Genomic DNA, 144,179 nt, shown 5'->3' with positions numbered 1-144,179 from the left:
CTGTTGAGAAAGCAAAGCTATTAGCTACTTGATAAAATAAGCAAAACGTGTCTGTAGAGACCACATGTGAAGTCTAATCTGTAACCAGACCTGGAGTTCATGTTCTCCCTCCTGAAATGTAAAAGGAAGTAAGATGGGAAGGGAGTTGCAAAATTCAAACAGATCTGCAGCAACAGCAGGAAAAAAGGGCCTGTGAATATCAGCCAGACCAGTGAGGGAGTGGGGAGGTCCATGCCCCTCCGCCTCTTTTGACATAGACCAGCTCATTCTCAGGTACAGTGTAAATGCAGAAGAATGTATTAAATGTAATGTTATACTCTATCTCAGGTGCAACGTAATCATTTTAATATTTCCAAGTAAGAACCTGGATGCATGGCGTGATGAGGGAAGAGTATAGTTATGGGCACAAGACCTCCCCACTTCTCATTCATTCATTCATGCGCTTAATCCTTAAGTATTTACTGAGCGCCTCTTCTGGGCCGTTGCTGCGTGTACAGCAGTGCACAGGACTGGTGCACTTTCCATCTTCATGAAGCCTATTATCCTAGTAAATTCTAGAACTACTTCACACTACACAAAAATGAAAATTTTTTTTATAAAAGCAAAAAGCAACTGAAGAGAATTGAAATAAATCTTAACTTAGACCTCCATGGCTACAAAGAGAGGAATCCAAGAAAAAAATAAATAATCATCCCCATATTTGTTATGTACTAAAACTTTCCAAAGCAGATCCTGTTCCCTTCTTTTCAATTGAGGAAACTAACGGGCTGCCTAAAGCCAAGGGCTAGAAAGTCCAAAGAGTGGGTTTAAACCAAGACCCCTCAGCCTTCCAGGACCACGCTTTCCCCGTAGGGACTCTCCCCTGGGCAGAGGGCTTTCCCCCAGCCAAGAACCCGAATCAGCGTATTAGCATAACAGAAAAAGACCTACCTAGAGCATACTAGCTTAGCTCCTCAAAGAAACGGTCCATAGGATTTATCATCTCTTTCTTAAAGGCATTTGAAAAGTACCTTTTACATATATAGGTCAGTTCTGTTTCTTCTGCAATACTCCCGTAGACAATGTCATCTCTCACCCCTGTTACTGAGTCCACGCAACAACTTGGTTTGCTCAGCTTATATGCTCTTACGTTAGGTATGTAGCTCATCATGTGTCTCCCTTTGCTCCAGCTTCTAGGAACTGCCAAGCTTAAAATCTCTGATCTTAGTTTAATTCATTTGTTCATACAACAGACATTTATGGAAAATGATTATTCTAGTGTGATCATCTTATCCCTGCCTCAAAGGCCTTCTTTTAAAAAGAATAGTTTATTTTTTTAGAAAAAAACATCAATGTGAGAGTGCAACATCGATCGGCCACCTCCTGCATGCCCCTCAGTGGGGACTGAGCCCCAAACGCAGGTATGTGCCCGGGCCAGGAATGAAACCAGCAACCTCTTGGTGCCTGGGGCAACGCCCAACCAACTGAGCCACACCAGCCAGGGCTCGAAAGCCTTTTGATTTCCTTTTAGTCTTTGTTATAACTGCTTTTCCATTACATGTTTATTGATGTGTTTTAGTAAATGTGCATTTTGAAAGTAGTCAGAAGAGTATAAGATGTAAATGATGAACAGACAGATAAAATAGTCTTACTGTAGCTCTGCCGGGTGTGGCTCAGCTGTTGAGCATCGACCTAGGATCCAGGAGATCAGGGTTCGATTCCCGGTCAGGGCACATGCCCAGGTTGCAGGCTCGATCCCCAGTTGGGGCGTGCAGGAGGCAGCCGATCAGTGACTCTCTCATCATTGATGTTTCTATTTCTCTCTCTCTCTCCCTCTCCCTTCCTCTCTCTGAAATCAATAAAGATATATTTGGGGGAGAAAATAGTTTTACTGTAAATACTGTAGAATCTGGGACATACTGTAGCATAGGGACTCAGAGCACAGGACTCAGAATCTCAGACTCTGGGTACATATCTCAGTTATGCCCACTCACAGTGTAAGCTGAGACAAATGACATTTTCTGAGCCTCAGTTTCCCCATCTATAATGGGACTAAGAATTCTCACAGAAGATGTTTGTAAAGATTAAGTAAGAAAACTATATACAGAGCATCTAGCACTTCCTGGCACATAGTAAGTGTTTAACAGTCACTACCTGTGATTGAAGCAGATAAATATACAACAAATAATTCCTCCATAAATACCCCGACTCTAAGGTGGGTTGAGCTTGGTTTCCATGCAGGAAAAAATGATGTTTTTTAAATCTCACATTTTTAATTAATTTTAGACAATTTCCCTTTGGTTCGCTCCCAGATCCTTGGCAACGTTCCATCGCCCCTGGTTGCTGAGCCCTCTTGTCTAATTATAAACTAAATTCTGGCTTGTTAGCAGGAAAGATTTTTCTCAGGCTCTGTTCTGTAAACAATACCAGAGAAATCACAGATGCTTTGAAAACCAGGAGGGCTCTGTCAGTTTGCATTTTTTTCTGCTTAAAGATCCCGTAAATGACACTGGCTTTAAAAGTTGTGTATTTGCTAATGATGAGCAGAGCACCTTACGCTTTCCTCTTTAATATCATGCATCGCACGGTCTTGTAGTTGGTTTTCCCCCCATGTCTGCCTCTCGCATAGTAAACTTCTTGAGGGCTGGCATCCCCCATTCATCCCCTGCTCCTAGTCCAGTGGTGGGCACATAGTAGGTGCTCAATAAATATTTGCTGAATCAATGAATGCACCGATCAATTAATGAGGGCAAGGACCATATTTAACGCATTGTGTTATCTTCCCATAGCACCTATCATAGTGAAGGAATGAATAAATATCACTTAGCTGAGTCCACTTTTTCAATAATAACAATTTAAACATAATTATTTTAGCTTAAGCCACAAAATAAAAACTTTTTGAAATCCCAGAATCAATTTTTAGAGGACGTTCAAAGCCATGCCCAGCATTTGGATTTGTTTGTCTATCTCACCAAAATTCTCGAACAACTCTTACTCAGTTCTCACAGTGTTCTGGGCACAGTGTTCCGCTTTCTCTCAGGGACAGGGGGAGCTTGGACAGAGAGGGGTGAGTGGGCTCCTCAAAGATCAGACTGAGCTTAGTAAGGCCTGCAGCTGGAACCCAGCTTGTGTTTTCCCTAGAACTCAGGCGTGTTCCATGTCTGGAAGATATGAACAGGGCCAGGAAACTCTTGGGAAATAACTCTTCCATAAAATTGAGTTCAAGGGCAGCGAGCCAGTGGAATGCTGAGGGGTGGTTCCGAGCCCCTTCATTCATGAACTGTTCACTTTCTCAAGTGGTCTGTCTCCTGGTCACGCACCATAATGGCTCACACAAGAAACAACCCCTTCCTGGTTTCCACACACACCCATCCACAAAGCCCAGCCTCCCAGAGCCTTTCTATGAGTGGCAGACTTAAAAGAAGCTTGGGGTGTTCAGACTTCCTTCAGGTAACTTGGTACCATCCCTCCATCTTTCCTCTTTGTAGGAAAACAAATCCAAAGACCTTTATTTACCTATGCAGAGAAACATCCAAACTCCTTTTATTCTACCTTCTCTTTCTGGTGTTTATCTTACTGCTTATATTTTCACACCCAAATGACTCATAAAATATTTCCCTAAACAAGGCTCTTCCCTCCCTAAGAAGAATCTTGTGCCTATTGTTAAAGGATGATTTTGCCACTTGAGTAGATTCCCAGTATCCACCCTCCCTTTCTGCACTAGGACTCCTGAGCTTTAGCTGTGCGCATGGACACCCAGAATAGAGCCTCTCTCTCTAAGCCTCCTGCTGCCAGGTGTAGCCATGGAACTTGGGCAGAAGTGACATAAACCATTTACTAGTCATGTTCTTACAAGGACGGAGCATGCCCTCCACTTTCTTTGTACCTCCTTCCTGTTGGATGAAATGTGGGCATGATGCTGAGAGCTGGAGCAGCCGCTTGGACCATAGGGGAGGTGGAGTGCTGAGAGAGAGAGCAACAAGATAGAAGGAGCCAGGGTCCCGGCCACTGCGGAGCTGCTGTTTCAGTCCTGAAGTACGTATACTCAGATGATCATGTGAGAGGGAAATAGACTTTTCCCCTGTTTAAGTTACTTTTGTTTTGGTTCTCGGTGACAGCCGTTAAAATGGTATTCTGCCTAATATACCTCTTTACACAGATATTGGCAAACATCAGCAGCTTTGATAAATACTGTGACAGGCATTCTAATCAGATTATCCATTAGAGTAAGGTCTGCTCATTTCCTTTCTATTGCTTGTTTGTTTTCCCTTTTTATGTAGAATCATTCTGCTGACTCTTATCAAGTCGGCCGATCTCTATTGTTCTGGATTATAAATAAAAATATTAGCATTTTGTATATGCAATGGGGTTTCCCCCCCCAGCCATTTCTAATGAATACTGCATGCTTCTGAATTGAACTTTAGCTTACATTTTAGTTAAATTTAAATTTTCTATTTAAATTTCATGAAGTTTATAATTGTGATTTATTTCAGATATTTTTCTTTTTATATGTTTTAGTATGAAGTCTTCAACCCTACAGAAAAACAGAATATCTTTTAAATAGCCAAGAAATCCCTAGCCAATCATATTAAAGAAATCTTAAGATTCTGCCGTATTTGGTTCATTTAAACGTCATGCATATCATTCAGCAGATTGCTTTTTCATTCAACATTAGGCTCTAGTTCATTTGTCTGCATTCTGTTTTATAATTTTCCTGCAATGCATCCATCCTAACTTCAGGGGCACAGTATCCATGTTTTCCCCCCCTAGGATATGAGTCTAGAAATGAAATTGTGGTGTTATAGTAGTTCATGCACACTTTCAACTTAAGTAGACTTTGCTGAATTGCTCTCCAAACTTGTTATACAAATTTATACTTTCATTTCTCTATATCATCACTAGCATACGTATTCTCGGGTTTTTTGGGGGGGGGGGTTGTTTGTTTGTTTGTTAGTTTTAATCCTCACCAGAGGAGTGAGGATATTTTTTCCACTGATTTTTTAGAGTGAAAGGGAGGGGAGAGGGTGAGAGAAAGAGAGAGAGAGCGGGAACAATGTTATACGTCAGTTGGTTGCCTCCCTGACCTGGAACCAAATCCTCGACCCTCTGATGTGTGGGCAGATGCCCCAACCACTGAACCACACTGGCTAGGGCTGTATTGTCAGTTTTAACTTTTGCCAGTATGATGGATATGTAATAGTAACTCATTTTAATTTGCATTCTTTAATTATTGGTTAGGTTTATTTGCCATTCAGTTTTCCAAGTCTGTGATTGCCTCTTTATATTCTTTGCCCATTTTACTATTGAACTATCTAGATTTTTCATTGTTGTTGATTTGTAGCTATTCTTTACATATTTGAGATCTTAAACTTTTCCATTTATATGCATTGAAAATATCTTCTCCAGTCTATGGGCCATATTTCATGTTCATGCATAGAATTAAAACATTTTAATGTCAGTTGTCCTTCCCCTTGAATTGTGCTTTTGTCTTCCGATAAAGACACCCTTTGCTACCTAGAATCATAAAAATATTCTTCAATATTTTATTCTAATAATTTTAAAGTTTTGTTTTTCACATATAGGTCTTTAACCCATGGAGAAGTAAATATAAATTTGGGCACAGACAATAGTGCAGTGAAGGCCTGGTGGGGGGTGGCCAGGGTGGAGGGGGTCAATGGGGGGAAAAGAGGGGGCATCTGTAATACTTTCAACAACAAAGATAAATTTTTAAAAAATAAAATAATAAGTGTGTTAATTCTGGGAATACCAATTTATGGCTTTTATGACATCTAAGGATTTGGTGAAAGAAAAAAAAAAAAAAGTGGTCACATTTTGAGAAAGTAGAGTGTCCAGAAAAACATCAGCAGTAGCTGAAAGAATTCTGTCGTATGTACATTTTCTGTTTTGTCCCTTTTTAAGTCTCTTTAGGATCCTTCCCTCCATTTCTCATGCGGCATACGATCCTTGGCTTATGCCCTGAGCTCAGCGTGTGCGCCACTCCCGACCTGCTCGGCCTCACACACTCTCCAGCGCCGGCCACTTGCCTTCCTTCCCCGGCTGGAGCAACCCCAGACCCGGCTGGGTCCCGGCTGCTGCCACCGCCGCTTCATGTCCTAACATCCCCTTTCTCTCAGCTTCCCGGGGACGAGGCCTGGGCTTAGGCCTGGACTCCTCCGTGCTGGCTGTGTGGGGGCTGCAGGCCCAGCCTGCCCGAACCCCGAGTGCAGGCCCAGGCCGCCCGGACCCCGGGTGCAGGCCCAGGCCGCCCGGACCCCGGGTGCAGGCCCAGGCCGCCCGGACCCCGGGTGCAGGCCCAGGCCGCCCGAACCCCGGGTGCAGGCCCAGGCCGCCCGAACCCCGAGTGCAGGCCCAGCCTGCCCGAACCCCGTGTGCAGGCCCAGGCTGCCCGAACCCCGGGTGCAGGCCCAGGCCGCCCGAACCCCGGGTGCAGGCCCAGGCCGCCCGAACCCCGAGTGCAGGCCCAGCCTGCCCGAACCCCGAGTGCAGGCCCAGCCTGCCCGAACCCCGTGTGCAGGCCCAGGCTGCCCGAACCCCGAGTGCAGGCCCAGCCTGCCGAACCCCGTGGAGGCTCTGGTCTTCCCAGCTGCTGGTTGCCCAAAAGGGTTGGGTGATACAGGAGGCAAGCGAGGGAGACCCCGTGCCCTGTAGAGCAGACTTTCACCGACAAGCCAGAGATGGAAACAAGCTTACAGACCAAGGCCATGCCTTTCTTTGCCTCCCACGGTGGGCTGTCCTGAGGGCGCCCAGGAGGTGGCATGAGCTAGCAGTGCTTCCTTGAGAAGCTGTGCCTAAGCCTGTCCACGCACCAGTCTGTCCTGTTTCCCTCCTTCTCTGCTTTATTCCCTTTTTCCCAGCAAACGGTACAACGGATCGGTGGGAGTCGTGGAACCTGATGACATCTCTGAGCCCCTGAGCCAACCCTGGAACAGACAACCCCCAGACTTCTTGTTCTGTCAGGCACTTAAATATCATCACTGTTAAGCCATTAGCGGGTGCACTCATGTCTGCAGCCAAAATCTCCCGAAATAATACCGAAACCATCTGCACACCCCTGATAACTGGAGCCTCAAGAGGGGATGAAACCAGCAGAAAAGGCCTCGGGTGGAAGTCTGAAATGTACCGACGTTCAAAGGACAGGGAAGAGAGAAATCTGCCAGCGGCTATGAGAAGGACCAGCCCAAGGGATGTTAGTGAATAATCCCATATAACAAATGTAACCGTACCGTAACCTAGCAGCGCCTTCAAAAATAGGGTAAAAAAATGTTACTGAAAACTGTTGATGTAGCTCTTTAATTGCAAATCTGTTCAAATATTTGAGCAAAGATAAGGTGGAAAACAGGAGACAGGTTTTTATCCAAATAAAGGATTTTAAAAATAAATTCGGGGAGTTTTATTCTTTTTTTTTCACCCCATGATCCCAATCAAGAATTCGTTTGGAGTCATTCATTGATAGATGAAATGAGCATCTTCAAATTCCATGCTGGAGAGTTTCCTATGGGTTCACATCATGAAATTCCCTTGGCCCTGAGAAATTACTGCTTGTCAGCATGGGGCCAGGCTGATGAATAATTCTGCCATCGTCACACACTAAATTAATGAGCCAGCCAACTTCAAATTTCTCCTCTAGCCACTGTCTTTGCCAGGTCTTTAATTGTGAGTGGATATGATAAGGCTACCCCTCTCCCTTCACTTAGGATAAATATTTGTAGGCTCACTGACATTACATTATCCATAGAATGCATTTTTTCTCTTATGGTGCTGTTGGGGTTTAAGAGGGTAATGCGCCACTGACCTTAGCATAAAAGACGACGTCAGAGGATCCTTCATGTGTGATAATAGTGCCACTTTAGAAATGTTCAAGGTAAACTAATTTAGCACTAGGGGGAAAAAAGGACATGGGAAAGAGCTCTGAGGTCAGACAGAGTCGGTGTTGAATTTGGGCCCCACCACTTAGGAGCTGTGAAAAAGCAGGCACGTTGCTTGTACTTTCTGAATCTCAGTTTTCCCTTTGCCAGATAAGGGTAATGATATCAACCCACAGAGTTGTTCTGAAGACTAAACCATGTCTGCAAAGAGCTAGCAAGTGCCTGGCTTAATAGTACATTTTTGATAAATGACTAAAAGTTCTAAATCAGTACATTTATAGCTTGTTTTTAATATAAAAAAGGTTATAGAGGCTAAATATCTGTTAATTCTGTAGCAAAAAACACTCTTCTAAGTAGTCATATACATTTCTTAACTTTGTATACAGTGTCTTTCTTTGGGCAAAAAAAATTCATTTAATACAGTCAAGTCTGTCCATTTTTTCTCTCTGGATTCTGCGTTTATGTCTTGTTTAGGAAAGTCTTAGGCATTTTCAAGATTTAAATATTGTCCTGCATATTTCCCCCTAATACTTTCTTAGTTAAGTTATGATCAAAATCCCCCCCCCCCAAATCAATAGCCAATATTCTCTTTTCCAACACTTTATTGGAATGACAACTTTAGCGTTCCATGTGTGTACGCCTTTGTTTCTAAACTGTGTCCCCTGTTTCATTGCTCAGTTTATTCATTTTCTCATAAGTATCACATTGTTGTAATTAATTCTGACATAGTATTTTAATATCTAGTCAGGCAAGATCGTCATTGCTTCTTTCTTAAAATAGTTTTTATATTCTAGCCCAATTTTTTTAATCAGCTGAACTTAGAATCAATTGATTAGGTTTCCTTTAAAAATCCAGCTATAATCATTTCTGGAATTAGATTGAACTGATTTTTTAAAATTGATTTTTAGAGAGAGGAAGGGGCAAAAGAGAGAGAGAGAGAGAGAGAGAGAGAAACATCTATGTGAGAGACAAAGATACTTCTGGGCCTGGTGCCTTTTAATATATATATATATATATATATAAATTAATTTTCAATTTCTTCTATAAATATAAGTCTATTTAATTTTTCTATATCTTCTTGAGTCAATTTTGATAATCTACTATATTTTCCATTCCAATTTTATTTTCAAATTTGTTCCTATTAAGCTGTTCACAGTAGTCTCTTAAAATTATACTGTCATTCATATTCTAATTTGCCTGGTTATAGAATTTTTAGATTCAAAATCAAATTCTTTCAGGCCTCTGAAAATTTGGTGCACTGTCTTTCAACATTCTGCTAGTGAGAGGCCGCTAACGTCTCACCTTCTCTACTTTTGTAAAGAAAGTTTCCCTTTCCCTTTCCCTTTCCCTCCGTCCCTCTGTAAAAGTTTTCTAACTTTCTTTTTATTCATTAAGAGTGAAGAATTTTTGCAGGACACATTTTGCTATATTCACTCTGGGTCCTTTCAGGGTAAGAGCAAGTGTCCATTCAGTTCCAGAACCTTTTCTGTTGCTTTGACAATCTTTGATAATTTCCTCTCTGAGTCTGGAAATCTTATCAGGTGAATATTGGACCAGCTTCCACCCCCACCCAATGATGGGGTAACGGGGACTGAATTTATGCTCTTGCCTTAAACAACTAGAACACTGGACTAAATATATGAAACTGTGGTGTTCAGTTAGTGGATAATAGGATTTAGAACTATCAGCCCTGAGAGAGTTGAAACAAATGAGGTGAACCTGAGGATGGTTAACGCTGACCCGCAGGGAGGCAATTTCCAGGCCACAGCGCAGGGCAGATGTAGCCAAACAAATAACTTGGCAATTTTGCTGAGTTAAAGAGATAGAATTCAGAGTTGGAGAGGTACCATTGCTCAGCTACCAGAATGACAAAAATTAAAAATAATGACCACACTTCCCATTGATAGGACTATGGGGAAATAGGTCCCCACGAGCATGCTGGTGGGAATGCAAACTGGGAAAACTCTTCAGGAAGGAAATTTGGCAATACATTACAGAACTACACACGCATTTAACTTTTGAACCAGTAATCCCACTTTAGAAATTTACCTTAAAAATACACCTTTAACAATAAAAAGAAATGCATATATATATTCATATAGTTATTCATTGTATAACTGTTTATAACTTCAGAATAATAAATAACTTAAATACTCAAATACAGGAGACTGGTTGGAGTATTATGCCGCTGCAAAAAAGAATAAAATATGGAAAATTTCTATAAGCTGATAGGGAGTGGTTTCCAGGATATATTGCCAACCAAAAGAGAAGCGAAGTTCAAAAGTGGATATAGTACCCTGGAAGAAAGCAGGGCATATAAGAAAAGATATGTTTCTGCTCATTCGTGCAAAAGAAATGGGAGAAAGATAAACCAGAAACGAATGAAATTATTATCTGCACGTATTGGGTGGGACTGAGGTAGGAAGAAAGAGGGGAGGGGACTGGGGAGTCGGGATGAGGTGGGTAGTGACACGTCTCCGGATACGTCTTTTGGATGGCCTTGACTCTTAGAATCATGGTAACGTTTCATATGCCAAAAAATAACCAACCAACATCAACTAAGATGAGTATATGCATGGGGCAGGGGCGGGGGACCCAAAATGGGTTACAAACAATAACAAATGAACTTAATTATATTACCGATAAGTAAGACAATTACTTGCAGCAGCCCTCCAAAGCCAAATCAAAGTCCCAACCATACAGCAAGACTCACCGGTCAAGCCTACAACTGCCAATAGCCAGAGAGCTAACTTTGTTCTCACTCCTTTCCATGCCTGCACACCTGGAGCCCCCCGATTGTTTTACTGGGTTTCAGTAATTTGCCATCATCCTAAGTGACATCCCTACTTAGCAGCTGGATACACTGCAAGTTTAGGAAAAAGTATAATTTTTAGCCCGGCCAGGCGTGGCTCAGCAGTTAAGCGTAGACCTAGGATCGAGGCGATTGGGGTTCGATTCCTGATCAGGGCACATGCCCAGGTTGTGGGCTTGATCAATGACTCTCTCATCATTGATGTTTCTATCTCTCCCTCTCCTTTCCTCTCTCTGAAATCAAGAAAGATATATTTTTTTAAAAAAGTATAATTTTTAGATCTGATTCTTAGTTTTAGAAACATCTGGTCTTGGGCTGAGGACCATGTCCTGCCAAACAGGGGCAGAGAATGAAGAGACTGGCATAGGGTCGGTGGAAAAGGAAATTCTCCTCTTATGAAATAAAGGGCACTGGATGAAAAGACTTCATAATCATCCGTTTCTACATGCGTTTCAAATGCTTTCCACGCTCATTAACACGGAGTAATTACAGTTAGCCTTTCAGCTTCATCAAAGTTGGAGAAGTAGGCCCTGGTTTTGAGCGCCTGGGGAGACGCTGATGAAGAGAGTGCTTAAATGGCTCATTGCTGGGGACGTTCAACACTCAGGTTATCATCACGCTGTGTTAGGCAGAATGCTGAGAAGCGATCAGTCATCAAGAAGTATCTGTTTTATGTTTAAAAATACTGACCTGCTGATTTCACGTTTAGCAATGTCTCATGAGGAGATCACCAGAGACGCACACAAATATTTACGTATGAAGATCGCAGCAGCATTTTTCATAGCACGAAAATGGGAAGTACCTAGAGACCCACAACGGAGACATGGCTAAAGGCGTTACGTGACGGCTATGCTCGGGTATCCTGTGCGCCTAGTAGAAATGTTTCCCCAAACCAGTTCATGACATAGGGAAGTACCCAGAATATCAGAAAGTAATGCTACAGGGAAGTTTGCCTGTATTAGGCTGCCTGCTAACGGAAAAAGGTTGGGTAGCAATAGCTCAGAGGTATTTTCATTATGTTAAGTTTTCTTAAAAAGCAGGATAAATATGTATTCCGTACAGCTAAAGCAATATATGCATGTATATACATATATGGCTGTATATATGCATTTATATATTTGTGTACATATGTACACATACACACACATCAAAAAAAGCCTAGAACAATTAACTAGGGAGATTAAAACATGACCAGATGGAAATACAACAAGTGCTTCTATTTAAGATATTTTATTTTAAATATTTTCCAAATATTCTGCATTAAACATGAGCTACTTTGACTAATTCTATTTTTCTTGTTGCTCAAGCCAATAACCTTGGAGCCATCTGAGCTCTTTTGTCTAAAACCCTGTACCCAATCCATCAGCAAACCTGTCGACACTACCGTCACAAAAGCCCACAATCCACACACTCACTCACCACCTCCCCTTGTTATGGTCCAAATCGCTCTCGGTTGCCTGGATTTCTGCCACAGCTTTTGTTCTGGTCTTTTAGGTTCCACACTTGCCCTCCCAGGCTCACCTCAGTCTCTAGAAGCACCAGAAGGAGGGGTTATCAGAGAAACTTATGGGGAGTAAACCAGAGTCCCATTCAGAGAGCAACAAACCAATGTCTGAAGAGGAGCGTTTCCAATGGGGGAACTGAAGGCAACGGCCGATACATTTCAAGGCCTCCCAAAGTCTGACGTTGCATATGAAGTTGTGGTCCTACTCTGTGCTTGTTACACACCTCGTCTCCCATTATCCACACAACACACAATGCAAATCTTTCACACGCAGTCACCTTGAGTTCAGGGGGCTTTGAGTTGCTGCGACAAAGCCATGCAGATCTAGCACAGGGAAAGGAGAAAAGATGACAAAGCGAAGAACAGGGAAAGAAAACTGGAGTGAGAAGAAGTGACCCACAGGAACGCTCAGCAAGCCTAGGGCAGGCCGCTGGATTTCCCACGGTACGTGCGATGAAGGTTTGAGCCATTTTGTTTCCATATTTAGAGAAAAGGGGACCTCAAAATCTGGGCAACGTGGGGCCGCCCACTGAGGCGTTATGTTACATTAGTATGATGTCAGGAGAAAGGGTGGGTTGGACAGATCCCATTTCCACACTGTTTTCTAATTGGCTTCATGCGAGTATCTCATGAGCAGAGGAACAAAACAGGTGTCAGAAAACAGTCATAAAAAGAACGCGTTAGTGAATTAGGAAGGAAGAAGGGAGGGCAAAAAATGAATGAATGGTAAATGAATGAATGAATTTACAGATAACCATAAGAATGGCTGGTGCTTCTGGAGCATTTGCTGTACCGGGGACTGTTCTAAGTGCTTTCATGTATTAACTCACTGACTTGAGATTAGAATTCAGTTCCCCCTGGCTTTATGTACCTAAATACTTTAATCAGCTTCGCCAGTGATCAGATTTATGGTGTAAATGAGACTAATAAAAGAAGCAGATATCCTTAATTAAAAAGGGGATGGATGCTCATCCAAGGCATTCTTATGTAAGCTGTCCTGGTGCTATCGGCTTATGAAAGTGCATATGAGCACCAGAGGCTGGGCACTCTGAGGGGCTGTCCTCGATACTCCATTAAATGAACAGCTAGAAATGACAGGCTGAGTCAAAGCAGAGTAGTTATCCTGTTAATTCAGGCTTCTTGAAAAGCTGCTTGTCTCAGCAGCTGTCTTAGTTCACTAGTAATAAACATAAAATAAAAATAATAAACTAAAAATGAAAATACCTAGATTTATATATTTTTTCCTAAGGTCTCTGAGTGCATGCTCTTTCACTTGGTCACTTGACAAGTATTTATTGGGCACCTGCTATGTGCCAGGCTCCATTCTAAGTGCCTGGATACAGCAGTAATTCAAAGTCATTGCTCCTTAGAGTTCACATTACCTCCCACCTGAGACAGCAGGACCATAATCCCATTTTACAGGAAAAGAATTGGGGCTCATAAATCTGATTAATGTCAAACAGAGAGAGAATGGCACTACACTCTCATTCTTGACATTTAGAATTTAAAGCACTGTCACTTGTATAGAGTGATTGTATGGATGAAATCGTTTTTAGTAACTTTGGTTTCTCCTCAGACTGGCAAGTGTTTTGCCACGTGTCACGCCCACATTGTGAAGGTTCTTGACCCCTCCACTCCCCTTGTGGCAGTTCTTAGAGGCTTCAGTGGGGAGATCTCTGGTAGGAAATCTATAAGCGTTGATTTGTCTCAAATCCCTCAGCAAATCATACCCAGGGCCCAATAACTTCCCTCTGCCTCCACTGCCACCTCCAACGTGGTCTAAACACCATCATTTCTTGTCTAGGGTTTTGAACTAGACTCTTACCAGGTGTCACCATTGTTCTCCCTTCACGTTCCTCAACACAACAGCCAGAGGGATCCTTTTAATATGTAAGCTGGAGTTTGTCACTGCCCTGTCCAAAACCCCACAGACCCTCCCCATTTCACTGAGAGTAAAAGCCAACCAACGTCTGTACAACAGCGGAGAAGGGCCTGCAGAATCTGGACCCGTTTCTCCTGAGCGCATCTCCTCCACTGCCCACTTCCACTCTTGCCATTCTAGCCACACGGACCCCCTCCTGTGTCTCAGACCCACAGGGCATGTTTCTCTCTCTTGGGGCCTTTGCAGCAGCTCTTCTCGCTGCCTCAAACACTTCAGCTCACGTAGCTTCATCTTCCCTTCAACTTCTTCAGGTCTTTGCTCAAGTGTTACCTTTTTAGGGAAGGCCCTGACCACTCTACTCGAACGTGGCATACTCTCAGATACTTCCAGTCCTCCTTACCTTGCTCTATTTCTTTTTTTATCCCACTTAACACTTTCTAAAAATAGATATATAAGTTGTTTCTATATTATATTGTCTTTCTTCCCCTACAAGGACAGAAATTTCTCTTCCTTTTATTGACTTATATACTCCCAAAAGCTAGAACAATGCCTGGCCTATTGTAGGCACCTGGGGAATATGCGTTATTATTATTATTGTTACCATCATTATTTTTGAACGTCAAGGAACAGAAACTATGATACCTTTAGAGAAAGAGATTTTCTCACTTATGAGACATCAGACTTCAGAGAAAAATCAAAGATTTTTATAGTCCAAGATAACCAGATTTGAGTCCTTGCTCTGCCATTTACCTGGGACCTTTGGCAAGTTACTCGGCCTCTGTGAGTCTCAAGCCTCTCGAATGTAAAAATGGGAAAAATAATACCTGGCTCACAAGGTTGCAGCACTGATGAAGTGCTGCAATACATGGAAAGAATCTGGTACAGAGGACAATTAGTATTAATTCTCTCAAGTTCGTTTTCATTTCCTTTGGCCAGATTCTTAGCTAACAGTATGGCTTTGAGCACATGACTTCCCTCTCGGAGGCTCGGTCCACACAGCTATCTCATGAAGGGTTTGTTGAGAGGTTGTCTCTCAGAGGAGCCCATGACCCCCATAGCTTGGAGAGCTCCAGGGGGGGCTGGTGGGGAATCTGGGTCTCACAATGCATTGCTTCACCCTTTCCCATGGGTTAGCTAATCTGCCACTGTGCTGTTGTTACTGATCCCTTTAAAAGTCAACAGATAATAACAGCAGATAAATAAAACCTTTGTCACTTACTGCTACCTCAGTTTTACACAAGCGCTGCCAAAATGAGTTGCAACAGGAACCTTTGAACAGGAGACCAGTCAAATGGTATGTGCTGATAAACATTTGTTTAGAATGCAGACTTTTCTTTTCCTGGAATTTCTCAGTAATTAACCAGCAGCACTAAACAAGACCCTGTCAGACAGATGTTTAGAGTAGTTATTCCCAAACTTCTTACCACTACACGCCCCCTTTCTCCCCCACAACTTCTCTCATATAAACCCAGATTTCCAAACTTTTTTCCTAAAAAACAAACTGCCTGCACCAAGTGATAATTCTGTATTTTTTTACATTAGTCGAACTAATGAGTAGAGTCAAAGACTTACTCATTAGTTCGACTCATGAGCTGACATGCCTTCACACGGCATGTCGATCCTTCCAGCCCAGAACAAAGAAATCTGATGTTTTAGATGATAGCCTGAGCAGCCTGATTGGAGCTATATTCATTTATTCATTCAACACATATTTAATGAGCACCTATTACCTGCCAGACACGATCCTCGGTGCCAGAGATATAGCAGTGACCAAAACACGCAAAGACTCCTACCCTCGTGGAGTTCGAATTCTAATGAGGCTGGACAATAAGCAGGATAAATAAATAAAATATATAGATAGAGCAAGTTCTACGGGAAGCACAGGCAGGAAGTGAGACGGGTTGTGTGAAACAGTGGGGGGCGGGGGTGTTCTTTTCAATAGTGAGGGCAGGAAAAGTCAAATGGAGCGGGTGGTATTTGAGCAAAGATCTGGGGGAGGCGAGAGAGGGGCCATCGAGATCCCCGGGAAGAGGGAGAAAACAAAGGGAAGAGGCCCCGAGGAAGGAGCTTGCAGTGTGGCTGAGGATCGGCCAGGCCGCCAGGCAGGGGGACAGGCTGAAGAAAGTGTTGGGGTTGGTGCTCAGGATCGGCTCTTACTGTGAGGGGAAGGGAGCTGCTGGGCAGTTTTGAAAAGAGGAATGGCACGATCTTGCATTTTAACGGCGTCGTTCTAGCAGTTCTGTGAGCCAAGTGGATGTTTCCAGGGGTATCCTTGAAATATTGAAAGGGCTCATGAAAGCAGGAAGGACATCTCAAAAACTCTGGACTTAAGCATTATTCATAATAGCCCAAAAGTGGGAAATGTGCAAATGCCCATCGCCTGAGGAACAGATACACAGATGCTCGCATCTCCACACCATGGGACGTATTCAGCGTAGAGAGAGATGAAGTGCTGGTGGATGCTACGGCATGCATGAACCTGGACGGCGTCGTGCTGAGTGAGAGGCCAGTGACAAAAGGCTGTATGTGACGTGATCCCATTTATACGGAATGTTCGCAACAGGCAAATCCATAGGGACAGAAAGTCCACTCATGGCGGCCAAGCGATGGGGAGGGGAATGAGGAGTGACTGCTGATGGGCACGGGTTCCTTTGGGGTGACAAAAATGTTCCAGATTAGACAGTGGTTTGGGTTGGGCTTATAGTTGTGAAACACAAACCACAGAGTTTATTCTGATATTACTATTTATAAATTATTGTATTTCTTATTTGTATTACAACTGTAAACCTACTTTTGCCCCACTCTGTACTAAAACCCACTGAGCCGGACACTTTAAAGAGTAGATTTTATGGTATGTGAATTACGTCTCAATTTTTAAAATATATATATAAAGGATTTAGGCTTTTGGAAACTGGTGCCATGAAAATGGCCTTCTCTCCCTGCTGTTTGCCTTGTCACTCTCCCGCCCTCAGGTAACACACAGCACTAAGTGAGGCTAATTGTGAAGGTCATCAAGATGAGGCCACCCTTCTCTTCTCTCTGTGACACCGTCATGGGCTGTGACGCTTCCTCCTTCCCACGCCTCTCACACCTTGTTTGCAGGCCTCATCACCACGACCCTGACCCACGTCACACGGGAATGCACAGCAGCCCGCGTGGGCACCTGCTTCTCTCCCTTTCCTGTCTGCAGTCTCTGCTCTTTTCTAACAGAACAGTCACAAGACACCACTTTCATCACTCCTGTGCCCCACTGAAGAATCTACACTGGCTTCCTTGAGGCATTTCCCATAGCAGAGAATATATTTTCTGGAGAGAGGGGAAAAAAAAGATCCATCCTTCAACTATGATTTTTGTGTTGCTTTTGCCTTAGAAATGGAGTACGGATACTGAAATGTTCAAAGATGTTGGTTTATGTGGAGAACAAAATAAAATGTTTCAAATCAGAACTAGCTTGGAAAATTCAGGAAGGCGGGTCCACGTGCCAGCTGCTGTTGAACCCAGTTTACAAGGCACCCTGCAGCGTGGCCCAGCCTGTGGCACTGGCGTCCTCCTGGCCTCGCTCACGCGGTCCACTCTGACACCGGCCTCTTCTTTCCCCCGCTCCTCTAACTCCTGCCTCCTCTTTAATACCCAGCCCGGTTCCAGCTCCTACAAGAAGCTGCCAGGAGTGCACCTGGGCCTTAAATTCTCCCCTTTAAAAGGAGATCTCATCCTTAAGCATATCAAAGCTGTGTGAAAGCACAAACACTACACAAAAAAGAGCTGAAAGTTATTTGATTTGACTCTTTACCACATTTCTGCTAAGAATACGATGAGAAATTCTCTGATGAAAACCAAGACGGCGTTTTAGGACAGAGCTATTTTGAAATGTGTTCGTAAAGAGGAGGAACAGGGGGTGTCTGTGAACCCTGACTGTGGAGCGTCGAGTCTATGCGATGCTGAGATGATCCAGGATTCATGACATCACTCTTAAAAATGGGAGCGATGGAAAGACGGTCTTGGAACATGGAATCTTGAAAACACCCTGCACTCTTAAAATATAGAAAGCTATTTTGTGAAAAAAAATTCTGTAATTAGTAAAAGCCAGGATGCTTGCTCTTGCTGTGCATAATTATTTGATCTGCAGAGAAATGGGATTCGTTTGGTTATATAAATAGCATTGTTCTTAAAAGGCTCGTTAAGTGATACTATCTAACCGCCTTTATGGCTATTTATTCACAGTGCCTCACAGTCTTGCCCAGTGATTTCTCAAGGATGTTAACATTACCTTGCCGGGGTGTTTATCATCACACTCGGTTACGTACGATGGTTGATGTTATGTGCCTTGGAAGGAAACGATGAAAGTACTTTCAAAATGAGTGTATCTGTTTAATTCTAGTGTCTTGTAGTCACTACTAGAAATGGTGGGAAAAGCCGGCTGAGAAATAAATTGGGGAAGTTCTCACCGACCTGACCACCCCACCACCCCAAGCCAAGGTCCCCCAGTCAGCCTATTACAGTGCAGAAGAAAGGCCCGTGGAAAGGGCAAGAAAGAAGAAGAATCCGAAGGAAGGGACAGGGGAAATATGGGAGAGAAAGAGGAAACCAGATGAGCAAGAAAGAGGGGAGCCTGGCCGGTGTGGCTCAGTGGTTGAGCATCACCCCATGAACTAGGAGGCCATGGCACATACCCAGTCAGGGCACATGCCCAGGTTGGGGGCTCAATCCCCAGGGAGAGCGTGCAGGAGGCAGCCGATCGATGACTCTCTCATCATTGACGTTTCTCACTCTCTCTCTTCTTCTCCCTTCCTCTCTCTGAAATCAATAAAAAAATATTTAAATTTTTTTAAAAAAAAGAAAAAGAAAGAAAGAGGGGAGATGAGAAAGCCAAATGCCTGAGCCGGAGAACAGACTCCCACAAAGGGCGTCTCAGGGCAGTGACTACAAAGCTACCGCGTAATTATTCGTTTTCCTTCAATTTTGCAGACTATCTATAGCTCATTCTGGCAAATCTTAGCCTCTTTTAGATCATGGACAACTTTGAGCATATGACAAAAACAATATAGAGTCCCGTCTCCAGGTAAAAGCCAACACATACATTTACCGTTTAGCTCCTATTTTCTGGGGTATTCCATGGACCGTAAATTGAGAATCTCATGGTCTCACCTCAAGGCACGTGGGCAGCTCCTCCCACACCAACACCATCCAGAACAACAGAGGCTCCATCCAGCTTCCAGATCCGACGATAATCACTCCACCTTCCCTGTGACACTCTCTCTATGTGAAACTTGTGGCAAAGTTAGAGCTTCACCCAAAACACCCGGCCTCTTCTCCCAGTTTAGATAAGGGAAGTCAGCTCTGCTCCGCCACAAGCCCTGGCTGAGGGTGGTTCCCCACCCCCACCCCCACCCCCGAGGAAGGCTGAGAGGCGAGAGACTAAGCGGGCCCACCTGGCAGCAGCTCTCAAGCCAGGTTGCCACCATCCTGCAAATGCTGCCCTACTAACCGCTGAAAGGGTCAGGTGTCTCTCAAGTTAGCAGTGTGTCCCAGTTCTCTGACTTACCTCAAGCTTGATTTCAGAATCCAGACATGATGAGTGGACATGTATATGGGGAGTGATATATTAGGACCCACAAAATGTTGGCTGCCCCAGTGGCCCCCTCACATCACAAATCTAAAGGGAAGTCAGCCTGCACTTACTGGAAACACCTGTCAAGGAAACCTAACACCCACCAATCACAAACCAGCAACTCAGCTTCGGGTAGGTTCCCTTACCCTAGGAAACAGCGCCTGCCTGCCTTGGAAGGTCATCCCTGATCCCCTAGCCAGCCGTGCACTGTTTCCCAGGTGCCTCTTCTAATGGTCCATAAACTGGCTGTTGCTCAAAACCCGTCAGGAAGAATGCTCACCCGCTAGTGAGGCACTGTCTTCCCCCAAGCCAAGGACATCGACCTCGTGACTGAATGGTTTTAGTTTTGTCATTTGACAGAGATAGAGACAGAGGGAAGGGAAGAGATAAGAGGGCGAGATACTAGTACCTTGTGCTATGCCCATGTTTGAAGTACGGTTGACCTTTGCACAACGTGGGTTTGAACTGCGCAGGTCCACTTATAGGCAGATTTTTTTCAATAAATAAAGTCGGCTATTTCCACCCATGGGTTTGCATCCACAGATTCAACTCATCACGGGTTGGAAACGGTATTTCCACATTCCCAACCATGGATTCCCAGCCCAGATGGAAAATATTGCTTTCATCTGTGGTTGGTTGAACATAAGGATGCCAAAGGCCAAATGTAGTTAAGTTTTGGGGAGTCAGAAGTTATACTTTCACTGTGTGGGTGGTCAGCACCCCCCTAATCCATGTGTTGTTCGAGGGCCAACTGTACTTTCAAGCCCTGGAATTTTAGTCATCTATCTACTTCAAATGTAAGTTTAAAGAAGTGCATGTCAAAGCCACCTTGAAATTGTTTTTCAGGTAGACACGCTTTTGCATGATCTGTTCTGTTATTGTTGCTAATAAATTTAACTAACTAGTTACTTAGTGAATGACAAATACTGTAGAAATGGAAAGTCAGGTTAACCTTCCCTTTTTCAAGACAAGAATGCTTATAACAGTCTTACTCATAAAACTCCCTTCCCCTCCAAATTGGAAACAATCCAAATGGCCATCGGTAGGAGAATGGATGAACAAGTTTTGGTATAGCCATACACTGTAATACTACACACCAATTAAAAGGAGCTACTGATAAACACAATAAAATAGATCAATTTTTAAAATATACTTTAAAGTTTTCCATAACTACCCTTTCTCCTACATTTCCATTGCTTTGAACCTGGCCTCGGCCCTCATTTCTAAGGTATTGTAACAGGCTCCTCACTGACTCCCCAGACTCAAGATCCTCTCCTTCTAGCCCAACCTGCTTCTCTGGATATTTCTTCATTTTTTAAAAAATAGAATTCTATTTTTGTGTCATGCATGCAGTATTTTTTTCTCCTCCTTTAGATTAAGGTTTATTCTACTCCAGTATCCTCCGGTTTCCTCCAAGTATCTTCCTTCCTGTCTGTGTTGGAAATTTCCTGAACTCTAGGCAATTTCACATGTAAGAGCAAGAGAGTTAAAGCCCACTCATCAAAGTCACCAAGGACCTCCACGCTGCTAAAGCCAATGGCCCAGTCTCAGTTCCCATCTTACTCGAACGAGCGGCAGCTTTAGCCCAACCTTCCTCCAGCCCACTCTTTCTTCACTTGGCCACAGGCCACTAGTCTGGCTGGGGTCCTCCCTCTTTCTCCCCCTGTCATTGTCCATCTCTTCCGACTCCTTCTCATCTTCCTGATCGCCCTATGTTCAGTGCCCCAGGGCTCAGTCAAGTTCAAACCTTGATGATCCCATCCGGTCCCCTGGCTTTAACTGCCATCTGTGTGGTGTGATGACAACCTACAATGCCCAGCGCCAGCTCTGCCCTGAGTCCCAGGCTGTATTCCCACTGCCCGCCTGATATTGTCACGCGGATATCAACAGGCAAGAAAAACTCCAAAACCAAGCATGTTTAAAATTCCCAAATCCCAGCCCTGCCGGGCGTGGCTCAGCGGTTGAGCGTCAACCTGGGATCCAGGCGATTGGGGTTCGATTCCTGGTCAGGGCACATACCCGGGTTGCGGGCTTGATCAATGACTCTCTCATCATTGATGTTTCTCTCTCTCTCTTTCCCTCTCCTTTCCTCTCTCTGAAATTAATAAAGATATATTTTTTTAAAAAAATTCCCGAATCCTTTCCCCACCAATTCTGATCCTCCCACTCTCTGCCTCTCAGTAAATGTTCCATCTTCCTTCAAAATAGGTTCAGGGCCTGACCACGTGAAGGGACTCTGTGTTCTTTCAATATGCCAGTGTGTTCCCACTGCAGGGCCTTCATAGCTGTGCTCTCCTGTTCCTGGAACCCTTTGCCAAATATGCTCCCGACTTGCCCCCTGGCTGCCTTCAGTTCTCTGCTCAAAGTTCACTCTATCCCTAAACACTCAGCACAACGCACCAGCCCCACACTCCGCAGCTCTCTTGCCCTGCTTTATGTTTGTTCTTAGCACTTAGCACCCTCTGACATGCTATGGCCTGGACTTACTCATCCACATGCTTGTTCTGTGTTTGCCCTCTGACGTGTAAGCTCCATGAGAACAGAGACATTTTGCTCACTTATGTTCTGTTCCCAGTGCTTGGGTTATTATAGGTGCTCAATAATTGAGGTTCGTATTATAGGTGCTAAATAAGTGTAGAATGAATGAATGAATGAATGAATGAATGAATGAATGAATGAATGACAGAAATTCTATTCCCATGGGCAGGGCTTGGTGCGAGGCCTGCATAGGAAGCGATCGGGCAGGGCTCCATTCACTACGTCAATGGCTGTAACCCTTTTCTCCTCATGAGTTCCCCCACCCCTCACCCCCTGAACCCTCCAATCTCCTGCCTAGAGAATATGAGCCTGATGGCCAACATTTTGGAAAATCAGCTCACGAAGGCAACTGAAAGTTTTCAGTGTTCAGGATGCAAACTTTTAATTTCCCTGTGTTTAGTAAAGTTCCTTCATTCATTCACTCATTCATTTGATAAATTTTTACCACATAATTATTGAATTTCAGGCACTGTTCTAGATATTTGAGATATATCAATGATCAAAATAGCCTAAAATCTCTAACTTTTGGAGGTTATATTCAGCATTTCCAGGTGTTCTGTGAGTCCAGAGATCCTCTGTCCAGAAAATAAACCTTCCGTTTTCCACGAGGCATGGGAAGGGGCAGTTTCTTAGTTGAGCTGGTGGGGGGGATACCCTGGGGTTACAACTGCTCCTTACAAGCACTTTCAGCAGGGTTGCTAAACCTGGCAACTCTAACTTTTAACCAATCCTTGTGTTTTCAGCCCCCTTCCTCTAACCTCACTCTGCCCCCTCACTATGTTCTCCAGAGGCCTGGTGCTGGTGCTTTCAAGTCTGCAGCTTCCCTGGGTGCAGGAACACAAAACAGCTGCCTTCTTTCCTTACTCAGGTCTGCTGAAGTCTGTAAGATTGGTGTACCCACATTTAGCTTCTACATGTGACTTTCTCTTTTCTCTTTGTCCTGGGAAGTGTATGTGTTCTTATACTCCTTTATTATTATTTTAGAAAGCAGCTATAACTACCTACATTTAATCTGCCAAGCTCAGCCAGCCAATCTGAATGTCATCTCCAGCATAATCTTCCTTAAACGCCACATCAGATTTTGAGAATATATTCACTGAGCACCCATTCTGTGCAGGCCATGTCCTGAGCATCTAGACAGTATTTGTATTTCCATACCTGGAAAAAAAATCAGTCCCTTGGCACAGCCACCCTTCTTCATTGGGTTGCCATGAGGATCAAATGAGCTCAGGTGTGGAAAGGGCTTAGCATAAGGACTAGGACACAGTAATTCGTGAATCTGAATAGAAGATCAGCTTTCCTGGCTCTTGAAATTGGTCCATGCGGTTATTAACTCCAGTTTGAATCAGGCCAGATTCTATTCTATTCTATTCTAGTGAGTTGATATCTTTGTGGCCTCTCCTGGAGGGGGCTCAGAGCTCCCTCCCACACAAGATTTGCTCCCTACAACCTAGTTCAGATCTCCCAGGATGCCACATAGCAGAGTCATATCATTTATGGCACTTGGGGTAAGGAGGCTATTTGAACATGTTAAGTGAGAGCTCAGAAGACCCTGAACCTAGGCTAGACCTGAGTGGCAGATGGAATTAGTGCTGACTCAGTAATCCACATGCTCCCCACTCATCCCCAGCCACCTCTGAAGTTAGGTTGCGTCTATAAGGCTAGTGTAGGTCGATGGACTAGGAGCAGAAATTACAGTGTCATTCCCAAGTGAGGTAGTGAACAGCCAGAGTGCCTCCTTTTCCCTCCCCCTTTCAGGGTGATAGCAAAGGCTATATGTTCCAAATGGGGAGCTACAAGGTGGTAAGTGGAGAAAAAATAAATCCTAGACACTTGAGTGACTGTCTGGAACAAGCCTTCAGTCCACCCAATCCAACCTGCATTCAACTAGCAACCCAAGGGAGGAATAAACATTGGCTGTAGTAAGCCACTGAGATTTGGGGTTTAATTTATTACCACACTATTTCTAAGGAAACAAATCAGTTCAGGAAAACTCGTGAAGATAAAATTAAAGGGATTTCAGCATTCAAAGCCACTCAGATTTGGGGTTTCATTTATTACCACACTATTTCTAGGGAAACAAATCAGTTTGAGAGAACTTGTGAAGATAAAATTAAAGGGATTTCAGCATCCACTAATGGCAGACCAGGTAATTCAGACCAACCTTCACACTAAAAAATATATATTTCTTAAGCGACTGCTCAAAAGCATTGGAGAGCCAGCATGGCAGCGAAAATTTACCTGGCTACCATCCAGCCATCTGGGAGAAGGTAAAATTCCAGAGAAGTGAGCTTGATATTTGAGGCCACTTTCCTCTTGGGAGCATGTTAAGTATAACAAAGCCAGTGTTTGATAGCTGAGCAGTCTGATGGCCTGGTATGGATACAACAGTCGGATGCTGGTGGAAACACAGTGGTGCGGGTTGGGACTGTGAAATGCTGTACACTAGAACTAATGGGGAATTGAAAGCAAAGGAGCTTTCACACTGCCTGGGGCCCAGGTTCAAATCATCTGGGCAGCCCAGGGTATCTCAGGCCTTGCAACTGGATGAAAGATCCCAGATTGCTAATAGCTCTAGGATCCTGGAAGGAGCAAACAAAAATCCTCTCTGGAGAGAAAAAACAAAGCAAAACATGATTTTAAGCCTACATTCGTTTCTGCAAACACCTTTTTAAGTACAAATTCAGATACAAAGAAAACCAGGCACAGACTGAACTAAGATACCGACAAGAATCAACAAAACGAACAGAAAATAGAAACAGAATCACAGGGTCTCCAGATAGTGGCACTAACCAGACTTTAAAATAATTAGTTTATTATGTTTTAGGAAAAAAAATACAGGGATAAAAATTTCAACAGAGAACTAGAAATATTTTTTAAAAGACAGCAGAATTGGGGAAAAAAATGAAGTTCCATAATCGAAAAGACAATCACTAAAATTAAGCACACAATAGATGAATTTTTACCAGATTAGACCTCGCTGAACATAAAAATAAAGAGCTCAAACATAAATCAGAAGATATTCAGAATGGCTCAGAAAGAGGCAAAAGGCCGGAAAATACAGGCGAAATAGCGTCCTACACACAGTCCAGCATCAATTTAACTGGATTCCTGGAAAGAACAGAGAGAGAGAAAGGAGCAAAAGCAATATCATGAGGGATCATGGCTAAAAAATTCCCAAAACTGATGTCAGACATTGAGCCACAGATGGAGTTAAATGGATTTGGCAGGGAAGAGAGAAAGGGCCACTTTTTAAAAAAAGTAAAAGGGGACTTCAAGAATTCTAGCTCCAGCAAAAGGGTGATGCAATTTACTGAGATAAAAAACAGAAAAGGAAGAACAGGTTTGTTGGGGTTGGGAGGAGGCAGTGAAATAGAAATAGCAGGCTTTGGGTTTGACCTGTTGAATGTAACACCCAGGCAGGGTAACCAATGCGCCATTATTTCCTGAGTAATTATTCTTTTTCTTGTCATGTTCAGGAGTCTCCGAAACTTTCATTCTTTAAAAGGAACCAGTTAAACCTCTCTTTTCTCAAGAATCCAGCCCACTCAGGCCTCCTTCCCTCTTGCTAGAAGAATCCAGGGTTTGCCTTTAAGGGCCGATCTACAAGTGGATATTTGCAGCAAAACATACAACGACTTGCAAACTGCATCTGACTTGTGTTCAATTATAATTGTGGGTTCAAGGCAACCTTCACAATACCCATCACAACAAAATTAAGTGCTTTTTAGTTTTAATACCATGGTCCAGGGCTCCATATTTTTTAAATACTATAAGGGCAAGTTAAAGGTACTGTAAATGCTTTATCAAAATGTGAAATTTCTGCATATGACACTGACTTTAAATGTTGGAGCAAATACAACTTGGTGTCACAATCTACAATATCACCTTAAGGATTATCATGAGTTTTTTAATAGTTACTAGACTTTTTTATAACTGTAGTTTTATTGATTTCAGAGAGAGGAAGGGAGAGGGAGAGAGAGAGATAGAAACATCGCTGATGAGAGAGAGTCATTGATCGGCTGCCTCCTGCACGCCCCCCACTGGGGATGGAGCCCACAACCCAGGCATGTGTCCTGACCGGGAATCGAACCCCGGCCTCCTGGATCCTAGGTTGATGCTCAACTGCTGAGCCATGCCAGCCAGGCTAGACTTTATTAACAGAAGAAAAAGTAAAATACTGGCTACCATAAAGTTCTCTCCTTTTTTTTTTTTACTCAGAAAACAGCACTACATTCACAATAAATTCTGTGGCTAGTGGATGAAAATGAAAATAACATAGCATGCTTTTTTTTAACTGAAAGTTTCCCAAAGGTTCAAAGATGATAATGGTGATGGCTAATGTTTACTGAGTTCTTTCTACATGCCAGAAACTGTTTTAAGGGACTTACATAAATTCGCTCATTAAAGAGATTTAAAGAGAGAGGATAACATAAATTATATACCAATGATAGGAAGAATATTATTTAATGGAGAATCAGGCAATTCTTTTCTTAACTCAAAATTATTCTTTTTATAAAATACACTACAACTCTGCTGGTACAATTGAGGACCAGAAAAATATATATATATTTATGGGAGAATTAGGAAAAAAAAAACCCTTTACAATAATAAACTACATGTAAATGTATAATTTTTTCCACAATATTATATTTTCTTCTGAAAGTAGAAATAAAATTTTCAAAAACAATAAACAGGAAAATAATTTTATTTTCAAACAACCTTTTACATGCCAACATTAAATTTTAAAATATCACTAAATTTTAAAATATATCTAAAAAGTATCCATGTTGTTGCCTTATGCAATCAAATATGAATTTTTCAACACTGGGTCCCGTCCCAGATGCTTTCCCCATAAACTACTAGTATTTCCCCATAAACTACTGCCCTGTGATTGTTTTCCCTGAATATCATTCAGAGTCCAGTCATTAGGAATACTTCAATCATAATTTTGTATAAGTTGATCAAACTTCTTAATATATCACCAGCAGAAATGGCTAAAGACATACATGATTTTTAAACAGAAGACTTTTTCAAGAGAGTTTTACCTAATAAAATGTATGAACTGGTTTTGTAAGTGCTTAAATGTCTTCATGATTTATAAGCAATTTGGGACGTTATTTAACAACATTCTTGATATTATGAATGGCTGACGTTTAACAGCCAAGCCTTTGTTTACTTCTTGGCCATTCTGACCAGATTCCGGGAAACTTCCCATCTTGCAGAGCTTTCGCTTTTGCTTTCTTTTTTTCAAACCTATTTGAATCTCTCCTATAGTCTGTGACCCTCATTATTTAAAAAAACCCTATTCATTCCCAGCCTCACTTGGCTTTTTAGATCATATAGAAACCTAAGGGTCTTCGAATCCAGCCCCTCAGACCGTGTCTGGATGCTCTGTCCTGTGGGCCCAGCCGTCCCCACCCCCTGGTACGGAGCCACGCCCGACACCGCCCGCCGCGTCTCAGCTGTCATCGTGAAAACGCCCTTTCCTGCCCTAAGGGAAGCCCTCTCCCCCAAAGCCGCCCCGCCGCCAGTTCTGGGCCCCGCCAGCCTCAGCGCTGGCCCTGGCAGAATGACTTTGGGCGAGTCAATCAGGCTGCTCTAGTTTCCTTCGTTGTAAAATGGGGGTAAGAAATGCAGTCATCGTGGTGTGAAGATTGAATGAGGGCGTCACGAAGCAGCTGGCACAGCACAGGCCCCGTGAGCAGCAGCCTCTGTCAGGAACAGGACACCCTCCTCGGCCTGGCCGCTGCCTTCCCTCCTCCAGGCCCACTGCTCCATTTCTGCCCATTTTCTTTGAAGCAACAACAAGATATTGAGATATATATATATATATATACCCATTTTGTCAACTTAGAGCAAGCTCCATACCTGTAAGTGTCATTGCAAGATAATATTTCTCTTTTCCCTATTGCTGATTGAATCTTCTCTCTCTCTCCCCCCCTCCAGTGTCCCCACACTTAACCCTCTGGCGGGCTGGCCTACGGGGAAGGCAACAGGTATGGATACTTTCTGGTTCTAAGGTGAGGGGAAGACAGAAGTGCCCTCTGGCATTAGGACGTATCTGAGAAGCTTCCCTCTTCATCCTGGTAAGATGTGAGCTCTTCCTCATCGAGGGTCGCTCCCCGCTGTCTTCTCCATTCCTTCTCGATTTCACAATTCTGGGTGGTGGCTCCATAGGACATCTTTTTTCTGGGACTTGCGAGGCTCTCGTGGTTGAGCTCTGTCTCCTCGGCCAGCTCATCTTGGTCAATGATCCCACACTTCTCATCGGAGAGGTTCTCGGGGTCGGCCCACTCCTGCTTCTCCCCAGAGGCAAAGACCCCGTAGAAGATGACGCCGCTGTAGTGCACCAGGGCCGCGATGAGGAACACGTTCTGCCACTCCTCTCGGGTCTGCAAGGAAACGGCGCCGTTAACATCTCAGCAGCAGAGAGATGAACGGTACGCTCTGGACAAAGCCCCAGCCACCCCAGAGGCAATGTTGTGCTTCTCGGGGAGATGTGTCAGAAGCATGTCTAGGATCCAAGCAGAGTTGAGTGTTTAAAAAAATGAAAGTTAAGACTCTAATGAATAAACAAATTTTAATTTAGAAAAATACTTTACAAAATAAACATCATGGTTTGGTCGGGCCTGGCTCAGCAGTTGAGCATCGACCTAGGATCCAGAAGATCGTGGTTTGATTCCGGGTTGTGGGTTTGATCCCCAGTGGGGGGCATGCAGGAGGCAGCCGATCAATGACTGTCTCATCATTGATGTTTCTATCTCTCTCTCCCTCTCCCTTCCTCTCTCTGAAATCAATAAAGATATATTTTTAAAAATAAAAACTAAACATCATGTAAAATACACACATCACCATTTCACAGCTCTCTAAATACACAAATGAGGTTTCCACGCACCTAGCAGGTTAAATGAAATGTGCCTTAGAAACCCACCAGTTTAAATATCCGAGGCCTCCTTGTTTATTTACTGTTAGATGTAACAAGTTGATCCATGAAAATACTCAGTCTTCACTGTCAATAGGTCATTTATAATTATATTTTCTGTGTAAAATATGGTATCAAAAATAATGGGTATTTCCCTGGCTGGTTTGGCTCAGTAGTTAGAGCATCGGCCTGCAGACCGAAGGGTCCTGGGTTCGGTTCCAGCCAAGGGCACGTACCCCGGCCCTGGTCAGGGCCCATGCAGGAGGCAACTGATCAATGTGTCTCTTTCTCTGCCTTCCACGGTCTCTGAAAAGCAATGGAAAATATATCCTTAGGCAAGGATTAAAATAATAATAATAATAATAATGGGTATTTGTGTTTCAAGTTAGGGGAAGATAGCATCTGAGATTTAATAGTCACGTTATCAATCTTATCATCTCATGAGCAGAGAAGGAAAACTGTCCCACACTTTCTTCTCCAAGGAGCTGGAAGAATTTCTGAAGTCACATTTGTAATAGACAATCCACCTTAAAAAAAAAATAGTTGGGTAAAAACTCCACAGATTCCAAAAATTCTTATTTGCAGAAAGCAGCATCCTGAAACCTTTTCAGCGGCAGGGATTAAGAAGCCATGTGGCCTGTGGCTGAGCTCCAACGGCTCTGGGGTCCTCCCCCACCCACCCTGGTCTAAATACAGAAAGGCTCGGCGATGACCGGGCGCCGTACCCTTGGAGGTTCTTAGGAAGGGTCATTAGTGTCTTGTTTATTTTCTGCATAATAAGGAAGTATAACAGCACTATTTTTATGCTGGAACATGTTAAGCAATAGATGGGAATGGGCTATAAAGTTTAATTACTTAGGATTGTAAAACAATCTTGAGTAGTTTATTCATCCTGAGTTGACTGCCTCAGTTTCTTTCTGTCTCTAAGCAGTCTTTATGGTGTTCGTCCCCACCACACACCTTTCATTTGTCAGTTGAGAAAACAAAACATGGAACCAAGATTAATCAGTCCTGTTGCCATCAATAAACCAAAGAAGAAGGTTGAGGAAGAGGAGGGGGAAAGGAGGGGAGGGGAGGGGAAAGGAGGGGAGGGGAGGGGAGGGGAGGGGAGGGGAGGGGAGGGGAGGGGAGGGGAGGGGAGGGGAGGGGAGGGGAGGGGAGGGGAGGGGAGGGGAGGGGAGGGGAGGGGAGGGGAGGAGAGGAGAGGAGAGGAGAGGAGAGGAGAGGAGAGGAGAGGAGAGGAGAGGAGAGGAGAGGAGAGGAGAGGAGAGGAGAGGAGAGGAGAGGAGAGGAGAGGAGAGGAGAGGAGAGGAGAGGAGAGGAGAGGAGAGGAGAGGAGAGGAGTTCGAATGACTCAGCCAAGGTCAAGGAAACACACATTTACAGGCTGGGGGAGAGCTCTGAAATCTCAGGTTTGCACAGCAGTTCAGTCCTCCGATACTCACAGCTCAAAAGGAGACCATTACCTTGTGCTTGGTCATCGCACCGACGATGAGGGGACAGATCATTCCGGAGAGGGTCCCCACGCCGTTGGAGATGCCCATGAGAATGCTGGCATAACGAGGGGCAATGTCCAGGTGGTTGACATTAAAACCTACAGCGGAGCCAAACCTCAAACTCAGAGCCAAGTCCAGAATTCCAAACACGTAGCTCCCCCCACTCTCGCCAGCCTATGTGGTTTCTCCTAGCACGTGGCGAGCGGGTCCTCCACAGGGAGGGCTGGGCCGAGGACCGTGAGGCGGCGTCTGCACAGCCGAAAAACGTGCCGCGATGGATCAGCAACGTCTGCCAGGCGCTCCAGGGGAAAGTACGGCCCGGGCCTTGTGGGTTCCCAGCTCCCGAATCACGGTGTCTGGGGCAATACTGAAGCGCAGAAAGCCTGGGCCACGTTTATTCAGAGTAAACAATCACACAACCCCATTCAGTGTGATTAGAATCAAACCCTCCGCTCGCCCCCAAAGGCCACTCTCGGTGAGTCTGCCTTAGTGGACAAATGGCATAATGGAAATAATACAATGGCACGGACATTGGCAGAATCCTCTGTGTTTTGCAAAACACTTCCATGTACACACTTGATTTGGAGTCTGTAAATCTGGATTTTAATCTTATTTCTACCACTTAAGTCCTTTTCAGGCCTTTGTTTCCTCACATCTAATATGGGGTAATATTACCACTTAAGTCATAAAGATGCTGTAACACGAGACCCAGGGCAGGTATGTATGCGAGAGCCTGGGCAAACAGCTAAGCTCTACTATCACTACTACCACTAACTATCACTAACTATCACTACTACCACTAACTATCACTAACCATCACTACTACCACTACCGTTACCAGTACCACTCCTGCTTTGATGCTGTTGCTAAGCATCTCCCTCTCTTTGGGGATTTCTATCAAAAACGAATGCTGCACCAGTAGCCCACTATTCACCTGTTCATCAGGAGAAAAGACTGCGTGGAAGGGGTGGGGTGAAGGCGGGGGAGGGCCAGGCCCGGAAAGGGGAGGTTTCAGGCGCCCAGAGCCAACGCTACCAATACTACCCAAGGCTGCATTTTAGAGTCGGACAGACCTGCCTCCGGCAGCTTAATTGAGATGCAAACCTAGACAAAGGATTTAAGCTTTCTGAGCCTCCACTTCTTCATCTATAAACTGGTATAATCATTCTTATAAAATTGTTGTAAGAATTAAGTTCGGTCATGCATGTTCATTACATGGGACATAGCTGGAAACCAGCACACATGATCTTTTTGGTTGGTTGTCCATCTGTCTTGTTCCCACTATCCTCCTGACCTGGCAAAGTGTCTGGCACAGAGTAGGAACTCAATAAATCATTGCTTAATTAATTATCAATTTAGCTATGAAATTACAGCAGGGGGTTGCAATTTCTATTTATTTGTATTTTTGTTTTGCTTTGCTTTCCTTTTTAATTCTCTATTCTGTGCAAAAAACTTGAAAATAAGATTTAAAAAAAATTTTTTTTTCTAATCTGGCACATTGACTGGTTGTTTTTTCCTACCTCTATTCAGGAATATTTTTGAGAAAACCTTTTTTTGTAATAAACATGCTATGTCTTTCAGATCAAAGTGGCAGACAATCCGAATATAAAACAGCTGCAAAATAAATTAATCTTGCTGTTGATTTCATTGTGATAAATACTTTATTAGAAAAGAAACCAGAGATAAGAAGCAATTAATATGATTGTCAAGCATTATATTCCAATGCAAAACCCAGGCATCTGCATTCAGCTGAAGATAACATGAGAAAAGCCATTTAGGTTTCTAGCTAATCCTGGTGTTTGGGGGGGAAAAATCACTGAGAAACTACGATACTCTTTTTTTGTAACAGATACAAAAGAATTTTTTTCTGCATACAAGCTGGGAGAGTCTGTCTTTTCTACATAGGACATTTCTCACAAAGGCACCACCCATCTCTTGTATTTTGCAGTGTCACTAGTCTTGACTCTCTTGTCTATAATCAGTTCCTAAACTGTGCCAGTCTTCCAGCACTAGGACCTCTCACACGCAGTAGCCTGCATTCTGCTCCTGTGAGGGGGACGCTGACAGCCCCCAGGGTGGCTGTGAGAATTACAGGGCTGATGCACACACAGGCCTTTGAAGAGTTGACAGAGTGCGCTGGATCACCATTAGCTCTTCCCATCATTATTCTTACTACCTGTCCCAACCTGTTCTGAAAGTCATTTCTCCTCTCTGCACCTGGGTTTCCTTGTTTGGAAAATGAAGGCCATGGAGTAGACAAAATCTAGAGAAGCTTTTGAGTCTAAAAAACTTTTGATTGCACTACTGGATGTCAACTGAGCTGATATTAGCAGTTCTCCAACAGGAGGTGAGGGCTGAAAAGGTCGCAAGAGCCTCTGGCAGGTAGTGCAACCTGGTTCAGAAGTATGAAAGTGGCACCATCCAGATCATGTGCTTGAGCCTCTGCCATGCCTCGGGGGGGGGGCGGGGTGTCTTTTTCCAAGATGGAGAAACTAGGGACAATTCCGGCTTGACTGGGCTCCCCAGCCCAGTCCTCAGTGATCTCGCAAAGTTGTCCCCACTAGGTGAAATTCTCCAGCCAGTGGCCCCGCTCTGTGGGAATGGCCTGCCTACTCAAGGGAGGTGAGCCAGCATATCCTTCCTTCCTTCCTCCTAAGACCCGCTGGATCTATAGAAAAGATGTGGACACCCAAAGGGCACCTTACCTGAAATAGCAAAGCCACTAAATCCCACAGCCAGCACCAGGAAGGAGATCGCCACCGCTTTGGTGTGGGAAAAGCCAACCACCAGGAGTAAGGTTGCCTCCATGCCAAAGCCTGCGATGGAAACAGCGAGGGAGAAAAAAGTCATTGTCGTGTCAGTCAGCCCAAGCTCATGAACTTATTAAATAAGAATCTACGAATATTTCCACGGACCTAATTAGTACATACATCCTGGCACAGCGCTTACAACATTACCCGGGTGTTTCTTGACTATGGACTATGCCACTGTCACCCAGGTGTTCTGTGAGCCCTCTGGTGCACCCTGATGCAAAAGAGCCTAGCAGATTCCCACAAAGCTCCTGGGGTGGGGGATGTTTATCATCAGTTGCTTCCTGGGTGTGGCCCCTGCCATGTCTACATACTAAAACTCTCCTTTATTCTGTGGGTGAGTCCTCTTTGTTTACGTGTTACGGCCTCTCACAGAAAAATAAAATGACCACACTCTATATTTGTTGCCAAAAGCAGCCTTCTGTAGTGACTATCTGAGGCAAAAGGCAGAGAGCCAAGCTCTTCCCTTTCAGAAATTCTCCAAGCTCGCAGGCCTCCTTAGCAAAGCCGAGATACCTGCAGGGAAAATCCAGCAGGATCGAAGTGCTTTCCGTGCCTGTCATTCAGGAAAAGTGGCTCCAGCACAACAGAAAACTCATCTCGCAAACAACACACACACACACACACGCACACACACACATACACACACACACACACGCACACGCTCAGCCAGCAGCAGACACACTGGTGATGCCAGTACATTTCTGGGTAAAAACGTGCCCTAGGAAACGGGAGACCAGGACATGTCATTCTGAAGGCTGTCTGCTGATTCCAGACGTCTCCACACCACCGTCCATAGGTCCCTCAAAGGCGACATGCCCAAGTCAAGTCCTGTTGTCCTGATTTTTTTTTTTAAATATATCTTTATTGATTCCAGAGAGAGGAAAGGAGAGGGAGAGAGAGAGACAGAAACATCAATGATGAGAGAGTCATTGATCAAGCCCACAACCGGGCATGTGCCCTGACCGGGAATCGAACCCCGATCACCTGGATCCCAGGTCGACGCTCAACCGCTGAGCCACGCCCGGCCGGGCCTGTTGTCCTGATTTTTACTCATAAACCAACAGAGCATATCACCACCCCCATGCTCTTTCTTCTCTAAATCAATCTTCTATCCACCTGTATTTAGAACCCAGACTTTAGAGTCCGACAGGCCTGGGTTCAGATTCCACCTCAAAACTACCCATCGTGTGACCTTGGACAAGTCACATCACCTCTCAGGTTCCTCATTCCAAAGCTAGAGCTAATGGCACAGCCTTATAGGGCACCGGAAGATGAAGTGAAATTGAGTATTGAAGGTATGGAGCGTGGAGTCCCTGGCACATGGGGACGGCTCAACAGACGGTAACCAAAAATCCAACACAGAAATCTCAAAATCTCCCTCTTTCTCGGCGTTTCCATAAGAACCTGCAGGGTGAGCCCCAGAAATGCCTGTCAAAACCAACCTTGCTCTCTCCTCCTCTGCCGCTGTCCCATCCTGGGGCCCATCACCCCTCACCTGGGCGACTTCAAAGGCCTCTTAATTGGTCTCCCCATCTCTTCTTCCTCTGCTCCATTTTCCACATCCCCATCTGCTAAACCACAAACCTAAGCAGTTGCCCCTTTACTTAACACTCTTGTGGAGGGCCCCACCTTCTCCGTGCCGGGTTACATGCCAGTGCCCCCTGCCCCTGCCCCTGCCCCCGCCAGCCCGCAGCTCCCTGCTCAGCCCCGGGCCGCTCGGAGCCCTCTGCCGCCCCTGCCCGGCCGTGTATCCGCGCGGGCTGCCCCTTCGCCCGGGTCCTCTTCTCCTACCGCTTATTTCTCTTTTTCTGGAGAAATCTTTTTTTTTTTTTAACGTATCTTTATTGATTTCAGAGAGAGGAAAGGAGGGGGAGAGAGAGAGATAGAAACATCAATGATGAGAGAGTCATTGATCGAGCCCGCAACCCGGGCATGTGCCCTGACCAGGAATCGAACCCCGATCTCCTGGATCCTAGGTCGATGCTCAACCACTGAACCATGCCCAGCCGGGCGAGAAATCTATTCTTTAAAGTCCAGTTCCAATAGTACCTCCTCTAGGAAGCTTTTCTGACCACCCTGCCCTCAGCACCCAGTGAGGCCAATATCTTCTTACTCATCTTATAGAGCTTTTCCAGGTTGCCTGGTGATTTTTCACTTGGGTTTCTGCCTCCCCAACAAAACGGTGACATTTTCCAGGGAAGGTGCCATTTATACAGTACAGAGCCTGGCTGACATGTAGTGGGCACTCAATAAATGAGCTAATGCAGCCCAGGCCGGGTGGCTCGGTTGGTTGGAGTGTTGTCCTGTAAACCAAAAGGTTGCAGGTTCGATTCCCCCGTCAGGTCACATACCTAGGTTGCAGGTTCAGTCCTTGGTCAGGGAGCATATGGGAGGCAACCAATTGAAGTTTCTATTTAACATTGATGGGGGTTTTTTTCTCTCTCTCTCCCCCTTCCTTTGTTTCTAAATTCTATAAAAACATATCCTTGGGGGAGGGTAAAAAATAAAAATAAAAAAAATAAATGAACTAAAGCAAAGGAAAGAAAAATTAAGATAATTACCTTGAAACACAAGCACTTTTTGTAAACCTTGGTAAGTTGCCTACCTTTCCGAGTTCGTTTCCTCAAAACTATCATAGAAACAGAGCAAGTATCATCTAAACAGGATCATAAAATCATGGGCCAGAGGTGTCTTTTAAACTGTGGGCTTTATATCATTGCTATTTATTTTGTTTCAGCAATTAAAATTATACATTGGACAAAAGTGCTAGCGTTTTAGATACCAACTAGACATGTTTTAGAAATGGCCTGTCTGAAATAACAAGGCACGAGGCTGAAACTTCTTTTATCTTAACACTCTCAACAAAGATTGTACCAGAAAGTTAATTCCTCCAAAGAATTAGAATGAGGACATTGTGTGAAGAATAAAATGTACAAGTGATACACTGATTCATCTATAAGAGGAAAAAAAAGATCTTTGCTAAATAGATTTCCAAAGAAAGAAAAAAAACATTTAAGAGCCTAGCAGTCCCTGTCCACAGTGAAAATGCTAAGAGACAGGACTGTATGTTGCAGGAACTAAAGGGTAAAATTTGAACTTCAGGAGTTATCAAGAGAAACTTGAAAGTGAACCTATTCAGAGCTGACAAGAGAAAAAAAACTAGGATTTAAACACCTGAGAAATTTTTTCATTTCATATGAAAACAACCTGAAGTCCCACAGACCACCGACTCCGCCAGACTGGAATTTTTGACCTCAGTCGCACTTCACATGTACACAGACGGAGGTGTGAGGATTTGACAACTGTCTGAGGACCTTGGAAACGTGCTCTGACTCAGAATGAACTAGAATAGATCCTCATGTCGTAAGGTGATCTGTTTGCTTTAAATGATTCTGGCAGCAAATATCCCTTGCCCACGGAAAGAGCTCCGAGAAGTGTGTGATCTCAAATGAGAAACGCCCTCTATATTTCTGCTTAGAAAATAGGAAACCAACTAAAATTCTCTAGATGATCGTGCACGTGCTTCATCATGTCCAAATCAAGGTGGCTTATTCAGCGAGGGCACAAAACGCCGTCTTCATGTATGTACCTCTAGTCTGGTGTCCCTGTTTTTAAGCAAAAAGGGACAACTGTGGGATTTTTTTCTTTCCTATGTAGAGCTCACTGTTTCTGATATGTCTAAACATAAAATGAAAAGACCTGTGAAGAGGTTTTTTTTAATTGTTTTCTTTAAAGATGGGATTGGGGCTGGTGAGACTCCACATACGCATTCTAGTTTCTGCAAAAAGAAAAGAGGGGGGTGGAGAGAAAGAGGGGGGACTTACTCTCAACCAGCTCGGGCACTTTGGGAGCACTTAACTTCGAGAGTTCTCACCACCACGAGCAAACACCAACATTTCCAACAATGGAGAAACAATGGCCAAGCTGATCAGAGCAAAATTAATTAGGAACAAGATAGTCCTATAAAAATAGGTTTAGAGTCTTCAGGGCACCTGTCTTTAGAAGAGGTTGTGCAAGTCTAGCTTAATCCAGAATTTTCTCTCAAGTTGATACTTTTGGCCATGGGAGATATGGCTGAATAGCAGATATTTAGTGAATGTCTCCGTGGGAAGACGTCTGTTTTGTCAGTGTCTTGAACACGGGACAAGAGAAAGGGCACTAACGTACGTTGGACCCACACTAGGTGCACGTATCTGCTGCCTTGTTTAACCTTTATAACAATCATCTGACGGAAATATTATTATTCAGATTTTAAGTAAGAATAACGTTAGGCTCAGAGAACTTAGAAGCCCACCCGTGTCTCTCCTCCTCCACTGACACTATTCTAATTCAAGCCACCACCTTCTCTTGACAGAAAGACTGAAAGAGTTTCTTCGCTGGTCTCCCTTCTTTTACTCTTAGGTTCTATGTTCAATTACTCAGATTTGAAAACGTAAATTAGATCATATCCCTTTTCCTGCTTCAGCCCTTCCATGTGCTTCCCAATTGCACTTCAAATAAAACCCTGTATATGTCTACAAGGCCTCCCAAGATCCGGCCCCAGCTGTCCATGCTGATCCCATCTCCTGTCACTCTCCACCTCACTCACCAAGCTCCCACCATTCTGACTTTCCCCCCTTCCTTTCTCTACCACGCCACCTTCATGCCTGCCTCAGGGCCATTGCACATGCTTGTCCCTCTGCCTGAAACACTTTCCTGCAAGACGGCAATAAGGTAGCACGTGGTGAGTCGCCAACCAAGTATATGGGTAGGAAGGGGTGATCACTGGAGGCTGACGTAGCCTTAACGAAACACAAGAGGCAAGGCTTGAGCTGATGTGGAAGGACGTGTGGAGGGGACCGGGGTGAGAGGGGAAGGGGAGCAAGAGCACACAGTAAAGAGAAAGGCAGTGAGCAAAGTCAGAGACAGAGATGTTCTCAGGGCCGGGTGTAGATGCTATTCCGCTGGAGAGAATTTGATAATTACAGGAGTGGGACTAACCTACTGTATTAGTTTCCTGTTGCTGCTGTAACAAATGACCACAAATGCAGTGACTTCGAACAACACAAATATATGACTTCCCGGTTCTGGAGGTCAGAAGTATGAAATGGGTCCCACAAAGCTAAAACCAGGGTGTCAACAGAGCTGAGTGCCTTCTGGAGGCTCCGGAGGGAAATCTGCTCTTGCCTTTGCCAGGATCTTGTACATGACCTGCCACTTGAGCAAGTCACCTTATTATACCGAGTGCCCTCAATGCAACTGGGCTTAATAGTAGCGCTTGCTCCACAGAGCGGTTATGAGGAATACATAAGGTAATGTGTGTAAAGAACCCAGCTCGTGTCTGGCACAGAAAGCATTCAATAAATGCTCATTTTAAAAGCAAAACAAGAGAAATAGTAAGAAAACATAGAGTTTTTAAAAGGTGAGCAGTTGTAAACATTGAAGGGGTTCATGGTTACCTTTACCTACCCAACTTCTTTGTCTTTGCAAAATCAAAACCTAAAGCAGGAACTAAAGAAAGCGGGAAAGAGGATGGGGTGTGTGTGTGTGTGTGTGTGTGTGTGTGTGTGTGTACACTCCACACTCAAGCATATGTTGGGAGGAAAGAAGACTATTCAAAGAAACTGTTTTTCTTATGTTTCTTCCTAAAACGTGTCTCTATGTAGAAAGGGGAGACGGAGATAAGGGAATCAATGACATAAGCAAAGGCTTCTGTATCTGGAAGAATAAACAATAAAAAGATCTGTAACCGGAAGTCATGTTGCTTTGGCTGGAGAGCAGGTGAACGAAGCGTTTCTGTAGTCGCAGGTATGCACTGATTTATCAGCTAAGTCGGTCATGTCGCAGGTGGCACAGGTACAGGCTGGGCAGCCACTTGGCAGGGGCGTGAGGGACACTCAAGTACCTGCTGGGGGATGGGCTTAGGGGCTTTTAATATCCTTTCCAGCGATTAGACATAACCTCCAAAATATGCCCCGCAGATCAGTTTCGTCTCCTCCTCTAAAAGCTGCTTAAACCACCTATGAAACCCACAGTACCTCCACAGTTCATGATTTTCCTGACAGCAGTTGTGGTCAAAATGTGTCTGCTTCTTAAATAATCGGCCAGTTGTCCTCCGACAGGCACGATGATGGTCATAACCATGTGCGGGAGCGCCGACAGGAGGCCCACCTGGGTGAAAAGGAGCGACCAGCGATTTTTAGCTGCTTCCCTGCTCCCACCAGCCGCACTGCCCACCAGCGTCACCACCAGACTTAATCATCGAGCTCTATGGGACCCAGGCAGGCCTGAATTTTGTAATAAATACACAACAAATGAGCGGGTGATTTTAAGGGTAGACCCAACTGTCTCCTCCACCAGACTGGAAGCTCATCACAGAGGCCCCAGCACCCAGCATGAGGCCTGGTGCAGGGTAAACACTAGGCACAGAGGGGGTGTCCCCTGATGGCACCGCTGGAAGACCCTGGTCACTTTGGACAGCCCCTGGAGCTATGCGGACATCTACCCCCACTAGGCTGCTGTTCCTCCCCGGCAGGAAGAAGGTTGAATTCTTTTACGATGATGGGTTAAGCTTCACCATTCACACTTCCTCCCTGAAACATAGGCAACCTAATGACAGCGGCTGGGGAACATGAAAAAGGCTCTTATACAAGACGGTGGTCGTCATCGTCAGATCCACCATAATGGAGGCAAGGACTATCTGCTAAATAAGCTTTAAGGTTCTTACCGCTCGCTGTTCACGGAGTAATTTATAGAAAAATATAAAAACCCCTCGCTGTTAAATCTTTTCATCTTTGCCTAATATGCTGTCCTCGAGTTAGATTCAAAAACACTTTGAGGTTGTGTAGAATATAAATCTTTAAAAGCAGCTTACCACAGCTCCGATCCTTGCTAGGAAGAAACTAAATAACTATGTATACTGTGCACTGAATGTGTGACTTGTCTGACCTCCAGGGCGTTAGGGGTCATACAACTGTTCTACATGACAATCAGCAATTTAATTATTTTATCAAGCAAAGGTTTTTCTCAGTAGAAGCAAGAGATTTAAAGTTGGAAAACGTTTGAAGCATCTGTGTGTTTACCTTACTTATTGCAAATCCAAAGACCTCTTCAAAATAAGCCGGCTGACTTATTAACAGCAAATAAAAGGTCCAGCTTCTGCAAAAATTTGCCACAATGATTGCATACACCGGCAGTGACGTGAAAAATCTTTTCCATGGTGTATTAAATTTCTAGAGAGTAAAAATACCACGAGATTTTTTAAGGGAAATATATTGACATGCCATTTTTCTTCTTTTGTTTGTCAATTACAGTTGGTATTCAATACTATTCCATATTAATTTCAGGTGTACAGCATACCAGTTAGACATTTATATAATCTACAAAGTGATTCCCCAATACGTCTAGTACCTATCTGGCACCATACATAACTATTACAATATTATTGACTAGATTCCTATTTTGTAACCACCAATTTGTACTTCTTAATCCCTTCACCTTTTCCACACAGCCCCTCAACCCCCTTCCCATCTGGCAACCATCAGTTCACATGTTATTTCTCTTAAGAGGGCAACACCATCACTAAGAGAAACACTCATAGAGAAGAGAGAGCCGAGTCTTCCTCTATCCGTCGATACTTACACTGAGACTGACCACATTGGCTCCTTCTCCGATACTTGTCTCTATATAGGTCCTCTCCTCATGGGATATTGTTGGATGAGCTGCCGGGCACTCATAGGCCTGCAACAGCCAAAACATGTACCAAATAATGCCAAACATACCTGCAGTTAAAAGACAAAAGGTTTGATGATATAGTCTCATTTTCTTCCATCTCTAAATTTTTTAATGTTCAAAATATTCCCAAACAGTTACTATGCTCAGCTAGGAGAAAGGGTTTTGTTGTTATTAACTGGTATTTGGAGAAAGAAACTCAACTTTAATATAACTATTAAACGAATCACAGGCAGACAAGTATTCCTTGATATCATACAGTAAACTCTTAGCCTATCCCATTATTCAGTAAGATACCATCTCTGTGAATCACCCACAGGAACTCCTGAAGTCAGATCACTCACCATAAATATAAAAGACGGAGGCCCAGCCAATGTACTGCACCAGCACCCCGGCCAGGGGCATGGCGATCACCGCCCCCGCGTAGGAACCTGGAACAAGGAAAGATTGAGGGCCGCTTACCGATCGTCATGCAAGCCCCTTTCAACCCACTGGCGGCTCAAGGGGTTGGGTCGAGGAGAACCACACCGAGCAGGAGTCAGAGCGCCTGGGTGCCGTGCCGAGGGACAGGCGGACTCCCAGCCCAGGGACAGGCGGACTCCCAGCCCAGGGACAGGCCTTAACTCGGGGCTGCCCGGGGGGAAGCTCACCAGGGCGCCCTTGAGCCTAATCCAAGTGCCATGGAGGGTTAGGCCAAGATTACTCAGGCACAGCAATGTGGCCGTGATGACAGGGTGGGATAAAAAGATGAGAAAAAGCTGAGGGAAATTTGAAAAAGCCAACCAGGTGCGATATTGAGTGCTGAAGACAGCAAGCGAGGCAACTGGGCCTGCCCTCCCCAGCTCACAGTTCGGAAGGGTTGTCACCTAGGTCTTTTAAGAAGGGACTTCAGACGATTGGAGGTCTCGATTTTGGTTCAACCAGGAAACAGTTAAATGGCAGGGGGACCAGGGCGGCTGTCCCCACCCCCCTCCTGAATGAGTGCATGTGCAGGTTTTCCTCTTGCTTTGTAAATACTTGGCCTGGTAAACGCTTGCCCACGGGTGGATGTTTATCTTGCCAGGCAAGGTCATGAGGGCAGAGGCGGTGACCTGGCCTCCGCTGCCTCCCCCAGCCCCTAATGTCTGCTGGAGAAGCGGGAGCCCTGCAAACTCCCAGGAAATAGCAGCTGAATCAAAAATGTATATATAGAGCTCCCTGAAATTCCCTGCAGGGTGTGAATGAAAAAATACCTTGCTCCAGAAAAAGTGAGCAGCGAAAGGCAATTCTGTATCGCAGAATGCAGTGCTGAGGGAGACCTTCGGGCAGTGGGAGTCTGGGGACCCCGAGAAGACGGCATCCCATCTTTCCGAGCTGGGCCTGGCTGGCTGTGAAAGGCCCGACCTGGAACCCCAAACCTGAGGAGGTCCCTCCATCGCCCTGAACCACTTCCTCAGACGGAAGACAGGGTGGATCTCGACGTCAGGGGGTTGGCTTGAGGAGCCAGTGAACCACCCGTGTGGAGATGTCTGATAAGCTCTCATCGGTGCCACACAAACGCCAGCTAAAGCTGCTACTGTCACTTACGGAATGACGGCGCACTTTTCCTTTCCCTCAGGCTTCCTCAAAGCTATAAGGCAGGCCTTCCAGAGCCTTCCAGAACGCTGCACGGACTCCACTGTGTGTGGGGAGAGGGGGCCTGGGGGTGGGGCGGGAGGCTCCTGTGCAGGTGATGCAGGGAAAGGCCTGGGACAGGGAGGGTCAGGGGTGCTGTGCACGCTGGACCCGGGATTTTATGAAGCCCTCTTTGTAACCTGATGTCGTGGGCACCAATGTCACCCCATTTTACAAGAAGGAAACGAAGGCTGGAGGAGGGGACGTAAACTGCCTGAGGTGAAACAGGTGAGCGGCAGGAGGCAGGTCTGTGGAAACCCAGAGCCTTTACCCTGATCTAGGTGACAATTCAGGCCTGCCCCCACCAGAAGTGTCCTGTGCTTGCTGTAGTTGGATGAGGTTTTCACCCAGGAATTGTGTACCTCGGACCTGTCCTTCCCTGCCTGCTAAACAAACCCTCCCTCCCGTCACACCGACCCACAGGCCCCGCTGCCCTCCAGCCTGGCAGGGAGCTGCCCGAGCCTCGAGGCCCCTGTGCGCTCAGCACGGGCACAGAGGGAGCCCTGGGCGCTTGCTGAAGGGCACCGAGGGTGGCGCGTGGCCGACTGCGGCGGGGGAGTCCTCGGCTCGGTCCTCACTAGCTGGGAGAACGTACATTTTCCCTCCCTCACCCTCTGTTTCCTCAATAAAATAACAGCTGTAATCAAGGTTTTCTGAAGTCCCTTCCAACTCCAGTATTTTTTAAGTGTAAGAACCAGCTGGTGCCCTGGCCGGTGTGGCTGTTTGCTGGAGATGTCCCTACACCGAGGGTCTCCGGTTCGATTCCCCGCCAGGGCACGTACCCAGGTTGCGGGCTCAGTCCCTGGTTGGGGCGCATATGAGAGGCAACCAATCGGGGTTTCTCTCTCACATCGATCTCTCTCTCTCTCTCTCTCTCTCTCAATATCTCCCCGCACACTTCCTCTCCCTAAAATCAATAAACATATCCTCGGGCAAGGACTGAAAAATAAAAAAGAACCAATTAGCCCCAGGAAGGGTTTCCTTCCAGTGGCAAATTCCCTTGGCAGTTCTTCGAAACCAAGGCCACACCTCAGCTGGGAAATGTAATAAAGCCTGTGACTTTGATCAGGTCCCTTCCCCTGAGAGTCAAACCACGTCTTCGATCAGCCCTTTTCAGGGCTATAAAGACTCTAAAAGTGGGGAGCGGTGCTAGTCATGCCGGTTTTGCTGGCAAATCAAAAGGAAAGGGCCTCATCAGTAAATCACCCAAGGAAAACAAGGTCAAGGATCTGACAATTCACAAGGTCAGGTGCGGCAGAATCTTCTGTTCCTCTAGAGTTGGTGTAAAGTCAACGGCAGGGGTGGAGAGGATCCTGGACTGCAAACTAGAAGGCAGATGTGGTTTTGAAGACAAGAGAAGCTAAGGCTGTGAGGACATCTCAGCTACGCACGCAGGTCCGACGAGACACAAAATAGGCACATGGGTGAGCATGTCACACCATATTCCAGGGACAATGATGATTTAAGGAGGTCAAGAGAAAGAACGAGGGAGATATAAAAATGTTCACAGAAATAAAGAGGAAGCCTTGTTTCTCCTTTAGCTAAGAAGCACAGACTAGCTTCTCTTAGGAAAGGCACATTGGCTTGGAAAACTAGACAGACCTAAACTCTGATCCTAATTCTGCCTGGTGCCCCATTGTGACTTTTGCTGCTTAAGGTACTTTGGACTTCCTGGGCTCCTTCCCTGCTAAAAAAAAAAAATTGAAAATATATTTTACAACTGTGTTGATGGGGGGAGCATGTGCTGTCCTTGCTCAATGGTTGGTTGCTACCTAGGTAGACTTTTCAGGACACCGGTTACTCCCAGAGATACAGAGGGGCTGGTCCCAAGGCTCAGAGAGAGGCAATGTTAGCAGGTGAAGTTTGGAGACCCAGGAATTAAAGTCACATCACTACTTAGAAGCTACTAAAGTACTTTTGGATAAGGTGGATAGTCTCCGCTTCATTTTTATGTGGACTATAATTGTGAAAATTAATTAAAGGGTCTCTGTGACAATGTATACCTAGTGGCAAGCAGTGAGGGAAGTTCTGAATCAAGAAGCAGGTGGTCTAGCTCCAGCTCCATGACTTGTTAGCTATGTGAACTTGGGCAAGTTATTGAACTTTAGTTTCAGTTTAACAAAACTAAACTTGAAACTTTAGTCTCAGTTTCTCCATCTACAAAAAGAATAGGAGTGGGGGTCTTAATGATTCTCTCTCTTTGGCTTTTGACTTCAGAAAATATCATTTGATGGCTAACCCAACAAGCACTCCCAACTCTTTCTTTTTTACCTTCCTCTCCTAATGATGCTGGAAAAGTTAGGCTCTTGCCTTCCTAGCCTTCTCTGCAGTTAGTCAAACATACGACACAATTAGGACCAAGGAAATATAAGTGGAACCTGCTAGAGGGGTTTGGAAATGTTTTTGCTTTTCCAATGAATGGAACATATGTGTCTAGGATACCCATTCCCACTTCCCTCTGCCTTAAATGTGGACTTGATGCTTGGAGCTGTGGCAACCATCTTGTGAACATGAGAAACAGATATGAGAGTAAAAAGCTATCACTCTGAGGACTGTGGCGTCGAAAGTCAGAACATGTGTAGGCCCTGGATGGATGGATCATTGAGCAGTAGAACCAACACCAGCAACCACTCACCTTTGGATTTCTGTTATGTGAAAAAAAAATAGATTCTATTTAGTAGGGTCCTCTCTTGAAGCCAAAAGCATTCCTAAGCGAAACTTGTCATGATTCTAAAGCACTTACCGCAAAAGGAGGTCGTGGCCAGTCTGCTTCTCTCCAAAGGCGGTGCCCACTTACTCCACATTCCGTGGCAGGCTGGGTAGGTCACACCCTGGCAAAATGGTCAAGAACATGATTTCATTTGACTCCAGCTTCTGTTTGTGTTTAAAATGTGGACCCTGATTCTTTAGCACAGGCTACAATATAAAAGCCCAACTCATAGATACTAAATAGCATATGTTGGCTATTTTGACAGACGGCACAAATTTGAACACTAGTTCAAATGTAAGCATGGTGGGGAATGAGGTCTTTCTATTTCATATTATATAAAATATCACTGTAGAAAGGGACTTCCAAGCCCTGGCTGGGTAGTTCAGTTGGTTAGAGCATTGTCCTGGTACATCAAGGTTATGGGTTCGATCCCTGGTCAGGGCACATGCAAGGAACAACCAATGAATGTAGAAATAAGTAAAACAACAAAGCGATGTTTCTCTCTCTCTCTCTTTCAAATCAATTTTTTAAAAAGTCTCCTCTAAAAAAAAAAAAAAAGAACCACTTTTTCATGGCTTTAACTACCACCTATGATATTTGATTACTCTCAAATCTTTTAAACAAAAAAAGAGAAAGAAAAAAGAAAGGGACTTCTGCAACCACCTGGTCCATCCTCTTACTTCAAGATACAGAACCTGAGGCTCAGAGCCATTAAGTAACTAGACTCTGCTCTTCATGGCTACAATATCATGTTTTTCCATCATATCAATATTTTCAACAATGTGGTATATATCCCTCTAGTGGGACTAGAGTTGGGTGGGAGGTGCTACAACAACCTACATTTTTAAATGTCATTATGACATATATATATTCTAATGCACTTCGGAAAATATGTAACTAGCACATCAAACCCATGATTTCAAAGATTTTGTTGCTTACGATGAGGTTCTTTGTGTTTACGTTTTTTGGAACATAGCCATACCCATTTGTTAACATCAGCTCCAGCTATTTTTGCACTACAATGGCAGGGTTGAGTAGTTGGCCAAGTCCTCTGGCTGTATCATGCTATCTCCCTGGTCAAGTTAAAACTGTGTGTAAGACTACCCTCTCGAAATTTTATAGATTTATTAATAAATCTATTTAAATTGTTTCAGTGGGAAGAGCCCTTGAGATGTGTACTGTTTGGGGCTTTAGTTTCATCATTTATTAAATGAAAAGGTTTGGATCAGGTTATCTCTGAGATCATTCCTTACTCATCTCAAATTCTGTGAAATGGTCCTTTATTGTGTTTAAATTTGGAATGACACAAGGTTTTTATTATTTTTTAAAAGTATGTGTTTATTGATTTCACAGAGAGAAGAAGGGAGAGGGGGAGAGAGAGAGAGAGAAACATTGATGGGAGAGGGAAACATCAGTCGGTTGCCTCCCATACGTGCCCCAAACAGGGACCAAACCCACAGCCTGGGCATGTGCCCTGATGGGGAATCAAATCCATGACCAACTGCGCCACACTGGCCGGGCACACACACAAGGTTTTTAAAGTATCCATAATGGTAGTCATAACCAGAGAGCTGAGATAGCAAAGCAAGGTGGAAGACAGAAAAACTGAGTGAAGGTAATTTTCTTCAGAAGTTGAATTTTCTAAAGGACCATATTGTCCCCGGCGATATGGAAAACAGTGAAGGAAAGAATCTCCTACCTCCACTAGACCTTGCAAAATCCTGACACACATGACGCAGCCGTAATGCACTCGGGCTGCAGAAGGAATGAACATGTTCAAGGTCGACGTTAGGAAGATGGCAGCTCCAAAGACCCTGCGGGGCCAAAACACTGTTACTGGGCAGGCCTGCTCATGGATGCGGCACTTCAGCTACATACCAGAAACGAACCTAACAGTTCACGGGCAGATCACTATGGAAATTCACAGAAAGAAAAATAGGTGTGTTACAGTCCAGCGTGTCCCAAACTAGACTGTTGGGCTGTTTGGATGCCCAAGCCCCAGTCCCTGGACCAATCAGGGCCATGTGCTTGGCAAGACAGGGATGCCCTGCCTGGATGAGGGCCCGACCCTGGACACCGACCAGCATGAGGCGAGCTTGCTGGAGACCCACCGTTCTGCTGGGTTTACCCCACAGGCCCGTTCTGACTATTACCTTGGACTGTGAACATCGGGGCTATGTCTCCTGCTTCGCAGTTCTGCTCCCACTTTACCAGGATGGGCACAGAGTCTCGGAGAAGCAGGCTGTGTCCTGGGACCAGCCAGGCACACGACCGGCTGTGTGCCTGTCTCCGCCCCCACCTCTCTGCCCTGTGCCACCTGCCTTCTCCCTGCCTTGACCAGCGCGTCCTGGGGAAAGGGAGCAGCAGCATCTTCTTTCTTTCTCACACATGTGAAGGAGGCTTCAGCCCATTTTACATGCTGGGAAATTACGTATGATTTCTTTTTAGGGCAGAAGTGTAAGCAGTAATCCCAGAGACCATAGAAGCCAATATTTCATCACTTTTTTAAAAGAATATAATAGGTAAGTGACAATAAAAAAGGGACAAATTAGGTAAGAACGTAAGTAGACACAGTCATGCTTATATATATTTAGATTCTACGGTAGTGACTTTCAAATTTTTTTACCTTGACCCATAAAACAAAATATATTTTATACTGCAACCCAATACATACTCATACACACAAATGTTACCAAAACCGGATTCAAAAACCAAAATTTAAATGTGTAATGAGCTAAGATATTTTTTATCCTGTTTTATTGTATTTAATTATCTTCTATTTATCTCTCTCTTTTTTTAGAAAATGCTCACTGGTAAATTGTTATATTGATTTTATTGCCATCTAAAGAGTTGTGTTTTAGAATCTGAAAAGCACTGCTTTATAAAATGCATGCTTCACAAAATCCATATGTGTAAAGCCACACAGGACATACATCTGGAAGGGACCTGGGACATTGAGTGCACTCCTTTTCCGGTTCATGTACGCTCTACATCTCCCAGTGGCCACCCTCTTCTGCTTGAAAACCTCTAGTAACAGAGCTCATTGCTCCTTGAGGCACCTCCTTCTGCCCTGGCTACTTGTAATTGCTCAAACACCTGCTATAGAGTCTCAAGGGCATTAAAGACGTCTCGCAATCTCGAGGCCAGTCCCTACTACTCACATGACAAAACCTGTGTGGTACTGGAAGATATTCACACAGAATGTCACAGGTCAAAGTGAACTCACACACAATCTAATCCATGCTCCATTTCACAGGTGCAAAAACTGAGGCCCAGAAAAGGAAGGAAGGTGACTCAGCAGAGGGCACCAAGTGAGTTACTTAGGGTCCAGAAACTGTTTCTCCTGACTCAGAGTCAGTACCTACCCTCTCATATTCTTTTTACTACATAATCACTTAAAGAACTACAAGGTAAATTAGATTAAATAAAACAGGAAAAACAGGATCATATGGGATTGATATTTGCAAATCACCTCTATGGGAGTGGCTCCTATCTTTCCTTCTGCACCCCCAACTTGAGAGCGAGGCCTGCGGACATGGTAGAAGTACAAAGCCATGCTGTGATCTGGGTAGCACTCACGTTGTATCGGTTTATCTTACCTGTTAGCAGCAAACTTGTTTGAAATGAAACCACCTGGAATTTGTGTCACGATATAACCCCAGAAAAAAGATCCATGGATAAAGCCCACCGTCTCTGGATCCCAGTTAAACTGTGCTGTCTGAAAACGAGAAACCAGATACAGTGTGTTTGTCAGAAAACACTTGACCACCATTTTTTGCTCATGATCCCACATAATAACCTCACAAATTCCTTCTTTCCTTCATTTACTCAATAATTATTTACAGAGAGCCTCGTGTGTGCTTGGGATGTAGGAGTGAACACAACAAAGTACCTACTCTCAGGGAGCACACCTGGTATAAAGAGATTGTGTGCCAATTTACACATATGTATATAGGTATATATACACACACATGTATACACCATATATATGGCATATATACCAAATAAATATGTACTATCATAAATTATGGTATATATGCATATGCATATACACCACATATCTGAAGGAAATGATACATATATGGTGCATATACCAAATATATATACCATATATATACCAAATATATATGCACACCGTTATATGTTATTATATATATGCATATATACAAGATATATCATATATACCATATATCTGAAGGAAATGAAACATATATATGGTGTATATATATTTGATATATATACCATATACCAAATAAAAATATATACATAAATGTGTGTGTGTGTGTGTGTGTGTGTGTACACCAAATAATGTTGAGTGCCAAGAAAAAAATGAAACAGCTTATGAAGAAAACAAAAAGTAAGTTCTAGGTTTACTGGGTTATTTCCTAGGTTGTTCGGATGCCAGTTTGTGTTCACAAAGGGAATGAGAGTCTTAAGTCCCATTTCTTAGGATAACAAAGCCTGTTCTACCCCCCCCCCAAGATGTGTGGGGAGAAGCGGCACGAATATTCTCTGTAGGTTACTCGTCTGCTTAGAGATTTTGCATTTAACACGTTTAGCGCTGGAGGGTAGTAGGGTCTGGGTCAAGGTCAGCAGCGGTGGTGGTTGTGACAATGAAGACAAGAGCGATAAAACACCTTCCACAAGTCTCAGGCCACTGAAAATGTGATTTTCTACTGCTGGATCCATTCCTCACTTTCCTCCCCAGGCAAAGCAGCTCACGCTTCTCAGGCTCCCTGCAAATGTCTTTCCCTCTGAGGAGGCGCCCGGTGGCCCCGAATCAGTGTGGTCGCCTTTCCCTTTGCTTGTTCCACAGGCCTCTGCTCTCGGGGCCAGGCACCAGGCCGTGCTGTTCCAAAACCAGCCGTTCACGCCTGCAGCCATCTCCCACACGGGCGGCCAGCGCCTGCAGGCAATTATTATTAGCTCCTTTTTTGGCAGATGAGGACATTGAGGCTTAGGGAGAGGAACTTACTTACCCAAGGTCACACCAGTTACGAGTTACTAGTCACAACAACTGGTTATAAGGAGAGCCGAGACTGAGACCTCTTACCTGCCTGACCCCAAACACTATTCTTTCCACTGCTCATAAAGGCTTCCCTTTCTGGCTGAGACTAGAGACTCTATTTCTTTGCCATGAGTCGCAGAATAACCTGAAGAACCAAGGCTCCCATGCAGAGGAATCCGCTTCCTCCCCCCGCCCCCCCAATCTAACCAGAGGCTCTAGTTAAACAGTACTGGACTGAAGCAAGTCCCACTGGAGTCAGCGACAATTAAGTCACCTCTCTGGGAAGGCAAGGCTCAAGGAACTACCGATTTGGAGAGCAGTGGGGAACCATGGAAAAGGGGGGGAAAATAGTCCGTGGAGAGACCCAGAGAATGGAGCAGACTCAGAGAGAAGCAGAGGTGAGACCACGAGGGGCGACCACGCTGGAGGCCTTAGCTATGGATCCCTCGTTCCCATGAGGTCCAGCTCCACGCTGGCCTTGCTGGCGGGGCCTCTGTCCCTGCCTCAGAAACAATGACATGAAGACTCCTTCGGCTCACAGTGGAGGACAGCCTGGATTTCGGTTCCACCTCAAGCTGGACCCCCTGTCCTGGGCACAGACCCCACAACCTCACACAGCAGCTCTGCTCTCTGCCCTTCACTTTCATGAGTTCCCTTCGCCCTCCCATAATCCCTTTTTTAACTTGAACTGGTTTCACTGAGTTTCTATTCTTTTGTAACCAGCAATCCCTTACCAGGACACAAGGGCAACTTGCTCAAGGTCTCAGAGCTAATAAACAAGAGTCAAGTTGGAAACCGGGTCTGGCCAGTTCCAAAGTCCACCCTCTAAACCTTCCCGGGCTCGTGATTCATGGGAAGGCGTCTAGACTTCTCCTGAGGGTAATGAGAAATAATTGCAGGTTCTCAAACGTCAGCCATTGACTGCTTACACATGCTAGGTTCGCATGCTTTAAAACTCAGAATTATGAAACTCCAAATGATTATTCACATTACAGCTAAAACTACCTTTTACACCAGTAGTAGAAATACATGGTGTCCTAAAAAATGCATAAACGCTTTGAATAATTATAAAGACAGTGTTTATTAAAATACATTCCATTTTCAAAATGTAGTCGAGGCTACAGACGTTGTGTGCATACGATTTTTGGTGACACCCTATATGTCCACATATTTGCATACCATCTATCTATTCATGCTGCTTAATTCTCTCACTATTTTGAAAATGGGGATTTAAAATTATCTCAGTGCAAAACACCTAGATTTCCCTCCATAAAATGAAAAACCAAACAAACAAAATTACCAGCCATTCAGAGCCTTTCTTAATACAATTTGTGAAACAGCTTTGTCTCAGGCTGAACACATGGAGCTGCTATCTAACCTTCGCTCTGTTTGGGTAAGAGAGAAACAGCCTACTATAAATTAGAGTTGGGTTAGAGCTTCTGAAATGCCACTCAGCCTCTACTTTCGAAGCCAAGGAAGACACCGTCAAGTATATTTTAGATCTTAATCAGTTTCTCTAGACTCCAGAGGGCAAAACCATAGAAACTATAGAGCAAACACCAGCACTGCTCCTCAGGTTTATCAAAATGCCTTTCCAGGTGCCCAAAGCAGGCCCTATTGACCTGGGCTGTCATCTCAGGCAACAAACCAATGCAAACCACCATCTCGTTGTGATCTGGCCTCAGCAGACAAGTTTTAATTAGCTGGCCTTGCTCACAAAAGGCTGGAAGAATGCATGCGATACACACCTGAAAGCTCACTAATACGCACACTCTTTACTTAGAAATGTATGACATGCTCCCCACACCTCAGCTGCCTCCCCGCACAATAAAAATACCCAGGATATCTTTAGAACAGCTTCAGCTGTGACATCAAAAAGAGACTAGTGAGAAGGATCTCCATGGAGCTCTTTTCCTCTAGCAGAATAATCTCTTAGATTTAAAAAAAAAAAAAAAGCTGTGGCAACAGCTTGAATGGACCAGGAGAGCATTATGCTAAGTGACATAAGCCAGTCAGAGAAAGACAGATACCTTATGCTTCCACTTATATATGGAATCTAATGAACAAAATAAACTAACAGGTAAAATAGAAACAGACTCATAGAGAACAGGCTGAGAGCTGTCAGAGGGGAGCGGGGTTGGGGAGCTGGGTGAAAAGGGTGAAGGAATTGCGCAAAAACAAAGAACAAAAAACCTCATAGACCCAGATAACAGTATGGTGATTACCAGAGGGAAAGGGGGTGGGGATAGAAGAGGGTAAAGGGGGGATACACGGGGACAAAAGGAGACTTCACTCTGGGTGGTGAACACACAGTATAATATACCAATGTCATCCCAATAAATTCAATTAAAAACAAAAACAAAAACAACCCCTGCAAGCCAACTAAAGACTCCTTTTTAATAGATTGAAATCAAATTTTCCCAAGTCAGTGCTTGGCAGGAACTGGTCCAGGTAACGCTAATGGATGCGCTGAAGGAAGGCGTCTGCAGTCAAGGCCAGGAAACACATTCCGCGCCCCGGGAGCTCCTCAGGGACACAGCACAGGGAAGGCTCCCATTCACGATCACGGCCTACGGAACAGTCACCGGCCAGACACCAGTTTGGGGAACTCTGGTCTAAATGTCTTCCCAGTTGCGGGTGGGGACCAGACCAGACAGCTATTAGATGCCTCTCTGCAAGCAGATGGACTTCCACGAGTCATTCCAGTGCGTGTGCTCAATACAAGGAAACATGTATTTGCTGGGTATCTATTGGGCATATAGTTGCATCTTTTTCAATGATTCTCAGTCTGCCGTTTAAGAAACAAACCAGGTTTTTATCTTTCCAGTGATTCATAAAAACAATACTATTTAAGCCATACCACAGCATGCTCGCTTATGACTACAACAGCCCTGGAACTGGGTCTCCTGTTTCCATTCACATCAAACCCCACCCACTGGGAGATCACTGGCTAAACTATGATCATTCTGGAGCACAGAGCCGATCGTATTGCCTCCCCTGAAAGCTCATCCATGACTCCCGACACGGTTTACCAGGCCTGACATGACCCGGCCCCTTTTTGCCTTGCTGCCCCCATCATTTGATGCTCACCCCCACTCTACTCTCCCACGAGGTTCTCACCTGGACTCTGTGAGTGGAGTCCTGTGGATCTGTGAACTTGGATGGGAAAAAATCGGCATCTTTGTTTCTACTAACTGCTAACTAAATTTAGCATTTTCTGCAATTATGAACGTAGGCAGCAAACCTCAGTCGCATTCTCAGTACCTATGACTCCATTTCTAGTGGAAATGATCAATCTGTTCATATCTACATGGCAGTTGTTGCCACTATCTCAAACTATTGTTTATAGTTCAAACTTCAAAGCTACACTGATTTTTAGACCCATTGCTAGATTTCGTCGTCTGACGTGTTCATAAAGAAGCTCATGTTTCTATTTTCTATATCACAAGTTTTATTTTCAAATATTTTGCTATCTATATTTTAATGTTTCCTTTATAATCCCATATATTCAATTTTAAGAATTTAAAACATTATTCTGAGAAAGGATTCATAAGGTTCATAAGTCTTCACCAGGTTGCCAAACATGACACAGAAAAGAGGAACTCCTGCCTCAGTTCCAAACTCACCATCCTCTCTCTCTCTCCCCCTTCTTCTCCCCCCACCCCCAATAGTCTTGGACACAAGATGTTCCTTTTTTTTCCAAGACTCCTCTTACCACCCCACCAAAGCCCTCTTTGTCAAATTCCTCCCACCCTTCAGACCCAGCCATGACTTTCTCTGGGAATTCTTTCACAATCTCAAATTCTATATCGGGCCCCCTCCCCTATATGATCCCGAGCATTCTGAGCACTCCAACGTAGCGCCTAGAACCCCGAACTGTAACCGCTTGTGCGTCCCTGTGAGGACAAGGGCCCAACCGGTGCTGGTCAGCATCTTGCACGCTGCCCAGCACACGGTGGCCGCTCTGCATTTCTGTCACATCATGAAGGAGGCTCAGCGCGTCCTTTCACATTGCAAAGTATCTGCACAGCCATGGCGAGGAGAGCTCCCACCATAGACGGACACCCACCTGAATTTCCGGTTTCCCATCAACGTAGACAGTGCTGTTGTTGACCATTTCCACGATGGCAACTCCAAGGTTGCAGCGAATCCCAAAGGAAATGCAGAATCCCAGCCCGCTCATGATGGCGATGATGTAACGCTTGGGGACGCCGCAGCAGTGGCAGTCACAGAGTGGGGGGCTCGGCCGGGGCGCCTGCACCGGCCTTCCCTCCTCATTCAGCTCGATGTTATTTTCTTCCTCGGTGGTCCCATCGATTTTTCTACAGTGGAAAAGGAATGGGCAGGGAGGATAGGTCAGGATCAGAGGAAAACAAAATGTACTATTCAAAAAGAAAAAGTGTGCCCGGAAAGGGAAAGGGAAACATGAAGTAGGATGCAGCCTGCATTTTTAAATATTATTACCAGCATCACAATTATTACTAAAATAAATTATAAAGATAAAATTACTGATATTCTGGATACTGTGTTACACTTTGATGGGCATTAAGTCATTTCAATCTCATAAGCACCCCACGAGGTAGATAGTGTTATCTTGACATTTTACAGGTGAGGAAACTGAGTCGGCTGAAGTGGGATGCGGGCCCCAGGCCAGAGGCTGTGTCTCCGACAATGTGCTTCACTGAATTTCCTCCTGGAGGGTAGCAACAGGCTTCATCCACACTGCAGGACCCATAAAGTCAAAACTCTAAGGTTTGACTTTAACCTTAATGTCGTTGGAGCTTGTTAAAAAGATATACAGTGGGAAATTGATTCACTTGCAGATTCTTTTCTTTTTTGCTGAGTGTGGGCTGGACTTAGTGACTTGCTACCAAAGAACAGAGCATGGAAAGCAGAGAAACCTGGCAAACACTCCTTCACCAAGTAATCAAGGTCAGCATCACTAGCAATAAGTCATGTCGATAGCATGTACCCCCCATAGGATGTGATGAGAAAGGCATTTCGCCTCTGTAGTATTTCTTCCTAAAACATCACAAGCCTAGGCTAATCATAAGAAAACTATCACCTAAACCCAAACTGAGGGAAATTCTACAAAATGCCCAATCAGCATTCCTCAAAACTGTCCAGGTCAATGAAAAACAAGAAAAGGCTGAGACAGTCACAGATCAGGGGAGACTAAGGGGACGAGACGACTAAGTGCAATGTGGTATCAGGATTGGATCCTGGAACGGGAAAAATGACATCGGTGGAAAACGTAATGAAACTTTAATGAAGTGTGGAGTTTGATTAGTAATTCATCAATGTTGGTGTCTTAGTTTTGATGAATGTACCATAGTAACGTAAGATGTGAACATTAGTGGAAACAGAGCAAGGGTTATATAGAAAATCTCTGTACTATCTCTGCAACTTTCCTGTAAGCCTGAAGTTATTCCAAAACAAAGCTTAGTTTCAAAAAACAGCAGAACTCCAGGGAAGGTGGAATTCTGAGCTTAGGTAGGTCTCTTACACCAAAGCTGAAATCCTGATAAGAAATGGGATCCTGAGAACCTGGGATGAGAGGATACCTGAGACTGGGTTGGGGGATAGCTGCACTTGAACATCTAATGCCCTAAATTCCTCAGAACCCTCTGGACCTGCACAAGTGGCTACTTCCCCCTGTTGGAAGATATATGTCCCTTGTTCCTTTACTTAAAAATTAAGCAAAGCTTCAAATGGGGCAGGTGACTTACAAGACAATACTGATGCTCTTTGGAATCTGCTCCCACCTCCCTTCCAGGCTGCCAGACCAATAACTGGAACCAAATCCCACACTGGGCATGTACTGGGCCTGCCAATGGAGGGGGTGGTGGTTATCCACCAAAGAAGCAGGATCTCACTAACATTTACCAGCAGGAAGCAGCAAGTGTGCCTGGGAATGGATCCTGAATGTACTGGAGGGAGATGGAGGGGTAATGAAGTGGGATATGAGAAAGTTCGTCAATATGAGGGTTGGTTGAATTCTTCCCCCCCAAAAAAATCTGTTCAAGTCCTAACCTCTGATAACTGTGAACACGACCTTCTTTGGAAATAGAGTCTTTGCAGATGCAATCAAGTTAAAATGGGGTCCTATTAGATTAGGGTGAACCTTAATCCAATGACTGAAGTCCCTATAAGAAGAGGGGAATTTGACCCCATAGGCTCGGAGACCAGTGACTGTTCTGAAGGAAGCCTGACAGTGCCTGACTGCCCCAGCCTCGCGTGGGAACTCCAAGCACCTCCCGGGCGCCTGCCACGCCCCTGACTGTGAGCAGCGTGACCCTGAGGCACGCCCCAGGTTACAGGGCATCCCCCGAATCCCGCTCAGATGATGACCTGTCTCAGACACCAGTGGGCGTCTAGAAGTACCCTGCTTGCTAAGTCAGAAAGTCAGTGTCTCTAACTTCCAAATGTGCTTGCCCCTGTCCCTTACAGAGAACAGTGCTTTTGATTTTTATTTATTTATTTTTTACATTGGATTCTGCCAACTGGCTTAATGTGAAAAGTAAGTAAGGGTAAGGGGGGGCTGTCCATCAGTGGATGCCCGGCTGTGGGCGAGGCATTCGATATAATTATCTGACAGGCCCGAGGTTCACAGCAAGTGTGCGGCAGAGCCGGTCTCACCGGAGGGGCCCTAATTCTGGAGCTCTGTTCAAAGGCCCCTAGAGCCGAGGATCAACCTAGATCGCTGGTCAATTCATGCTTTTTTTCTCCTTCCCTGGCCAATAATTTCCCTGTAGGGATCACTGAAAAAAGGGGCTCCAGTTTGGCTTTACTTTTGCTGAAGTCATTCTACAATTGTGACGACGATGCTGACACCTAGCATGATCTAGTGTACTCTCTACCCCAAGCATAGTCACCCGTTTTTCCATTGTTCTGAGTTCCAATTCCGAGAAAACTGTCCAGAGTCCTAAACACAGAGCTGGTGTCTGGGCTGAGGTCACACAACTTGGAAATTAGTGATTTTGTTACATCCCTAAGTCGACCAAAAGGATCCTTAAGTGGACCATCTACTCAAACAGCAAAACCAGTTCCTAGGAGAAGTCTCTTCTTGAGGGGGAGGGGGGGACTACTTAAATTTCAAAAAGCAATTAAACTTAAAAGTTGGCAAAGAAAATTCCTAAGTACTTTTTGTCAAGTATTTTATAAACTGGCACAGAATCTGGTGATTATAATGGTGACTGGGGTCCAAAGTCGTGGTTTTTATTCCTGACTTTGTCAGATTCCTTTGTCATCACATGAATGCGCCAGTGAAACCACTATGCCTCCCATTTGCATTTTTAATCAAACAAACACCCACCCCCATCAATAAGGTGTTACCCCGGGAGAGGTCATCAGAAGGAAAAAACACTCTTAGGACAGGTTATTTTAATCATGGCCTGTGTTTGGCAGGCTTACCCTGCTTTCACTAAACTAGGTTTTCATCTATACGTGATAATTCAGGTCTGACTGAAACCTCTTTGTGTTTCATCACTAAATTAATAAGGTGCCCAACCCAGTTCTCTGACTGTGAAAACTCATCAACAGAAACACAATAAAAAGTGTAACAGTCACAGGAGCCCGTTATAACGCAGGACGTGGGACGAACCGCACTGTGCCTAGAAGGAGTCCTTCAAATGCCAGCATTTTTAAAATAAAGAGGTAACAGACAAGTTCAAAGAAGATACCAGGTGACACTTCCACTCACTTTGTTTAGAAATAATCATTCAAACACGTGAGAATCTTAGCAAGGATTTTTCACATTTCTTTATATCAGAGGGATTAAGGGAGGCGTTTTACCTTGTACGTGAGGACCGCTTACTAATTCATCAGTGAAAACCTAGGAAGGCATTTACTATGTCTATAAAAAAGTCACAAATTAAAATGTTACCTCAATGCATTCATTAATGGCAAACTCTCCTTTCAATAATAATATATTTTAATTTTTAAAAATATTAATTTTTTTGTTTGGACAAAAACATTCAGCTCAATGATAGTTCCTAACATTTTCCCACTGGAATCATGTAAGATTCTCTGCTTTAAAGAATACTCATTTTTTAACTTACCTTCTGCAGACTATTGTGTAACTAACTACACCTCTCTTTGAAAACTACACAATCGGGAACCACTCTATATAGTTTATATGACAAGCTAAACAATTTGCAAATATCTTATTTTTATTTACAGTGGGGGGGAATGAAGTAAAAAAATTCTTTAAAATTATTTCAGCTCCAAGCATAATCATATTTGTCATTCCTACAGAATTACGGTGAAATATTATTTCCCCAAGTCTTTTCTAATTCAATTCCAAACACACACTCCATAAATCACCACGTCCAGTAAGGGCTAATCCTGCTGTAGAGGGAGGATGCACGTCTTGGGCATTTTCCTGATTCAACCCTGTACATTGGATGCATCTTTTTCTCCCCAGGCATCGTCTGCTGGAGCTGGAAGGGGCCCCAGAGCCATCTAGTCTGACCCACCTTCTCCTCATTCCAATACGGCTTTAAAAACACCAAGCAAAATCCCTCAAGCACTGGCAGTGCGAAGCCACTCAGAAATAAACCTGAAGTTTGCATTCAAACTTTACCTTTGTAAAATCCCCAGCGAACCTCCCACGGCAGTCTTCACTCCTTCCTTTCCGGGTTTCAGAATTTTTTCTCTGAAGGTATCCAGGGCTTTAAAAGGCATTTTGGATGGGGGACACCTCAGAGCCGTTTAACAGCCAGTCTCAGAGTCTGTCATCCTTCCTCATTTCCAGCACAGGGACCACTCTGCTCTCCTTGGTGAACACTCTGGAGTCAGTTCTCATGGAGGTAACCACTTCAAATCAAAAAGGAGATGAAACCCAGCCCAGATCTGCCAAGTGGAGACAACACCCTCCACCCCCCACCCCCCCAAAAAAGAAGAGGCCGAGGGAGGTGTGGCTGGGAATGCAGCCCCTTGAAAAGCTCCAAGCTCAGCAGCAGCCGGGGGCTGAGTCAGCTGAGCGCAGCCTCGCTGCCTCCCTGGGGCTGCAGCTGGCGACAGGGAATGGGCTCCAGCCCACAAGGTGTTCCCACACCAGAGACAGGCGACAGCATCTGCGGTGTGTCTCCAGCCCCTCCTGCTGCTGCTGACCACATCCCCCTCCAGCCTCACGCGGCTTGGCTGCGGTCCCTGCGTGATGCTTTCCAAGGTGATGCTATAGTAACCCGCACAATACCTGGCCTCCGCCGCGGGGCTCATGAATGGGCTCAGCCGGAGCAGCACCCAGGATGGAGTGTGAACCATTTACAGGTCCTCGGCTTTCCTGAGATCTGCTCCTGCAGACGGGCTCTGAGCCACCACATGATGCCCCTTGGGCCCCTCGGGAGCCACGAGACAGAGTTGCAGCCAGCCCCTGGTGTGCATGTGGTCCTTGGAGGAACACTTAGTCTTGAGAAGGCTAAATGCAAAACACTGGGCCCAAACACCCGGGGGGCCTTTGTTTGCTCATGAACAGAGCAGGATCGCTCAAGGTGTGACGCATCAGTGCAACTGGGACCCTCTACTTGGAGATGCCTGAGCGGCCTTGGGCCTGCTTAGAACACTTCACTGGTCCTCACTGTCCTCAAGATAAATCCAAGTTCTTTATCGCAGCACAAAGCCCTCCACGGGTACCCCAGAACTGATTCTCATCACTCTGTTCTTCATATCAGCACCTCCCTGAATTCAGCAACCCCCTATCGACCCCGGGGTTCTCTCAAGCTGTCCCCTCTGCCTGGGGAGCTCTCCTCACCCTATATCTGGGCAACTTCAAGGGATTCTTAAGTCTCATTGAGACATCACATCCTCTAGAAACCCTCATAGACAAGGTGAGGGGTCCGCCCTCCTGCCCCACAGGACTGGAGTTGCTCCCACCTGTATGAGCATCAGGATGACGCCCCCATAAACGATGCTGCCATGAAGAAATGGCCTTCGTCTCGAGGCTCCAGTGCTCCCCCATCCCCACCCCCACCCCCAGCCTCCACAGGCCTGATGAACCCCAAGCTTCAGGCTCTCAGGTCCCCCAGAACTCATTTCCACAGGACTGGCTGCTGCTCTCTGCCGGCTAGTCCAAACCCGTCTCCAAGACTTGAATTAAGTTGCTCTAAATCAGGGCTGGATCCTTGGTAGGTTAACTACTACTACCCATAATAACTATTATCATTATGACTAATATTTATTGCACTCTCTGGTCCAAACTCTGTGTTGAGCACTCTTTATGTGTCATCACCATCTTCCCAACTGTTTTGTGGTTAATTTATTTTCCCCAACTTTACTGGCAGGGAACTAGAGCTAGGAGAGGTTGGACTTGCCAAGTTTCAGATCCAAACGGCCTGGCTGCAGCCAGCCCCGTTGCCTTCTTCATTCCCATGCTCCCTCTTCCCTCCCCTCTCAGTCTTCCCCCTCCACCCCTCCCCTCCCCAATTACCTCCTCCAACTTTAATGAGTCATATTTTACATATCATATAGTTCACCCATTTCAAATGGACAGTCTATTTTCAGTAAATTGACCAAGGTGTGCAAGCACCCCCACAAAGCATAAAGCAGACGGGACATTCCTGTCACCCTAATAAGAGCCTCACACTCATTGTCAATCCTGCCTCCCATCCCCCACACTGCCCCAGGCAACCATCCACCTATTTTCTGTCTCTGTAGAGTCGCCTTTTCTAGACTTTTCAAGTAAATGGAATCATACAATACGTGGTCTCTTATGTCTGGCTTCTTTCACTTACTATGATGATTTTCAGGTTTGTCCATGTAGCAGCTTATATCAGTAGGTTCCTTCTTTATTTCTTCTCTGTGGAATATTTTACCATATGGACATACTACCTTATGCTTCTCCATTGACCTCTTGATGGACATTTAGGTCGTTTCCAATTTCGGGCAATTATGAATAAAACTGTTAAGAGCATTCATGTGCAAATCTTAGTATGAACATATCTTTTCATTTCTTGAGTAAATAGCTGGGGCTGTAATTGTGGGATCATATCATAAATCTATGTTTAACTTTTTAAGAAACTGCCAAATTATTCTCCAAAGTGGCTGCACTATTTTGCCTTCCCATTAGTATGAATGAGAGCTCCCATTTCTGCACAACCTCATCAATGTTTCTTCTCTTTTTTAGTATAACCATTCTAAGGGGTATGAAATAGCTTTAATTTGCATTTCACTAATGACTGACATCTTCTCATGTGTTTATTAGTCATTTATCTTTTTGTATGAAATTCAAATATTGAATTTTATTAGTTTTATTAAAATATTTTGTCCATTTAAAATGACTTTTTTGGTCTTACTATTGAAGTCTATGAGTATATATTCTCAATACAAATCCTTTATCAGATTTGCAAATATTTTCTCCCAGTCTGCTGCTTGTCTTTATTTTCTTCATGCTATATTTTGAAGTGCAAAAATTTTTAATTTTGATGAGTCCAACTTATAAGTTTTTTTCTTTTATAGACTGTGCTTTTGTTCATATATGTAAGAAATGGTTGTCCAACCTAAGGTCTTAAAGATGTTCTCCTATTTTTTTCTTCTAAAAGTTTTTAGCTCTTGCATTTAAGTCTATGATCCATTTTGAGTTCATTTTTATGGATGGTGTGAGGTAAACATCTAAGTTCATCTTTTCCATGTGGATATCCAGTTGTTTCAGACCATTTGGTAGAAAGGCTATCACTGCTCCAATGAAATGCCTTGGCACTTCTGTCAAAAATAATTGAACATAGCACAGCTGCTGTGGTTCAGGTGGTTGGCCAGAGTCTTCCCAAGCACCAAGAGGTCGCTGGTTCCATTCCAGGTTGGGGCACATGCCTGAGTTGCAGGCTTGACCCCCAGTAGGGGGCGTGCATGAGGCAGCCAATTGATGTTTCTCTCCCTCTCCCTTCCTCTCTAAAATCAATAAAAACATATTTTAAAAAAAAATAATTTGAACATAAAGATTTATTGCTGGGCTCTCAATTCTGTTCCATGGATCTTTATGTCTATCCTTATGCCAGTGTCAAAATGTCTTAACTATAGATTTATAGTACATTTTGAAATTTAAAAATAAAAGTCCTCCAACTTTGTTCTTTTATTAAAATTGTTTCAACTATTCTAAGCCTTCTGAATTTCCATATAAATTTTAGGAGCTGCTTGTCAGTTTCTGGGGGGGGAAAATCCTGTCCAGCTGTGCTTTTAAAAGGATAGCTTTTGGCCACCAACCTTGCCATCCACAAACCCTCAAGGCTGGGAATGCTAAGACCCCAGGAATTCACACATCTATTCACTCCACCAAATCCTTACCTGTCTGCAAAAAGCTTGCTCATTCATTAAAAACAAATACAATCAAAATATGATAAACACACTCTCTTGCTACAGAAGCAAACACTGGTGGAGTTTCTAACCCTTCCTTCAATTCCCGGACAACCTTAAGTTTCTAATCTTTCAGCGCTCATAATGGAAGCACTACTAGGCAAAGACCACATGACTCTTTCTTGAGGGTCAATGATTGCTGACAGCGCTAACCATCCCTGCAGAATTTATTGCTTATGAAACACACCTGAGTCTACAGAAGTTTTTGGTAGTGATTTAGATGATTGATGACAATAATCACTAACCTTTGTGGAGCACTTTCTAGGTGCCAGACTTTAACCACTTGACTCCCTGAGGTAGATACTATCATTATATCATCTATAGATGAGGAAACTGAGGCACAGAGAGTTTGAGTAACCTTGCTCAAGTTCGCACAGCTAGGAAACTAAGCAGAGAAGGAATCTGGACCCAGGAAGTCTAGCAGTAGAGCCTGGACTCTTAACCTCTACACTAGAGCCATTGATAGTAGAAACAACACAAAGCCAGACTTTTCAGAACCGAGGCTCATGCTATTCATTTATTCATTCGGGCCTTTTCTTGAGCACCTACTATGTGGCAGGCCTTTTTGAGGCACTGGTGACAATGGTTGACCATGATATGTCCCTTGAAGAGACCAACCAACCAGAAAATGAATGAGTCCATCCCAGTGTGCTGAGTGCCACACGTGGGTTATAGGGGCGCTGGCAAGGACACCTCTTAGCTTGCTGAGTGGAGAAGGAGAGGGCTCCTCGATGAGGGGATGGCAGTGTAAGCTTTCAGAGATAAGAAAAAGTGAGGCAAACAGAAGGAAAAAACGTGAGGGCAAAGACTTGCGAGAGAGAGCAGGGCGCCTGGGAGAACCGTGCGCTTCAGAGAGGTGGGTGCGGGCGCCATGTGTAGAAACAAGGCAGAGCCATGACCTTGAGCTTCGGTTGTTACAGAAGAGCAATAAAACATGCGCTCTTATCTCAAGAGATCAAATATAACAGACAGAGGAAATTATGGGCACAGCAGAACCCCCTAAGGGCTGGGACACAAAAGCTTTGGCCTGTGCTACAATATGGAGTCTGGCTGTACAAACAAATCCAGCCACTGACAGATTTTTGATGACTTCCCATCAACCTTCACAAAACCCCTCTGCCCTTAGAGAAAAGTAATATTAACTAAGACATCTTAGGGGTGCTTGCCCAGATCAGAGCAAGTCCTCATTCTCAGGGAACTTCCAGCGTCCCTCCTCCCCTTCTACGGTGACAGGCCCAAAGGTCTGGATAGTCTATAATGTTTCCCATCTCACTGATGAACCAGGGTGAGCGCCTGCGCCAAGCTAAACCAGTCAGATGCAGATTTGCCTGGTACTTCAACGTTGGAATTGCAAGACTGCTAGTTAATCTCGCAGGAGCTGGAGCTTTAGCTGTGGGGTGGCTACCTTCACATACGGACTAGAGGTGCACAGAGCACTGGTGCCCCAAGGCTGGTAAGACAGCCCTTCCAAGGGACATGAACGGGAACCCGCATCCCATTCTGTTGTAATCGCTTATTATATCTGTCTTTCTGACTTGGAGTCCCTATCTCATTCCATTCTCATAAAGTAAATGAAACAGAGACGTGACAAAGTAGATATTATGGCCATTTCACACGTCAGAAAACCGAGGCTCCAACTCAAGGGATTATCCAGACTTAACAGCGTTTTTGGTGGAGCCGGGATTAAAAAACCATCTGATTACAAATGTTCACTTTTATACCACACACCTTCCAGTCCACAGTAAAGCTCACTGTGAGTTGGGTGCTGGAATTCGATTTGGCAGTATGGTCCTAAATTATAGGAGTGTAATTTTATACTATTTTAAATAAGTAGGACATCTCTATAATGCTTTATAGAGATACGGTTGCACACATGGACACTCTAGAAACATCTCAAGTTCTACTTCCAGTCCCTCATTCTGTCTAAATATTAGATGTCATCTTTTCCCATTAATAAAAATTTAAGAGTCAAACAATCAAAATATAAAAATACAGGATGTCTTTACACAGCATGGGATAATTTCTAAGTCCTTTATACATGTCACAGGAGAATTTACTTAGAACATGAATTCCTTACATTTATGAATCACTTTTTTAATTTCCTTCATTGCTTCTTTGGGCCTTGTAACTACCTAGAGAACTAGATTGGGCAGACTACTCCACTTAACTGTTGAAACCAGTGTCATGGAGTGATGGATGTACTCAGTTCTTTTGAGATATTGGGTCGACCTGGACTAGAAATCATACCCTCACCTGCTGGCTGCCACTGGTTGCCTTTAACAAATTATCATTTCACCTTGGAGAACCCCACTCTCCACAGCCCCCAACGTAAGACATTCAAATATCAATTTTTAGTTGGTCTTCTGGCTGTCAAAACCATAGAATTTATTTTTCTTTAACATGTTTTACTGCGTGGACACCTAGTATATATTGGTTCAGACTTATTTGTGAGTAAATGGGAAATACTGGTTCATTTCATCTAGTATTATTATATTATTACAGTATGGGCACTATTTGTCATTTTGCTTTACACACCATGAATGGTGATTTGAAAAAAAGATTCAAGATTATCTTAGGTTGTGTCCAAGGCCAAAATACCCTAGAAAATCTGCTAATTTAGTAAATACGGTTGAATCATAATAATGCAACCTAAAAATGTGGGAGGAAGTCAAGATCAGAGTATATTTGGAGAATTTCTCACCAACTTCACTTTTCTTGAAAGCGCCGATGGAACACAGTGTCCAGACAATTTCAAGATACAAAGCAGTGAACAGGGCTCCTATTTAGGGCATCAACAATCAAGATGGAACAAACCTACACACCTTCAACAAGTTTTTGTTGTGAGGTCCTATCCTTCTCATAGTTTAAATTCAAGAAGCAAGATAATCTCATCAACCTATCATAGCCTGTCCTGGACATGTTCAAAAATGTACCTGAGAAGGGGCCAATAGATGGACCATTACTTAGGAGACAGTGACATCTTCTGGTAGTTCGTAGACTAAACACGTTTATGCCAGGCAGTCCTCTAGAGACGGGTCTATTCAGCATATGTTCACTGAGCTCATATGTGTGGATTCTTAAATATCTGAAAATTTCAACAAAGCATTAATTATTAGCTACAAAATAATACTATACGCACTTATTTTGTTTCTTGCCTTGCTGGCATCCCTGCCTTAATCTAATAGGAAATGTTTTAAGCAGCCAACATGAATTCCACTTTTCCTGGTAATCAAGACATTTGACCAGACTTGCTGCCTTAATTCAAGCCCTTTTCCTATAATCTTAGAATTCAAAAGGACCTTGGGAGTTACCTGCTCTAACAGGGGCCCCCAGTGTGTCCAATTTAATTTGGGAAAATGTGATTCCTAAGCAAACATTCGACAGCATCAAAACAAGTTTAAAAAGGCTCCACGCAAGGCCGTGCTCAGGCCCATCTCCTCTGAGAAGCCTTCCCAGCACCACTCGTTCAGGGGGGCGTCTCTCTGTAGGATCTGTCACAGCATGTACCATGCTGCCCGTAACTGTCTGCCTTCTCAGCTTCCTTTATAACCATGTGCAAATTCCTCGAGGGCAAGGCCTGTATCTCATCACTACTTATGTCTCAAAAATCTTACAGTGCCAAGCCTAAAACCTATTTTTTTTTTTTTTTGAAAAATAAATGTATTCAAATAATGCTGGGTGAGATATCCATTCTTCATTCAAGCAGATACTGTGTTAGAGGCCTCTGTCCCTCTTAAGGAAGGTGGGATATCTACTGAGCACCCCTCATGTGCCAGGAGCCTTTCCAAGTTGCTCCATGATTTTTACTTCATTTACTTCTAATAAGCCTATAAGGAGTGAGCTTCATTTTATAGCTGGAAAAACTTTGTTTGGTCAGTTAATAAAAGAGACAAGATTTAAACTCCATATATTTATTTCTACTTTACCTTACTCCAAATTGAGAATTTTCTAAGAACATGATACAAAACTTGGAGAGAGAAGAAAAAAAAGGAAATCAGAGTAAGGGAGACTTAAGAATTTTAAAAATCATGTAAAGCCAGAGGGTAAGTACCGAATCATGCATACTTTTAACTTCCTATACATTTGCTACAGGTAGCCTGCAAATTTGGCTGAACCTCCCAACTGCCAATGTGCGACTTGTTACATTATTAGAGACTTCAGCGGGGCAGACCAGTTGCTCAGCAGCACATGCACTCCTGAACTGAAACCTGACATTCCTCCTGTGGGCCCTCAGAGAAGCTACTGTATGTCAGAACCAGCATCATTCCTGCCATGAAGGTCAATTTTGCAACACAGCCCAAAGCTAAGTGTGGGAAAGGAGCTTGCTGCTTGGCCCAAACAAGGCCACCAGGCCCAAAGGTCTCCATAGGGGGCTTCATTCCATTCTGAATTCCGAGAGAAACGGATGCACTATTCAATTTTTGGTTTCCTCCATAAACATTTCTTGTGAGATTTGAACATTGGGCAATAGAGTGTGAAAGGCTGTTTTCTGACAAGTACGTAAGGTACAGACATTATTACTGATTAAGGGCAGGTCCATATAATCTTTGGAGCTGAGGATAGAGGTGGTCTCCCCCCTGAACCTGGAGCAGTCCCATGAGGACGCCGCCTCCATGGAGGCCTTCCCATCTCTTCACAAAGGTGATCTTAAGAGTCTCTAACCCACTGCTAGAGACAAGGTTTTCTTAAAAACAGCTCTGGAACTGTTCCAACACATGAACAACTGCTTAAAGCATCCCACCCACCTCCATATAGTATAAATGCTTTAATTTTCGCCTGAATTTAAGAAATACAAACAAACGAAAACTTCATCTGGCTCCAAAGTCTATGCGCTTTGCATGCTTCGTGTGCCCGTGGACTGCCCTGTATCTTTGACCACTGCATTTACAAAGACTGGCAGCTTTAAGGACACAGACTTGGGAGAGACCTGCATGAATGTTGATTCCTACTTTCAAATTCTGGACATTAAAGTCTCAATCGCATGTACTTTTATATGAAAGTCAAGCACTGGCTTTCCTAATAATCTAGGCCACCACATAAAGGAACATATAGAGAAGAAAAAGACAAAGATAAAAATTGGAACTGCGTTAACTAGGTATAATTAGCCAAACCGTATTTCCACTACAGGCACATTTCAAACAAACTCTTAAGGCAGGTAAGTTTTAAAATAGGCTAGGTATATATAATCCCCCATGGCTTTTGCTAGCAGCATGAATACATACCACTCAGCCCTAGTTTAAAAGGGCTTAGTAGATTCAGGAGTCAATCAGGGGGTAAAGTCAGGAGACAGAAACCACACCGGGTACTTGAACAGGGAAATTTTAACGATATAATTGTTAATTGGCAGAAGGTGATTATTTAAAAAGACAAAAGAGGACCTAAAGGAATCCAGAAGTAACAGTTGCAAGAAAAGCAGCTACTACCTCTAAGCCGAGAGCAAGTAAAAGAAATGAAGGAGCTGAAGATTAGGGGAGGCTCCTCACGCCCCCCAGGTGAGCCCGAGGACGCGGCGCCCCAGGAACCCGCAGCCTGCCGGCTGGAGGAACTGGCAGAGGGAATGGGCCACAGAGGGAAGGCAGCTGCCTGAGGAAATGGCCACGGCGCCACGGCAGCAGCCCACGGAGCTGGCAGCGTGGCCTGCGGCGCAGTCTGGAGCTCCTCTGCCGGGCACTGGGCTCCTAGGGATGGAGGTGGAGAGGAACCCAGGGCGAAGGGTCTTCTCCTCGCTGCCACTGCTCCGAGGCGCCCCCGCAGGGCCTCTCTCTGCGAAGCCGACCACCCTGCCAGGCGGGGAAGCAGTATCACAAAGCAGGGCCGAGGGAGGGGTCCGGGGCTGGGAGACAGTAAGCTGGTAACTGTCGGTTCGCTCTTTGGGCTCCTTCGCTTCCAGGTACACCTGCTCTACCGAATACAGTAGCTGCCAGTCCCGCTGTCTACTGGGTACCGAAAACGTGCCCAGCCTGAAACGAGAGGTGCCAAGTGCAAAAGATATGCCAGATCTCAAAGACCAGGTACACAAGAAACAACGTAAAATATCTTGTTCAACGTCATATCGATCCCATGTTTAAATGATATTTTGGCTCTATTCAGTTAAATAAAATCGATTAAAATTAATTTTGCCTTTTTTCAATGTGGCTATTAGGAAATTTAAAATTACATATACGGCTTGCACCCCAGGTAGTTAAATCCTCTGAGCAGCTGGAGCAACTTGGCTGCTTCGGACACAGTCTGTGGTATCCAACAAGCTCCATCTGGGTGAAACGGCTTTTTGCACTGCACCTCCTTTAATTCTTCACGTGCTTTAATTCTGCCCCTGCTGCAAGCCCTGCTGCCCTGGCTCCCGGGCCTCGCCCACAATTCAGAGCAGCAGCCCACTGCTGGTTCTGACTGAACAGTGGTTCTGCCACCTCCCTCTCCCTCTCCAGTGTCCGTTTCTCCGATATGGACATTTATGGTGCCCGATAAGCAATGAACACACAACGTGCCACAGGGAACAGTTTCAACAAGAGCAACTCCAGAAGGGTTCTTAGGAAAGGCCACAGAGCTGCAACGCGGTAGAGCACGGGGTTACGGACCAGAAAAGCACCCCGCTTCTCTTCCTGGGGTGATGGACCAGAAAAGCACCCCGCTTCTCTTCCTGGGGTGACGGACCAGAGAAGCACCCCGCTTCTCTTCCTGGGGTGATGGACCAGAAAAGCACCCCACTTCTCTTCCTGGGGTGACGGACCAGAAAAGCACCCCGCTTCTCTTCCCGGGGTGACGGACCAGAGAAGCACCCCGCTTCCCTTCCTGGGGTGATGGACTAGAAAAGCACCCCGCTTCTCTTCCTGGGGTTACGGACCAGAAAAGCACCCCGCTTCTCTTCCTGGCTCTGACCAGCTTGGGAAACGCCATGCAGATCTCTGGCCCTGTCTCTTCAGCGGCTTAGGGAACGAGAGGGCTGAATTACTTCACTTTTATTCAAACTACAATGTGAAATCCTTTTAGAGACTGTAACCAGCTTTCTTCTTTTTCTTTCTTTTCTTTTAATAAATAGGATAGAATTAAAAATTTATGACATTTTCTGAAACTTTTGTTTCAGGTCTATATTTTATATACTGATTTGTATTATAAATTTCTTAGTGAATGTCACAGTTTGAAAGCCACTGGTGGAATCTTTTAAATTCCTATACAGTAGTTTGAATTCTTATAGATTTGTTTTGCTCTAAAATTATTTCAAGACCAGTAAATCGCAAAGCATGAAATCACAACTTAATATGGAAAGTTTTATCAAAGCTAAATTTATTTGGTGCATACTCTGTACTTGCTCTCAGGTACTTTCACATACCTTTCTCTTTAATATGTTAAGAGCAACCGTGTGAGGTATTTCACAGGTTTAAAAAAACAACAACATAACAAAAATCTACTTCCTTGACTCATTCAGGTGAAATGAAGGGTTATAAGCATTTCAAAATAAAAACAAAAACAAACAAACAAATCAAACCCAACCAAGTGCATGGTCCATTTCCATTTCCTTTCATGCATCCTCTACACATACCACACGCTTCCGCATTACAGGAGCCAATTCAAATAGGAGGGAACCTTATAGTTTCTGTCTACAGGTGCTTTTTAACCTACCAATTTTCTACTCTAAGCACAAGAAACTTAAAATCTGTCAATATCTGAAATAACGTTTAAGGTGATCTAGCACTTTGAAAATTCTGTTCACATAGAAATACAAACCTAAAAATAGAACTTTTTCAGAGGCAATTTCTCAACAAAAAAAGGCAATGGTAACAGTTCAATTGATGGAAATGATGTAAATAAAATACCTTCAAGAAAAAAAAAAAGTAGATATGTAGCACCATTACCTCAATAAATGAGCAAATTTTAAGATGTGAAAATTACCTAAGAATTACATATATTTTTTCAAATAACCTATTTTCGTACTTAGAAGTTGAAAGTATATATTATATTAAGCTTTCCTTCTAACTAAAAGTTCAACACACTGACATCAAGGTATTTTACAAAATAAAAAGCAATTTTCTAATGAACAGTGACTACTGAATTGTTACAAAGAACAATTAACATTAAGCAATTTTATTCCATATGTAAACTTTTCCCAAGAGAAGTATTAATATTGTGTTACAAACAAGACATAATCCGGTCCAGGTGCGAACGTCTCTGGCAGGACACTGGGTCCTCCTCGTGTTCCACTTCTTGGCTGCTTCGTCAGCATCCCTCCGAGTCCTTTTTCTAAACCATGTAGCACAGGGCAGCTCACACAGAACCCAGAGGCAAAGCTGACTCGATTTTTTTAAAGTATGTTCTTACTGAATGCCACCAGCAATATTACCATCAAATTACACTTTGTAATCAAGTACTGTATGACCAATGATATATTTAGTGTGTGTACACACATATATTTCATTGAATAAGCTTAGTATCAGCACACTTAACAGTGTATGATTTATTGTCAATAATTGCTGGCCTCAGATATTTAAAAAAACCACAAATTCTACAGCAGCAACTAACTGTATTTCTCTGAGAGGTCATTTTAAAGCTATCCCAAAACCGAGGAAGAGAATCTAACAAAACACAAATCACATTTACAGCACGAGGCTCCATCTGCGACTGAGTGAGTAATCGGCAAATCAGAGAAAAGCACTGGGCAGGCTTTGAAAACTAAAGCATGTTTCCTGCTAGAGGAACTTCTTCCTTCCTTCCTAAAAATACCACTTACAACGCTTGAACAAAAGGTTCTGAAATTCCTAGAAAAGCAGCAGGCTTCAGTTGTAGTAATTGATGAGGTCAGACTTTACCATGGTAAGCTCAAAATTAATCTGTTGTAGCCAGGAGATACAACGGCTCATTTTTATAGAAGTAAAGTTTATTACATTCGAAACAATACAGCAGAAATCTCAAAAGTTTACTCATTAAATATAATTCAATTCTTACAAATCTGCGTTTGAAAATGCAATTCCTATATACTGCAACCTCAGAAATTGGACTTCAAGTGAAATATGAAGGCAGTAGTTGGGCAAATCACATCAGAGGGCTTTGTCAAATATCTGTACACATCAGTACATACCTCTTCTGTCTGTGATACCACAGGAAAAAGTGGTTCTAAATATATCCACGGGAATGCAGAAAAATACATTACTATTTGAGGCAGACCATGCTAAAATATAATTTACAATGATTAGTTTGCATTTAAGATGGCTAATAATGCATTTAGTTTGAACCAATGAAATCTAAGGTACGTTAAATTTTGCAGTATTTGCTCAGTTTTTGTACTAACATTAGTTCATCTGAGAAGATTGGAAAAAGCAAGTGACCTGATCCCTTTCTTCTTATGCTTACGATTTTCTCAGTCATACTAAATGCAAACAGATCGATACAGCATCAAGATTGTTCACATATTAAAATGAAGACTAATGACTTGTGAAGGCAGACTGTGCACCATGTAGTATTTAATAGATAAAACTTGCAATTACCATCAACTCAATTTTTTAAAATAACACTAAGATTTACAAGCAAAATAAACATTTGATTTAAAAATTCTGCTATTCAAGATACTTAGGTATCTTTGAGATTGGTACAGGTTAGGTCTTTTAAAAACCTGAAGACAATATGGTAAGAGAGAAAAAATCCTCAATGCTTTAAAAAACTCAACTGTTAGAGGAGGCCACACAACTACTACACTGGCATGGAAACAGGTGTTTCTTGTCTTAGAACCATTCCTTTTCCCATAGTAGTAGTTCCTCCAAGCCAACCATATAAAGATATAAATCAGTTCACCCATGATTAAAATTGAAGTAATCCTTCAAAAATAAGAGCAATACACCTCACCCAAATAGATCCTTTAAATCATTGCTAGCTGAACTGCTACCGGTCATAGTAGGTGGTGGCTGCGCAAAGTTCTGTGGGTTAAAGAACGGGTTCGCCTGCACACCGAAGGCAGTCTGTCCTATCACGTTCCCCTGCGTTCCCATTACTGAGCTGCCCGTACCCGGGGACCCCTGAGGAGGCGCAAACTGATTGAGCCACTGATTTGGTTTCTGTTGTGATAACTGGTTCATGCTAACTTTGGGTTTCTGAGGACCAAAGAGATTATTAAGAGCAGACATATCTGGAGGTCTTTGCTGAGTCTGCTTTGCACCGGCAGGTGGAACCCCCACAGCACTGAAGTTTGGCAAAGTGGAAGGCGCTCCCATCGTCATCGTGGTCACTCCCGGTGTACTTGGACCACTGAAGTAGTTCTGGTTTGTATTAAGCGGCATGTTGAATCCCGAAGTCTGAAATCCCATGTTAGCATTTAGGCCATTTGTCAAATTTCTCTTTGTATTATCAATTGGTGTAGAAAACATCATGCCAAGGCCCATGGAAGGAACGGAAGTGAAGGTGCTTGAAGCAGAACTTTTAGGGGTGCTAACAGACAGGCTGCTCAGAGATGACATGTTATCCATCAATGTCTCTGTCAAGTCCTTAGTCTGAAAGATATGAGGGAATTACTTCATCTCCAAGAATCCCAAATTACTTCACAATTAGTAAACATTTGATAGATTATAAAGGACGAGTTAAAATTAAGCTCAACAGTCTATACCAACTTGTCAAACCATGGTCCACAGGCCAAATCCAACCTGCCAATACATATTTTTGTATGTTTTTTCACAAATGAACATTTGTAGTCAATTGCTAATAGGGAACACTAATTTTGAACTCAAATGAAATGTTGTCTCTCCCACCTTCCCCCAAATAGAACTGCATTCTTCTCATTAGTAAATCTGTATTACAAAAAAGGATACTTTATTATTTTTATATTCTGAACTTTATCAAAATTTTGTGAAAATTTGTTTTCTTAATTATTATATAAGTAACTAGAGAATATTCTGGAGTTTGCTCCTGGCACACAAAAATTTTTCTCAGAATTCTAGTGATTAAGAGACAACAAAAAATAATTTAAAGAAACCTTTCAAGAGAAAGTTATTTCTGAAACCAGTAAGAATGTAAACTCTCCAAGCAGGGACTTTAATCACTGCCACAGTACCAGCACCTACAATGCTGCCTGGATCATAGCAGGAAATAATTACTGGTCAGGGCATATAAAAAGTATTCCTAAATCAAGGTACCAACCCAAGAATAATTGAAGAACCAAATTTGAAAATTATTTTTTGCTCAAAAATACATAAATGCATGAATATTATATTCCTGATCATTTCAAAATGAATAGTGCTGAGACCTAATATTTTTAATAAAACCAAAAAACACCCTCCTGTTCATCTAGCTTCCTCTTTACTGGTAACAAGCACTATCACAAAACATTATACACCAGGCAGGTTATTGAAGAGTTGTTGGAAAATCCTTTATGCCCATACTTCTTAGAAACTGCATATTAAAGTATTCTTTAAAATACATTTTTATACAAACTCCAATAAGCAAATTCCATTCTACACTGCCTTACTCCTTAAGCTTAAAAAAAAAAAGAAATGAGCTCTGACCTGTTTGACTGGAGCAATAGGTGTGTGCACTTGGGGTTTAAGAGGCTGCTGGCTTTTCAACTTCTGTGCCTGCTCCTGTTCTTTTGCTAACTTTTGTTTTTCTTCAAGTGTAAGTGATGCCTTAAAACAAAACAAAATAAAACAATTAACTGGCAACTTTATATTCCATTTGTAAAACAGAAGATTTCTTTGTTTGTCACGTATGTCTTGGTATGTTTGACAATACCAAATAGTTTGCAAACTGCTCCTGTATTGATGATTGCTACGGGTAAGTTGTATTTCTAATTAACTTTAAACAAACCACAAAAAGATAATTAACTTTAGGTAGAAACTCAAAGAATCTGTGAAAAACTATTTCCAGTATGAAAACAATTATTTTAAAACCATTCATGAGAATCGTATTTTTCCAGACAATGAGACTATGATTAGGTGATTTAATTTTACAAAATCGGGAGATTCTTATTCAACTCTAGTCTATCTCACTCCAAAAACATTTTAGGAACTCATCAAAAAGCTAAGGAAGAAGTGAACAGCTTCTTTCCCAATGCCGGCATCAAGTCTGACATTTGTCTGTTTCTTTTAACAACCCTGCTAAACATAAGCTCACAGCATGTCTCAGGATTTTGTAAGCCGCGCTGTCCAGTAGCTCCATGGCTTCACACACACAAGTACTCTTAGTTGTGAATGAAAAGAAGCAAATTGCCCTCAGCAGAAACTCAAAATTGATGTACCTTTATACTGGATGTTAACCAATATTTACTTGGAAAGTATAATTTTATAGTTTATTATTCAAAATCAGAAGCAGAAAAGAAAGACAGAATTTACCAAGGGGTGTAACTAGCCAAATAACGCAGAAAAGAAAAAGGAGTTCGACAGTCCAGGAATGTTACCCTGTGGGAGGCTATAACAAAGCAACTAAAATCGTAAGCATGTTTATGCTCAGCACGGATCAGCTCATGTTCCACTGATAACTTTCAAATTTCATAAAAATAGTTAAAGAATGTTTCTTGTTAAGATGCTAAACAGTTATTTCCCAACAGAAGTCTGTGGTTTATAGGTAGTCCTATAATATATGTGAGTAATAAAAAAAAGAGTAGTAAAGAAACTTACTCTTGTCCTGGCTGGTGTGGCTCAGTGGTTAGAGCACTGGCCCTCACACTGAAGGGTCTAGGGTTCGATTCTCAGTCAAGGACACTTACCTGGGTTGCAGGCTCGATCCCTGGCCCCAGTTGGGGTGCATGCGGGAGGCAACCAATCGATGTGTCTCTTTCACATCAATGTTTCTCCCTCTCTCGCTCTCCACATCTCTCTCCCCCTCCCACCCTCCCTAAATAAATGAAAAAAATGTCCTCGGGTGAGAATTAACAAACAAAAAAAGAAAACTTACTTTTTTATGCTTATTCTTTAACACATCCTCTTTATTTTCTGACTCACCACCAGTCAGAAGGTCTGCTCCAGTGTTGTTAAAAACTTTGTCAATCTGGTGAAATAGAAAAAAGTCAACTGCTTGAATGATGTCAAAAAAATTTGTGATTTTACTTCTTAAAGATCAAACCCCCCCCCCAAAGGACACACACTGTCAAGCACTTTTTACAAAAACTTAAATAAGCTAAATATCTTCATACCTGAGACCCAACATTTGTAACTTTTGTCTCCTCAGAAGCATTCATTTGATTTCCTATATCCAAAGATCTGCAGGAGAGTTGAGAATTATGACAAAGCAATAAAAAGAAAAGCATATTTTAAAAATACTCATGCTAAAAATAGTTCATCCACATGGAATCTGTCAGAACCTAAACACACTGCAACTTTTCTTTACAGAGAGTCCAGTGCTATTTACTAGTAGTGATGCCTGCCTGCCCCCAAATGAGTATGTGTACAGCAGTCTTTCTTTTAACTCGGCGTTTGAAATTTACTGGAACATTTACTCAGGATGTCATAAAACCAGGCAAGCGTGGTTCTTACCGTCAGGTTCTTTACACACTGAGAGGTAAGATATAATGTGGGAAAAGTTCAGAATCTGTGACTCTCCAATGAATACTAAGATCACTGTGATGTGGCCCAGACCCACACCCTGGAACAAGAGGAAGGCAAGGTGGTCCATTTATACCCCAAGTATAAATACTGGATATTAAGATTTTCTGTTATAAATTTTTTAAAGTTATTTTTTAGCATTTCTACATTTATACAGTCAATCTACCAAGCGTCATAAACATACATCACAGATACCTGGAGCACACCCAGGCAATACACCTTGTGTGTTTACTTCCATAGCTTCATTGTACACTGGGGCAGAAGCTAAGAGGTTTCTACCTCGGAACCTTGCTCATGACTGATATCAATTCTACTGATTTTCAGATGTCTTTGACTTAGGGTGAGAGTTTAACAAGTATCCTAAAACCATGTTCGTTTGTCCATTCCCCTCCCCCAGCCAAAGGCAAAGAATAGAGCGAAGATTTTATTTTAATAATCTGCGTTCTCCAGTGCATAATTTTCACCCTTCCCTTCTTCCTCTGAACAGAAAATGAATGCTCTAAAATGTTCCTGGGGTTAGAGAAAAGAGAAAGGGGGAAATTAAAACAGCAAGGTTTTAAAGTATTGGTGCTCTTCATGATCAGCATGCTGAGTTTACAATGCCAGTGGGTAATGCTGACAAGAGATTTTCTAAGAAACAGAATTTCTTCTATGTAGAAAAAATGCTAAAATTGTATCATATTATACTCCTGTACTCAGAATGACATTAGATATTCAACAAATGGTCTATTTTAACTCAGTTCAATTTAATATGCTGGAAATTTTTTTTTTTAATGCTTTACATATAGTCAAGCTGAAATCCATCAATTTTTCTAGTCCATACTTCAGAAAATTAATCAGGAGCTAACTTTAATCTCACATCCAGACCATGCGAAATTCACATACAACCTACTTACTTCTGCTGTTCTTGCATTATGTGAAGTTGCTCCAGTTTAGTCTTATGTTCAGACTCCAATCTATTAAGCATCTCTTTAATGACGGAAATGAAAGAATTGAACTGGTATAACAAGAAATTGATATGGTTATAATGTTTCAAGTTAGCAACAAATGATAATTCAGCACATGAAACATAATCATCTCTGTTTTTACTGGAATATGACCTACTCATGGAATTGATGTCACAAAAAGTGTGTTTAAATTCAGCATATCATAGCAAGCTTTAACAATGTCTTAGTATGGTGGTGATCTAGTTGATGAAACTTTTAAGATCCAGAAAACATGTCTCAATTAATTTTACATCCTTACTGTCTAACACCTATTATTCAGAGGTCTTATTTAAGTTCCTCAGCAGTTATTACATACTGATTTTCCTAGAATAATCCAAAAATTGAACATCTAAACTTGTGCATATCTAGAAGCAATCTGCTTAATAATGCATAAAAAATTGCTGTGTATTCAGATTGTTATAAAAGTAAATCTTGTTTTCTAAGAAGTTAGAAATACTAAATGTATACAATCTAACTTCCAAATAATTAAAGTTCATAAAGTAAATCTAACACTATGTCTTAACATAGTGGTTAAACTTTGGTTAAGTAATTCTTATGGTCCCCTTCAGGATCATCATAAATAATTTATTTGAATAGTACCATATATTACAGGAAAAATCCAGAAACTGCTTTCTTCCCCTCCCCAAATCTCATAAATACATCTTTGTGCTGAGTGCTTATACATACACTATTTCAATAATCCTCACAACTCTTCAAAGTTGGCTTATTAATATTTCTATTTTATAAATGAGGAAACTCAGGCTCATCAAGAGATTAAGTAACTGCCCTGGCCGGTGGGGCTCAGTTGGCTGGAGCATCATCCTGTACACTGAAAAGGTTGCGGGTTCAATTCCGAGTAAGGACACATACCTAGGTTGCAGGTTCAATCCCTGGTGGGGGAGCATATGGGAGGCAGCCCATCGATGTTTCTCTCTCTCTCTCACCTTCCCTCATCCTCTTTCTAAAATCAATAAGCATGTCCTCAGTGAGGATTAAAAGAGAGAGAGAGAAAAAGAGAGAAAATAACTTATTCAGAGATCCTAAATAACTTACATGGCAGAAGTAGAATCCATACTGTCTCCAAAGCTCTGCTCTTCTCAACCACAGACATTGCCTCTCACCATGCTCTACCATAGATCTATCCTTTGTCTTACCATGAGAGTAACAAAAGACATGTTTCCTTACCATGAACGACTCTCTGCTGATTAGTTTCTAAAACTTTTTAATAAAGTATAACATACTAACAGAAAAGTATACATACAAGTGCACATCTGAAAAAATTCACAAACTTAACCAGTAGCACATGAAGAAACAGAACACTGGCAGCACCCAGAAGCTTCCTTCTGCTCTCTTCCAGTCATTTACACACACTCCCCCACTACCCGCTCTATGAGTAAATACTAGTCTGGTTTCTAGCATGTAGTTCTGACTGCTTTTGTATTTTATATAAATGGAATCATTCAGCAGATCCTCTTCTGTGTTTTCCTTCATTCGCTCATTATGTTTGTGAAATGCATCCATATTGCATGTAGTTGGTGCACAAGAGTTAACACAGGTTTGAACTGCTATCCTTGGAAAACCCTGCTTATAAGGCTGGCCCTTGGCTGGTGTCCAGGACCTCAGAGGATTCCTACCATTAACTGAGGATAGTGGCTCACTGTGCCTGCACTATACAAAGAATATGTTTTATGCTATACACCCACTTTCCTTCTGGGAGTCTGGAATTTGAGCACATGATGGGCAGAGGGTGCTGCTTGATCAGCTCCCAATAAAAACTCTAGGCACTGAGTCTGATGAGCTTCTCTGCTTGGCAACATTTCACACATATTGTCACAACTTATTACCGGGGAAATCAAGCGCATCCCGTGCAACTTCAGCAGGAGCTGACTCTGGAAGCTTGAGCCTGCCCCCAGTTCCCACTGTGTCCTCTCAGCCTTCTCCCCTTGTCGATTTTCCTTTTTATTCTTTTACCATGAGAAATCACCCATGAGTACAACTATATGCTGAGGCCTGGGAGTCCTCCTAGGGAATCCCTGAATCTGGGAGTGGTCTTAGAAACCCTCCCTGAATACAAGTTGGGTATGTGTTTTGATTGCTGCATGGAATTTGTTGTTTTTTAATCAAATGCTAAAAATATATTTTCCTGTTACCTGTCTTTCTCACATAATGCATAATACATTTAGATCATTTTAAATCAGAACTGACAGAAGAGGGCAGTCTTGAATTGGGAATTCTGTCCATAAAATGAATAGGAAAGCAGACCATTCTAAGTCAGACCATGCTAACTACTGTAAAATAGCAGAAGATATGAATCAAAGTATTTCTGTTGATGAAAATAGCCACTAAAAAAAAAAAAAAAAATCAACCATAAAGCTGAAGAAAACTAACACCACGTTTCAAATTAAATTATATATCCTAAAATAAGCATTTGGAAGTATTTTTAAACACCTAAATCATAAATATAAAAACTAAGAACAGAAATGGCCCAAAGTTGAAGACTATCTTGGACATATGACCAATATTCACTGTGTCCCTTTTTTGCCAATCATAACCTCAACCATGCCACCCAAGATATAAAGAAACTATCAAGCCAAAAACTAAAATCTAGGAACACAAACTTTCAGAGGTTTACCCCCATCACTTCACTGAAATTTTGGAACTGATTCATGCCATACACTTCTCTACTTCTAAAACTCCATGCACTCAGCAGTCTCGCCTATGCCCGAAGTTCTCCTGCTTAACTCCCCGCTTTGCTCTAATTCACTTTCAGTCCTAATTCCAAATCTTGCCTGTCTATCCATTTCTGAACTCAGTTTAACAGTAACCCTTCCCAGTCCTTTCCATTACACTTCATTAAACAACAGTTCTGTGGTGAACAAAATGCATCATTACTCTGTACCTCAATTTTTCTCTCAATTAATTTTTTTAAAATATATTTTTGTTGATTTCAGAGAGAGGAAGAGAGAGGGAGAGAGAGATAGAAACATCAATGATGATAGAGAATCATTGATCGCCTGCCTCCTGCACGTCCCCCACTGGGGATCAAGCCTGCAACCCAGGCATGTGCTCAGCCTGGGAATCGAACCATGATGTCCTGGTTCATGGGTTGATGCTCAACCACTGAGCCACGCTGGCTGGGCCCAATAAATATTTTTGTTCCTGGCACTGTACCAACTGCTGGAGCTACAGTGAAGAATAAGGTATAATAACCAGCCTTTCGAGAGAGTCACACACATAAGTACATAGCTGTGATAACTACAATGACAGAAGTACGCAGAGAGGAATTCTATAATACTCTGAGCATATTACCCCTTTGCTCAAACATTTACCACAAAATGAAAGTTCAAGTGTCTAACCCACACAGGCCTTCAAAACCTATCTACTCTAGTCTCACCTCTCTCTCTCCCACTACACCTGTTGTATTACGGGCACCCCAGTCTAACTGGCTTATTCATCCCCAGTGCAGGCAGGCTGGGATGGTTCATAATTATCTCCTTGCTCTGCCGCTCAGGCCCTTGTGTAACCCTCATCTGCGAGACACAGGCAGGGCCTGAGATCTGCCCGTAACCAACAGAACACGGCAAAGGTAATGAAATGTCACTTCCTTGACTGTACTATAAGACTGTAACGTCCGTCTTTCTAGCAGATTCTCTTTCCAGCTTTGATAAAACAAGTTGCCATGTTAGAGACCCACGAAGCAAGGAACTGAGAGTGGCATCCAGCTGAGAGAGAGCTAGAGACTGAGGCCCTCGGTCCAACAGCCCGAAAGGAACTGAACCCTGCCAAAAACCATGTGAGGAGCTTAGAAGCAGATCCTTACACCAGCTGAGCTTTCAGATGAGACCCTGCCTTTGACTGTAGAAGAGAAACTGAGCGGAGAATCCATGCTCCGGCTTGGCCGACTCAGAAACTGAGATAATCAGTGCTTGCTGTTTTTCTTGTTTTTTGGGTTTTTTAGTGCTTGTTGTTTTAAACCATCCAGTTTGAGATGACTTGCCATGTAGCAAAATGAACACACATCCCAGACACATTACATTAACATTTCTTTGTTCATGTAAACTTCCCAGACCCAAATGTAAAGTAGCCCCAACTCCTACACGTCTTCCATCTGCCATGAAGCCTCCAACAGCCCGCTCTCCACCTCACACACTCCGGAACCCCAACCCACAAGCTTCCACTTAACCCTGGGACATAGCTTTCCTTGTAATATAGTTAGTGCCAAGGAACAGTAACCTGAATAAACTGAATAAAGCACAAAGCCACTCCTACCTGATTGAGATTAAGATTATTTTCAATACTCAGAGGAATCAGATGAGGCAATACTTTCCCAGCCAGCTGCTCTTTGGTGATTCCCAACTTCTTATGAGTGAAAGTACATTTGTAAATGCCTGATAAAAGGAATAAGTTTATAATTCAAATTAATAGAAATTAGAAAAACAACTTATCTACATGAACTCTCCTGACAATCAGTACAGTTACAAGTTTTCCCTAGTGCTTAGGATGAGGGTGCTCCTACCTGAGGCGCAGAACGATCTCAGCTCTGCCATCAGTTTAGACGCAAACACCGTGGCATATTTATCCTGCATTCTTTGGTTTAAGAGCACATTTAACAACGGTGTATCACTAAAAGCCTATCAGAAGTAGGAACAGCCCTTATAGCACAGCAGTAAGGTTACATCTACCCTGAACACATCTAAGGATGTATTTCGGACCTCACACTCAATGGAGGCATCCATGTCAAGTATGCAGGTATCGCTCCTACACATATGACGCTCCACATGTCTGAACCTTAGTAACATAATTCAGCTCCACACGATCCCCCCCCATGCCTGCCTATTGACTGGACCTCTGAGACTGCTGGCTACACCTATCCCACAAAGCCTTCCCTTGGCCAACCGAGCACATTTACTCCCCACTCTCTAAAGTTTGTGTGTTGTAAGCATTTTGTACATAATCCGAAGCTGGAAAGCACACCATCTCTTATTATTCTGTTAATGTACACTTCACTTATATACTTAAAGAATATCTTTACTGAGAACCTACTGAATGCTTATTTGCTAGGCACTATGCTAATTACTTTCTCTTCAGCTGTCTCACTGAGTTCTCACAAGACTCCATTTATAAGGATTTTTTGTCATCCTCATTTGACAGATGAAGAAACAGATTGGCGCTAGGGCTCTGTCCACTATGACAAACTCCTTTCTCAAGAAGACTGATTTCTTTGAGCTCAAAAGTTTCATGCCATGTCCCTAAAAGTTCTACAACTCCAGAGGTCCACAATAAATTACTTGCTGACCATTCCTACAAATATTTACTGACGGCTTTCTATAGACCAGACACCACAGTAGATGTTAAAAATACATGGCTAATATAATTTTTCTTCAAAATTAACAAAGAACTTCAAATTTAGTAAAAAGAGAACTTTTTGTTGTTTTTGTGATTCCATAGTTATGTCTGTTTCTATTAGTACAGTAGACCTCCATCATTTCCAGATTGGACTCTCACAGTTTTAACTATTTATAAGCAGTTTCAGAGTTTCTCAACAAAGTAATCTGTAATTACACTGATAGAATAGAACGTGCTGTAGGGCTAATATGCTTCATCAGCACATCCCTTAGCAGTGAAGCACAGTGCTTAAGATTTAAACATATATAAATTAAAAACCTGCCCTATCACTTATCAGTTCTGTAATCTTCAAAAACTTACTTCACTTCTGAGCCTCAGTTTACTATTGTAAAACAGAAATAGCAGTACCCATATCTCACTGGATTTTGGAGAAGGCAAAATAAGATAATGCAGAGAAAATATTTAGCATAGTGCTTCTTACAAATTGGATACCAAATAAACATTAGGTATTACCATTAAGACCAGTATCAGTATTTCAAGTAGCTTTGCTTGCCTCCTTTTTGGTACCATTTTACAGGGAAAACTATATGCTATCATGGTATTTGTGAAGCTAGGATTCCCAAATGTCTCATTCCTTTGTAAATGTCAAGGTTCGACGGCTTTTGCTGAAATTAGCACAGCACAAAGAAAAGCTGCATCATGGCATTTATCCCATCATTCTTCAATTACTAAATGCTATATATGGGAAAGGCAAATACAATGGTTCTACAGAGTGAAAGTTTTATTTGCATGACTTTAAAATGATGAAGTAGTATCAAATGACATTAAGTTTTCAGCTACCTAAAATCCCCATGAGGACTGCAGGTTCCTTGGATGGAATCTGTTGTAAGAAGGGCAGGATGTCATCAAGTACAAACCACTTATCCAAGTACTCCAAAATCTTCCCTAAGCACACTAATGAATTGACACGAACCTATTAAAAGAGGTAAATTGCATTAGTCATTTAAAGTCTTTGCCATCTAGAGCAGAGTATTTAAGTGTAAACTTAACCTTCACATTAATGCATGTTAAAGATAACTCAAGAATAAAAGGAGGTTGAAAAGTGCTCATTCTTTATTAACACAGGAAATTCACATACTTACTAACCCCTGACTGGTTTCAGAAAAAATTTATAATGGCTTTACCAGGACACTAGTCAGCTAAAGGTAAGGAATGACTTCAATCTTGTATCATTTTAAATAAAGTGGTATGGACTTAAGAAGCTTTACTATGTGTGTTTACCAAGAACATTTCTTTGGGCGAATCTGAATCATGAAAAGGACTACATTCTCCCACCAAGTAATCAATTTTACTGGGCTTCCAGTATTTTTCTATAACTCAGGTTCAATTCATTCTTAAACTAAATAGTTTAACAACATGTAAAGAGAATCTGTATTTGTCCCATATGAAGTTTTACATTTCTAAATACATCTTTAATACAGTTATTAAAACCTGATATTCAGGAGCTCTTTTATCAAAATTCTATCATTTACTTGATTATTTTGATAAATATTTCACACTATTTTTTTAGCTGGAATTTGTTAAGATAGAATACTCTAAGCCAGGATCTTATCAATAAAACTGCACTTTTCAAAAAAAGTGAACTAAAAAAAGCAGAAAACAATTTAGTTTACAAAGCACTGTATTTCTGCAAGAAAAGTGAAAAAAATTTTCTGAAAAATAGTAATTATTTTCTGAAACTCAAACACAAGGGATATAATAAATTCAAAATGATATTTAAAGGCTAAACTTGCTTTAGTTTTATAAAAGGAAAGTTGTTGCATTCTTTATATATGTAATGTGTCTATGTATATATACACATATATACATATAAGAAGGAACTAGAAAAAACAGTTTACTTTCATTTTTTTTTATGATGTATAAAATATTAGTCATGTGAGTCATGAAGAAATAGAGCTCTTAGAGCATTTTACCTAACTCTGCATAGAATTTATTTCTTCTTTATTTTCAGGGGACTGTATTAAAATATAATTTTAACTCAGGATTCATTTTTCAGGAATTTCCTAGCTAGAATATTTAAACCTTACAGGTCTATGTCTATGAATGCAATTCAGAAATCCACACTTGCCACTTGAAAGGTAAGAGCACTGAATGTGATATGTAAAATGCAAATCCATTTCAGTTACTGTCCTAAATCCATTCATTATAATTCCTTATAAAGAGCATGCTTTAAGGGCTCGGTTGGCATCTTAAAAAGGGATATAAAACCTCTGGGTATTACAGGCCATTTAAATATCCATGCTTCCCACCTCACTCTGCATACATCCTTAGAACTGAACTAGGACATCTGCTTTGACAAAATGTATTCTGCTGTAAAATATAGTATGGCTTATGTGGTTTTTTTAAAGGGCATTCTGAAAACTGAGTTTTAAGCTATATATCACTACCCACCTCCTTTGAAAACTTAATCTTAAAATTGGGAAATTTCAGAGAAATGGACTGCATTTCAAATCCTTTTAATATTGATGAAGAAAGACACTCAGAGAGGTACAGTGACTTTCCCAGGGCACAGGGATAATTAGTAGCAAAGTCAGAATAAGAACTCAGATTTTTTTTACTTCTTTTCTTATATGTTCAAGTCAGTAAACAATGATATTTTTTTTCCTACTTTGGTGGTGTTTTCCATCTCAGAGCCCTTCTACCAGAAAAACAAAAACAAACAAACAAACAACAAATAAAACATGAACTAAAATGGATTAGAGGTCTGTAAGGTAAAAGCACGTCACTTAAATTGCTTTTGCCTCTAAATCTATTAAGCTATAAATATCTATTTTTATTTAAATTCACATTTCACCAAAAAAAATGGATGAGATCTCAAAGACCTATCTTTACCCAATGCGAACTTAATGATATGGCCATTATCAAACACCAACATTCGGACTGATCAAGTGAAGGAAGGACATTTATCCCTTTTTTCTAAAGCTGCTATTTGAAGAGTGTATTCAATGTTACTCCTATAAGGAAATTCCACTGAGATCACTCTTATGACTCAGAGTTAGAGAGAAGGTTGGGGACATTTATTGCCTCCAATATGAAATAATGAGAACTTTGTCATTTATTCTACCACCTTGATTACCAAGTAGCTTAGTATTAAAATTCTGTATTCAAGGAGGCAACTACCCTTACCCCTAGATTTTCCAGTGCAACTGTTTTCCCCACTTGTACTCTTATTAATTTATTGTATTACTGTACCCTTTACTTCTTTTGAAAGTAGGCAAGTAAGGGATAAAAAAATTAAGAGTAGGTTGACTAAAAGTAAAGGCAGTTTATAAAAGGAAGTCGTTCAAATAGTGTTTAGGCTTATACACCAAGTTAAACTCATGATTACTTTAAAACTACCAACAAAACAGCCGTTAAAGCAGAAAAGGGTTAAGAAAAAGAAATCACGCAAGTTTTCTATGGAAGCACCCAAAGTTAGGGGAGAGGGAGTGGGATCAGGGATGTGCTACTGTCAAATTATGTATCAGGGAGGATTACAGCTAGTGTTCACTTCTATAATACTACAGGGTACCTACAGCCATGACAAAATACACAAATAAGCTATAAAAGGGTTATTAAACAATAATAAAATTTAAACCAATGAGAAACAAAAGAAAAACAAAAATTAATATGCAATTACTTACAGCAAGGGAAGATGTTTGTAGACATGCATTTTTAATTCTTGGTATCAAAGCATTTTTCATGGATGGGTAGTCTATAAGATTTGCAAAGGTTGGAATGATGTTTAGACAGAGTTCCTATTAAGAAAATTCAGTGGATCAATCTTAGGGTCTCACCTTTTCTCTCACGTATTAAAAAATATTCTGCATTTGCATGGCTAATTTGTCACATTGTTTGAAATAAACTTTTATGTACATTACATCATTTGGTCCTTTCAACACTATTTGAAAGAATAGTTATTTTAAGTTTTCAGTTTTACAGATGAGGAAACAAGCTAAGGAGACCTCACTCAAAATCACACTAGGTCATAAAACTAGCATATGACACCAAAATTCCCTGGTCTCATTCCTAATTTCTTTCCCTGATAACACAATTCTTCATTTGTTTTTAAAAGTAGGAAACTTCGAAACACCTAAGTTTTGCTATCTTTCACAAAGAGGGAAAATTAAAAACGAAGTTATATAAAACTATTCCTCTTAAATAAGGGAATTCTTAGCTATTACCTATATCCATATGATGGAACATAATATAAACATTGTTTAAATATATTTTAAAAGACTGTATAATAATATCGGGAAGAAAATGCAGTAAGACACGATTTTATAGTCCCAACTTCTAAGATGTGTATATACATGTGTCTGTCTCCAGGCTTAGGGTAGGACTGGAAGGGTATACCTAGAAATGTGAACTGTGGGCATCTCGAAGAGGATTTTTATTTTCTTTACATTTTTAAGTACTTCCAAATTCTAAAACTTAAGCAAGTATAATTCATAGAAACAAGAAAAAGTTACTTCAGACAATCTTGTTAACTAATGTCATGCCATAGTGTAAATAACGGGAACTGGGGACCCTGAATGTGGGTAGCAGGAAAAGCAGGGTAACTGAGGATAAGTGAAGTGAGGTAAGGAAAAGAAACCAAAACTGGCTGAGAACTGTCTGAAGAACATCTCAGATATCTTATAAGGGCCAGAGGGATCTTTGTAGCAGAGCACAGGGGAAGGGATTACTAAAGAAAGTGGAAGTACAAATGTGGATCAGAGGAGCTATTGACAATATCTGGTAAACTTAAGCACACTCATTCCTAGTTAGAAACGAGATAACTACTAAGAATCTGTTATCAAAACACTGGAAAGCATTTTATTTTGACTTCTTATCCCAGACTTTCAAAAGGCAGACATAAGAGAGTTATCTGTTTATCACATCCACCCAGAACTATAACAATTAAGTGGGTGGCATTACTGAGGATAAGACATACAAGCTAAGGAACCATGTCCACAGATGGGAGGGAATGAACAAGGGTGAGCAGTCAGTGAGATCCCGCGCTCCTGCTGCTGGAGAGCACCTCCTTAAGAAAGATCAGTCTTTAATTATAAGGGGAGGGGGGCTGAGGGGAGAGAGAGAACTATGGTAATCTAGCAGAAGGTTACAAAGAGGCAAATCTTGAATTATGATTAAATCACTTAGCAAAAGGAGGGGAGAGTTCTCTCTCTAGGAAGAGACAGGATGAAGAACCCAAGAACAGGAGACTGAAACAAACAAGCAAAAACTCAAGGAAGTCCAATTAGCACTTTCTCAGGAGCTTCTGCCTCGTATTTATACCTTTTCTGTAATCAGTGGTGGGAAGACAAGGATGAACATAGCTTCTATGTTTAATTTTAAAGGTAAATAATGTAAAAAAAACCTGATTCAGATATATTTCTATTAATGCCTTTAAGGACCCTAACTTTGTAAACCATCTCCTACTTTTCCAAATGTTTTTCTAATCTCTCTAGCCTCTTAAATACATTAAACGTCTACTTTAAAAATATCACTGCAAAAATGAATTTCAGAGGTTACTTTCTAACCATGTGCCTGCATGAAGCTTGAGGAAGACTTTTGTTTCTTGCTCTTGCTCTAGGAGTCTCCCAAAGCTTAGACAGGCTTTAACTTCATCAGACTCTCACCAAGCAAGGTTGACACAAGTTAACTGGACTGGTGACTAAACACTTACAATGAAAAATATCATACATGTTGGTTTAACTATTTCAATAAAATACTGGCTGACACCTACTGGCAAAACTAACCCCTTATTAAGAAAATGGCCTTTTTATGGCACTTAACCTTCCCTCTCCTTCCTAATCTCACTGAATATAAAAGCAGGTTGGCTACACAGCGCCTGTGGGGATGCTTCAAACAGCTACACCTGACAATTCCTTTGGACGAGGCTAAAGCAGCAGCACACCTTCCCGCATCATCCCACGTGATTTGGACAAAGGCAACAACCCTCGCCTTTAAGAAGGCATGACCTTATAAAAAAAAATTCTCACCTCAACTTCACAACTTTGAATATAAAAAAAGAACTCAGCAAAGATTGAAATGCATCAAAAAAGTGACCTTATACATGTGGATCAGGTACACATTAACAAAAACAAACTTTGGTCAATAACTTTTAAAAATTAAAATTCTATGTTTTTCTTTGCTATCATCTGAACAAAATTTCTATAGTAGCAAAGAAACTATAAACTTTTAAATATGAAACCATTTTTATAGTGGGATGTTCTTAGCATAAGTATTTATTTTCCAAAGTAAAAAAAATATTAAAAAATTAAATTACACTTTTAATAGTAATCCAGAATTTTTTTCTAGACAGATAGCCCTAGAACAAAAATTTTAATAGCACAGCTACAAAACTAAGTTTGGCAAAGCACATGATGTTTTAACATTACCTTTGTGACACAAAAGTATGACTATGAATAAATTAGGAATGATTATACTAAATTACTGTTTGCTTTTCTACCTACCTTCTATACAAATTAGCTTTAATGCAGAAGGAATATTTCTGAATAGAAAATTAAGTTACCCAGCATGAAAGAAAATTAGGAGTATGGGAAGAACCTACTTGATGTTTTCATAAGAAAAAGCCACATATATATTTGACTTATTCATATGTTAATTACTCATTTAGGAAAAAAGTATATAATAAACTACAATCTATCAAACCTTCCAGAATAGCACATTTCTGATAAACAACAGCAATGAATCATTTTACTTCATTAACACAGGTATTTGTCAACTGATTCTTAAAATTAGTTAAGAAACCTTCCATTGTGTGAGAACACAGCAAGAGGTTGGCAGTGTGCAACCCAGAAGAAGGCCTTCACCAAAACCTGGCGATGCTGGCAACCTAACCTTGGACTTCCAGTCTCCAGAACTGTGAGAAATAAATTTCTACTGTTTATAAGCCACCTGCTCTGGGTATTTTGTTATAGCAGCCTAAACTAAAGCAACTATGTTTGCCCTTCTGGAAATAATCATGACCTGGGTCAGGAGATCTGGACTCATCCATTGACATGGCCCCCCTCCCTCCTGGTCCTTAGTCTCCCCACCTTTACAGAAGGGAGAGAACCACATAATTTCCAAAGGACCCTCTGGTTCCTCTGACATCCTCTGGATTCAGTGGCTCTACTCTGTGACTGCAAAAAAAGCTTAAATTGGGTAGACAAGGCCCTTCACACTCAGGAGATGACACCTGTGGGCTGCACCCTTGAAGGTGGCAGGCAGGGAGGGGAGGTTAGTGAGGGAGCCTGGGGCAAGCAAGGAATGATGAAGCTATAGGCAGACAAACATATGGCAGAAACAGGAGATGGAAGTCAGACACCTGGTTGTGAGTGTCCCCCCACCACTTAACTACATGACCCAAGCTAGTCCTTTAAACTGAGCCTTCATTTCCCTCTTGGTTCATGGGGGAGCAAGCAATGTTGTCTGCTGAATTGGGTTTTGAACCCTGAGGAGCTAGCTAATGGAACAGGAAGCTGCATCCTAGGCTCTGAAATGATGTCACCTTCAGAAGGAGTGGGGCCAGTAAGGGGAGCCCCTCCCACCCACCTCCCACCCCTGCTGCTCCAGATGCAGTACAGCAAAAGGCGCTGACACCTCTAAACCCAACTCCCCACCACCTGCTATCAGACTAAAGCAAAAAATCCAGACTAGACAAGAGCCACTGTGTTAAAATTTTATGTGAAATTCTGTAAATGTATAGAGTGGCCCGAGGTCCCCTGCCCACAAGGCCTGGCCTGTTGGGGTCCTGACACTTAGCACTTGGTGTAGATAGCTGCACTGCCCCGCTCTTCAAACTCTTCCTTGCTGACCCAGAGCTGCTGGAAGGCCTGCAGGGATGCCAAGATGGAGCCACCGGTCCACACGGAGGTCTTCCTCTCAGGTGCTGCAGCTACTGTGGGGTTGTCCCGGGGGCAGAGGAGGCTCAGCTCCCTCTGGAAGCGCTTGGGGAAGCCATCCAGCATAGTGCAGCCACCACACAGCAGCACGTTGGCGGCCATCTCCTCCCGGAAGCCTGCCTCCTGGCAGTGGCCCAGGCAAGCAGCTGTGAGAGCAGGGAGGCCGGGCAGGTTGCTGCCCACCAGGGTGGGCTTGAAGAGCATCTCGGCGCACTGGAAGCGCTCGTGGCCAATGGTGATGACCTTGCCATCAGGGAGCTGGTAGTCCACGCGCAGCTCCTCCAGGCCCAGGCCGAGCTCCTCCTCGGGCAGCAAAGCCGAGTAGCAGCACGTCTTCTTGATGTGCTCCACTATGTGCAGGTGGTCGGCAGTGAACTTGTGGCCAGCCTTGTTGAGCAGCTGCAGCAGGTAGTTGGTGAGGTCGCTCCCGGCGTAGTCGGAGCAGCCCGTCAGGTCTGGCAGCACGTTGCCCTCTGAGATGGGGACCACGTGTGAGACGCCGTGCCCACTCTCCACCACCAGCCCTGTGGTCTTGCCATAGGAGTAGATGGACAGCAGTGACTGGGATGTCACGTGCATGGCAGGGATGCCAAAGGTCTCAAACATGAGCTCCGCATACTTCTCCCGGTTGCTTCTAGGGCTGAGCGGGGGGTCGGAGACCAGCACGGCGTACTCCTCAGGGAGGATCTTCATGGCCATGTAGAAGATGTACTCCCAGATGCTCTGGACGCAGTCCCAGTCCACCACAACGCCGTACTTCAGAGGGTTAACCAGTTTCAGAGGTGTCTCCATGTTGAGCAGCTCGTGGCCCACGTAGGTCTCCTTTCGGGCATCGCCCACATCAGCCGCCTCCGAGTGATGCTTGCCCACTGTGGAGGAGATGAAGTAGGTGGGCCGGGGCTCACCTGCATAGCCACACTTACAGTACTGCGAGCCCAGGTCGATGATGAGGGCTTTGACCTTGCGCACGTCCTTAGGCTTCATCTTCAGCTGAGTGGCTGAGCTTGTGTCCCGCATGCCAGCAGCAGGAGCTGAGAGCGTTCCTGCCTCTCCAGCATCACCATGAGCCGTGCCTGTGGGCATGGGGCTAAGGCTGTTCTTCATCGCCATCTGCCTTCCTTGCTCGCCTTGCTAACATCCACACCCTAAAGCTCCTTGGAGAGAAATGAGGGTCCACCTCCAGTGGTGCCGTGGCAACGACTCAGGATTGTGATGTCACTGGGGGCTGGTCCACTGGAGGGCTTGACCTTGCTGGGCCTGTGATCTGTCACCCCACTCCCATCCACCTAACTCGACTTTGCTCAGGACAGAGCAGATGGCCAGCAGTGTTAAGAAACTGCAGTCTCAGAGGTTCCTGTTCGTGCCCCCTTACTCCCACTCCTGACCCCCTGCTCACTAACTGGATGCCTTTTCCTTCTCTGCTTCTTGGCTGCAAGGCTGATACATATTCAAGCCCTTGCATTAAGCCGGGCACTGTACCAGGCACCTCACAGGTTACTTCACAGAATCCTGTGAGGTAGGCAGAGCTAAGGAAATAGGCTCAGAATTCCAATGACTTGCCCATGAGCACATAGCTCTGGGAGTTTTCATAGTTTAACCCAAGTTCATCCAACTCCAATGCACCAGGTCTCCCTAAAGAATGTGAGGGCCCCGACAGTACTTTCATTCCTTCAGCATTTACTGGGGTTTGTGGTGGATCCAACCCGGTACAGCCTGCCAGTGATAGATAGGATCCCAGACACAACCAGTGCCCAGTCTCAGTGAGAAGATGGAAATGGATGTAGAGGAGTTTGTAGGTGAAAGTCCACTGGGAGAACAAATGTCTTGAACATGAGCACAAAGAACGGAGCACTCACTGGAGGGAGGGAGGCAGAAGGTTCCCTAGAGGTGATGCTTAAGTCAAGTACTAAAAGATATGTGGGTATCTGTCAGGTAGTCAAGAAGAGGGAAAGGCATCCCCAGCAGAGAGCATAGCCTGAACAAAGGCTCAAAGGGGAGCATGGTGGGGAGCTGCCTGTAGTTAAGGTGTTTGGAAAAATGGATGAAGCCAGAGAGGTCATGGAGCCAACCAGGGAGGGCCTCAAATGCTAGGAGTAGGGGCTTGGATTGAATTGAGAACTAGAAGACCGTAAAGACTCGAAGCAGAGGAGTGCTCAGATATGACTTCTAGGAAAATTTCAGAACCATCTGTGCTTGGCTATAATATAAAGGGACAGAACTCTGAGACCGGATTGAAGAAATTCTTTTAAGATTCGAAGGTGTCCTAAACTAGGGCTATGATAGTGTGGAAGAGAGCCAGGGACAGGTTCTAGAAAGGTTTAGAAAGTAGAAAAGAAGCTAATCTGATTGGTTCCCAATTGTCCATTCAATCCAGGCTCTAGCTCTGGCATTTGAGAGGCCTCCTCTGATTGGCTCCTGTGCCATCTCTAGCCTCAAGCATCGCATTTGTATTAGATGACTGGATTAGATGAGGAGCGTGAGGGAGAAAGTGGAACCTCTTACCTCTGCCCAAAGAAAGAAAGATGGCCTGTCATCCAAAATGGTCACATTCTGAAGGTTGCCATAGGGCCCTCCATACCAAACTGCTATTAGGGCTTTGGTGATAAAGAAATGAGAAAAAGGGGAAGAGAAACAACTGGGGCTGAGGACATTTTCAGAGAGAATTAAGAAGAGCAGAAGTAGCTGAGGGATTGGGTGATGTGTGCAGGAAAGAAAGCGGGGATTTTAAGATGTAATTAATAATGCTATCAAGTATGTGAGCATGTTAATGAAGAACTCATGGGAACTTTTGTTTGCTGAACTGTTTCTGGAACATGGCACTACGAAACTGGATTACGTGGATAACAACTTTAGAAGGATCACAGTTAAAGGCATCACCAAGCTCCACTGGTGGTATCACAAATCACAGAACCTGAGGACTGGGCAGCTGATCCAGAAGGAACAGCTGTGAGTCATAAACACTTCCTCACACTGAACTGACATATATATGTACCCCTCTGAAGAAGCCATTAATTGGTCTTGGGTCTACTTTTGAGGTGCAGTGCCAGCTAATTCTTCCATGTAACAATCCTTATGCTATTAAAAGGCAATGCTCACAGAAAAATAAATAAATTAGTTAAGAGTGGCTACATTTTAGTAACAGTGCATGATGCAATCCAATGGATTAATATATACTACTGAGTTTTATATAAAAAGATTTTATGTCTCAAATCCAAAATGTCCTTTACTTCTTTCTTTTGCTTTAAAATCAGAATCGTCACTGAAGGGGGAAAAATCAAGTATTATACCTGGATCTGAATGGAAGGTGCCTCAAGTGCTCTGTAAACCATTGGCAGGACGCTGCTCTTTATCTCATCAGGAGGAGTTCTGGTTAGTAGCAAATCCATTTTTTGTAAGAAAATTAACAAAATCTGTGTAGAAAAAGGGAACAATGCATTGAGGCCCAGGATCTTTATGTGATTTTATATATGCCAAAATTTAAAGTGTCTCCTAAAGAATGTTATGTATTTTGACACTCACCATGTTGCTAGCCTGAGGGCATGGAAGACAAAAACATACAAATCAAGTCTCTTACATTTCTGGAAGCACAATATTTAACATCTGCTCTCTGTTTAGACATTTAAATACAGACTAATTTCCTAACTCTCACATATCTTCAGTAACATATCACTCACCCACAAGTACCAACTATCTGGAAAGCAACTGGGTAAAAAAATAAAAGCCTGAGGGCAGCAAAATCACATGGCCCAAAAGAGTCAATTCTACTATTTGGCTTCTGTGGAGCTCAAGAGAAGAAAAGGTACAGGAATAAAAAGGACTGTCAGGAAAATTCTAGAAAGACACATTTCAATTCGTTTTTTGGCCTAGCCTCATACCTAAACTGCTCCTTCTGTTTGTGAAGAACAGTTGTGCCAAGGCTCGGTTAAAATTTTTTTAAATTTTCAGAAGGAAATGTTAGCTGGACTACTATGGGGGAAAAAAGAGTACCAAAGAATGGCGGCAGATAAGAATTCAGATGGTAGGTTCCTTGGGAACTATCTTGACTGACACATAGCTTAGTCAGCATGTGGCTCCACTACTTCCCTTCCTGGCGTCTTAACAGTGTTCGTAGGATTCTGCTTCAAAGCCCACAGTTCCCTCACCTGCCCTTTCCTTAGCCACAGGAACTCCTGCCTTCCCACCACAGACTTCCTCTGTTCCCCTCCTTTCGAGGGAAGGACTGCAAACTGCCTGCCACAAAACAATTAAATCAGGTAACTGACAGTTTACCAGTGAGTTACTGCCATGTAGCGGCAGAAGCAAGTAATAATATTTACTATGTGCCCGGAAATTTCATTTACTCTCAACAACTTCTTTCATTTTGGAAATGAGCAAACTGGAAGCTTTAAGAGAGTAATGACTTGTGCAGATAAGGAGATAAAGGACAGATTCCTGCCCAGCTGTATGACCCTACTGCTCTTAAATCCAAGGCTATGTTGAATCTGGCAAATAAGGACTGTAAAAGTCTACATCAGAGACTAATTATGCTTTCACTTATGATACACACATATATGACTTCTGGGTGCTGTAAGCACTTTCCCCTTTCTGATGAAACCATTAACAACAAAATAGAGAGATAATACTAGCATAAAGTCTATAAATGAAAGACCCCGAATAACAAAACAAACACAAACAAAACACAAGTGTGAGAGAAAACTATGTACCTTCTGTTCCCAAACCTCTAACTCTCCATAAGGCCAGTGGGAACAGTGCAACACATGCGAAATCTCACTACAATTCATTTTCTGAGATGGTAACTTATGGACAACTCGCTTGGAGACTTCAGTTATAATTTAGGAATGGTTCGCTTCAAATGTGCAAAATAGCTAATGGAAAAGAAAAGCCTCTTATGCTTACCTCAATTTTTTAAAAGTCGCATATGCATTCCTTTTGTTTTCTATGACAGTTGTAGTTGACTAAGGTCACTCACTGAGTAACAGCAGATAAGTAGGAAAATTATCTCCATACATACCTGTATTGGCTCCTGCTGTTTAAAGACAGGGCCAAGGTCAGGCAGAATTAACCTGACATATTCTTCTTTGGTGCATTCTTCAGCAATAAGTAGAACATTGGGCAAAACAAAAGGTACCATGTCAGGGTTTACAAATTCTGAAGTCAAACAAGGCAAAATTCTCTGCACAATGACACGCTGAAAGGAAAAAATGTTTTCATAAAACTAAATTTTATTTCAGGTCTTTAGTATTAACATTGAAATTATAGTTTAAAATAGCCAATCCCTTTGCGTAAGGTGACCATATAATTTTGTGGTTGAAACCGGGACACTTTTAAGAGTAAAACAGGGTGCTATTACCAATTATGCCAGGGCAAAAGGCATAACTTGGTAATGTCACAGAGAAAGGGGGATATATCACCCTTCCTTTAGAAAACCTTCCCTAATTAGTCTTCATGACTTTTTCCTCTTAACTCCCTCATCTCTTAGGATTCATGCCACACAATTTAAACACTGCCCTATACTTTACTTGCTGCTGCATGCAGTGTTAGCCCTACTTACAATTACTGGGAGGGTCTGAGAGCAAGAACAATTTTTGTTTCCTCTGTACTCTCCATAGCATCTAAGTAAAGGGCTAGACAAGCAGTACATAGTCAAAAAATATCTGACAGGTTACACACGAGATAATTTTGTAGCCCGGAATTATTAGTGTTCCAACCAGTGGTTTCTTTAGCATTCATAGTATTTATACTATGTTACACTCATGATTTAATAAGTCAGAGAGGGAGAGTTAAAGGAACTGGAGAGGCTAGCATCACAAAAGTATCCCCTTAATTGCTGGAGAGACAATGATCTCCACAATGACAGATTATGGGCTTTCACTAAACTTTGGCCTCAGTCAGCAGTCTTTTATAGTCCTAGTTACATTTATTTCTTTGGAAGAGTTATTATAGCAAATGAAAGTAAACTTGAAATTCTAAAGTCTTGACTATAATAAGAAACTGACCTTGGGCAGTTTCGGTAGAACCTTAGGCAGTCCTTTGAAAAACTGTGATTTCTGAAGATTATCTCTTTGGAATAAGGTATCGAAATACTGCAGTGTCACTGCACCAACATCATCAAAGAAGGGAATCTAAACACAGGAAAATAACATTATTTTGATAAGTATTAAAGTACTTCTCATATCTGAAACTAACACAGTCTGGTGAAAAAATATTCAGAACACTTAGCAAAATACTAAAGATCACTTCATAAAAATGCTAATTAAAAAATCAGAATAAGAAAGTAACTAATTATTTTCCTTTCCAAGTTCAAATTTTCAGAATCAGTACCTTTGAGATGGCTGGAGTAACATTTTCTTCACTTAACTAGTAAAATATTGCAAGAGTACGTAAAATATCTTGAAGGCATAAAGAATATCATTTATCTGTTAAAATCCATGCTTAGATGAGTGGATAAGAGGGCTATAAATTCTTGGGGTGTCCAAAACTTCTGCATAACTATGACAGAGTTCTTGTTTATTTGAAATTCTAATTTTATATCAGAGCACTTATAAAGATAAATTATTTAAGTGTTTAACAGTAAAAGAAGCTGAATATTTAATACATTCAAGAATACAGATATTATCTGGGGACTATATCTGACTAAATCTTGTTTTAGAAGCAGTTAATCTACGATATTTTTTGTCCCTCCTCCTAAAGCAGGAATTCATGTGTACTCACCTTTGTCATTTGATCTGCATCTGGTCTTACAGTTGGAGTTACATTTAACAGTAGTTTTACATGTTCACGGACTTCCTCTGGTATATTTGTAAGTGAACTAGATCCTAAACGACTCAACTATTCAAAAGAGTGATAATATTAAATATGAATATAAAATATTCAGATATTCATTTATATTGGCAAGTCCATTTAAGAAACTTAAAATTTACTCAAAAATATATTTTTAGATTCAAACAAATTGCTAATTCTACTACTGCAAGATAATTAAAACACTTATCTTTATTACCTGAAATTGTTTCTATTCCTAAAAAAATTCCCAGTATTTTAGACCGTATTTAAAATTCAGTCTAGTAAATGCATGTCATGATTACAGCTGTAATAACAAACTTTGCTCCTCATTAATTACAGAATTACTTTAAGTTGATTTTATGCAAACTATAAGACCCTCATCTCAGAGAATACATTTTAGAAAAAAAATAATCAGAGAAGCACTTAATACATTTTTAATGTAAGCAAATATTTAAAGGCAAATACCTGATCCAACTGCCTACTGAAACTCTTGTAAATATCTTGCTTGTTAATTTCAAACACAGGCTTCCCTTTGTTAAATACAGCATAAATAACAGTTCCTAAAGAGTACATATCACTGGCTGTTTCGCAGCTCACAGAAAGTATGTATTCAGGAGCCAAATATTCAGGATTTGGAAGACACAATGATGGTAAATTTGGGTCCCATTCTTTACAAGGAAACTTGAGCTATAATAAGACAGGAAAGAGATTTCATAGCTTACATATTTCAAATTAAAGCAAACCTCTATCAAGCAACAACAATCTAGCTTTAAATTCATACTCAGTCATGCAAGTAAAACTGACATCCCCACCTGAAATCCTAAAATTCCCAAATCTAGAAAGTGCATGGAATAAATGAAAAGGTAATATAACTTTGAGATTACTGGAGCTCTCTTCCAGAAGACAATTATCACTAAAAGTTATAGTAGGAATATAGAAAAGTCTGGCCTACATTTTATGATACACAGGCTTCAAGTTTTATGGGCTTAAATAGATTACTGTTTGAAACCTTGTTCTTTCCCTAACTAGCTATGCAATTTAGTTTAATAGATTCAAAAGGTTGTTGTAAGATTAAAGAAATGTATGGAAAACAGACTTAGCACAGTGCTTCACTCACAGTACATAATATATAGGAATTCTTTCTGCTTCCCTTAAAAATGTTTATTTAAATTACAAATCTGTCTTAGGACAAATCAAGGTTCCTTTAACAACTACATATAGTAAAAACTTGAAATATTGCAGTATTTTCCAAGTATAAATAAGCAGGTATCATAATCACTAAGTAACAGGTGCTTTGGAATCAGAAAGGCTGGATACATCCTAGCTCTACCACTTATTTTATTCTACAAACCTAACCTCCTCGTACGTATTTTTCCTATACCTTACTGAGTTTTGTGAGGATTAAATATGTAAATATATAAAGTGTTTAGAAAAGTGCTTCAGTAAGTGTTATCGTTGCTTTTGTTGTTACTGTGCTCCCTAAAAAAGATTCTGTGGTCCAATAAGTTGGGGTAATATTGCTAGAGGTTCACAATGTTAGCGTATTAGACATTCTGAGGAGGAAAAAACCTTAACCCAATAGTTCTCAAATTTATTTAACTCCAGCATCTTTTTCTCAAATAATGTTAACTATTGTGGAATTAATAAGCTGAAAAATACTCTTAAGTACAATGAACTCTAGAAATTTTCTATACAGTTAAACATACCATTGTAGCATGCAGCCTATTTCTAAACATTTATCAGGCTTATAAATTCTATAATCCATTCCAGATGGAATCACAAATTTCCATAGCTTAAAAAATTAGAAGACTAACACCTTCATTACCTCTTGTTCAGAAGGATTGGTCGATGATACACAAAAATCAAAACCCATTATTTTCCAGGCTCCACTTTTATTCAAAATTATATTTTCAGGTGTAATATTTCCATGAACCATTTTCACACTGCTATGCAAAAATGACAATCCTTCAGAAACCTATAAATGGAAAATAACCAGACATTTTTACATTAAATAAAACTCCTTTCGATTACAATAAAAAGTCTCAAAAATCATAACTGCTGCTTCCCCAATAAAAGATTTATTACATGTTAGGTAACAATTAAATTTCATTATAAACGCAAAAGTGTAGACATTCTCAGTTGCCAGGATAAATGAAACAATGAGGAAAACACAATTATAAAACCAGACTACAACTATTTATTGAGAGAGAGACAGACAGAGAGAGAAACATAGATTTGTTGTTTCACTTATTTATGTATCCATTGGTTGATGCTTGTATGTGCCCTGACCAGATTAGACCTACAACCTTGGCATATCTAGATGAAGCTCTAACCAACTGAGCTACCCGGCCAGGGCCATTAAGTACTTTCCTATATGCACATAAGCAAAAGAAAAGATAATATAAAAGCACTTTGCTATCCAAATTTACTCAGTTCCTGATTTTGAAAACTGAGGGAACATCTGGTTCCTGAGTTACAGATAGTAAATATAAAGAGGTACCTTTATCAATTTAATTCTAATTCTTAGTATTTTCATATACTTACACTTCATTTTGAAATTCAGTTTTTCTGAAGAGCACTGTGCTGTTTTCAAATATTAACTAATGTTCTTTCATTCTCACATTGGATTAGTATTTGTTAATTTTTATATTTGTGCCTATGATTACCATGGAATTTGTTAACCAAAAATTGAAGACTGAATTTTGTTTCCAAAACCAAAATTTTGGCAAACATTAGTTTGCTCTCTGACTTCTAACTCCATTGGTGATGCTTTTCAGTTTATTTTACTGGTTCCTCCTCATCACCCCAACCTCCTGGACTCAATGTTTCAACATCTCCATTTTCCATCTACTCTTGTTCTGTGTTTTCACAGCTGTAAATACCATCTAGACGGTGCTTACTCTCAAGTGCTCTCAAATTACTCTAAAGTCCAGACTTCATTATTGGACTACCTTCTTGACTTCTCTCCCCTTAAATGCTTAAGCATCTCAGTCTTAAAACAATCCAAAACTGAGCTTCCCTACAATTCAATTCTCTCCTCCTGCAGTCTTTCCCATATCAGTTAATGGCCCCTTCATTTTTCCAGTTGCTCAAGATAAAAACCTTTGAGTTATCTTACACTACACTTTTTCTTATATGGCAAATCGATCTGCAAATCCCAATAATTTTATCAAAATAAACTTAGAATTTGATTGTCTCTTGCCATCTCCCCTACCCTGGAACATCATCATCTCTGGCCTCTATTACTGTAGCAGCCAACCTATCTTATCTCTTTGCTTTTGCTGTTACTCTACTGTAGCGATTTTCAACCGTGTGCCACAAGAATTTTTAAAACATGCAATACCTGACTATTTTAGTCAGGGGCACTGACCTCCTTTTCCTTAGATAGTCAAATAAAAAAATGACACCTAACACAATAGCCACCCGCTGTGAATGAATCAAAATTATACCTGTTGTGTGTTTTTCACTGCAGGATTTTAGTAATTAGTTTACATGTGACATGAGAGGAAAAGGGCTGAAAACTGCTGCTCTACTACATAGTTTAATTCTCAATACAGCTGCTAGAGTAATCTGTTAAAACATAACCCAGACCATGTCACTTTCCAAAGACTTTCCTTTCTCTCAGTAAAATCCAAAGTATTTCTCTGGCTTTCAGGGCCTAATAGGACCTAACTGGGCATTAACTCCCTGGCCTTATCTCCTACTACTCGTCTTCTTATTTTCAACTCCTCACCACTCCAGGTATTTCACTGCTCCTTGAACATGTCATGCAGATCCTGTCTCAGGGACTTTGCACTTGCCATTTGTTCTTTCTAGATCACTTTCCCCTGGTATTGCTTCTTTGCTTTTTTCAGGTCTTTACTCAAATGTCCCCTTTTTCAGTAACAGATTTCCTGAGTACCCCAATCAAAAGTGCAACTCCCCTTCCCTCCCCATCCAAACTACTCCTTCTTCTCCATTAGCTCTTCTTTTCTCCACAAGCACTTATCATTGTAATCTAATGTACTATATATTATTGTCTTTCTTCCCCCAAGGGTATGGAAGTTCCAAAGGCAGGAATCTGTATCTGCTTTGTTCACTGCCATACCTTCAGCACCCAAAACTGTGCCAGATTTATATAAAGGTGACTAGTAAACATTTGCTTAATGAACAAATATGAGAATGAAGTCTCTAAAAACTCCCTTATAGTTTTCAACATGAAGGCAAGTCAACAGTAAAGAGTGTAAAAAGTATAATTTAAAATTATCTGGATTCCTGTCCCCACTTCATCACTTACTAGTCTTGCAACTTTGATCAAGTCACTGAACCTGTGTAGGTCCCAGCTGGTAAATTATTTAAAATGATGGTATATCAACTTCTTAATAAATGTGGGAAATCATATTAGACTCCACAACACTCCCAATTCTCATGCCCATAGTCATCAGGGCTTATCCTACCTCCGCCGTTGTGACTTCACTCTGTACCTCTAGTCCTTCCTATGATTTTTGACCAAGACTTTTTTTTAAACTATCATTTACCACTTTTTTGCATGCAAGCACTATGCTAAGCACTTAGACATTTATACATTTGATTCTGAAAAATAACCCTGTGTAGCAGGAATTATTTCCCATGTCTTCCCTACCCCCAAATTCCATTCCTCTTGAATGGTATCTCTAAAATGTACATTAGACCAAGCAATTTGCCTGCTTAAAATCCTTTAGTGTTCCCCATCACCAACAAGACCTTTTTCTATCTTTTCAGTTTCATTTTTCACCACTTTCTGATATAACCTGCTACTTCTAACTGCCTGAATATTTATCCTCAGTGACTAGTACAATAAGCAAGTAAGAGCTTAATGTTATAGAACTGAATGTTCTCAGTTCTATAACACATCTGAAACCATGAATTTCATGTAAGATTTAACTTTAAAAAAATACGTATTCCTCAAATATAATTTATAAATCATGTAAAGTTTTTCAATCCTAGAAAAGTTTTCCTAACTTTATAAGGAGAAAAAAAACTTATTGCATGCTTATTGTATATTTCGGGCACTAATTTGATAAGTACTTTTACATAATTATTTCAGTTATCTTTGGAAGTACTTTATGGTTGGGGGAAAAAGTTCAGATACCCACTACGAAGCTATACAGTGTGGTACTGGCCTAAAGACAGAAAATAACAAATGGTGGTGAGAATGTAGAGAAATTAGGACTCTGTGAATTACAGATAAAACTGTAAAATGGTGCAGCTTCTATGGAAAACAGTATGCTGGTTCCTCAAAAAATGAATGAACACTACAACATGATGAACCTTGAGGACATTATGCTACGTGAAATAAACCAGTCACAAAAGGAAAAATACTACATGAGTCCACTTAAATGAGGTACCTAAAGAAGTCAGGTTCATAGAGACAGAATGGTAGTTACCAGGAACTTGGGGGAGGAGAGGGGAGTGCAGGAATTATTATTCCGCCAATACAGCTTCAGTTCTGCAAGGTGAAAGGGTTCTGGAGATGGATGGTGGTAATGGTTGCCAACAATGTGAATGTACTTCATGTCACTTAACTGCAATCTTAAAAATGATTAAGATACTAGAATTTATGTTATGTGCATTTTACCACAATTTAAAAATATATACTGTTAAGAGAATAAGATAAGCCACAGACTGGAGAAAACATTTGCATCTAACATAGGACTTGTGACCACAACGTATAAAGAAATCTCAGAACTCAATTCCAGAAAACAACTCATTCAAAAAATGGGCAAAAGATCTCAACAGGCTTTCACCAAAAAAGATATTGAGATGCCAAAGAAGCACATGGAAAGGTGTTCAACATCATTAGTCATCAGGGAAATGCAAATTAAAACTCCAATGAGATACCACTGCACACCTACTAGAATGGCTAAAATTAAAAGAACCAACCATACCACATTTTGGCAAAGATATGAAAAAAATGAACTCTCATACACTGCAGTAGGCATATAAAATAGCACTACTACTTTGGAAAACAGTTTGTCAGTTTCTTAAAAAATGAAATATATACATATATATATATGTATATATATATGCACCACTTGAACTAGCCACTCTAATTCTAGGTATTCAACCAAAAGACATACAAGCATATGTCCATATAAAAACTTGCACATGAATGTGCACAGCAGCTTTATTTGCTGCTGGGAACAACCCAAATGACCATCAACAGGTGAATGCGTAAACAAACTATGATATGTATATCCATACAATGGACTACTACTCAGCAATTAAAAAGTATTGATACATACAGCAATACAGATGGATCTTAAAACAATTAGGTTGATTGAAAGAAGCCAGGCCAAAAAAGAAAGTACGTATTGTATAAAGCCATTTACAAAATTCTAGAAAATACAAATTAGGGCGAGAGATAGAAAATAAGAACGAGCAGGGGAGAGGGATTATAATGGGTATGAGGAAACTTTTGGTGGGGGGCTATATGCATTATTGTGATTGTAGTGATGGCTATAAACTTACAAAACCGTGTATTTCAAATATGTGAAGTTTTTTGTATGCCAATTAATTATACCTTAATAAAACTGTTAAAAATAATAAATAGAATGAACTCTGTCCCCAAGGAACTAAGAATCTACTGCATAAATTTACTCTACAGAACTGAAGATATTTTGCTAAGCAGGGAAAGAAAAATCAGAAAATGTGGACATACCTGAATCTCCTGATACCCATTAAATAATTTCTTTAAGGATATATTGTTATAAGTACTTTATTATTTCAACTTAATATTTATGAAATGAATTCACAAGGTTTAAAACTCAAAAAAATCAAAAGGGAATCACCCCATTCACCAGTTAGTAAGTGCCCTTATCCAAAGGTTACCAATGTTATGTTTCACACAAAATACAATTTAAGCTTAGAAATAAACTACAGAAAATTCTAGGACAAATAATTTTTAAATTACTGAAAAAATGCAGAAGTTCATATAAAGTACTTTATAGGCTAATAAGTTTGAAATAGCCGAAAACAACTTTGAAGAAAAAAATTATTTCCACATGATGAGTAAAAATGCATACCTGAAGCAAACCATACTTGGTTTCTACATCATAAAGTTTATAATCCTTAATGTCTGGAGACACAGTCGAAGGCAGATTTTCCCAGTTACCTAGAACATTGGCTAAACTGGCAAAAACTGGTTCTGTACAAAATGCCAAGCAATCCCTGTTTTAAAAAAGAAAAAGGGTTATTCACTATCATTTTTTCCACATTATCAAAATCAAATATACATAAAATATTAGTGGTCCTATTAATCAACAAGAACGTAAACTATTTTAGATTTATTTTCATCATTAACATAACAACTCAAACCAATAAAACAAAGTCAGGAAGCTCTGCATATGAATTATACTAAGTGCTATAACAGTTGTGACACATTTTTTTAAAACTTTCCCCCAACAACCTCTACAATAACTATCACCCTTACTACCTTTTACTGAGCAAACCCTTATTAACCTTATAGCAAGCAATCATCAAGTAAAATTTCTTTTACTTTCTTGCTTATGTCATAAGCTAAGGGAAAAAAATAGAAAACCAAGTCTCTATAAAATCACAGTGTAAAGTCACTCAGTATACTTTAACCTTGCTCTTTTTATTTTCCAAGAATCAAGACGACTCCTTCACAGCCCTTTTATTTAACTCCTCATTCCATGGCCCCCTTAACCCACTACTCACCTATTACCCACTTTCCACTCCCTCCACGTTACCCAGCCCCCCCACACACAACCAACGCTGGGCTTTGATCTGGATTTACTTTCCCACAGCACATTTCTTTTGGATAATTCCAGTGTCATCGCCACATACTGATTCATTAAAAACTGGAAGTTATTTTTTCCTTCCCTAAGTGTTCCTATTTCTATCAGTGCTTTGCAGTTTTTACAACTTAACAGTAAAGGTGTGTTAAAGTAATCTCTGAATTACCTTCCTTCATAATTGCCAATAAATCCCTAGTCTACAATATTTAAACCACTACACTAGAAGCTGCAAAGACAGAGAAAACATCAAACATTGGCCCTCCTCCCTTCAGGAGACTTGAAATAGAATGGTGAAATAAGAGAGATTGTTGATACAAGTTAAAACAGCAAAGACATAGCATTCTGATAGGGGACACTATAGACAGACCCTGACAGCAAACACTCCAAGGAGGCAGCACAAGCAAACAGAGTCAGGTAAGCACAGGACAAGTGTGGCAAACAAACCTTAGCGCACTTTGGGATAGTAGGATCACAGTAGTGAGTGCTACATAAGAGACAACTATAGTCTTCTGGGTTCATTCATAAAAAGAAGGGCAATAAAAATACTACTGTAAGAGACACATGAGCATACTTCTGAGTAGGCACAGCAGGGTACAGTGGAGGAAAAACCACGGGTTCAGAATCAGGTGTCATAACTATGTGGCTTAAGTAATGCCTCTGTTCCTCAGTTCTACATAATTGTGAGCATAAACAAGTGTTAAGCACTCAGTACACTTTTTCACAGGATAAATATTCAGTTTGTTTTTCTTTTAGATAGAAAGAAAGGATCTTGTGCCTTGGGTGGGGGAGTGACAGTGGGTCAGTGAATTATGCAGAAATCCCATATATAAAATAAATACAAGCAACAATGCCTGTTTGAAGAGAGATGGGAGGGCTGGAACCTGCCAGCTCTGTTTCCCCACCTGCCTGTTCCACTCCATCCTTAAAGTCCTAGGGTCCACAAACACATTGGGCAAACCATTTAGTTAAGACCTTCTGAATTAAGAGAGGGAATACAGTCTGCTAAGTAGGAAGGAAGAAGGAATATATTAGGGGTTATGAGTTTATACAGCTAGGGTATCAATGGAATATTAAAAGCACTAAAGGCTTGAGAATCCAATTAAGGTGACACAACATAAATTTCATTTCCTTGTCATTTCCTTGTCATTCTCAGCAACAGTTCCCAAGCTCATCCTTGAGAAAAATAGATGGCAGAGTAACTGAGGGCTATGGACTAACACACTAGGCATAGTAGAAGGTTAAATGTCTATAACAGTACCTGGAACACACATAAAAATAGCCCCAAATGGTGAATCAATGGAGAGAGGACAAGAAATTCCAGCAAATGAACAAGGACCTCTACTTTCAGATGGGGACTGTATTTATTCTACGCTCCTCTTGCATCTTCCACTTTGACTACTGGAGTGCCGAGCGTAGAATAAGAACAGACTCACGGCAAATGTGCAGAAAGCTTCCATTAATATTTCAAAAATAGACACATACATAGAATATGCAAATAAATTTTAGGAAAATAATTAATCCTTAAGAACTCAACACTCAGTTTATAAAAATTTTTTCACTGACAGTATACCGTATAGGCAGATTTCATATATAAAGTTATTTTGAACTATTTGCTCGGGAAGTCTCTGACACACGTTTTTATGAGAATTTACCTGGATTCCTCTAACGGATGCTGGACAGTAAGGAGCCGAGGGTGCCGTAAGCGCGTTAGCTGCTGGACTCCTCGTTTTAGAGAATCGATGATTTGATCCTTCTCGAATTTTTGATATTTGTCCATCAGCTTTTTATCAAAGACAAAAACAGCCACTTCCTAATAAAAGAATTATGTAACTAATTTTAATCAAGAATATATAAAAGTAGTAAAATTTTATTTAAGTGTCACAACAGTCTACAAATAACTAAATACTATTTCCAAAATACTAGTATCATGGCAATTTTAGCACCATTGTAATACTTCTCTGATATCAAAAAGTTGGTTTCTTTATGATTAGTAAATCTGAATATTTTTAAAGGTATGAGACCCAGAGCCTCATCTAAGAAGAACATAGGAAAATCTCCACGTATGAATCTGGTATCAGAGGTATATATAAACTGTGTAATGTGTCGTCCCCTGTTTAGTAGTCTCTTATATAACCAGAATTCAAATAAAAGTTAAAATGTTTAAAAATTCAAAATGCTATTCAAAATGCTATTCAAACCCTGGAATATACTACAAAATTTTGAAATGCTTTTTGAAAGAAAGACTGTACATGTCTGGGAGTAACTGTTTATACAAAACAATTTCCAAGCACCTTTTACATATGAATAACCTATAATTTCTCTCTCTCCTTCCTCCCATCCCCATCTTGTTATGGGTAGAAATGGGAATGGTTACCAGTACAGGACGATGCTCTCTTACCACCTCTCTTTGAGATCATTCACAGCTTATTTTATACAACTAAAATCACACCTCTTCCTTAACTGTCGTCTTGCCTTCATTCTCTCCACTACCCAAGGAAAACTAGTTATCATCCAGTTGCCCAATCTTAACAAATCAGTCAAAAAATAGCCATATTGATAGCTGATATATTACCACTGCTAGATCTCCATCATAAAACCAATAGAGCTGGAAGCAAAAATGAGCAAGAATCAATACTAGCCTTTCAAAATTCTTTGAAAGATTTTTGTCCATTTTTATAGAATTTACTAGGGTTGACACTAGTTAACAAAATTATACAGGTTTCAGGTGCGCAACGCTACAACACATCATCTGTATACTGTACTGTGTGTTCACCACCCCAAATCAAGTCTCTGTCTATCACCATTTATCTCCCTATACCCTTCTCCACCTTCCCCCAGAATGGCCCTTCCAGAATTTCTATAAAAGTCTCTTTCAAAAACTTCTAATTAAATCTACTACTACTAAACTTCAATATGCAAGACAGTATATTTCCACTTTATTGTTATTCTCTTCTGATTATTTTTGCCACATTATCATTATTGCTTTCACAAGTTAACTTAGCAACCTAATCACATAACAGAGATTCACTGCAGAATTCCAAACCAGTAAATTTCTCAAATACAACTTGTTTTAAGTTGGAGACTCCTTACATATGTACAAATGAGTTATGGATATTAGAGAACTGAGTCTCTGAAAGTGGTAATATAAAGGGACTATTTATATTTAGTTACTGAATTTTAACATCCCATTCCAAGCATCTGTGTACTTTTTAGGAATTACTACATTCCTCCTAGCAACCCTATGAGACACGTTATTATCCTCAAGTCACAGATGAGGGCACTGTGAAGAAGATGAATGCATTATTGAAGACTTCGAAGCTGGTAACATGAAGAATGAAGATTCAGACATAGTCAGTCTAACCCTAGGGTCCACGTTCCCATCCAATACACCACTCTGTCACCCCAGAAACAACACATGGCCAATATACATAGAGCACCCCAGTAAAACATGACACATGCCTTCAGGACAACAATCATTTGAGTGAGAGCTTTAAATAACACTCATATATAAACACATGATCTTATTTCTTTTGATCATTATGAGACACAGGATATTCAGGAGCTAAGAGCATTATGTACTATTAATTTGAACTAGAAACAAATGACCTAGAAGTTCATGTTTCTATCTCACTATTCATGTGCACAATCTTATTTTAGTAAGTGTTCTGCTACAACACATTTTATAAATGCATCTAATTTAAATGTGTGTTTTTTCAAAATGTGTTAAGTCCTTAAAAAAAGATCATATGAAATGGCTCATGAGTTTCACAGTTTCACAAATCTTAAGGAGGAACACTACAGTTCACAAAGATGAAGAAACAACACAAAATTCTCTCTCAGACATTTGTTTTAGGTCAAAGATGAAAGATGCCTACATAGGTCAGAACAGGTTATCAACTACCTTAAAAATATTTTCTTTGTTCCAATCAGTTCATTAAAATAAACCAATTTCAACAAAGCTGTTACTAATTAACTAACTCTTTGGGCCTCATACCTACATCCTAAGAGAAAACTCTTAGCCTGCACCTCAAAACCTTTCATCAGAATAGACTATCATCTAATTTCTAATTTTTGTTTGCCTTCTAGTACTTCACTATACTAACCACTCTGCTAACACATATCACATCACTTGTGTAAAACTCCTGCCACCTTATATGTATGACAAGTTTCTTGGAGAAAGAAACCATGCCTTAAGTGTCTCTGTATCCACCACAGGATCTATACCTAGAAGACACTCTGATGTTTATTGCCTACAGGTAGTCAGTAAAGATAGGCAATTACTAGAAGCTTTTAATTATCATCTTGAATTAAAAGCCTTTTCAACTTTTCATTATGAAAATTTTCAAACATACCAAAAAGATAATGTAGTGCAATCATCCAATACATCTTCCACTTAAGATTCATCAACTGTTAATTCTAAATAAAAACTGAGATTCTTTTTTACACAAAAATTACTAAAACAAAATGTAAGCCATATTTGGCACTCTACTCTCCATTTATTCACTTCATAGTCTTTAAAATACATTATTAATAAATGTTACCCACTAAAGAGTATTTTTTCTCAATACCCTATTTTTAAACAACAAAGGCTATGAAATAAATGATTTATTCTAAAAACTAATATTTCCCAAAATGGAGACTGGATATATATTTTGATATAGGCCTAATTTATAATTTTTAAAAGCTACTTTGCTTACTGCAAAGTTGAACACTTGCTGAAAACAAGACAGTTTAAGCAATAAACTCTAAGTTAACATATACCAATATGCCTAGGATTCCCTAACAACAATCATGACCTCCACTAACCTATGAGATGGTTTTTGAAACACAGTCGTTCCCTGAGATCTCTATTTTATGGGCCTTTCATGACTGACCAGGGGTGACTGCCAAGTATCATGCTCTTTGTTTTCCATGTGATTTGAGGCCAATGTTCCTTTCTCAAAAGGAGAAAATAAAATCTACATTTTTATTTAGATTAAGTTAACAATAAGGTGGTTTTGAGAAGACTTAAGAGATAACAAGATATACCCTTATTTATTTTTAACTATTAATACTAGGTATGAAATCTGATGGTAAAAACGGTCAGGTTAAACACTAAAAAATATTACAGGAATCTATTTCCTAGAAGGCTATAGAATTAAAGAGGGAAAAACAATGCACTAAATATGAATGCATTTAATGGTGGAAAATTTTAACTGGGTATTTTACCATTACCTTGACGACAAATATGAAAAGGAACACGACAATTTTTATTCTAAAACATACACTTTGCTAAATATTAAAATCTAATACTACATACTCATTTGCTCAGCTGATATGTTTATTACGTAGGCAAAATTAAATTATAAAATATGATGATATATCAAAAAATATATTTATAACCAGGAGATTCAGAGCATGTTTAAAAGCATTTGGTTTTGTATGACTTCATTACACAAAATGAGAAAGAACCCATCATTTTTGGCATTTCTTATCATAAAAATGCATAAATGCACATTATGATACTTAGTAGCATGTGTGTTTTTTCCAACTGGACTCAATTAAAACTTACCTGTTTTGTTGACTTTTTTGTGCCATTAAATATCTTCCAAGCTAGCCCATTGCCACCACTGGCAATGTGTCGACCAACATCGAATTCTCTAGTGACAGGATTTCCCATTACAGCACTAGTGACGTCAGCTGTTACTTTTGTAACAGTACTCTTCAACTTATTAAGCATGGACTCCATGGCTGCAAAATTGGGTACTTAGAGTTACCTAGAAACACAGGGGGATAGGGGAGCTCTGATCATTTGTTTTTACTTATTTAAACACTTAACATTCCTTATTTAGTCCGAAAAGCCTAACATACTCAAACAACGAGCAAAACAATCCTACAGAAATAAAAGCTACATGTTGGTTTGGTCTTCTGAGAATCCAACATAATTTGTGTGCAAAGCTAAGTCTACGAACCAAACTATTCTCTTAAAACTCAACTGTCACAGACCAGGAAGAAAAAGACTTATTTATAGTTGACACTGATATGAATGCTGCTCAACTATATAACTTGGACCCTTTAAGCCATACAGTGGTGTAGAGGGTCTGAATCTTACTTTATGCTAAAAACAGCCATATAAAACTTGAAAGGAACCAATGGTATACTAAGCAATAAATTTGTATTTTATAAAAGTTTTGCTCATTAAAATAATTGCTGTTGAACTGTGAAGTCATTTGAGAATATTTTCTAAAAGAAAAAGTATTGATGACAAAAGGATAATAAAACATGCACAAACAATAGGTCATAAAAATATATTTAAAATTTTACACACTTCTGGCCATGACAGAGAAACAAACACTGAACTTACTCTCTTAAACAACCAAAAACTGGACAAAATATATTAAATAAACATTTTCAAACACTGAACAGCCAGGCAGCACAGGTATATGATCCCAGTGAGAAAGCTAACTAACCAGGTGAACCCTAGGACTACCCCAGCTTTCTGCCTAGAGACAATGCAAACCGAAGAGCAGAGAGCAGATTCCAAGAGGCAGTCTAGCTGAGTTAAAAAGTTGAGGAGGCAAACTGAAATTTAAGGATGCTGAGGTAGATGGGAGTTCTGGGATAGAATTGCAAAGAGTAAGGGGGAAATATTTTTCAAATGAGTGAGAGACACAGAGAGAAAACTACCATGCAGAAAAAGAGCTCTAGAAATGTGCGCAGGGGTCCCCTTGATGCTTTATTAAATACTAAGATGCACATGCATAGTGTGAAATCCCACAGGGTTAGACAAGGACCAACTAGGGAGCCATGAGCTGAATAGTTCCAGAGTTCACACAAGGCTGCAAATCATTTAATTTCTCACTAGCTGGAGTGAAGAGTCCTTGTTGATCATTAAAGGCATTCAGTAGAAATCCCAGAAGGACCATGCCTTACTAGTACGACAGACTATTCTTAGAGTAAAAGCTACTCTAAACCTGCCCTAACAAACTAAAAGCAATCCTCAAATGATCAAACTAATCACAAGTTACTTAACTGCCTACCAGAACAAAACCCTATACTCATTAAAGGAAAACAAAAAACATTTTTAGATAATAAACAATATAACATTCACAATGTTCAGCATGCACTCGATAATTATCAGACAGGCCAAGAAGGTAGAAAATATGATCATAATCAAGACCAAATCAGTCAATAAAAACAAGCTCCAAAATGATACCTTACAGAATTAACAAAGACATTAAAAAGCTATTATATGTCCAAATATTTAAACGAAAGCATGAACATAATGAAAGAAAATGGAATATATTTTTTAAACCCAAATGAAAATTCTAGAGATGAAAAAAACAAGGCTCAAAAAATTCAGAGGCTGTAATTAACACATTAGATAGTGTAGGGGGAAAAAAGATTAGTGAAACCTGAAGATATATAGTAAAAGGCTGAGGGGAAAAATAAATGAAGTCTCAGTGACAATATCATGGTCTAACATATATAACTGAATCCCAAAATTGAGGAGGAGAGAGGAGAAATAATATTTGAAAAAATAACGGGCAAAACTTTTTCCAAATTCAATGAAAACACCAAGAAATTCAATGACTCATAAGCAGGATAAACATAAAGAACACTATGCCTAGACATGTCATATAAATAGCTGAAAATCAGTGGTTAAGAGAAAAATTTTAAAAGCAGCCAGAGAAAACAGGCAAATTATGAGGAACAAAGATACAAATTTCCCAATACTTATCAGAAGCTATGCAAGCCAGAAAACAACCGAAGGAGTACTAAAAAAAACTGTTGACCTAGAATTCTATAAGTCACGGGAAACATACTTTCAAAAATAACTATGAAATAAACACTTTTCCGGGAAAACAAAATTTGAGGGAATCTGTTGCCAAGAGATATTCACTATAAGCTATATTAAAGGAAGTTCTTTAAACAGAAGGAAAAAGATAAGCAGATGGAAATCTGGATCTACCACATAAATGAAGGTCACTGGAAATATGATATGGCTATATATAAAAAAAAAACTTCTCATGTTATCTTTAAAAAACAGCAAATCACTGAAAGCAAAACAACAAAAGTGTATTGTACTTAAGTAAAAAATAAGACAAAATAGCCCGGCCAGGCGTGGCTCAGGGGTTGAGCGTAGACCTAGGATCCAGATCCAGGCGATTGAGGTTCGGTTCCAGGGTTGAGGCACATGCCCAGGTGGTGGGCTAGGCAGCGATCAATGACTCTCTCATCATTGATGTTTCTCTCTCTCTCTCCCTCTCCTTTCCTCTCTCTGAAATCAATAAAGAGATATTTAAAATAAATTTAAAAATAATAAGACAAAATAAACGAAGGACACAAGAGAGGACATGGAAGTATAGTTTTGAAAGATTCTTACATTATATGTGAGGTAGGTACAATGTCATTTGAAGGTAGGTTGTAGCAAGTTAAAGACATATTATAAACCCTAGAGTAATAACTAAAATAATACAGATATAGCTAAAAAGCCAATAGTGGAAATAAAATGGAATCCTAAAAGTAAACTGAGTTAATATAAAAGGAAGTAGGAAGAGAGAAAGGGAACAAAAGACAAATGAGACAAATAGAAAACAAGTATCAAAACAGTAGATTTAAATTCAACCATATGTTTACATATATGACATGTAAATCATTTTAAATTCCAATGAAAAGGAACAGACTGTCAAACTAGATTTTTAAAAAAGCAAGACCCAACTATATGCTGCTTACAAGAAACCCACTTTAAAACCACTTTACAAGATGGTTTAGAAGTAAAAGAAAGTGAAAATATACCAAGCTGGAGTGGCTACATTAGTAACAGGCAGAATAGGCTTCAACACAAAGAGGGGCATTTATTTCATAATAAAAAGTTCCTAATTCTTCAAAAGGACATAACAAATCTGTGTACACACTCAGTAAGAGAGCTTTGAAATAAATGCAGCGAAATGTGATAGAACTAAAAAGACAAATCCACAATTATAGTTGGACTTCAAGGGTCGTCTCTCAGTAACTGACAGAGACCAAGTAGAAAGAAATCAACAAGGGTACAGAAGACCTGAACAACACTATCAAACAATCTGACCTAAAACAATCTACAATAGCACACTTTTTTTTTTTATGTATACATGGAACATTCACTAAGACAGACTATATGCTGGGCATAAAACACATCTCAACATTTAAAACTACTGAAATAATACATATCCTTTGACCACAATGAACTTAAACTATAAATCAAGAATAGATAATTATCTAGAAAAAATGTAAATACTTCAAAATTTAACAACACTTCTAAATAACCCAAGGGCTAAAACAGAAATCAGAGAAAAATTTTCAATATTTTTAAGTAAATGAAAATGAAAAATCTGCAGGAAATCTGTAGGCAAAGCAGTGCTTAGTGGGAAATTTATAGCTAATTTAAGTGTTTACATTAGGAGAAAAAATCCAAAATCAGTGGTCTAAACTTCCACCTTAGGACGACAGGGGGAAAAAGAGAGAAAATTAAGCTCAAAAATGCGGAGAAAAGCCCTACGGGCACGGCTCAGCAGTTGAGTACCAACCTATGGTCCAGGAGATCAGGGTTTGATTCCTGATCAGGGCACATGCCCAGGTTGCTGGCTCGATCCCTAGTCGGCAGAGTGCAGGAGGCAGCTGATCAATGACTCTCTCATCATTGATGTTTCTCTCTCTCTCTCCCTTCCTCACTCTATCAATAAAGACATATTTAAAAAAAAAAAAGTTTCAGAAAAGCCCTAGCTAGTTTTGCTCAGTGGTGAGAGCGTTGGCCCACGGACAAAAGGGTCCCGGGTTCGATTCCAGCCAAGGGCTCCATCCTCGGCCCCTGTGGGAGGCAACCAATCCCTGTCTCTCTCACGTCAATCAATCTCTCTCTCTCTCTCTCTCTCTCTCTCTCTCTCTCTTCCCCTCTCTGTGAAAAAGCAATGGAAAAATATCCTCGGGTGAGGATTAAAAAACAAAAATGTGGAAAAAAGTATAAACAAATGAAACACATTAAATTTAATGTAATTTTATACTCTATTTAAATAATAGAGATGTGAAAAAAAAATGATGAAGCACAAATCTGTTGTTTTGTTTGTCCGTTTGAACCATGTTTTTAATCCTCACCAAGGACATGCTTATTGATTTCAGGAGGGGGGAGGGGAGAGAGACGCCAACTCGAGAGAGAATAGGGACTGGTTGCCTTCCAAAGGTGCTCCCCCGAGGGATCCACCCGCAGCCCAGGTGTGCGCCCTGACCAGGCACAGAACCTGACACCCTCTGGCATTCAGATGATGCTCCAACAGAGCCACACCGGCCAAAGCCCAAATCCGTGTTTTTGAACAGGTAAACCTGTAGCTACATTAAGAAAAAAATGACCAATATCAGAAATAGAGGAAATCCTACAGATTCTAACTCTCTATGCCTTACAGATTCAAAATGAATCACGTATTATTTAATGAAAGACCTTATGCTGGTTAATTCAACAACTTGGACAAAATGGAAAATTCCTTGAAAGCCACAACTACCAAAATTGACTCAAGGAAGAACAGAAAGTCAGAATAATCCCATATAAAAGAAATTTAACTCATACCTACAACCCTCACCACAAAGAAAATTCCAGGCTCAGAAGCCTTCATTGTTGAATTCTATCAAACACTTATGGAAAAAATAATACCAAGTCCATACACAAGCTCTTCCAGAAAGTTTCATGTTATATAGGCTGTGCTGCCGTGATACCACCACTAAATAATGACATAATAAGTTAACTGAACATGAATATCCCTCATCAACATGTAAAAATCCTTAGCAAAATATTAACACATCAAATCCAACAAATCCAAACCCCCACAACCAAGTGGGATTTATCTCAGGAACGCAAGGTTGATGCAACACTCAAAAACAAATCTATGTAATTCATTGTATTAACTGAATAATGGAGAAAAGAAAACATATCATCTCAGTAAAGGCAATAAAATTTTTGACAGAATTCAATACCCATTCATGATAAAAATTCTCAGCAAACTAAGAACAAAAACTTCCTCAACCTGATAAATGGTATCTTTGAGTATCTAAAGCTAATATTATAATTCAAGATGAAAGATTGATGGCTTTCTCCCTAAGTTTGGGAACAAAGTAAGGATATCTGCTTTTATCACTTCTATGCAATACCCTAACGGAGGTCCTAGCCAAAGCAGTAAAGAACAAAATAAAAGGCATTCAGACTGGGAAGGAAGAAGTAAAACTCTGTATTCCTAAGTAACATGATCAAGGACCACAGAAGGTCAGAAGAAATCTATAAAAAAGCTACTAGAACTTATATGTGAGTTTACCATGGTAACAGAATACAAGAATAATACATTTAAAAAGACTATTTTCTAGAAAGACAACTGAACATGAAATTTCAAATATACCATTTCAAGGACATGAAATATCTATAGACAAATTTAATGAGAGAGACAAGATTTGTATAATAAAAACCAAAAAAAATTGCTGAGAAAAATTGAAGACTAATATATGAAAAGATTGTGTTCATGAACTGGGAGCCTCGATATTGTTAAGATGTCAATTTTCACCATGAATCTGCAGGTTCAATGTAATCAAATCAAATCCCAGAAGCTTTTGTAGAAATTAAAAAGCTGATACTAAAATATTACGCTGAGAAGGGGTCCATAGGCTTCACTAGATTCTCAAGAGTCCATGGTATAAAAAAAAGTTTAAAACCCTATCACTCTTCCAATCTTCCACGTCTGCTCTTTTCTAAAATTGATTCCCCTGAGGACAAGCCTGTGTCTTGCAAATTTTCCTTAACCAAGTCTTTCTTTCTTTACAATTTTCTCTCACTTTACCCAATAAAAGTATTTTTCTCAGCCATACCAGTCTTATTATACAGCATTTACTTGGGTATAAAAAACTTTGGGGGGTAGGACGAAGGCAATTTGAGAATGCATTAATCCTGAGAAAAAGTTCCTCATGAGCGAAGCAAAAAGAAGTCTGTAAGAAATACTGAAGACATGGTGAAGGCCTTGGGGAAGGGGGGGCAGAAGTGAGGTAAAGGGGGTCACAGGGGAAAAAAGGGGGACTTTCAACAATAAAGATAAAAAGAAATACTGAAGACAGAAAGACCCCATGTCTTATCTATCACAAAATTATAACTAAGAAGCAAGATGGAAATCACAGGAATGCGTAGGAACAAATTTATTTCAACTAATAAGCAAAACTTCAAGGTTTTCATTAAAGTAAAATAGACAACAATACAGAAGTTAGATCCTTTGTAACTACCTTAACGCTTGATAAAAATTTCAGATGCCATCAACTTAAAACACACACAAAGAAGTACATTGTTATTAAAAATTAGAGAATACCAAGTAAAAATATTTACTGGACTAAAAACAAGTAAACTATTTACAAGCAAAAAAAAGGCCACTGGACTGAAGAAACACTATTTCATACCCTATTTTCTGTTAATTAAATTATATTATGCAAATATAACTTACCTTCTTCTATTAAAGATTTGAACTGTCTGTAAATAGAAACAGATTCACTTTCCCTTTTTAGCTTAATGCTGTGTTTCTGTAAGCAGTTAGAAAATGTTGCTGTTGACATTATGAAACATTTATTGCTATGCCAAATTGTTCTCTATGAACATTTGCTGCTGATTTTGATGGGAAGGTGAAAGGACACAAAAATCCTACTTAAAACCTACATAGGCATTTCTCTAACTCCGCCTGAGTAGTTACATATTACACGTCATGCATTTGTTGGACAGTGGGAACACAGATGTAAGTGGAACCACATCTGCTTTTTAGGAACTCAGTCCAATAGCAGACTCAGACCTCCAATGATTTACAGCAATTCGCTAGTGGTATAAATGTACCACATTATGGGAACACAAAAATGGGCTTAAAAATGAAGTGTTTTTCAGGTAAAAAAAAATGGAAGGAGCATTCTAGAAAGGATGTGCCAAGACATGAAGGGGAGGAAGCCTCCAATGTGATCTGAAACCTACAAATAGTTTAGTATGAAAACAAAGAATATTTTCAGAGTTTATATTCAAATTTGAGATGCCTATCCATTGTCTAAACAGCGCCAACACTAGTATACGCAAGGTAGGAATAGGCATGGAAATTCATCTAGTGAATTATTTAACACTTACTGAATACTCACTATGTACCTGATACCACATAAGAAACTGGGAAGAAAGGAAAAATAAGTCATGAAAGATCTTACCATTAAAGGGGCAAGAGACAGAGAAGTAAGCCAACCATAGCATTAGTCTACAGTGATAAAATGCTAAAAATATAACACACAGTGTTATAGGAGCAAAAAGAAGAGGAACAGATGGAAGAAAATTTCCCCAAAACAGTAGTACTAGAGATGTCTTTAAAGGTGAGTAGGAGTCGACTAGATAGTGAATGGCAGGAGCACTGGAGTAATAACAAAGCAGTTCAGATAAAAGCTGGAGTATAAGAAGGAAGTAAAGAAAGGAGACAGAAAAGCCAGATCACCAAGGGAATAAGGTAGTAAGAAATCAAGCTATAATAAGCTACGGAAGGATTTCAGGCATGAGGTAAGATGACCAATTCATTAAGCAGAATGAATGATATACTAGGGGTGAAAGTAGGGAATGGGCAAGACTCAAGAGAACATCAATGTGTAGGTTGGGGGGGGGGGATCAAGCACACACTGCTATACAAAGCAAGAAAACAAAGGAAAAGACAGAAATAGAGATGAAGATAGGAAAGAGATGGTGAGTGGAGGGGGTGTTTCAAAGGTGCTAGTTAAATGGATGTTTAGTTTATAATCACATATTAAATTTCATTGTGCACTTTTATATATTATATATCAAAATTTTAAAAGAGAGGGTGCTGAATTAAGGAAGTAGCAGTAAGGAAAGGGAAGAAAGGGAAAACTAAGAAACGAGTATGAGTTAGAACTAAGAGAACTTACTGATCAATTAGACAAAGGGAAGGGACGACATTAGGAATCCCAATTGGGTCTCTAATTTCAGAGTCCAGGTAGAGAGTGAAACTACCTAGCAAGGCAGGACTTAAAGGAGACAATTGTTTCTCTTATGGGGGAAGAACTCAGCTTTGGACATGCTGAATGGGAGTTGCCTTAATAACTTTCATATGGAGATACATCTAGCAGGTTTTTAGATATGCAGTACAAAACTTAGAAAAAACTTCTTGATTGAAGATCAAAATTCGGGCACCATGAGCAGTACAGTGGTTAATACTGTGGGCTTGAAAACAGTGACCCAAGGAGAATCATGAAAGCAACAGAGGCCAAGGACAGGCTAACTGAATGAGCTTATAAAACAAGATTTTGAATTATTAGCAATAGCCTTTGGACATATAAGAAATCTAGACTCCAAGTATCTTTTCTTAAACTAAATGATAGCTTTTCAAATTTTCACTTGATTAATGAATAAAGAAATAAGCATATTTTTTCCAAAGACAAAGTTATAAAAGACAGAAATGTTTATTCATATAAGCCATTTCCCCTTGTACACCACAAGAATTCACTTGAAATTCAACTATCTTCCCCTCCTAAATCTCAGCCAAAATAAGATTTGAGACTTCAGTATGATCCCAAGATTATACCTTTCTACCATCTGGCTCAGCCATCACTTGGCTTTAAGTAGAACCAGTAGGTGATTCTGTTGTATTACAAGATTTTACATGCACCTGGCAGAAAGTGGGTTGAGTATTACAGCACCTGATGGCAGGTAGTTGAAAGGAAATGGCAATTCTTTTAGTTCTGTCTACTCATAAACTCTAGATATAGCAAGAATATAGTAGCTAAAATTATATTTATGCTAAAAATATGTCCTGAATTTTCAAGTAACACAAGTGCAAAGAGTCCCTTAATTCGCCAAGAAGAAAATACTGTAAAGTAGAATTAGCTTGCATTTTTATTGGAAATATTGTAATGCAAATAAAAAGGTTATTGTAATTACATCTAATAATGAAATTATGTTTAGTAACTGTTAGTCTCATGGCACATAGCTGAGACTAGACTTTAAACAAGCACTAAATATTACACATTGACTACAAAGAACAATAACATAAATGAATAAAAATGAACTCAAAATAGTTTTATTCCTTAAGGAGGCACCAGGGTCTGAGGTTTCTTTCTATGTAAATGTCTGAAAATAAAAGAATACCACTTCACCCTAGCCAATGTGTCTCAGTTGGTTGGAGGGCTGTCCTGTATGCCAAAAGGTGGTGGTTCGTTTCCCGGTCAGGGTACATACCCAGATTGTGGGTTTGATCCCTGGTCAGGAGGGCACATGTACGAGGCAAGCTACTGATGTTTCTCTCTCACATTGATGTCTCTCTCTCTCCCCTTCCTCCCTCCCTTTCTTCCTCTCTCTAAAAATCAATAAATAAAATTAAAAATAAAAGAATACCACTTCTATATTCATTTTAATAGTTAAGCATTTATAAAATGAAATTTTGTAATTTGAAATAAGAATTACATGACTATGACATAAATACCTTTGGTAAAATGCTTCATAAAATTTGGGGGAATTTTTGTACCTATACATCTATATGCAGTGCTTATCTGTTTATACCTAAAGTAAAATGATCCTGAGATACATTCTTGAAATACATGTTTTCTTTTTCCTGTTAGAGCATTCAGAGATTAGTAAAAGTTTCAGAAAGATATAGTTTTTAAAACCTGGTTACTACCATTCTTTGGTCTATACAGAAGTCACACTGAATCTTACTCAGAAAACAATTATACCAGTTGAGTACAATCATTCTCTTTGAAACCACAGAAAGTATTGAATTATTATCAGTTGAGCTAGAACAGATTACTTACAGAAGAAAAACCTGATTTTAAGAAACAAGCATAAATCACTACTGTGAAGTACACATCCATTCAACAAATCATTGGGTACCTAACCTACTAAGTAGAAAGCACTATGCTAGTTAGATACAGTAGAAGAAAGAAGTAAAACATTCAGTTTCCATCACTGCTTACAAACTTAAGATCGTTGTACACTAAAATTTAAAAAGCAACATGAGACTATGAGGAAACATATGCTTAAATATCAAATTAGTAATTTGAACATAAGTAAGATCTGAGGAGAGATTATATCCAACTCTTTTGAAGGCAGTTCCAGCTCATGTAACTGGTGTAGTTTTTACTACAGGAAATCAATCAGATTCTTTAAATTATGGTAATTTAAAAAAAAAGAAATAGAAGCCCTGGGGTGGCAAAGTCTTACTATTCAGTCTCTTGGGCTAGAAAAGGAGGAAAAGAAATAACTGGGTAGGAAATCTAACAAAATGACACATGGGGCTACAGTTCTTCCTTGACTTAAGAACATATAAAATCGAAATACACTGTAGTACAGTGTGTGAAAACTGACACAAAAAATACTGAAGTGTTATCTAAGACAATGGTTTTCAAACTCTAGTGAACATCTAATACCATCTGATGACTGAATACCTTGTTAAACCATATAGATGCTTATGGACTACCTCAAACCACTGGGATCAGAATCTATAAATGTGCGGTGAGGGCATTTGTATTCTGAGCAGCTCCCCCAGGTGATTCTGATGTACAGTGTGAGAGTTAAGTGTTATATGATTAAGTACACAACCTTCAGTGGAAAGAAAACCTGGGTTCAAATGCCAGTTCTAATACTTAATACTCGCACCATGAGCACCAACTAGCCTCCCTAACACTAGTTCTAACCTTTAAAAAGGGGGAAACGCCACCTATTCCTCAAGTGATTTCTATGGGATTAAAGATCAGGAGGCATGTAAGATGTTTAGCACAAGTCCTGGAACATTTAGCAAGCATTCAGTGAATTCATTCATTTCACAAACATTTTTTAAGCACTTCCACAGTACCAGAAGATGAGGAACACCTCATTAAATGATTAAGTATTAATAAATACGGCAACTCTGTATTGCTGTTATGAGAACATATAATTAGAAGAATCTACCCTAATCAGGAAAGTCTCCTGAAGGGAGATGAATGATGAGCAGGCGTTAACTGGATGAAAAAGGAAGGAAATGCATTTCCAAGCAGAGGAAGCTGCATAACCAAAAGCCATGTATACCTGAGGCCCAACAGAGTGCCGGGGGGGGGGAAGGAATGCCAGAAAGCACTGTACAGATGAGGCTGGAAAGGCATTTGGGGGACCCCAACAGGCTGTTAAGGACTTTCGTTTCTCTTAAAAACAATGAAAGCCCCTGGAGGAGACATACTGGAAGCAGCATGATTAGATCTGCATTTTTAAAATGTTACTCAGTCTGGTGTGGAAGCCTAGAAGGGGGCACGGTAAATGTAGCTACACCCTAATTAGGAGGCTGGTGATACTTTAGATGAGAGACGATGGTGGCCGGAACCAGATTACTATTGGGGAAGATGAAGACAGACAGATACTCGAGAGGCAAAACCAACAGGACTTACGGAGAGGCTGATGATGAGGCACAAGAGACAGGAAGCTGTCACCCGTCTACTACAGAACAGGGCAGATGATGAAGCTAGTCACTTGAGTGAAATAAAGTAAAAGGGCCTATTTTTCTTGGGTGAATTTCAAACACGTTAGCGTGAATAGTTATTCCTAATGACAGGGTTGATTTGTACAGAAATGTTCCGTTGTATGGAAGTACAATGTGCCTGCATTTATTTTATTGGTTGTGGATGGTAGAGACAAAGGAAGAGGTTTCTGAGGTTTCTGCATGTGTGTAAAGTGGATCTCAAGAGAATGCAGGTCCTTACCTTCGTTAGGTTCCTTTCTTTCACACAATCCTCCAAAAGCGTCTTTTACGAGTACTGACAAGAACTCTACCTATACTCAGCTGGTAAATCATTTCTGAACTTTTTAAAAATTAGTATTTAGACTAAAGAATAAGACAGGAAGCCAAACAAAAGCGCCTGCAAAGTTCAAAAGGTAGCTTCAGGCATCTGACCAGGGAGGGCATGACGGGGTTTTACAGTGACAGGCTGTAAAACTAAGTCAATTTTCCAGAATGGAAGGGCATGTGAATCCAATTTGTAAAATAAATCATCATACAGATAATTCCTGAATTCGATACACACAAAAAAAACAAAAAAAACCCAGCTAGCAACTTACAAAAGAAGTAGCTTGCAATTTACAACCGTAAGAGTCTGGAGGACTCGTGAAGACGGTTGGAGGAGCTGACTTGACAGTACTGCTTCTCTTAATTCCTAATCATAGGTATGTACTCGGCGGGGTCCCGAGAAGTTTTTGCGGCTTGATCTGTCTAAACCTTTCTCCGCCCTTTCTTCCCCGCTGAGAAACGCACGCGTGCAGAAGCCGCCGACGGGGTTTTCGGTCTCAACAAAACACCTGCCCCACCCACCTCAGGCACAATAACCTCCCGTCCCAGAGCCGCAGCCACCGTCCGAGAGGACGCCGCCGGCGGGCCCCGGGGGAGCCGGGCTCTCAGCGCCGGGCCTCGGGACCCACGGGACCTGTGTCCCCGCGTCCCAGAGGAGCGTCCCATTTCCCGAAGGGAAACCCAAGCTCGCAGCCGTGGCGGGGGCGCTGTCTGCGCGGGCGGCTCCGGCCCCGGGCGCCCGTCACGTCCAGGCCTCGTCCGGGGGCTCGGGCCTCTCGGATCCGCTCCCGGAGCCCGGGTGCCGCGGGCGCCCACCGCCCCGCCAGCCCGGCCCTCGGCCCGCCGGCCCGTCACCTAGCAACAGCCGCCAGCACCGGGGGTCTCGGGCGGCCTAGCCCGGCGCGGGTCCCTCCCCAGCCCCTCCCTCCTCGCCGGCCCGGAGAGCCCAGGCGGGAGCGCGGCCGGCGACGGCGGCCACTCACCTCGTCCCCTCTCCTCCCGGGAGGGGCGGTGCCGGGGCTCGATTCCCCCGCCCTGGCAAACGCCGCCCGGTGGCTCCCGCTCGGCTTCGGCGTCCGGCGGAAGCGGCCAGCTTACTCCACAGCCTCAGCCGCCCGCGCGGCCCCGCCAGCTGGAGCCGGAGGAGGGAAGGGGGAGGGGAGGGGAGGGACTGGGAAGGAAGAGTGAGGGAGAGGGAAGAAGACCGAAAGACCGGCCGGCGGGGGCATTTACGTCACTTCCGGCTGGTTCGGAAGGGGCGGGGTTAGGCCTGCCTTGGCCCCGCCCCAGAGGATCAGGTGGGGGCGGGGCTACGGGCTGGGGGAGGAGCCGGCGCGCGGGCGTATGGCGGTTCTTTTGACTCCGCGGTTTCGCAGCCTTGGCAGCCAGAGCGAGCTTGCCGGCCCAGGACGGCGCGGGTCGAGTTCCGTGAGTCACAGAGGTGGCGTCTGCCGGAAAAGGAGGACAGGTAGCCCTCTAGAGCCTAACCTAATGTGTGCCGAAGTGAAGGGCGGCTGAGAGGAGCGGGGCGTTCGGACTCTGAGCCTCGGGCTTTGGGGCCCCGCCCCTTACCTGGCCCCGCCCCTTCCGCCGGCGCACCTGCTCTCCCGGGTCGGAGCCTAGGACCCGTGGCTCGGGCTTTCCCGAGCTGCTCTCCTGGGCGAGTCCGGGAACGCAGCGCTTCTCCAACTTCAACCTGCACGCGAGTCATGTGGGGACTTTGTTACAGTGCAGCCTGTGGGTCCAGGAGGCTGATGCTCTGCGTTTCTCTCAAGTGCCCAGAGGGCGAGGGCTACACTTAGAGCTACAGGGGTTGAAGTACCGGGTGGCCAGTTCCTTGAGCACGCGGACTGTTTCTTCTAGCTCGCTTGTTTAGTGACGGTTCAAGGCAAATGTTCCCTGGGAAATACCCTTGGCTCCACCGCTCATGAACTGCTGGCCTTCTCCGCCCCACCGCAACCCTGCCCCGCCCTACCCCACCCATCGCTCCGCGATTCTCAAACGCTTTCCCCCTCGCCACTGCTTACCTTCCACCCGCGCCTGTCTCCGCGCTGTCCAAAGGGCCGCGGGCTAATATTTAAAGGATAGACAGACAAACAGCTTCTGTAACTAAAGGCATTTGAAGGTGATGGGTTTTTATTTCTGTCATTTTGCCATGAACAGCAGACTCTTGTAAAACTGGTCATCGTGCTTCCAGTTATCCATAATCAAAGGAGGAGAGAGCTTACATTCTTGAATTTTAACAAAAAAGAAAATCTAGAAACAACATTCTGGGTATTTCAACTTATTCCCTTATCATTCTTTAATTTTTTAAAAGAGATTATCTTTTATGGAAGGGAGAGGGGGAGAGAGAAACATCAATGAGAAAGATTCATTGATTGGCTGCCTCCTGCACGCCCCCTGCTGGGGATCGAACCCACAACCCGGGCATGTGCCCTGATCCTGAATCCATCCTAGATCTCCCGGATCGTAGGTCAATGCTCAACCGCTGAGCCAAGCCGGCCGGGCTTATTCTTTAATTTTTTATTTAAAAATTACTGGGGTAGGGGGTAGTAAGGAGTGACTGCAAACTGTATGGGTTTCTCTTTTATGTTTTTGTTGATTTTAAAGAGAAAGGAAGAGAGGGAGATAAACATCTGTGTGAGAGAAACATCAATGGGCTGCCTCCTGCACGCCCCCTACTGGGGATCCAACCCGAAAATTGGGCAAGTGCCCTGACTAGGAGTGGAACCAGGACCCTTTGGTGCATGGGACAGCAACCAACTTAGCCGCACTGGCCAGGGCTGTATGGGTTTCTTTGTGATGTGATGAAATGGTCTGCAGTTATAATAGTGGTAATTGTACAACTTCTGACTACATTAAAAGACATTGAATGTACGTTTTAAAAGGGTGAATTTTGTGGTATATCATTTAATCAATAAAAATTTTACTGTCTCCAATTAATTGAAAAGTTTACATATGTACGTTATAAAAATTTGGAAATATATAGAATAAAAATGAAACATCCTCTTTCATTACAATGCTACTTCCCAAAGGTTAGAGGTTTACCTTTCCAGACCTCTCTTTCTATTTATTTACTTATATTTTGTGTAGTTTGGGAGTTCATTTTTACATCAGTAGGATAATAGTAGACAAATTGTTCTGCTCAACTCTTGGGTTTTTGTTTTTGTTTTTTTTTTCCTATTTAATGATATCCTTTCATGCTATAAACCCCATTTTTCCTAATGGCTGTTTAATAATCTGTGGTATGGCTATGCCATAATTTATTTAATGACTCCTTGGGTGATGGACATTTTTGTTGTTTTCAGGTTTTCATTGTTACTCACAAACTTTTTTCCCCCATTAAGAATAGATGGCAGATACATAGATTAGATTTATTCAGCTCCTTGCCCTAGATCTCTCTCATGAAGAACTTGTGCAATTGGTCAAAAATGGAAAAAGAAGATAGAAAAAGATAAAAACCTGTGAAGCCACAGCTCTGTGATAATCAGGACTCCAGTGAGTGTGTCGTTCCTTTTCAATGTGTCCTGAAATAATATTTTTCAAGATTAAGTATACCTAGTAGTTAATCATGGAACGTTAAAGGTACATATAAATTCGCATAATAATATATTTCATATCAGTAATTTCCTAGGTTTACTCTGTTTTTATTGGCAAACATGGTGCAATCTTAGTAAAGATATTATGGTTTACAGAAAATGGAAGGAGTAGAAACTTAATAAAGACAATGGCAGCAGATATGCTATTAAAAAAGCATAAGGTTGCCCTGGCCAGGTGGTTCAGTTGGTTGGAGCATTGTTCCATACACCAAAAGGTTGTGGGTTTGATCCCTGCTTGGGGCGCATATGAGAGACAACTGGTCAATGTTTCTCTCCCATCAATGTTCCTCACTCTCTAAAATCAATAAAATCATATCCTCGGGTGAGGCTTCAAAAAAGGCATCAGGTTTTCAAAATTAAAAAATTTAAATATTTTTGTGTAATCTAAGTATATGTTTGGGGTTTTGTGTGCTTTTTTTTTCAGGATGTTCTGGTCCTTTTCAAGCTACTCAGCTATGGGATAGTATTATTCACTCCCTTCAGACTCAAGTGGAAATAAAAAGGAGGAGGCATCATTTACGAACATACAAAGATTGTTTTACTGGTTCTGATGCTGTTGATGTAATATTAAGTCATCTTATGCAAAATATGTGCCTAAGTAGTAATGATATCTCTCGTCTTAAAGGAGTTCGTCTTTGCCAAGTTCTAATGAATCATAAAGTATTTCAACCAGTAGGAGTAAAGCTATTCAAAAACAAGAAGGAATTGGAATTTGAAGATTCAAACAATAGTCTCTACAGGTTTCTAGGCAATAAATCATCTTATGTTTTTTGTGAAAGAAAAAAGGATGCCGAGAATGGGTTAACAGATAAAATAAATGCAAAGGAATCTTTAAGGTTAGTGTTAATCGAGATACTGTAATATATTGTATTTAGATTCTGGGAGAACAGTGTCATTGAGCTAAACTTGAATGTTATGCTTTCAGTTTTTTTCAGAAATCAATAAAAGAAATAGCCATGTAAAAATTAATCCATATCAGCATTTGCTCTAAAACTCGTGTGGAGGACATTAGCACAGATTTTTCAGAATTTGTACCAGGAAAAACTTTATATCCTATGATGAATTGTATGCTTCCTAATTTTGAAAAATGACTTACCCAAAGTAAAAAAAGGAAAGGTTTTCTGGCAACTCAGAGCAAAAATTTTTCATGATAGCAACAGTGTTCACCTTATAATTAGCATGTATTTTCTCACTTTATATTCAATCCTAATATGTCCTTTTTGGGTGATATTCTATTATCTAATAATTTTATTCCTTGTGTCTTTTACTGTAAGCTGCCTGGGATCTTTTTTAGAAATAGGGAATATATGAATAAATTTAATAAACAAAACTGTATATTTGAAAATTTGCTCCTGTATATTATGAAAAAATTCACATATTACTTCTTAACAGACCAGAAGATGAAATGATTTCAAATCCTGTAGCACAAGAGATTGGTGAGGAAAGAATTAAGGAACTTACTCCTACAATGAGTGGGAATCTGGCTTTTCCTCCAAATATCACAGTTGGCAAACCTGTTCTTCCACTTTCAAAAGAAGGTAATTTGTTTTCATTATTTTTTTCAGAACTTTGCAAGGAAGAACTGACTTTTTAAAAATTAGGCTTTAAATTTTAGAACAGTTTTAGGGTCACAGAAAAACTGAGTAGAATGTATAGAGAGTTCCCATATCCCCTGCCCCCCCTCCCCACACACACACAGCCCTCCTCACTATGAACATCCTGTACCAGAGTGGTGTGTTTGTTACAATCCATCAACCTACAGTGATTCATCATTATCACCTGAAGCCCATAGTTTACATTAATGTTCACTCTTGGTGGTGTTTATTCTAGGGGTTTTGACAAGTATATAATGACATGTATCTACCATTACAGTATCATACAGAATAGTTTCACTGCCCTAAGAATCCTCTATGCTTCACCTATTCATTCCTCCCTTCCCCCTAACCCCTGGCAACCACTGATCTTTTTACTGTCTCCAAGAATTGACTTTTCAGATACAATAAAAGTAGTGTGTTTGGTGTATCGACTCGCTGTTCTCTTCCCTGTAAGAGTTTCCTTCTGCGTAGGGATTACGTCAGACAAGACAGATGAGGCAACGTAGGTCCAATAACATTTAGTTTATGTTTTTGCAACAACCATGATCAGATTGGAGGTGCTGTAGTCTATACTACCAGAAAAAAACATGCAGACTCATTAGCAGTCCTTATTATTTATAATCCAACACCACCTTCTAATGAGCGTATCCTCTGACCATTGTATAAACCCCTTCCCAACACCTCCCTGCCATTTGCCTTTCAGTACAAACTAGCTAAGCTACCTAGGGTTCTCCAAGTGCAGAAAAGGCCATTTCTTAGTTTCCAAATAACTGAGAAACCTCCTTCGCTGAAATTGAGTTGAGAACTCTGCCAGCAGCAGTAAAGTAGCGCAATTACAGGACTGCAGGCTTCGTTACAAATTTGCATTTGTGTAACAAGAAGAGTTAAGGGGAACCAACCACCTTTGCTGAGGTTTAATTTTTTTACTGTTGTTTGTTTCTTACTAATAATATAATGACTAATATTTCAAAAATATATGTGCATTATTTTAGAAATGTTAGGGGTTCTCAAGGTGCAAGATACAACCTCTCCTCACCTCTGTAGGGTAGGACTTAGGGGAATGCCTGATAGCAGCTAAAGCATCTCCACTATTAATGTTTACTTCACTTCTGGAAGAATATGTTTGTATAAAGGTTTCTTTGGCTGAAACAAAGTGTGAATCCTACTGAACATACTTTCAAACATTTATACACTTAATGAAATTTTGTGTTTATTTCCCACTGGATTGTGAGGTATTAGTAACAGTCCTGATTTTTTTTTTTTTTTTTTTAATATGTCTTTATTAATTTCAGAGAGAGGAAGGGAGAGGGAGAGAGATAGAAACGTCAATGATGAGTCATTGATCGGCTGCCTCCTGCACGCCCCCTGCTGGGGATGGAGCCCACAACCTGGGCATGTCTTGACCGGGAATCAAACCTCGATCTCCTGGATCCTAGGTCGATGCTCAACCGCTGAGCCACAGTCCTGATCTTGTTCACCATTGTCCTCCCCACTGAATGGCACAACGCCTCGCTGTTGGTTAGTTTGTTAACATTTAGTGTATAAATGACTCCCGCACAGCCTCCTCCTTTTATCAATATTTTCTTTTACATATGCATCTTGTTCATACACAGTTACAGACATATATGAACATATATATGTTCATGCATGCGTGTATGTGTCTATGCTATCCTAAGCATGTCGATTGCACTCTTCAAATGCACAGTCTATCCCCTTTGTGTCTCCATCATTCAGCACACTGGTCATTGAGTATGAAGTGCTCCATCAAGATGACCGTGGTGATAGTGTATGTTGTCACAGTATCCTTCTTGAGTGTAATTCCCTGCACAGAGCTTGGTATTCTGTTTATCATCTCTGTATTTGGCTAGTATGTTCTAGAAAGCACATTTCTCTGCTCCTCCTTCACGTCTTCGCTCAAATATTATCTTCCCAATTACAGTTCCCACACATCTTATTTAAAATTGCAGCATTACCCCCTAGCATGACCTCTCTCCTTTTCTGCTAAATTTCTCTCCATAGAACGTACCACTAACTGACACACTACATATTTTACTTTTTCTTTGTTTGTTTATTGCCTGCCTCTCTATCCCCTCTGGAATATAAGCCCGTTAAGATTTTGCCTGTTCTACTTACAGTATCCCTGGCACCTAGAACAGTGCCTAGCACAAAATAGGTCTCAATAAATAGTTGTTGAATAAATGAGTCTTCTGTCTTGATGCTCTTGCAAAATAGTTTTTTTCCACTTTTGGACTTATTCATAATATATCATGTATATTTCTTGGCAAGTTGATAAAATTTGCCTTCACCCATTTCATCTTTGCCTCCTTACTTAGTGGGAGGCTGCTGAAGGCCCACTAATTTTATGTATTTTTATAGCACCTGGTTCAGTGCTGTGCCCAAAGATTGGTATTGACAAATGTGGACTGACTGGTTAGAGGCTAGTTATGATCTCAAGTCTTTACTAAAAGATTGTTAATTCGATTTATTTTAGCCAATAGCTCACAGGTAGCAAATTCAGATGACTTTAGGAGCCAGGCAGACCAGAGAGGCAGTGAGTACTTAATTACCAAATATATAGGAAAAATGGGCACTGCTATTTTGCTTGAAATATATGGCCCTCTCGGGCTGTTTTTCCTTTTCTCACATAACACAGAGATGTAAGTACAGGGAAGTTGATTTTTACTGTAGCGAAACCAACAGGACACCACCATGAAAATGGTCACTGACACTCAACTTCACTGGGATACAGGGGGAGGGGTGGGGTTTGTGGTGAACTGGAAATGGCATGCAGAAGCAAAGCGGGTGCCCACTGATTGGTATCAGCTGCCTTTGGCCAGGCATTAATTCAAGCTCAGTGTTAGGAGATCTTTTTTTAAAAAAAAGAAGCTTGAAACCCAGAATTTTACACGAAATCTCCCATTTTTATACAAGTTAATTTTATTAAAAATGCTTATAATCAAAAAAATCATGGCTATGGTTCAGATTTAACACACAGGCCACTGGCTTGGGAGCTTTGCAAGAGATTTACTATAGCTGTTGCCTTTATGATTTTGTTTTGTTTAAAGTAAAAACAAAATATTAATTATGATCTGATGATTAGGATAATGAAAAACTAACTCTTAACAGGAATGATCAGGAAACCCAAGTTAAGATTAACCTAATACTATATTTTCATTTAAAAACAACAAACTACAAGTAAATGTGCTACTTTGAATAAAATTATAATTAGCAATCTCATATTCTCTCAGATATACAATTAATTTATTAGCATGACCAGTAGCTTTTTATATTTGGAATTAATCTATTGTTGGCCTTAAAAGCTAGATAATATCACTTTATAACTAATCAACATAACCAGAAAATACAGTCACTATGTTCATAAATAATGTCTCTTTAAAGGTAAATCTTGAAAATAAAAACTGTAATTTAGAAAATTTAAATTATCCTAGCATTAAATTAATCCATTATAGCCCGGCCGGGCGTGGCTCAGCGGTTGAGCGTCGACCTAGGATCCAGACGATCAGGGTTCCATTCCCAGTCAAGGCACATGCCCGGGTTGTGGGCTGCAGCTGATCAATGACTCTCTCATCATTGATGTTTCTATCTCTCTCTCTCCCTCTCCTTTCCTCTCTCTGAAATCAATAAAGATATATTTTAAAAAAAAAAATTAATCCATTATACATTTTAAAGTAGCTTTTATTTTGTATTGTTTAGAAATGGAAAATTTTATAATATTGGTTGAGTGTATGTTATTTCTCAATCTGATAGTTCCATTATTTTTCTTTCTAAGCTATAGAAGATGTTTGGAAACAACAAACATTGTTACGTATTCTTCAACTGATTCACCTTCCATTCTTGGAAAATATTTTGGAGCCACCAGTTAAAACACAAAATCTTCAATTAAGCAAAGAGGAAGACCTTGTTATCTCAAATACTTGTCTAGACAGAGAGGTTATTCCAAGCATCTGTGTACTTGAGTAAGTGACCATTTTTATTGTCAAATAACCTATAACTTAAAAGATCTTTCATACATTTCACCTTCGGTATTTTAAGAGGTAAGAACATATCCATATGTTTAAGCTAACACCATCTCTGTTTCGTAAATTAATCACTGTGAATTCTCATTTGATCTAACAAAGAAAGTCTCTGGTTATGACCGGCGAGAAGATCTGTAAATCAGAGTGGTTTCATTCATATGAGTTCAGTCATGACTCAACAATTATATTCTCCCAGCACCAGCCCTGAGTGTTTTCCAAAGTTCTATGATTCCCATTTCATGACCCTAATGTAACATTAAGTATCAGTTTCTACCAGTTTATTTATTCCTGCCCTAAAAGAATCCACAGGCTAGTAGGGGAGACATTCGCAAAACAGAACATTCAGTTCAAGGAGATAAGTCTTATCATAAAGTCAGCCTTACTTGTGGGGAAGAGGTTCAGGGAGCCCTATAACCTGAGTGACACTCTATTCTCTTTTCTCTGAACTCTAAGATATTTGTCACTCCTACTGCAGGGAACTATTGGTATAAGACCTTGAGTACTAGTAGGGATTCCAACAGAGAGAACTGATGTGATGCTTTCTCCCATGTGGGCCAAAGAAGGAAAGAACGTCAGACTCTAAGGCTGAGGACCAGAAAGCATCAGTCCTGAGAAGAGCTTGGTGACAAGAGACCTGTGGACCCAATTAGATAGTCACCTGTGGTCCTGTTTGCACATGGGAGGTTTCCTGAATTCACAATGGGCCAAGAAAGGCCAAGGCAAAGTTCTGTGTCTTCCCCAGCCCCTGAGTCAGGTAGCGTGTAAGGATACCAGTAAAGAGACAGGATTGCTTTAGAGGCCTCTGCAGGAAACGGCAGCCAGTCTGCCTTTAGAAGCTTCCAGGCGGAAAGGATAGGTTATCTGCAAAAAAAAAGCAATCCAACCACCATTAATCTTTTCATCTGAAACACTAGGATCTAGAAGATAATGACACACATATTAGGAAAGATACACCCTTCACCTGTCAGGGGGCAAAAAGAGAAGGAAGGAAAGATGGAAGGATAAGGGCAGGAGGGATGAAGGAAAGATTCTTGAGGATTATCAAAAATTCTTCCCCGATGCCCAGCCAGCGTGGCTCAGCAGTTGAGCATCGACCTGGGATCCAGGTGATTGCCCTTTGATTACTGGCCAGGGCACATGCCCAGGTTGTGGGCTCGATCTCCAGTGGGGGGCATGCGGGAGGCAGCCAGTCAGTGACTCATCATTGATGTTTCTTTCTCTCTTTCTCCCTCTCCCTTCCTCTCTCTGAAATCAATAAGAATATATTTATGCCTCCTGCACACCCCCATTGGGGATCGAGCCTGCCACCTAGGCATGTGCCCTGACCAGGAATCAAAGGGCGATCACCTGCATCCTAGGTTGACGCTCAGCTGCTGAGCCACACCAGGCTGGGCCATAAAGATATATTTTTTAAAAAAATAAAAAAATTCATACTTGAAAAACAAAAAAGAATTCATACTTGAATCCTGTATGGTTTTATTAACCAATGTCACCCCAATAAATTCAATTTTAAAAAAAGAATTCATGGAGTATATCACTCAGGAACCTCATCCAAAGAAAATAGGCAGAACCCCAAGATGGAGAAGATGAAGAGGAGAGGAAACGTTGTTAGGCAGTGGGCTTTGATCTGTGCGCTCTTACTATTTTCTCATTTGGTACACGTGCGCATGCGCGCGCGCGCACACACACACACACACACACACACACACACATTAATTCCAAGCTGCTATGTAAGACTGTGTGGGAATGTGTAAAATATTAGCACTAAATAAGAAGTCAAAACAGAAGGGACAGCCCTGGCCATTTTGCTCAGCGGTCAGAGCTCAGGCCCACGGACTGAAGGGTCGCGGGTTCTGTTCCGACCAAGGGCAGGTACCTTTGCTGCAGGCTCAATCCCCAGCCCCAGGGGGGGCGTGTGAGGCATCCACTCGATGTTCCCTCTCACACCGATGTTTCTCTCTCCCTTCAACTCTCTCAAAAGCAATGGAAAAAATATCCCGGAGTGAGGATTCAAGAAAACAAAAATAGAAAGGACACACTGTTAAGGAAATTATAGTATATGTAACCTATCACAGCAAAACCCGGGGGTTAGAAAGGTGGCAGGCGAGGAAAGGGGGAATTAAAGGCCTTTCAGAGGCCTCGCTGTAGGAAGGGAGGAGGGAAAGGACCCTGAATTCCTTTTCTCATCGGGGTGGAGAGAGAAGAAAGGGAAGGCAGTGTGGTAGGGTAAACAGGACATCTTGTTTGGGGAAATATTTGGTATCTGATTTTCAAATAATAATAGAACCATATGCACCTAATTATTGTAGTGGGAAAAGGGAGGGGAACCACTAGTGAAATGGAGCAGTACAGATGAACTCTGAACAAAACCTGACAAAATTAGAAATCAGTCATGAAAAGGTGGCCAAAAAGTAGTTTCACTCCTTGAAAATAAAGGTATAGAAAGATACGGCAGTATTTGGTGAGGAAAATAGCTATTCCCTCTTATTCCTTCATTCATCCTGCAAAATTTATTGAAATGATTAAGATCAGCTAGCTTTGATGACGTTTTATCAAACAGTGCTTTAGGTAATTAAATGGAAATGATAACCATTGATTTATTTTGTTTTGTATTTTCCCTCCAGGATTGATAGCTGGCTTAATGCAGCAATTGAATGCTTGGAGTATTTCCCTGACCAGTACATAGCTTCTGTTAGTCAGCAGTTAGTGCAAAACAGAAATGAAGAGACCAGGCTGAGTACACAGAAGAAGATACTCTTTGATGTCATCGTAAAATACTATAATCAAGAGAGAGATTGCCTGTTAGCCAATGAGTATTTTGATATTCTTTCAGGGATTATTGAACTTTTAGGTAAGAGATGATGTTTAAACTTTAATTTTTACACAATAAAATATTTTTAAGGATGCAAGATGAAGAAAATGTTATATATTATATAACATTTTACTATTTTTCCTCTGTGGTGTCAAGGTACTGCATGGAGTCTTTTTCACTTTACTAATGTTGCCTGCCCTGTAAATTGTACTATCAGATATAACTAATGTGCTATATAGAACATTAGATCTAAGGTAATTATGTCACAGGGACATTCTAAGAAACATGTTTTGCTACAGTACAGGATTAGAGAACTGAGGTATTTGGTGACCTTTGAGTAAAATAAAAAATTGAGTATCATAGTATTGTCACGTTTTTAGCTACATAGGTGGCCATATAATTCCATGTTAAAAACAAAATTCTGTTTGAGCCCTGGCTGGTGTGGCTTAGTTGGTGGGAGAGTCGTCCTGTACACCTAAAGGTTGTGGGTTCAATTCCTGTTCAGGGCACATACCTAGGTTGCGGGGTTCAATCCCTGGTCAGGATGCCTATGGGAAAGCAACCAATTGATGTTTCTCTCTCTCTCTCCCTTTTTAAATATATCTTTATTGATTTCAGAGAGAGGGAGAGAGAGAGATAGAAATATCAATGACGAGAGCGTCATCATTGACCAGCTGCCTCCTGCAACCCGGGCATGTGCCCTGACCAGGAATCGAACCACAATCTCCTGGCTCCTAGGTCAATGCTCAACCACTAAGCCACGCCCGGCCGGGCACAGCGTAGCATTTTAATTGACTACTAAGTACTACAGTCTCCATTGTTGTTCCATGCTTTGTCATATTTGTAACCCTTGTAACAGAAAATGAGAAAAGAGCAGAAGCACTTGAAGCAACACAACTATATCTAAGATTGTTGTTGCCCAGCATTAGAGAAGAGTTACGGCGGCTGCTTACTTTTATGGCTATTGCATCAGAACCTAATGCCTACAAGTTACAAAAACAGGTAAAAAAATTACAATAACAGTTTTACAATGTTCTGTTTTTATTCTCTCTTTTAAAAATTGTTCACACAGACCACAGTGGTGGTTGCCTGGGGGGGGAGGGGCGAGGTGGATAGGGGATGGGGGGTAAATGGTGATGGACGGGACTTGAGTTGGGGTAGTGAACACACGGTACAGTGTACAGATGATGTGTTTGGAGTTGTGCTCCTGAAACTTTATGGCTTTGTTAACCAGCGTCACCCCAATAAATTCAATTAAAAAATATAAACTGTTCAAGCTAATGTGTTCTTTCTGTTTACAGAATGATAACAAAACTGTTGTCCTCAAGACTCTTGCCAAAGCAGTTTTGCAAACCAAGTCATTATCAAAAGTACGGGCAGAACAGCTCATCCGGTTCCTACTGGAATATCACTCCGAGCTCTTCAAGGTATCTGGCACTGTGCCTGGGCACATTTAGTACCAAGCTATTTCTGTTAAGCAAAAGGGCAAATAATTCACTTAATAAATAATTTATTGAGTACCCATAATGTGCAAAGTTTGAAGGAATGCTATCTTCCCCTACCCACTAAAGAGAAGGAAGCCGACTTAATGTCAATATTTGAAAATATATTAATTTCTTCAACCCACTTCTGGTGCATTACTATGTGCCAGGCACTGATTTAATTAGGTACTTAGAATACATCAGTAAACAAAGCACGAAGATACAGACCCTCGAGGAGCTTATATCCAAGTGGGGTTCACAGATGATAAAAAAAATACACACAATCATCAAGTCAGGTCACATAGTTTGATAGAAAGCAATAAATGTGATAGAAAAAAGAGAAAGAGCAGGTTCGGAGGATTTATGGGTGCTAGGATGGGGGTGATTGGGAGCTTATGGTATGAAACAGGGTGGCCAAGATTGGGCTCAATGAGAAAGTGAAATTTGAGCCAAGACTGGAAGAGGGAGAGGGAGTCCTGGTTCGGGGGAGAGAGTGGGTCCTAGAGCAGAGGCCCCGGGGGTGACCCAGGCCTGGGTGCTGACATGGTGGGCGGGGGGGGATGATGGGGTCAGAGAGGTGGGGCCCCTGTAGGCCACTGGAGGGACCTTGCCTCTCCTTGGAATGAAACGGGGAATCCCAGGCGGCTTTGGGCAGGAAGTGGCCTGATTTGATCGACACTTACAAAGACAGCTGTGGCTTTTGGGTTGAGAATAGATTGTTGGGGGCCAGGGTAGCAGCAGGGACCCCTTTCAGAAGGCTGTTGTAATAATCTGGGCAAGAGAGACAGTGGCTGGAAGCCGAGGGATAGCAATAGAGTTAGTAAAATGTGGTTAGGCTCTTGATATGTTTTGAAAATATATCAAGAAAAAGATTGTTTTTTAGCCTCACTACTGTATTTTAGTACTGACTGGTACTTTTAGTGGTATTTCTCCAAAGAATTGTTTCCCCTCTTCAGTTTTTTTTTGCCTAAAAAATTTGTCTCATGTCATAAGAAATATATATTGGTTCAAATTTTGTAGCAGTTCTGTCACCCTTAACTGAAGTTTCTTTTCCATTATTTCAGAGTGAAAAAAAAGTAATAAGAATATATAATACAGTCCCAGTTTTGTGAATTTTGAATGAAATATATTCTGAAAACTCATTTGTAAGTCAGTTGTTAGGTATTCTGTGCATAGGTTTTTTTTTAATCAAAAAAATATAATGGAGGTTAGGGAGCCCAGGCTATATAAATGTCTAATTCGACAGTCACCAAACCAAAGCTCGTGTGTAGTTCCCTCGTAAAATGGGTCCCAGATTTCAACTAGGAACTTAGAAAGAGCACTTCCTCTCCCCTCTTCCTTACCACTGAGCCTCTCCACTGCTTTCTCACCCTGCCTCCTCCTCTGGGTAGATGAGTTCTCCTCTTTCCTACATATGGCCAAGAAACTAGAAAGGATTTTTCCTCCTTTCCTCCCCCGCGTGCCAGAGCAGCAGCGTCACGATGAAGCACGCGGGCTCACGTTCTGCTGCAGGCCACGCAGGGAGAGGCAGTCCCCGTGGCCTGCCGGAGGAAGGGGCATGTGGGCTCAGGGAGCCGGGAGAAGCCTCTCGGGACTGCTTCCTGGAGATCAGGGCATGAGGGGTTTCAGGGAGGCTGAGGTGGGGGCTTTATGATAGAGGCAAGCATGCCAAGTTTTCCCTGTTTCAGGGCCTTTTCTATGCTGCTGTCTGCCTGGAACATTTTTCCGGATCTTCTTAGGTCTGGCGCACTGCACATCTGCTCAGGCCTCTGTAACTCTGTTGCTCTCAGACAGCCCTTCGCAGCAGGGGTGGCCGCTCATGCCCCTCACTCGAGCCCCTTACCCTGCTTTATGCGTCTTAATGGCACTGTCACTACTTGAAATTATAGTATGTATTTGCCGATTTTTTAAAAATTGTCTTTCTCTTCTATGAGGATGTAAGCTCCAAGAGTTCAAATCTTGATCTGCTTATTTATCACCTAGAACAGTGCCTGGGACTTAGCAATCACTCACTGAATTTTTATTGAATGATGGAATGACTCAATGGGGATAGCTTCGTGACTTGAAATTGTCAAGAGTATAGAAGCTAATGTAAAGGCAGGCTGGGGTCCAGGATGAAGGAGCTGTGCAGACACGAGGTTCCGCGTCCGTAGGTGTAGGGGTGCCCCCGTAACAAGATTAGCTGAGGGATGATTTCCCCCAGATACATGTTGTAATCCACGACTGCCTTTGTATAGCCACAACTGGAAAAAGAGAATTTATCTATTTTAAGATAATAATGTTTTAGAGCTGTTATTTACATATTGACCGTGTAATTACAATGTAAGATTATTTAGATCAGTGCTATTATAGAACCATAAATAATTTTTTATAGAACATTACACTGATGACTGCCTAACCTAGTTTCAGATGTAGTTCACACATGAAAGTAGAAAATAGAACTGTAAGAATTCTAAAAAAAATTCAAGAATTCAGACCTTCTGCAACCCACCCCTTCAGCTGGAATTCTCTCCCCCTACTCATTGGTCAAAAACATTAAATTTTTTTCTATGTTGGGTTTCTGGCTAGAAAAAAAAATCATATTAAATATTTGAAAATAACTGCTTTTATGTAGACACCAGTTACTTTATTGGACCTGGTTAGTAAGAAACTGAAGAAGCTGCTATGTGGAGAAGATCCAGATGCTGAATCAGGTATTGTATTCAGACCTTTTCCTTCTTTCTCAGACTGTTATGGCCAAGTAAGTTGGATGGGAGCCAAGGGTGAGTATGTAATGAATATGTAACGTTATACACGGTGGTTACACTGAGTCTATTTTTTAATATCTCCAGAACAAGTTCTTCCCTAGCTCTGTTTGGAAGGCCTTTGTATGATTACCTTTCTTGGAAAAGGTGAATACTTTCTTTCATTGCTGCTCCCAAGCCTCACCTCCCCTTCAGCTTGCCAACCACCTGCCGCTTCCGTGCTCTCGCGCCCTCGGGTGTCTCTTTTTTCTGACTCTCGGAGTCTTCCTGTTGCTGTTCATTCTCTCTCCCCCCCCCCCTTAGGAAATGACCCGGTGTTACAAAGGAGGAGCCTGACCCACAGGTGAATAGGCTCCATGATTTTTTTTTCACTCAGTGTCTTGTGGCAGTTGATCTGATTCCTTAATTTAGGATTTCTTGTAACTATAAAACAGTTTGAATACAAATTTCCTAAGATCGTCATGTGAGAGACAAAATAGCATAATTGACATTACCGTGGATGCCAGGGCCAAATTGCCTGGGCAAGTCATGTAACCTCTTATTGCCTCAGCTTCCTCCCCTACAAAATGGGAATAATAATAGCAACTACTTCATAGGGTAGTTGTTAAATATGTAATATTTATATTAATAGTATAGTATAAATTATAAATATTATCAATATTATATACTATTAGTGTTTAATATTAGTTGACACTAATATTGAGCCCTACTATGTGTCAGACACCGTGCTGAGCACTAACATGGCTTTATGAAACTATCCCATACAATAATCTATGTAGGTATTATTACCCCATTTTATACGTAAGGTAACTGAAGCTTAAAGAGCTTCAGTAACTTGGCCAACTAGAAAAGTGGGTAACATTTTTTTCTCTAAAAAAAGTTTGTAAGGCATTATTAATTTTTAGAAAAACATCCATAGAGTAGGGCGTACATTTATTTGCCTGGCTTACTTGGAATTTCTCAGCTATTTTCTCTCGTGCCCTTCTTTGAACACAGCATATGGCAACAGATGTGTTACTACCTGCATTCTGTCTGTTTTGATGCAATTAAACAATGATGCTGAGTATTCTGAACCTCATATCAGGAATCTTTTCGGATTAATTAGATCTCGTCTGACTAACTTCAAAACAAACTTCATTTGGCTGCCATTACTGTATTAGCTTTCCACATTCAGTTCTTTATTGCTTTTGGCTTTTGAGGGAAATAGAGGGATTGTAGGCATTTTAATATTTATTTCCATTCAACATTCATTCAACAAGATGTTTTAAAGAGAGATAATGATGTAAGTGCTTTGCAGCACCTTGTGCTATAAGCACTTGGGAAGTGAAGAGTTATCTGAAATTTTTCCCTGAATAGCTTAACTACTGTCTCTTTTTGAAGTTTATCCCTCATTCAGTAAAATTGTCACACTGTATCAATGTACAACTTAATGAATTTTTAAAAACTCATCTGTATGTTCTGTGGTGTATGCTCTTTTCCCCAAACTTGAATTATCAAGCAGTTGAATACTTGAAATTCACCTGTTGATGTAAAATGCTTCTGATACCAAATACTCATCCATTGTTCATTCACCAAACATTTTTGGAATATTTACTATGTGTTAGACTTTGTTTAAGCACCAAAAATACTGAGACGTGTAGGATAATGCCCCTGCTTGCAAAAAGCTCATGTTTCAGTGCTCAGAGTGACTGGCACACACATGACTAATAGATATTTGGTGAAAAAAGTCAGTGAAAGAACTGATGTATGAGAGAGACCACCATTCTAAAGCAGTCATCATAAAATATAATAGGGATATAGATGTTCAAGCCAGAGGGGGAGAATTACCTGATCTCATTTGAGGGGATCAGACTAGGCTTGTGGAGGTGATAATTCCTAGTAGGAATCTTAAAGAATTAGTGTTAGCTAAACCAAAAAAGCAGTGAAGGGAAGGATATTCTGGACAAAGGAACATCGTGAGCAATATTCTAGAAACTGCAGCCAAGGGGTAAGTGCTAGAAACTGCAGCCAAGGGGTTGCCAGGAATTGAAACCAGAGAAATAGATGTCAGATCATGAAGGGCCTTATTTAGCAACTGAGGAATTTACTAGGCAGCTGGAAGACACTGAAAGTCATTTTTAAGAAAGGGATATAGCGAGCCCTAGCCAGTTTTGCTCAGTGGTTAGAGCGTCGGCCTGCAGACTGAAGGGTCCCAGGTTCGATTTCGGCCAAAAGCACAAACCTCAGTTGCAGGCTCAATCTCTGGCCCTGGTCGGGGCACATGCAGGAAGCAACCAACCGATGTGTCTCTTTCACATTGATGTCTCTCTCTCTCTCTCTCTCCCCCTTCCACTCTGAAAAGCCATGGAAAAAATATCCTCGGGTGAGGAGAGAGAGAGAGAGAGAGAGAGAGAGACACCAGATTTACATTTTAGACAGAGCATGCTTAGCCACAGTGTGGGGACGGGAGGTGATTCTTAATTAGGAGACGACCGCAGTCCAGGTGAGAAATGATGTAGGCCTGTCGTGCGGCAGAGGCAAGAGGGAGGAGGGAACAGGCTTGAGAGACAAAGGTGACTCGGAGGTGACTCTCAAGGTTCCAGGTGGGGTGACTGCCACCAATTCAGACGGAAAAACACGGAAAGGAACATGTTCGGGGAGATGATTGAATCTGTTTTGGTCTTTTGACACCTGTGGGACGTCCTGGTCGAGATTTTCAGCAGGGAAGCTGGACGGGCAGCTTTGAAGTTCAGGGCGTGTCCCTCGCTTCCCTTACAGCGCATGGGGTTTGGAGATCAAATAAAACAATGTGTGTGAGATAAGATAGTGTTTTGCTAAGTATGGAGCACTTGTAAAGAAACTCTGAAGCAAAGCAAGTATGAGAATAGTAAGTATAATGGCCTACTGTATTTTGGAAAAAATAAGTCTAGCATAAGGCCAGTTTGGGTAAGTACCTTTTTGTTTTTACGTTTTTTGTTTTTTTAACTTGCTTTTCCTATTGTACTTTTTTTAAGGCTTCACATTTTGCCAACGCCTGACATACAAGGAATTTGAAAAACACAAGGAAAGGACAATTCAATGTCTTCACCAGTTGGCTCTTGAGATTAATAGTAACTCCAACATCTCTTTGAAACAAAAAAAGAAATTAATTAAGGAATTTGAAAAACACCATCCAGAAGCTTTGCACTGACATGTGGCAGAGCCCTGGCCAGTGTGTTCAGTGGTTAGAGCATCAGCCCACATGCCGAAGGGTCTCGGGTTTGAGTCCTGATCAAGGGCACGTACCTGGGTTGCAGGTTTGATCCCCAGCCCCCAGGGACACATGCAGGAGGCAACCAATCGATGTTCCTCTCTCTCTCTTCCACTCTCTAAAAATCAATGGGAAAAATATCCTTGGGTGAGGGTTAACAGCAACAAAAACACAAAAACATTTCTTGGGCAGCAAACAGATCATTTATCATAGAAATGTACATTTGAAACCTATATGACCCTATTAACCAATGACACCGAAATACATTCAATTTAGAAAGAAAACCACAGCTTGTAAATGTAAACAAATCTCGGGGTTTTCTCAAACTACCATACTGACACCTCAGAGACAGGAGAGCCCCCAAGCACTGTAAGTGTTATTGTGGTTAAAACGTTAGGAGGGGTGGTCAGAGATACAAACTTCCAGTTACAAAGTTAAGTCCTGGGGATGTAATGTACAACGTGGCAACTATAGTTAATAATAATTATATATTTGAAAGTTGCAAAGAGAAATATTTTTAAAAGTGTTAGGGAGGTTTTTAACCTTAAAAGGGAATATAAGTTAAATTCATGTTTGCTGATTTACTTAATTATTATGCTGCTAAAGTCATGTATTAAATGTGCTGTTAGAGATCTGGTACATGTAATAGCTTTAGATTTTTTTCCCCCACAGGAAAGGAACATTTCATACATGAATTCTCTGAAGAAAACATGCACTTTCCTTAGCGTGTCTTATTTTTAAGCCACCCCCTTAGGCTACTATTACTTAACCACTGTGAGACTTAGGGTAAGACTAAATAGGGTAAGACTTAGAAAGCAGATTTTAAAAGTCACACGTTTAAAATTCATGAACATCTAAAACCATGATTTTGCCTTCTCTAATTCTTTAGTCCATAGAGTATTTTGACTTTCTTCTTTCCTCCCTCCCTGTTAATTGGAAGGGGGGGGGCGTTCTCTTATTAGGAAAATTTCCATTTTAATGTTCTGTGTAAGTCAGGTGAATGGCTGGCACTTTGAGAAGTACGTTAAGTATATTACCATGTCCCTGGATCTGATGGTTAGATTATATATAACCTTAAGTAAACATCTTCCCTCTGAGCCTCAGTTTTGGTTTTAATCTCCAGAATAAAAACATACATGCCTAGGTTTGTATTTATAAGACTGGACCGGAAATATCAGCGGCACGAAGAGCACGTGGCGTGGTAGACAGTAAGGGGTGGGCCCTGGGGTCCAGGGCCTGGATTTACTCGCGGCCTGTTGGGTTCAGAAGGGAAAATATCAGAAGTGAATGACCTAGATTAAGGTAAAATCCAATTCAGAAATAGAATTACTAGAAGTTAGTCGTTCAGCAGTGCTTGAAATGATTGTTAAATTGAATCCTATAACATTTCCTAATGGGGCTTATTTTTTATCAACATATATACCACTATTCAGTTAATCTTGTTTACAAAGAAAAAATGTCTTTTACTGAATGGTTTTTGAAGGTTGAGGCATTAATTTCTAACTCAGAAGTGCCACTCCACCTAGTGACAACTCCATAAATTACAGTTATTAGGCTTAAATAGAATTCCCAAGGGTATTGTCATTCAATTTTAGGCCAAACCAGTTGAAGGACTTATGTGTATTTTTTCCCTGTATAAATAAAATCCAGCTCCAATCA

General features: G+C 41.4%; 3 protein-coding genes and 1 pseudogene across 6 annotated transcripts; 1 reads left to right on the top strand and 3 right to left on the bottom strand.

Annotated features, from left to right (window-relative positions):
• Positions 1–28,262: 28,262 nt before the first annotated feature.
• Positions 28,263–59,215, bottom strand: SLC17A8 (solute carrier family 17 member 8; the record flags this gene model as incomplete). Its single annotated transcript, XM_081128471.1, has 12 exons — positions 59,109–59,215; positions 54,594–54,846; positions 49,116–49,234; positions 47,216–47,330; positions 45,550–45,637; positions 41,498–41,584; positions 41,064–41,203; positions 40,505–40,654; positions 39,461–39,593; positions 33,336–33,446; positions 30,601–30,728; positions 28,263–28,604 (listed from the first exon to the last, which is right to left on the bottom strand). Exons 1-12 carry the CDS (start codon positions 59,207–59,209, stop codon positions 28,263–28,265), a joined length of 1,767 nt encoding a protein of 588 aa, XP_080984597.1. The 5' UTR covers positions 59,210–59,215.
• A 10,920-nt stretch (positions 59,216–70,135) lies between these two features.
• Positions 70,136–124,269, bottom strand: SCYL2 (SCY1 like pseudokinase 2). 3 transcript variants are annotated; one of them, XM_081128035.1, is made up of 18 exons: positions 124,007–124,269; positions 110,762–110,966; positions 106,863–107,020; positions 104,476–104,620; positions 99,258–99,407; positions 97,898–98,119; positions 97,364–97,480; positions 96,649–96,774; positions 95,664–95,840; positions 93,940–94,062; positions 86,402–86,515; positions 83,559–83,691; positions 81,642–81,760; positions 77,283–77,383; positions 75,978–76,044; positions 75,740–75,832; positions 74,353–74,472; positions 70,136–73,344 (listed from the first exon to the last, which is right to left on the bottom strand). In XM_081128035.1, exons 2-18 carry the CDS (start codon positions 110,936–110,938, stop codon positions 72,700–72,702), a joined length of 2,787 nt encoding a protein of 928 aa, XP_080984161.1. In that variant the 5' UTR covers positions 110,939–110,966; positions 124,007–124,269; the 3' UTR covers positions 70,136–72,699. The 3 variants fall into 3 exon arrangements, with proteins under 3 accessions (XP_080984161.1, XP_080984163.1, XP_080984162.1); XM_081128037.1 differs by lacking the exon at positions 110,762–110,966 and having other exon boundaries at positions 124,007–124,100; XM_081128036.1 differs by lacking the exons at positions 104,476–104,620; positions 106,863–107,020; positions 110,762–110,966 and having other exon boundaries at positions 124,007–124,088.
• Positions 90,509–91,762, bottom strand: LOC308552742 (actin-like protein 7B pseudogene; annotated as a pseudogene). The gene has a single exon. The product of its transcript is annotated as an actin-like protein 7B pseudogene (transcript).
• A 74-nt stretch (positions 124,270–124,343) lies between the features above and the next one.
• Positions 124,344–143,614, top strand: DEPDC4 (DEP domain containing 4). The gene is made up of 9 exons (XM_081130672.1): positions 124,344–124,491; positions 127,047–127,458; positions 128,015–128,160; positions 132,008–132,194; positions 134,879–135,105; positions 135,926–136,068; positions 136,368–136,493; positions 139,162–139,240; positions 142,285–143,614. Exons 1-9 carry the CDS (start codon positions 124,368–124,370, stop codon positions 142,458–142,460), a joined length of 1,620 nt encoding a protein of 539 aa, XP_080986798.1. The 5' UTR covers positions 124,344–124,367; the 3' UTR covers positions 142,461–143,614.
• The last annotated feature ends 565 nt before the right edge of the window (positions 143,615–144,179 follow it).

This window comes from Miniopterus schreibersii (genome assembly GCF_964146895.1).
Source record: "Miniopterus schreibersii genome assembly, chromosome: 2".
Lineage (NCBI taxonomy): Eukaryota > Metazoa > Chordata > Mammalia > Chiroptera > Miniopteridae > Miniopterus > Miniopterus schreibersii.
This window is presented reverse-complemented; position numbering and strand designations above follow the sequence as displayed.

What these genes read in the sequence shown, in the direction of transcription:
- DEPDC4 (XM_081130672.1), top strand. Translation starts at nt 124,368, where the DNA reads ATGGCGGTTCTTTTGACTCCGCGGTTTCGCAGCCTTGGCAGCCAGAGC. An exon ending in CCAAGCATCTGTGTACTTGA is followed by an intron (nt 132,195 to 134,878) that starts GTAAGTGACCAT and finishes TTTTCCCTCCAG; the next exon opens with GATTGATAGCTGGCTTAATG. An exon ending in ATCACTCCGAGCTCTTCAAG is followed by an intron (nt 136,494 to 139,161) that starts GTATCTGGCACT and finishes GCTTTTATGTAG; the next exon opens with ACACCAGTTACTTTATTGGA.
- SCYL2 (XM_081128035.1), bottom strand. Translation starts at nt 110,938, where the DNA reads ATGGAGTCCATGCTTAATAAGTTGAAGAGTACTGTTACAAAAGTAACA. An exon ending in CAAAAAAGTCAACAAAACAG is followed by an intron (nt 107,021 to 110,761) that starts GTAAGTTTTAAT and finishes TTCTTTTATTAG; the next exon opens with GAAGTGGCTGTTTTTGTCTT. An exon ending in CCAATCCTTCTGAACAAGAG is followed by an intron (nt 98,120 to 99,257) that starts GTAATGAAGGTG and finishes GTCTTATTATAG; the next exon opens with CTCAAGTTTCCTTGTAAAGA.